The sequence below is a fragment of the Sinohyriopsis cumingii genome, chromosome 1, assembly GCF_028554795.1.
Source record: "Sinohyriopsis cumingii isolate HCF-2022 chromosome 1, ASM2855479v2, whole genome shotgun sequence".
NCBI lineage: Eukaryota > Metazoa > Mollusca > Bivalvia > Unionida > Unionidae > Sinohyriopsis > Sinohyriopsis cumingii.
In genome coordinates this window covers 141,905,066-142,049,244 of record NC_142961.1, presented here as the reverse complement: position 1 = coordinate 142,049,244, position 144,179 = coordinate 141,905,066, and the positions used below count along the sequence as shown (strand labels likewise).

The window sequence follows — 144,179 nt, the reverse complement described above, 5'->3', positions numbered from 1 at the left end:
CGAGCAGCTACTCGAGCAAGTAGAGGCTCAGTGGTACACGCTAAGCCAAGGAGAAGGGAAGCGGGTGCACTCCAAAGAGCAAGTAGAGACTCAATGGTACACGCTAAGCGAAGGAGAAGGGAAGCAGCTGCCCTCCAAAGAGCAAGTAAAGGCTCAATGGTACACGCAAAGCCAAGGAGAAGGGAAGCGGCTGCCCTCCAAAGAGCAAGTAGTGGGTCAATGGTACACGCTAAGCCGAGTGAGAAGGGAAGTGGCTGCCTCCAAAGAGCAAATAGAGGCTCAATGGTACACGCTAAGCCGAGTGAGAAGGGAAGTGGCTGCCCTCCAAAGAGCAAGTAAAGGCTCAATTGTACACGCTAAGCCAAGGAGAAGGGAAGCGGCTGCCCTCCAAAGAGCAAGTAGTGGGTCAATGGTACACGCTAAGCCGAGTGAGAAGGGAAGTGGCTGCCCTCCAAAGGGCAAAGTCGCTTATCAAAGAAGAGATTAGCGAGTAAGTAATGAAGATCAAGGCTACATGGTCAAAGGAAAGAAAAGAAAACGAAAAATAAGAGGAAAACACGAGATATTGAAGCCTGAATGTGTACTGGATCACGGTCCAGGAAACGTTAAGAGTAATGGGTCATACTGACGGGATTCATGAGAAAGAAAAAAGTGAATTTCCTAGACAGGGTAAAACGTTGGTGGAAAGCTTGTAGGTAGGGAAGAAAATAAAAGAATCCAACTGCCCTTTTCGTGGCTGTTCACTTGCCTCAAAAAGATTGTCATTCACAACTGCTAAATGTGTGTGTGTGTGTGTGTGTGTGTGTGTGTGTGCGCGCGCGCAGTGGGATTTAGACATAGCGAGGCCTGAGCTATGGGACGCTGTAGAGGCCCTATTTGGTATAAAATAAGTTTGACAGTCCCCTTCAGGCTGTGAATTCATACTGTAAGGCCCTAAGCTGTAACTTGTTTAGCTTATGCCTAAATCCGGCACTATGTGTGTATGTGTGTGTGTATGTGTGTTTTCAACTTAAACTAAACCCCATTTGTCCACAATAGACCCAACTGCCCCCAATAGGCCCAACTGACCGTGAGTGTCCTAATTGCTTCTAATAGTCCCAATAGTCCCATGTTCAATCATATGGGTTCATTTCACATGGGATTTACCGTTTAGGTCTTAAGAATCATACACGGGTCAACCCGAACACTGTTACGGCCGAGGTCAGCCATTTGTAACACAGTTACCTTTTTTGGTGCAATTATTTCCATGTTTAAAACTATGTACCCATGAATTTCCCGCATAGATCTCGTGTCAAGGGTCCATTTGGTCTCATTTCACCACATATTACTACTTATGAAAGTAGACGTTATTGAGGGTTGAAGGCCTTAACTATTTCAACGATTTGCATCCTAATTAAAAATCGTGTTATGGTTACCTTTGAATTGGCCAAGGGAAATGCAACTTTAAAAAGTCTGAAAGCGAGTCAAATCGTTCGGCACATCATTGATGCTCTTTGCCACACTGCTCAGTCTCTCAAACGCAAAGAGATAAGACTTCGTCAGATTGGCGGATAAAATTAGCGATTATTGTAATAACATATGTCACCAGAACACGAACCTTAAGCGGTCGTTATCAGATCTTCGTGTAGGACAGTGGAGATCCTATTTTAATCTGACTGAACAATTGAGGCTTGTATCCAGAAACAATAGACGGATCGGGTGGATATTTATCAATGGTTCAGGACCAAATACCCGGTAGATATATATTTCTTTCCTGCTTGAATGAACTTAAACGCTTTGATCAAAGATATTCGAAAGCGTTGAGTACTGTGATTGAGATTTTGCATTTGACCTTTGACCCAAGGGAACCAAGATAATGAGTAAATAACCGTATCCCTCTTGCACATGATTTGCATGTGATAACTAACATACCAAGTCTGATGAATTTCTACCCAGCATTAAATGAAGAGATAAACCGCTCCGATGGTCTTAGTGGTTAGAGCGTCCACCTCGGATGCCGGAGGTCGCGGTTTAGAACCCCGGCTGAGTCATAACAAAAACTTATATAAATGTTACAAGCAGCTGCCTCGCTTGGCCCTGAGCATTAAGAGGTTATTGTTAGTACTAGTCGTCCTAGTGTCGTGATAATGTGACTGAGTGGGACGTGATGCTACATGTATGTAGCATGATGCCCCAGTCATCATCATCATCAGTCTCATGACCTAGTGTGGTCGTTGAGGCACTGTGCTGCTGAACATCTGACCAGTTCCCTCCACTTGTCTCGATCATGTGCCAATGCCTGTGTCTCCGCAAAACTTTTCCTGGTCCATTCTGTGATGTTGTCAGTCCACTTTTTTCTTTGTTTACCTCTCCTTCTACCACCCTGGACGCTGCCCTGCTGGACTGTTGTGGATAGACTGTTGGCTCTAATGACATGGCCATACCATTTCAGCTTTCTCTTTTTGACGGTGGTGAGGAGGTCCTCATATAGGCCTACTTCGCGCCTGATGATGTTACGCACTTCTTCATTTGTGATGTGGTCCATGTAAGAGATGCCAAGGATGGTTCTGTAGCATCTCATTTCAAGTGACTGGATTCTTCGTTGTAATCCTGCTGTCAGGGTCCATGCCTCACATGAGTACAAAAAGATTGAGATGACTAGAGCTCGCAATAGTCTGATTTTAGTTTTCAGACATATTCTTGTCTCTCCAGATGGGTCTTAGCTTTGACATAGCTGCCATTGTTTGTGCTGCTCTTGACAAAATTTCTGCTCTTGATCCCTCTTCAGTGATTATGGAACCAAGATATTTGAACTGGCTCACTGTTTCCAGTTCATGTCCTCTGACTTTCATCTTGGCTGAGATTTGTTTGCCACTATTTGTCATCAGTTTTGTCTTCTCAGCGCTTATCTCCATGTCAAATCTGGAAGATGTTTCATCCAGGTTCTTCACTAAGGTGGCTAGCTCGTCTTCGCTGCCTGCCAGCCCATCAATGTCGTCTGCAAAGCGGAGGTTGGTGATGTTATGCCCTCCAATGCTGACTGTGCCACAGTGGTTTTCCAGGGCTTCGCTCATGATGCACTCCAAGTAGATGTTGAAAAGCCCCAGTGCTAGACGACATCGTAGTGATAAGACTGAAAAATTATTGGAGCTACGTTAAAAATCCAAATCACACACACACACACACCACACACACACACACACACACACACGCATAAATAAAGTGACCTACAGATAGATGTGATTTGGTGTGATTTTGTTTTTTAACGTAGCTTTAACAATTTTTCAGTCATATCGCTACGATGTCTGCAATATGGCAGTTTATAGTGATGTCTAGCACTGGGGCATCATGCCGCAGACATGTAGCATGATGTCCCACCCAGTCACATTATCCTGACACCGGGCCGACCAGTCCTAAAACTAACCTCTTAATGCTGAGCGTCAAGCGAGGCAGCTGTTAGTACCATTTTTGTAAGTCTTTGGTATGACTCGGCCGGGGATCGAACCCACGACCTCCCGCATCCGAGGCGGACGCTCTAACCACTAGGCCACCGGAGCGGTGACCTACAGATAGACAAACGGGCAGATATACGCAAGTTTGTATAACAGCATCATAAGGTTTTCCATGTGCTAATCTGCTATTGAATATCAACAACTCAATCTCCTACATCCAAGTTTCATTCGGATTACCCACGAGTCGCTCGCCTCATCTGGAAAAGAAAGAGCCGTACAATCTATTCAAAATCCTTGAGCTCGTACCTAGGTACCAAGTCGCGATGCACCTTATGTACTGTGTCAGTGTCATTCAACGAGCAGAATGCTACATTCAATGGTCTCAACTTGTTCAGGTAAGTTGTAGATAGATAGTCTGTTTTACAGTATCTGAGAACAAATACTACGATTTCTATATGTATTAGCGGGTATAAACGTTTCGTAATCATCCACACATTCATGAACAAAACGTGTTATTAACGTTAAATGGGTATACATATAACTTCCGGTTTGAGTTGTAATGTGGTACAAAGTTAACGGACTGGAAGTGATTGTGTCGAATCGAAGAAGAACCGCGGACAGATTTTTGAGGGAATTATCGTCTGAAATGATGCTTGCTTGTGATTAAACAGCTTAGCATATTGTTGACGAACGAAGCACAATTTTTGAAGGAATTTATATATATAGTTTTCTACTGCCATGAACTTGGTAAGTGTGCGATCCAGCTATTATTTTGATGCTTTCTTTAAAAAAAAAAGTGCGGAAGGAACTACTTAATGTTTGTTTTCTTTTTGGGAAAGACAGAGTTTATGTTAAGATGCATATTTTCAGAGCTTTTGGTTAGCATGAAATACGGAATTCGGTTACTTGAATAGAACACACATTTGAGTATATGTTACATCGTCATCGTTTAAGACTTGTCAATTTGTGATATGATCTGTTTAAATAGTCTCACTGAAGCCATATCAGATACGTATGAATTAAAGATCAAATAACACACACACACATAAAGAAAATAAGGTATTCAAAAGATCAAAAATGGAGCGATGGGGCGCCAAGAACGCCTGCGGCTCAATTTGGTCAAAGGCTTTACCTGGTTCCTGGTAGTGAAAACGAAACTAGGTCATGTGAGTTTTTCTGCAAGTGACTATTGTGGGTCTATATATATATATATATATATATATATATATATATATATATATATATATATATATATATATATCTGTGTGTGTGTGTGTTTTCTTTTACCTCAAGATAATTTATTGTTTTCAGACTAATGAATAATTTTATTTATTTTCTACAGACGAGAGCAAAGATATTGTTTTTAACCTATTTGTTGGTCAGACTGTTTTAAGAAAATCTTAGGTCCCACGCTTCCCCCGAAAATAAAATTATTGATCATCACCGAACATGAGCAGAATGTATAATCTTTTCTGCGCACGCGTGAGAGAGAGAGAGAGAGCGGCCAAAAAGCCGTATTTCTGCATTTTGACATGAGAAATTTTGCTTCAATTGTTAACCGCTGGTACGTTATTTTACAGGAATGGGCTGGTTGTTTTTCCATATTAATCACAATTGTGGCTGTATCATGGTCAGAAAGTGGGAACTATGTGCCTTTCCTATGGTCACACACAGACACTGCCGATCCAGGGTGGCACGGGCGGCAGGGCTGGCGCCAGACCCTGCCAGACTATCTGGCGCCCTAGGCAAGGTTAGATTCTGGCACCCCCCCCCCCCCCGGAAAATATCAATTTCAAAATTTATAAACAATACAAAAAATTAAAAAATGCACCCCCTGAAATCAGCGCCCTAGGCGGCTGCCTAGTTTGCCTACATGTTAGCGCCGGCCCTGACGGGCGGGTATAGAACCCGCAACCCTTGATAACGAATTGGAGGTAGCCTCAGAGTAATAAATCAGCATTACCGCATTCTTACAATGGGACCTTGAATGGAGAGGGGAGAGATGCCCCTTCATGGACTGTAACCCGGCTTACATACAAGCCTCGAATTAGCCTTTGGATTGTTTAATGAGTTAACGTTACTTGGCGAAATCGTAATATTTTTGTAGCCCCCAGTTTGCAGAATGGGGCCTTGATGAGGACCCCTCCACCCATATGTCGGTTTCCACTTGTTATTTTCATCTGTCCCCCCCCCAAACCTTTTGATGAGGTTGATAATGTACATCGACTTGTATGTACAATGAAAATATCGATAGACTGCCTGACGACCGAAATAAATTCGCTTTTAGCTGACTTGGGCTAGTATCGCCCATTTTTTATCATTAACTAGAAGACACCGACTATATGATTTAATTTTCGTTGGGTGGTGGGTTAGAATGTAAGATTATTTTTTTTAAAGAAACAAAACAAACAATTTCCTTCTTTCAGCTGGCTTTGATAAATCTACTTCCAATCTGGCAGAAATAAAAAAAATACTTATATCCATTATATTAGTTGAAAGAAAAGAAATATCCTAGGCATACTGAAAAAATTAAATCCCAGCTCAAAAGCAAATTCTATCCATACACAGACATGCACACGCTAAAAGTAAATGATCGGTCCCTAATTCCATTGTTGGTCTGTATAATAACACATTTTTGTGCTTGATGCGATTTAAAATTAAAAAGAGGGAGTGCTATATTTATCACTTACATTTCTACTCGTAAAGAAGTAAACCTGATTAAAGTGTGTTCTTTCAGATATCAGAATCCATCTTAAGTGAAGCTGGTAAAAGTGTGTTCTTTCAGATATCGGAGTCCGTCTCAAGTTAAGCTGGTTAAATTGTGTTCTTTCAGATATTGGGGTTCATTTCAAGTTAAGCTCATTAAATTGTGTTCTTTCAGATATCGGTGTCCATCAAAAGTTAAGCAGGTTAAATTGTGTTCATTCAGACATAGAAGTCCGTCTCAAGCTAAGCTGGTTAAAATGTTTTCTTTCAGATACTGGAGTCCATCTTAAATTAAGCTGGTTAAAGTGTGTTCTTTCAGATATCGGATTGCATAACAGGTATATTTAGTAGCATTTCAAGATGACGAACGTCTGTCAGTCTCATGTTCACCATTATGATGATATGATGGCATTATTCGAACCAAATTGGCTTCATTGTATGGAGTGAAAACTAACTAGGTGTCCGACTGCTTTTTCCCGAGTTTTGACATTGGTGACCGTGCTTTGACAGTGCTCGTTACATTAAAATGTTTCTTTTTTTTGTGAGGGGACTTGTTCGTGATCATGTAATGTCATTGTTCTGAGCAAAGTGTAGTTGAGCCTTACTGTTTGCGAAAATATGACAAGATTGTGGTTTTTGCTTGTATCCCTGGACACAAGTACAACATAAGCCGCCAAAATAAAATGTAACCTTAAAAAAAAAGAATTAAGTTTATAAAACGTATTTTACCATAAGTACAAGGAAAGAGTTTAAAAAAGAACAGAAAATTTGAAAATTTTCCACTTGTTTGGTTCGACAAAAGCTGTTTTTTTTTTGCGTGAAAAGTGGCAGTATATTTTACATTCATTGGTCAGGCCACTCAAACACTGTATGAGATGAGCACATATTGATTCGCATATTACAAAAAAACGTGATCGGACAGCAGTCAGCTAGGATCAGCAGTAAGCACTTGATAGAAAATTGAGGATTGGTCATTCATTACAAAGAGTCTTATTCAGTGCTTCCTAAAGTGGGTCACATTTGCCTACTTCATTGACTGCTCCGGTGGCCAAAATGGTGCTTAGAGTGCCCGCTGGTGCAATAGGTCGCGGGATCAAACTCCTGCCGAGTCATACCATATATACTTATAAAAATGGTACTAGCAGCTGCCTCGCTTGGCGCTCGGCATTTAGAGGTTAGTGTTAGGACTGGTCGGCCTTGTGTCAGGATAATGTCACTGGGTGGGACATGATGCTACATGTCTGTGGCATAATTCCCAAGTGCTAGACATCACTGTAAATTCCACACTGCAGACATCATAGCGATATGATTTAAAAATTGTTTAAGCCATGTTAAAAATCGAAATTATACAAGACACACACACACACACACACCCTTCTACTTAAGTAATTATTTTGCTTTTGAATTTATCACTTTCATTGGTAATCATATTACATTTAAAGCGACGAAAGTATACAGTTGTATTAATTACAGATACAACTTATCGCATTATCTACTTTTTAACCTAAAGAATTGTAGATGAAAATGTTGCATCGTATTGCGTATGTTTTATGTAATTTGTATCCATAACATATATATGTAGTTTATATATTATAACTCCTGGTACATGATTTTATCAATTTTTTTAATTTTTTATTCATGGCATTAAATTGTACTGATTATCTTTAGATTTTGCCTGCGTGACTAGGGTTTGTTTTAGGGGTATCAAAGAATGCAAAATTGCTATAAATATATGCTTACGTACGTCTTGACAGTTACTAATAATATAATTATTGGTAAACATGTTTATGAGATTTGGAATTTATCCCATTGGATAGATCGGTCAGGTGGTATCATAGAAGAATTAAGTTAATTCTTATTGGATGAATTCGGTGACATTAATAGGTATTTTGAAACATTAGAATGAGTAGTAAGTTCTGTCATGTGGGGGTATGTTGTGAAATATAGTGTTAATAGAAGGTGTATATGAGGAGAGCATATTATTTGTAGTCTGTACACGTTATTTATATTTATATTTTTGCAACTCCTGGTACATGATTTCGTGTAAGTTTTATAATTTTTATTCATGACTGTAAATTGTAATGATTATCTTTAGCTTTTGCCTATGTAACTAGGGTCTGTTTTAGAGGTATTAAATAATGCAGAATTGCATAGGATCTATAAATAGATGCTTATATACATCTTGACAGTTACTAATAATAGAATTATGAGTAAGCATGTTTACAAGATTCAGCCTTTTTCCCAGTGGACATATCGGCCATGTGGTATCTTAGAAGAAATAAATTAATTCTTATTGGATGAGAAAGGTCACATTATTAGGTATTTTGAGTAGTAAGATATGTCACGTGGGGGCATGTTGTGAAATGCAGTTGTAATAAAAGGCGTATATAAGGAGAGAACTGAGCAATCGATATTCATTCCTATTTTTGAGTCATTCTTAATGGTTGTGTTCTTGTTGTAACATTAAATCTGCTGACGTGTTTTATGTTGTATTTATACATTATTTGAGAGGAACAAGAACATTTGTTTGGACTGTTCAGTGGAAATAACTATTCAAAATTATTCGAAGGAGATCAAGACAAAGCCATTTTGATGTAATGATTCCTGGCAGCCCAGTACATTTCAGGTTTTAAAGTTTATATAGAACTTTTCATTCTTTTGGACTTTAACATAATTCTGTCAGGATTATTTCGGATTTACTTCATAATTCTCCAAGTTCCTATCATTTTCATTTAAAACTTTGAAATTAAATTATTTGTTAAGTTTTGCAAAACCTGTTGGTTTTGCTTCTTTCTGTTACTTAGTTTATGACCACAGAGTTGTAACAATGTGTTATGTATCATTTTTGTTAGTTGATAAGTCTTTCCTACTCTTTTATGATCATCTTTTTCTTGGTCAGCATTTGTTTTTCTGCCTCTGTACAATTCTCTCTCTTCTTCTCTCACTTATTCAGTTTCTTTCTGTCTCTGATTTTGTCTATGTATCAGCTACTTTAGCAGACCTGCACAGCGTATTCATTGTCTGATAGTTTTGTTTGTACTGTTTGTCTTTATATCTCAATATAGAGTGCCAGATCTGTAGCCAGCACCTGGTATCTGGTCCCCAAGGTGTGGCAGATGACCAGCTGACTGCCTCATCAGAGTGGGATCCTTTGCATGGACCACGATGGGCAAGGCTAAATACTGTATTTGTGTCTCGTTCACACATTGGTGGCTGGGCAGCAAAGGTCAATGACAGATACCAATATATTCAGGTAAGAATTATTAGGAATTTTTCAGATAATTATCCTATTCCAAAATGACCGACTTTAATATTTTTGACGTCTTTGGATTTCAAGTTTTAACCATTACAAGATGTCAATTTTACATTTTTCTCTTATGCATACGAATCGTTTATGTCTGTCATTGGATGGGTTTTGTGATTATCATACATGGTTCTCTCCACAAACATTTGCCAGAACATTTGTATTTGGTTGCAAGCGTTTCCTTTGTACTCCAGGGAACTTGGATGATCAGTGAAAGGTTTTAGTACACTAATTTAAGTTTATTTTATATTTCATTTATTTTATCACAATTTTGACAACATTTAGTGCATTAGGTATTGTAAAGGTCTCGTAGACTACCTTAGGTTGGGGTGAGGTGCTCCCAGTATTATCTTTAATTATTACAGAAGACCCACCCTGGTTCGTTTTTGTTAGAAATTGAAGTAGTGATAGAGATGCAAAGATCAGAGCCCCCAATCAGCGATGCCAACAGTTAAATTACTGAATACACAAAAGGTGAAATTCAAATAAACAACAAATTTAATGCCATTCAATAACAGATAGTCCTTCCTCAAATGAAATTCAATATTCAAAACCCTATCACTTGTCTTTCACTCGTCCAAGTGACGGCCTATTTCATCATCTGACTTAGTGTGATAGATTTTCCTCTTGTCCTGTGTTTCTACTCATCTGTAGTATTTCTTGACTGGTACCCAGTACCCCTTCAGTCCAACAACCACGTCCTTCACCCTTCCACTTCCTCCACTCCCGTTCTCTCCTTTTCTTGTCTCCCAGAGACTCAGGACCAACTGTACCAGGATATTTCCCTTCTCTGTCTCCTACAGCTCCTCCGGTCCCTAAAAGCTTCCTGTCCGAACACACATAAGGACATTAGTATATTCCTCAAGCTATCTAGTCTCACACTAAACAACAATCTGTCATCGGATAAGCCATTACCTTCTTTGGTCACGCATTCGTGCACATCGAAATACCCATCTTTCTGGTATGGTATACACGTTTATCATGCATATATCAATAGATTTCATCACATCGGTGTATATAGATTCTCAATCTTATTATACAGAACAATATCACATAATCAGACGCATTTCTGTACATTACACTTCTACAGAGTGTACACAGATATCCACATATTCATGCGCTGATATATCCTTACACATTATACTCCTACAAAGTATACACAAATAGTCAAATACCCTATTGACTAATGTTGCACGCGGCAACCATTTTACAAAGTTATCAATTCAACATTTGCAAATCTAGAATGTCACATGAATAAATGCACGAGGATACTACGAATTAACCAAATAGCGAATTACAATATTAATTCTTTACATAAACATTGCTTATATGTCAAAATATGCATGTAGATCAAGCACTACAAATGAATCAAACCCTACAAATGGTAATTCTACGTACTAATGATTCTAGTAATGAAGTATACATACTGCACATAATTAAAGTACAATTACCTTGCCGTTAATAGATTGCTGACAATCGAGCAAATGAGTCACTGACCTGTCCGAAGCTCCTTTGTAATTCCCAGAATAACAATGTTTCCCACCAATTTCAAATGACATCGGAGTAGCTTATAACTTCCTTATGTAATTCCCGCAAGATGGTTTAGTGACTACTGACGTTTAGTTTCACAACACTAGATTTAAACTTACGATTCCAATGGTTGCCACGCCTTGCTCAATTTCGAGTGGATGTCGATTCACCCATGGTCTACATAATTAGCAGACATTGCCCCCTCCTCGGCAGTCTGTCAAGGGTGGATTTACTACCCCCACTTGATGTTCCTTTGAGCCCAACACCAGCAATTCATGCCACTTACCTGTGAATTGCATGCAGCCAAATAAGGCACCAGTAACAAGTTCCTATGGCCATGTTATATACAACTGGCTTCCCACCTGTCCTTTTGATGTCGGCTTACACTATCGTAACATAAGCCAGCCGGCCAGCTGTGTACACATCGCTTTGACACACATTGTTCGCAAGGCTAACACTCGCAACATTTATGAAGTGAATAATTAGCCTCAGGGTCTAGCATATACATGTTGCAATCTGGCTATTGTTCCTTACTTATAACGTGACAGGTATACATTCAGGTCCACCAAACCATCTTTCTGATTCTGACACTAACGTGGACACAGAGAAATTTTTTTTAATGATTTTCTTAGAGATTACAATAGGGTCAGGGCCACATTTAGGGTCGTGGCACACGTTGAAGTGCTTCCCCGCACCACCTAGTCATGAAAGCCCCCCAGATTGTGATGTATAAAATTACATGTGTTTCAATAAACCATGTATAGGTCTTAATTGTCTAATACTTAGTCTAATATAGCTATAATGATAATACACATATGAAGGACAGGTTAAGGATGCTTTCAGTGTAGATTTACAAGGACCGCCCCTCAATTTTAAATGCCCCATGCTTCCAGAAGTCTCGCTACAGTCCTGAATAGGATGTAATTACAGCTTGCTGGATTAGTGCCTTGATATCTAGAATTCATGTCAAAATTACACCTATTTAATAAATACATATCAAAATTACACCTATTTAAAAAAATACATATCAAAATTACACCTATTTAATAAATACATATCAAAATTACACCTGTTTAAAAAAATACATATCAAAATTACACCTATTTAATAAATACATATTAAAATTACACCTATTTAATAAATACATATCAAAATCACACCTATTTAATAAATACATATCAAAATTACACCTATTTAATAAATACATATCAAAATCACACCTATTTAATAAATACATATCAAAATTACACCTATTTAATAAATACATATCAAAATTACACCTATTTAATAAATGCATATCAAAATTACACCTATTTAATACATGCATATCAAAATTACACCTATTTAATAAATGCATATCAAAATTACACCTATTTAATAAATACATATCAAAATTACACCTATTTAATAAATACATATCAAAATTACACCTATTTAATAAATATATATCAAAATTACACATATTTAATAAATACATATCAAAATTACACCTATTTAATAAATACATATCAAAATCACACCTATTTAATAAATACATATCAAAATCACACCTATTTAATAAATACATATCAAAATCACACCTATTTAATAAATATATATCAAAATTACACGTATTTAATAAATACATATTAAAATTACACCTATTTAAAAAAATACATATCCAAATTACACCTATTTAATAAATACATATCAAAATTACACCTATTTAATAAAAAAATATCAAAATTACACCTATTTAATAAATACATATCCAAATTACACCTATTTAATAAATACATATCAAAATTACACCTATTTAATAAATACATATCAAAATTACACCTGTTTAAAAAAATACATATCAAAATCACACCTATTTAATAAATACATATCAAAATTACACCTATTTAATAAATACATATCAAAATTACACCTATTTAATAAATACATATCAAAATTACACCTATTTAATAAATACATATCAAAATCTCACCTATTTAATAAATACATATCAAAATCACACCTATTTAATAAATACATATCAAAATTACACCTATTTAATAAATACATATCAAAATCACACCTATTTAATAAATACATATCAAAATTACACCTATTTAAAAAAATACATATCAAAATTACACCTATTTAATAAATACATATCAAAATTACACCTATTTAATAAATACATATCAAAATTACACCTATTTAATAAATACATATCAAAATTACACCTATTTAATAAATACATATCAAAATTACACCTATTTAATAAATACATATCAAAATTACACCTATTTAATAAATACATATCAAAATCTCACCTATTTAATAAATACATATCAAAATCACACCTATTTAATAAATACATATCAAAATTACACCTATTTAATAAATACATATCAAAATCACACCTATTTAATAAATACATATCAAAATTACACCTATTTAAAAAAATACATATCAAAATTACACCTATTTAATAAATACATATCAAAATTACACCTATTTAATAAATACATATCAAAATTACACCTATTTAATAAATACATATCAAAATTACACCTATTTAATAAATACATATCAAAATTACACCTATTTAATAAATACATATCAAAATTACACCTATTTAATAAATACATATCAAAATCACACCTATTTAATAAATACATATCAAAATTACACCTATTTAAAAAATACATATCAAAATTACACCTATTTAATAAATACATATCAAAATTACACCTGTTTAATAAAAAAATATCAAAATTACACCTATTTAATAAATACATATCAAAATTACACCTATTTAATAAATACATATCAAAATTACACCTATTTAATAAATACATATCAAAATTACACCTATTTAATAAATACATATCAAAATTACACCTATTTAATAAAAAAATATCAAAATTACACCTATTTAATAAAAAAATATCAAAATTACACCTATTTAATAAATACATATCAAAATTACACCTATTTAATAAATACATATCAAAATTACACCTATTTAATAAATACATATCAAAATTACACCTATTTAATAAATACATATCAAAATTACACCTATTTAATAAATACATATCAAAATCACACCTATTTAATAAATACATATCAAAATTACACCTATTTAATAAATACATATCAAAATTACACCTATTTAATAAATACATATCAAAATTACACCTATTTAATAAATACATATCAAAATTACACCTATTTAATAAATACATATCAAAATCACACCTATTTAATAAATACATATCAAAATTACACCTATTTAATAAATACATATCAAAATCACACCTATTTAATAAATACATATCAAAATTACACCTATTTAATAAATACATATCAAAATCACACCTATTTAATAAATACATATCAAAATTACACCTATTTAATAAATACATATCAAAATTACACCTATTTAATAAATACATATCAAAATCACACCTATTTAATAAATACATATCAAAATTACACCTATTTAATAAATACATATCAAAATTACACCTATTTAATAAATACATATCAAAATTACACCTATTTAATAAATACATATCAAAATTACACCTATTTAATAAATACATATCAAAATTACACCTATTTAATAAATACATATCAAAATTACACCTATTTAATAAATACATATCAAAATTACACCTATTTAATAAATACATATCAAAATCACACCTATTTAATAAATACATATCAAAATCACACCTATTTAATAAATACATATCAAAATTACACCTATTTAAAAAATACATATCAAAATTACACCTATTTAATAAATACATATCAAAATTACACCTGTTTAATAAAAAAATATCAAAATTACACCTATTTAATAAATACATATCAAAATTACACCTATTTAATAAATACATATCAAAATTACACCTATTTAATAAATACATATCAAAATTACACCTATTTAATAAATACATATCAAAATTGCACCTATTTAATAAATACATATCAAAATCACACCTATTTAATAAATACATATCAAAATTACACCTATTTAATAAATACATATCAAAATTACACCTATTTAATAAATACATATCAAAATTACACCTATTTAATAAATACATATCAAAATTACACCTATTTAATAAATACATATCAAAATCACACCTATTTAATAAATACATATCAAAATTACACCTATTTAATAAATACATATCAAAATTACACCTATTTAATAAATACATATCAAAATTACACCTATTTAATAAATACATATCAAAATTACACCTATTTAATAAATACATATCAAAATCACACCTATTTAATAAATACATATCAAAATTACACCTATTTAATAAATACATATCAAAATTACACCTATTTAATAAATACATATCAAAATTACACCTATTTAATAAATACATATCAAAATTACACCTATTTAATAAATACATATCAAAATTACACCTATTTAATAAATACATATCAAAATTACACCTATTTAATAAATACATATCAAAATTACACCTATTTAATAAATACATATCAAAATTACACCTATTTAATAAAAAAATATCAAAATTACACCTATTTAATAAAAAAATATCAAAATTACACCTATTTAATAAATACATATCAAAATTACACCTATTTAATAAATACATATCAAAATTACACCTATTTAATAAATACATATCAAAATTACACCTATTTAATAAATACATATCAAAATTGCACCTATTTAATAAATACATATCAAAATCACACCTATTTAATAAATACATATCAAAATTACACCTATTTAATAAATACATATCAAAATTACACCTATTTAATAAATACATATCAAAATTACACCTATTTAATAAATACATATCAAAATTACACCTATTTAATAAATACATATCAAAATCACACCTATTTAATAAATACATATCAAAATTACACCTATTTAATAAATACATATCAAAATTACACCTATTTAATAAATACATATCAAAATTACACCTATTTAATAAATACATATCAAAATTACACCTATTTAATAAATGCATATCAAAATTACACCTATTTAATAAAAAAATATCAAAATTACACCTATTTAATAAATGCATATCAAAATTACACCTATTTAATAAATACATATCAAAATTACACCTATTTAATAAATACATATCAAAATTACACCTATTTAATAAATACATATCAAAATTACACCTATTTAATAAATACATATCAAAATTACACCTATTTAATAAATACATATCAAAATTACACCTATTTAATAAATACATATCAAAATCACACCTATTTAATAAATACATATCAAAATTACACCTATTTAATAAATACATATCAAAATTACACCTATTTAATAAATACATATCAAAATTACACCTATTTAATAAATACATATCAAAATCACACCTATTTAATAAATACATATCAAAATTACACCTATTTAATAAATACATATCAAAATTACACCTATTTAATAAATACATATCAAAATTACACCTATTTAATAAAAAAATATCAAAATTACACCTATTTAATAAAAAAATATCAAAATTACACCTATTTAATAAATACATATCAAAATTACACCTATTTAATAAATACATATCAAAATTACACCTATTTAATAAATACATATCAAAATTACACCTATTTAATAAATACATATCAAAATTACACCTATTTAATAAATACATATCAAAATTACACCTATTTAATAAATACATATCAAAATCACACCTATTTAATAAATACATATCAAAATTACACCTATTTAATAAATACATATCAAAATTACACCTATTTAATAAATACATATCAAAATTACACCTATTTAATAAATACATATCAAAATCACACCTATTTAATAAATACATATCAAAATTACACCTATTTAATAAATACATATCAAAATTACACCTATTTAATAAATACATATCAAAATTACACCTATTTAATAAATACATATCAAAATTACACCTATTTAATAAATACATATCAAAATTACACCTATTTAATAAATACATATCAAAATTACACCTATTTAATAAATACATATCAAAATTACACCTATTTAATAAATACATATCAAAATTACACCTATTTAATAAATACATATCAAAATTACACCTATTTAATAAATACATATCAAAATTACACCTATTTAATAAAAAAATATCAAAATTACACCTATTTAATAAAAAAATATCAAAATTACACCTATTTAATAAATACATATCAAAATTACACCTATTTAATAAATACATATCAAAATTACACCTATTTAATAAATACATATCAAAATCACACCTATTTAATAAATACATATCAAAATTACACCTATTTAATAAATACATATCAAAATTACACCTATTTAATAAATACATATCAAAATTACACCTATTTAATAAATACATATCAAAATTACACCTATTTAATAAATACATATCAAAATTACACCTATTTAAAAAATACATATCAAAATTACACCTATTTAAAAAATACATATCAAAATTACACCTATTTAAAAAATACATATCAAAATTACACCTATTTAATAAATACATATCAAAATTACACCTGTTTAATAAAAAAATATCAAAATTACACCTATTTAATAAATACATATCAAAATTACACCTATTTAATAAATACATATCAAAATTACACCTATTTAATAAATACATATCAAAATTACACCTATTTAATAAATACATATCAAAATTACACCTATTTAATAAAAAAATATCAAAATTACACCTATTTAATAAATACATATCAAAATTACACCTATTTAATAAATACATATCAAAATTACACCTATTTAATAAATACATATCAAAATTACACCTATTTAATAAATACATATCAAAATTACACCTATTTAATAAATACATATCAAAATTACACCTATTTAATAAATACATATCAAAATCACACCTATTTAATAAATACATATCAAAATTACACCTATTTAATAAATACATATCAAAATTACACCTATTTAATAAATACATATCAAAATTACACCTATTTAATAAATACATATCAAAATCACACCTATTTAATAAATACATATCAAAATCACACCTATTTAATAAATACATATCAAAATTACACCTATTTAAAAAAATACATATCAAAATTACACCTATTTAATAAATACATATCAAAATTACACCTATTTAATAAATACATATCAAAATCACACCTATTTAATAAATACATATCAAAATTACACCTATTTAAAAAAATACATATCAAAATTACACCTATTTAATAAATACATATCAAAATCTCACCTATTTAATAAATACATATCAAAATCACACCTATTTAATAAATACATATCAAAATTACACCTATTTAATAAATACATATCAAAATCACACCTATTTAATAAATACATATCAAAATTACACCTATTTAATAAATACATATCAAAATTACACCTATTTAATAAATACATAACAAAATTACACCTATTTAATAAATACATATCAAAATCACACCTATTTAATAAATACATATCAAAATTACACCTATTTAAAAAAATACATATCAAAATTACACCTATTTAATAAATACATATCAAAATTACACCTATTTAATAAATACATATCAAAATCTCACCTATTTAATAAATACATATCAAAATCACACCTATTTAATAAATATATATCAAAATTACACCTATTTAATAAATGCATATCAAAATTACACCTATTTAATAAATGCATATCAAAATTACACCTATTTAATAAATTTAGGTTTTTGGACTCTCTTGTAACACTGAAGCAAAGCTGCAATGCTAGGTTGCAATTTTTCCAGTGTTGTTGCTAGTGGCCTAATTGGAGTGCATTGGTGACAAGTGTAAGGTTAAAGTACAAGGACACATTTGTCATTCATTAAGCCAGTGTGGACAGTCTAGTATTGCCAGGTATTCTGTAACACTTGTATCATGTATTCTGGGTATGCCATTAATTTTTAAGAGAACCTTTTGTGTATGAAGCTGACAGAGAAGTTCAATCAGAAAGTAAAAACAGACCAAAAACACTTACTCGTATCTGATAAATCAAAACATTTGATCAGTAGTGTGCTTTATATTCTAAAATTTGTTCACCAAGAATACTTTTAATGCAGTGTCAAACACATTTAAGAACTTGTGCTATTGGCATAAAATTGGTCTCATTTTGGGATCTATCATTTATGATGCAAATGTTATGTTCCAAAACTGACTAAAAAACAATTTGATACTTGATTATTTATTTTTCATTTTGAGGAAGTCTTCATAGTTTTGATATTGTATTGCTATGCTTTCTCTGTATGGTAACTTAACATCAATGACTGCTCTCAAAATGAGACACTGGTTTTGTTTTGAGTACTTTGCCATATATATATATATATATATATATATATATATATATATATATATATATATATATATATATATATAGTAAACATCTTTGTAAATTTAGCTATTGTTTATGTTTAGAAATTCTATAAATAGTTTGATATACCAGTCCAAACTATGTTCACATTATTTCACTTTCATATTGTACTGACTCATATATCAGTATTTATGATGCCGTTGATTTCCTTACTGATTTTGGGGAAAAGTAAATTTTGCGAGCATATAATTCCATAAAATTATTTATTTATTGAGTCTTCATTTTACTTACATGAATTGAGAGAATTAGATAAAGCTGGCATCTTTCTTATGCACCAATGAGACAACAGTTTCTTATATCTGTTCTTCAGGTGAAGTTCAATAGAGTTAGCATTGTCCATGGGGTTTTGACCCAAGGTAGAAGCATTGTCAATGACAACTGCAAGCAATATGTCAAGTCTTTCAAGGTTTTCTACAGTCTGGATGGCAGAAGCTGGACACCAGTTAAAGAGAGGAATGGAGAAGACAAGGTACCATATATACTTGCATATAAGTTGCACCCAACTGCAAGCAACATATGTCCAGATCTGCTACAAAAAAATGGTTGGATGAATTTGTTTGGAGGTTTCTTAACCCCTACCCCATTTCACCTGAGGATAGACTGACCTATATTATGTGTCAGTAAGGGTAATCAGGACTGACTAGAAAACCTGGGAATGCTAATAAGGGGTAATTAGGGTCAGAGTGACCGGGCTGGGTACCCGTCCATTCCTTGCTTTAATAATCCATATCATGTCTCATTCTATGACATCTATTAGATATTTGTTCTCAGTTTACCCCACCACCCCCACCGCCCAAAAAATATTCCAGAAACGGTACTGGCATCTATATAGGTAATGAAATATAGGCCCCATCCTTATGTAAGACACTGAAAAAGTAACCTTAACTTTAATTTTTGTTTAAAAAATACAGCCTAGTCTCAACAGTCCTTGAACCCCAAGTCTGTACTCTCAGAATATCCCTACATTACGTATATATGGAATAACCCATCCCCATAATAACCTCGTCCATGTAATAGCCCCATCTCCATAATAGCTTCATCTCCGTAATAGCCCAATCCCTGTAATAGCCCAATCTCCGTAATAGCCCCATCCCTCTAATAGCCCAATCTCTGTAATAGCCCCATCCCTGTAATCGCCCAATCCCTGTAATAGCTCCATCCCTGTAATAGCTCCTTCCCTGTAATAGCCCAATCTCCGTAATAGCCCCATCCCTGTAATAGCCTTATCTCCGTAATAGCCCCATCCTTGTAATGGCCCAATCTCCATGATATCCCAATCCCAGTAATATCCCAATCCCTGTAATAGTCCATTCCCTGTAATAGCCCAATCCCTGTAATAGCCCCATCCCTGTAATAGCCCCATCTCTGTAATAGCCCAATCCCTGTAATAGCCCCATCCCTGTAATAGCCCAGTCTCCATAATATCCCAATCCCTGTAATATCCCAATCCCTTTAATAGCCCCATTCCTGTAATATCCCAATCCCTGTAATAGCCCCATCCCTGTAATCGCCCAATCCCTGTAATAGCCCCATCCCTGTAATATCTCAATCCCTGTAATAACCCCATCCCTGTAATAGCCCAATCCCTGTAATTGCCCTATCCCTGTAATAGCCCAATCCCTGTAATAACCCAATCCCTGTAATAGCCCCATCCCTGTAATAGCCCCATCCCTGTAATCGCCCCATCTCTGTAATAGCCCAACCTCCGTAATAGCCCCATCCCTGTAATAGCCCAATCTCTGTAATAGCCCCATCCTAAGCCAGTGTAGATAATGATCTGCTGCTGTATCATGTGATGGCAGATCAGGGTCAGTGCTGTTCACAGTTGGAGTTAACGAGTTACAAACATAATATATAAATAATAATTGTAATTTTGCTATGATAACTATAAATTTAGTTTTATATATATATATATATATATATATATATATATATATACTGGCTTTCACATAATCACTAGCATATTTAAATGAGTTGGTAACTACAAAATAAGTGAAATGAATAACCACCAAGAGGTAATTTAAACATGTAAATGTATTTACAGTTCATCTGAGTCATTATTGTGATTTAATTAACATTGGTACCAACAATGCAATTGTTTATATCCATCATTTCTAATTTTCTCCTTTTTGTTGTTTCGTGTGACTAAATTTTTCCATCATTCATAGGCCCAGAGACATTGCCCGACACAGACAAAAATCTGCCACCCTTATTTTTTGTACGGATTTTTGCTTGTATCTTTCTACGAAGATCCAGAGAGATAAGGAGACAGAGAGGGAGACAGAGACAGAGAGAGATTGGGGGGAGATAGAGACACTGTTGTAAAACATGGTGACAAATTATGTGTGAGAGAGAGAGAGAGGTGAGAGAGAGTTTGATGGTAGGGTTGGGAGACTTACCATAATGGTATTTATTCATTGCCCGTCACTATGTTTCTTTATTTGTCAGTTAGTCTGCTGCCTAACCAACCACACAGTGAAAGAGAATGGTTTAATGAGAGTAGAGTGGGGACATGGTTTATTGAAAGTAGAGTGGGGACATGGTTTAATGAGAGTTGAGTGGGGACATGGTTTAATACGAGTAGAGTGGGGACATGGTTTATTGAAAGTAGAGTGGGGACATGGTTTAATGAGAGTTGAGTGGGGACATGGTTTAATACGAGTAGAGTGGGGACATGGTTTAATGAGAGTTGAGTGGGGACATGGTTTAATGAGAGTAGAGTGGGGACATGGTTTAATACGAGTAGAGTGGGGACATGGTTTATTGAAAGTAGAGTGGGGACATGGTTTAATGAGAGTTGAGTGGGGACATGGTTTAATACGAGTAGAGTGGGGACATGGTTTAATGAGAGTAGAGTGGGGACATGGTTTAATGAGAGTAGAGTGGGGACATGGTTTAATGAGAGTTGAGTGGGGACATGGTTTAATATGAGTAGAGTTGGGACATGGTTTAATGAAAGTAGAGTGGGGACATGGTTTAATGAGAGTAGAGTGGACACTTCAATATTAAACAATATGTTTTTAGACCTATATATTAATAGGTTTTATAATACATTAAGAAAAAAATAAAATAAACAGAGCATTAAAAAGATGACAGTATGTGTATTCCTCCTTTCAAATAAATGTACCATACAAATCTTGACAGGCAATTGCAACTTTGTATCATTGGTAATGTGAACACTGTATTAAAATCCCATTGAACATTTACACCTAACTGTTACAAAGTCCCAGGTTCTTGTAGGGTACTTGGTGCAAGTTCAGTTTTTTTTTTTTTTATCACTCCACATCCTATATTATCTCCCTCGTGCACAAGAGAGACAGAGGCAAGGGGGGTTGGGGTTGGATGAAATTCTTCACCATGTTTAATTCATTTATAGCAACATTTAAAAGCCATGTTATATTTTTAATGTATGTATGTATATATGTATGTATGTATCTATTCATTTTCTTTCCTTTTGATACTTTACACCAAGTGTCTTTAATGAATAATTTTGTCTAAAACATATTTCATTACTAATACAATGGCCTTTTTTGTTTTGTCATTTTTTTTCTCCACAGTTTACAACTAAAGTAATAAAAAATTTCATATAACTATAAGAATACAACTGTAATTACATTATGTGGTAGTCAGTATACATGAATTCACTCTTTTAGCTTATTTTGTCTTTGACATGATTTAAAGTTTCTATTATACCACAGTAATAACTGCATATTTTCCCCATGCAAATTATGCCAGAGTAATAACTGCATTTTTTCCCCATGCAAATTACACCAGAGTAATAACTGCTTGTTTTCCCCATGCAAATTGCACCCAAGTAATAGAAAATTTTCCCCAAATTACTTTTCAGGTGTTTCGTGGCAACAGTGACCAAGAAACAATAGAAACTAACTATTTTCCATGCCCTGTTTTGGCCAACTTCATTCGCATCAACCCACAAACATGGAATGAACATGTTACACTAAGATTTGATGTTCTTGGACATCACAAGTATACAGGTATTATTATATATTGTGTTCATGTCATTTTGTCAAAAATTGAGATATGGTTTTAAATGATGAATATCATTCACTTTTCTCTTTTTATAAATTGATGAATTGTTGTAATTTAAATACTTACACCTACTGTATATAAGTATTTATGAGTGAAGTCAAACTGTAAACAACATAGATTCTGATCTGTCATCAAATAATGTGACTGCAGGTCAGGGTCAATTTTGTTTGTTCTATTGATTCCTGCAGGTCAGGGTCAATGTTGTTTGTTCTCTTGATTCCTGCAGGTTAGGGTTGATGTTGTTTGTTCTTATGATTCCTGCAGGTCAGGGTCGATGTTGTTTGTTCTATTGATTCCTGCAGGTCAGGGTCGATGTTGTTTGTTCTTATGATTCCTGCAGGTCAGGGTCGATGTTGTTTGTTCTACTGATTCCTGCAGGTCAGGGTCGATGTTGTTCTATTGATTCCTGCTAACAAACAGTGCAGACTCAGATCTGCCAGTACATTATGCAGTGTCAGATTTGGGTCTGTGCTGTTAGCAGTTGGACTAGCTTTATAAGCAAGTATAAATTGTACTCAAGGGCATTGATTTTTCATTAAAAACTTATTTGTTTCATTTAAAAATGTGCCACTTTACTCAGGAGACATTTGATTGGTATATAAAATTTCATGCAGATCTACAAAAAAGTAATGAAATTATTAGAAATTGAATTTATCAGTGGTATACAATGTAAACTGCATAGTGAAGGTGATTAGCGTGGAATGCATCCTTGCTTATTTTTATTCAGACGTGCTAACCACAGCAGGTGTCATTAAATAATGGTTGCCCATCAGAAGATTGAGTAGTGGACCATTGAAAATTTTAATAAACATTTTGAGCCTCTTGACACATTCCTACGAATTGTAGATACCACTACGTACATGCAAGCATCACAAAATTCTTGTGTGTGAACTTTATGTTAACTGTATATACAATGATTATTCTTGTGTGCATAGCTAGTCTCATTGGCAGATATTATTAAAAATATGACGTGAACCTATGAATGTGAGTTTATCATCACATTCAAGTTATGCTGCCTTTGTAAATATATAATTGTTGTGTGTGGGACTAGTTCAGTGGCTTTTGATTTATTTCCTGAAAACTTGGCTTTCATTACTGACATCAGATGTACATGTACCCATCATTCTGTCAGCCCCTTCCAATACTTTTTTGGCAGAGTTTTGGCCCTTTAAGTTTTATTTGCTGTGAATTTTTGTGTACATTCGGCTGGATAGGTGGTGGGGCATCCATATCCAATGAACACATTTTTTATGCTTATTTTTTAAACAATTCTCCAGATTTTGTGTTCAAATTATATTATAATGTAACACTATTTAATTTAGGTAATCTTTTCATGTTCAAATGATATTATAGTGTAATACTGTATTTAATTACTTTATTTAATATAGGCTATCTTTTCATGTTCAAATGATATTACAGTGTAATACTGTATTTAATTACTATATTTAATATAGGCTATCTTTTCATGTTCAAATGATATTATAGTGTAATACTGTATTTAATTACTATATTTAATATAGGCTATCTTTTCATGTTCAAATGATATTATAGTGTAATACTGTATTTAATTACTATATTTAATATAGGCTATCTTTTCATGTTCAAATGATATTACAGTGTAATACTGTATTTAATTACTATATTTAATATAGGCTATCTTTTCATGTTCAAATGATATTATAGTGTAATACTGTATTTAATTACTATATTTAATATAGGCTATCTTTTCATGTTCAAATGATATTATAGTGTAATACTGTATTTAATTACTATATTTAATATAGGCTATCTTTTCATGTTCAAATGATATTATAGTGTAATACTGTATTTAATTACTATATTTAATATAGGCTATCTTTTCAGTGTAGAATACAGGTCAGTGGACAGAATTTTGGAGCTCATTTTGAAGTAAAAGATATCAAACAGTGAAATAAATATTCTGTGAAAACAAATGAGATAATATTTTTTGTTTGATCTGAGATTATCATATTACACATTTCTGAGATATGTTATACATATTTGAGATATATCATATTACACATTTCTGAGATATGTTATACATATTTGAGATATATTACACATTTCTGAGATATGTTTTACATATTTGAGATTTATCATGTTATATATTTTTAGATCCTAAAAGGTCACACTTTGAAGAGAATACATGGCGGAAGGGGATTGAATGGAGTTCAGAGGTAAAAAATAATTAAGCTCATTATATCCAGAAGTTACTGAGTTTATAATTCTGTGTATAAAGTGCACTTTCCTACAAACAACATAGACCCAGATATATCATTTCAAAATTTCTCAGTGATAACTGAATCTTTGCTGTTAATTTTACTATTGATTTTTAGTGATCTTATTTATAGTAAAAGTCACTCAGGTTATGAATGTGCAAATAATTCAGCTTAAATTAAATATAAACCATTGTTTTAAAATTTAATACCAATTTGTTTAACCAAAGCATGTTAAATCCTGATTATTGAATGTTCTGCACTTTAATTGCCACCAAAAAACCTCCAGCCTAAGTTTATCGATTGCTGTGGACATTTTTAATGGTGGCCAGGTATTAACTGGTTCAAGAAATATGCATTTCGAGTCTAATCATCACTATAAGGTGCTTCAGATTTGTTTATCAACATGCATAGGTTTCATTGTGACATCACAGCATACAACATTCAGTCCAGATTGTACTGGATCACACCTTTAGGTTGATCTTGTCCAAAACTGTCCATATACTTTAACATTGATTTTGCCTTTTGTACATCTTGGGGCATGTAAATAATGACCTTCCAAATGAGTATAGATGCATGAGGATCAAAATAAAGTGAATAATTGGTATTTAAAGGTATGTAGATTCAAATTCTAAAACGTGGCACTTGTTACTGAAATGGGGGGTGTTAAATGCCCACATGACCTGTACGACATTTACTATAGACAGTACACTTCTCAAGATGCCTTTGTATGTACTAGTTCATATATAGACTATACATATTTCATTTTCACAGATATTGCCTATGTACATAATAGATAATATTAGATATATACATATTGCTATGCCGCTACTTCATGTACCTTCGAATCAGCTGATTTTACCCACAACACGTTCTTGTAGTCGAGTGTAGCCATTTTGAGATGTCCCCTCGTACATAACAATGCTCGTTACCCATTCGCGTATTTTGTACAACAATACAAGATTTTAAAATTAAATTACCTGCACAACATTCGAAGATGAGAATAATATATTCGTGCAGGTTTGTCATGACTGATTATATTGTCTAATACTAGGTTAAATTCGAAGGATTAAAACACAGAGTTGTGTGTATTACTGTCGTGCGGTCATGTTCCGTCAGCATGGTCGATTTGGATTGGCCGATCGATTGCAATACCCACCAACCAATGCTTTGTTTACCAGAATGCTTACACGTGCCAAACTTGTATATAAACAGCGTCCTTGTCCCAAGTCGGTGACAGATAAGGGTAGAAAGATAAGGTAGTAGACGGATAGAAGAAAAGGGTTGATTAAGATCTAGAACTAAGATTAAGTCAAGAAAAATGAGAGAGGTAATTCTTGCAGAAGGAAAATTTATTGTATGTAATTTTGAAGAACAATTTGGAACTTAGACTTTAAACTACAAGTTCCCAAAAGCAGACGAATTTTCTACACACGAATTTGGAAACCCAAATTCAGATACGAAATTCAAAACCTTATTGCCCACATGTTTAACACTCAAGCTTAGTTTTTAGTAAATTAGATTGGTTTTTAGCTAATCGAAATATATCCATTACAGTTGTATCTACTGGTATAATTCTGTAAGTAAAAGTTGAATCTGTAAACTGGTAAAAAGGGTGTAGTTCTGTTTTACAGATGAGAATGTTGGAATAAATCTGTCCTGGATTTTCAATCTTTCTTTATTGTTGTTTTATCTCTATTGCTAAAGTCAGACGAACCCTTGTAGCTTCAGGGTCTGAAAAAGAAAGCTAAAATCCCTGAGTAATTCTCCAGACCCATGAGGTTACAGATTAGGTAGTCAGAAGTGGGATCATAATGATCTAATCAAAGAAAAGAGAATAACACCTTAACACAATTCTTAAATTTTATTAATAAAATTTTATCTTCTCTCTTGAAAATCTGGTAGAGATGATCATTCTGGAAAAAGAAAAGAAACAATGAAATAAAAATCTGACTCCAGCAATAGTAGATAAAATTTATATAAACAATTTATTTTTTTTAAAAGTGATTGATCAGGTTTGGAAATGGAGCAAAATGCACATTTATTACGTTTGGAAGACATGTATATGAAATCTGAAGCAGGAAATGAAACTGAAAGTGTGACAACTGAAATTGATGATAACAGTGATGGAATAAGGTCAAGGGATTCAAGTCCCTATGGTAAACTGGAGAGTAATTTAGAAAAACAAATGACAAGTTTAGCAACAGAAGTTAAAGATACAGTACTCACCCTAGCAGACCACATGAAATCTACATTTGAAGATTTCGAGTCAAAATTGTATCATCTACATCAAAAGTTACATTTGATTGAAAATAGAAATGAAAATTCCAGAACTAGAGAAATAGAAAACCCCAGCCTACAAAGAAACAGTGGAATCAGAAGTAGTAGAGAACACACACCTACTCATGAGATAATGGGAAGCAATAAACAGGCTAGGATTAAACCTCAGCTATATGACGGTCAGACTGACATAGATGAATACTTAACTCAGTTCAATATTATTGCAGAACTTAATGACTGGCATTATCATTCAAAGTCATTGTATTTAGCTAGCAGTCTCACTGGTACTGCTCACTCTATGCTTAATGAAATTGAACCAGAACAAAGGAAAGACTACTACAATCTGGTAAAAGTATTAAAATCCAGATTTGGAACTCTAAATAAAGCTGAAATATACAGGACTCAACTTAAATCTAGAGTTCGAGAAAAGGGAGAGTCAATTTCTGAATTAGCGCAAAACATCAAGAAACTGACCAGACAGGCATATCCTGATGCAACTGGTGAAATCATTGAAATTTTAGCCCTGGACTACTTTATTGATGCCTTGCTGGACTCTGAAACCAGATTAAGACTAAGAGAAGGTAGTCCTAAAACACTAAATGAGGCTGAAACAATAGCTGTTAAAATGGAAGCTCACAAACTAGCTGATAAACAGAGACAGAAAAATGTGAACTCCCTGTCTGAAATAGAAGCTGTACCTAATGAGGGCAAGCTAGATAAAATTGTACAAAGGCTAGAACATTTGTCTGAAACAGTAGAAAAATTGCAGTCAGAAACAGAAAAAAAAGAATACAAAAACTGGAACAAAAAACAAGTAGATAGGAATGACAATGTCAGAAGAAATGTTGGCCAAAGAGATTACAGTGGAAAATGGTTTCAAAACTTTTCACACAGTACTAACAGAAAACAAATTCTTGAACAAAGAGATAGAAATCAAAATCAAAAGTACAAGCCAAACCATATTTTTAGAAACAAATGGGATAATACTGACAGACAGACCAGAGGTCAGGGAAACAGAAATGGGTCAAGCTTGGGGACCGAAGCGCGACTGTAAAGGAAGAAAGGTCCAAATTGATCAAACTAAACAATCTAGGGACTGATACAGGATATTTTGTAAATGTTAAAATAAATGGAAATTGCATTTCTTTGTTGTGTGACACTGGAGCAAATGTTACGATTCTAAGTAGTAAAGTAGTAAAATCTTGGTCAGAAAACTCACAACCAGAGGTGACTCCAGTCAAAAGTATGCTTTTAACTGTAACGGGAGAAAGCCAACCTTTTGATGGTAAAGCAGAGGTAGAAATTATGTTAGGGACTCATACTTTCACACATGAAGTATTGTTAGCAGACATACAACAAGATGGCATACTTGGTATTAACTTTTTAAAGAAACACCAGTGTGACCCTATTATTAGTAAAGGTTATTTAAATGTAAAAGGAGAAAAAGTACCATGCTATATGAAATCAGATGAAAAGAAAACTGTGTGCTGTAGAATTGCTTTAACTGAAAATGATGTGATATTGCCTGAATCTGAAGTAATTGTAAATGGCAGACCAATTGACCTGTGTGATAAGGATGCCATGGGCTTAACTGAACCATTCTCAAAATTTGTGGAGAAAACTGGTCTACTAGTAGCAAAAGTTTTAGTACAGCCTAAAAATGGATACATTCCTCTCAGAATAGCAAATTTTGGAGAAAAACCAGTTGAACTGTACAAAAATACTGTTACTGCAGAATTACAACCAGTTCAAGTTGTACACAGTACACCTGCTGGTGCAGTAAACCAAAAAGGGGGTAGTGTTCAACAATTACCAGACCATTTAGCAGATATGTTTGTAAGGTCTTCTAAAAATCTGGATAAAGAACAAACGGAACAGTTAAAACAATTTTTGATGAAACATCAGAGTATCTTTTCTGCATCCTCAAGTGATATAGGTCATTCAACCTTGATAAAATATCAAATTGATACAAGAGATGAAAAACCTGTTAAAAAATATCCTTACAGAATACCACTTGCTAAAAGACAAGTTGCAGAGAACGAAATTAAAAAGATGGCGGAAGATGGAATTATAGAAAAATGTCCACAAAGCCCTTGGAATGCTCCCATTGTAATGGTGACTAAATCTGATGGTTCTGTAAGGTTCTGTTGTGATTTTCGAGGATTGAATGATGTTACTGTCAAAGATTCTCAACCATTGCCTAGAATAGATGATAGTTTAGATGCTTTAGCAGGATCAAAATGGTGGTCTTGTCTGGATATGAAATCAGACTATTGGCAAGTAGAAATTGATGAAAAAGATAGACATAAAACTGCCTTCTCCATACCAGGAGGGGAACAATGGCAATGGCGTAGATTAGCATTTGGACTCTGCAATGCACCTGCGACTTTCACTCGTCTTGTCCAGATGGCATTTTCAGGTCCCTTGTGGAAAATGGTCATTTTGTACCTTGATGATATAATCTGCTATTCAAAAACCTTCGAAGAACACTTCACCAATTTGGAGATAGTTTTTCAAAGACTGAAAAACGCTAACTTGAAACTGAATCCAAAGAAATGTAACTTGTTTCAAAAAGAGGTCACATTTTTAGGTCATACTATAAGTGAAGCTGGTGTGGGCACAAGTACAGATAAAATCACAGCAGTAAGAGACTGGCCAACCCCTAAAAATGTAAAAGAAGCTAGAAGCTTCATTTCTTTGGCAAGTTACTACAGATCATATGTGTATCAGTTTGCTACTTTGGCCAAACCTATTCATGAATTGTCTGAAAAGGGTAGAAAATTTGTATGGACTGAGAAATGTGAGCAGTCCTTCAAGGATATAAAACATGCACTGATAAATGCACCAATCTTGGCATTCCCTACTGAAAATGATATATTTATTTTAGATTGTGATGCCTCAAATGTGGGTCAAGGAGCAGTACTCTCCCAAATCCAAAATGGAAAAGAAAAAGTAATTAGCTATTTTAGTAAATGTTTCTCAAAAACTGAAAGAAAATATTGTGTCACAAGGCGAGAACTTCTTGCAGTGGTAAATGCGGTCAAACATTTTCATCACTATCTTTATGGAAAGAAGTTCACAGTGAGGACTGATCATGGTAGTCTGAAAAGGCTGATAAATTGTAAAATGGTAGAAGGTCAATTAGCTAGGTGGTTGACTTTTCTGGCTACCTACGATTTTGAGATTATACACAGAGCTGGCAGATTGCACTCCAATGCGGATGCATTATCAAGACATCCATGTGTCAAAATGAACTGTACCTATTGTGAAAGAGTTGAAAATTATGCTGAAAGTGAATCAGAGAAAGAATTGGTAGCTTGTATTTCTAAGCTCCCAAATCAAATAGGTTCCATGTCTATTCCATACCAGGTAAACTCAAAGAACAAAGAGATAAATAAAGAGTCATATAAAAGTGATATTTTCATATCACTAATCACAATATTTTTACTATGCATAGTCCCTGTAGAAACAATATCTATTATTTGCTTCATTCTGTGTGTTCTGTGGTCATTGGATACTCTTATAATGACAATACTCTAGTGAGAAATCTGTCAGAGATTCCACATGGTGAAAAACCACGAGTGTTGAGTGAAAACTGTAATCACTTGAAGTGTATGTGTGATAAACTCTGTTATGTTACAAAAGAGGTTAGGAAGAAACTCCCATCTCCTGGCAGTAGCATAAGTACAGAGAGAAATATTACTTATCAGTCAAAAGATAATATGGACAACTTTGATATGTCCAAATTACCCCATTTACAAAATGATGATACAGTTCTGAAAGTGGTGAAGGGGATGGTGACAAGCGAAAAGAAATATGAATGGTCAGATATTTCACATTACTGTCCTGAAATAAAATACTACTGGAAACAGGTTGATTCCTTTGTAGTAGAAAATGATATCTTGTATAGGAAATGGGAAAGTGATGATGGAATGACAGTCACCATGCAAATTGTTGTTCCTGAATGTTTAAAAGGATGTATACTTACACACTTACATAACAGTATCACAGCTGCACATTTAGGAGTTGCAAAGACTCTACAAAAAGTGCAACAGAGATTCTTTTGGTATGGGCTGAATAAAGATGTTGAAAATTGGTGCAAGAAATGTGATGTGTGTGCCAGTAGAAAATCTTCTCTTAGGAAACCAAAAGCACCCATGAAAACCTACAATGTAGGTGCTCCTATGGAAAGAGTGGCTATTGACTTTATAGGTCCACTTCCTAGGACCAAACAGGGAAATAAATACATAATGGTCATAGGTGACTATTTTACCAAATGGACAGAGGCATACCCAGTAGAAAAGGTTGATGCTAAAACTACAGCAAAAGAACTGATTGATAATTTTATCACAAGATTTGGAATACCTCTTCTTATTCACACAGATCAAGGAACATATTTTGAGTCAGAACTTTTCAAAGAGATCTGTACAATATTAGGAATTGAGAAAACACGAACTTCTATTGCCAGACCCCAAAGTGATGGCATGATAGAGAGAGCTAACAGAACCATTTATAACATGCTTTCAGCATTTGTGTCCTCACATCAAGATAACTGGGATGAAATCTTACCTTTGGTCATGATGGCGTACAGATCAGCAGTTCATGAATCAACTGGAATAACTCCCAGCATGATGACATTTGGTAGAGATATAGTTCTTCCCATTGACATGGTACTCGGAAAACCTGAAATAAATGAGAATGATAATGAACAAAAATAAAAAACAGAGTATGCAAATAATCTTGAATCTAAAATTAAGAAAGTACACGAGTTTGCAAGAAAAAGAATGAATTTGTCTAGCAAATGTATGAAAAGAAACTATGACACAAAGATAAATTTTAATAAGTATAAAGAAGGTGATGCTGTTTGGTATTACAATCCAATCAGAAAAATCGGGTTAAGTCAAAAATTACAAAGACCCTGGAAAGGTCCTTATCAAATCCTGAATAAAATTAATGATGTATTGTATAGAATAAAAGGAGGGCCCAAACAAAAACCGAAAGTGGTCCACCATGACAAATTAAGGCTATATGAAGGTGTGAACTTACCTCACTGGTTTACCAAACTATTATAATAATAATAATAAAAATAAAAATTATATATATATATATATATATATATATATATATATATATATATATATATATATATATAAAATATCTGAATTGTTTAAAAAGAAAAGATTTGGAGAAAATTATTTGAAACTGATTTATGAATTAATGACTGAGGTATAATGTTTCCCATAAAGAGAACATTGCTTTGAAAATGATGACATGAAAACAGATATTGTAATGAAAATGAATCAGATACTTGAGTCGGGAGATTGTTTATGAAACTGATGAATGACAACAGTTGAAAACATGAAAAATGGTTCCTGTCTTGAAGTTCTTCCTGAACTGTGCAGTGTGGACATACATCAAGAATTTCTCCTCTAAAAGTGACATTCAAAACTTATCGGAAGGACATCAATGGATTCATGGATTGTGTAACTTCAAGTGGATACAAGTGATTGAAGAACTATGAACTTCTGGAATCAGTGTAACTTTACATAGAACTGGTATTAATTAAGATATAATATTGGCAGTAATTATTACAGAATGATTATATTTATGTGTTATTGAGATTTTTCATGTAGGTAAGCATGAAATATTGTATCTATAATATATGTAAAGCATATATTGAATGATTTCAGTATAATCATAAACCATGTCCCTAAAAATGTATATAAATACATTTCATACTATTGTTGGTATAGGTATTTCATAAAAAAAATTTTTTTTACATGTGTAGAATATACTATAAGTGACAATATGCAATATATAATTGTGTATTTTTTTTTTATGAACATTAATTTCCCATTTGTTATAATGCACATTGAAGATAAAGGTGCATGTCATCCAAACTAGTGAAACTTGTGCTAAAATTCCAAGTTCTTTTAACTTATAGCATTTGAAACCAATGATTGGATATGTCAGAGAGAGAGAGATTATTGCCATGCACAAGGCACAGAATATTCAACAGTGTTTTCACCTATTGTATTTTGTTTGTTCAATGTTAAGCTGTAAAATATTGTGTAATGTAATATATAAATTAAACATCATTAGACTTAAAACCAGAACTAACTGATATTGAAAGAAATCTTGTAATTGTTTACGAAATGAACTTGGGTAACGTGTATTTCGGCCTTAACTTACCCTATTTCCAAAAACTTGCTTTCTTGTGATCGCTGAATTGGGGACCAATTCTTACAAGGTAGGGGTAGTGCTGTGCCGCTACTTCATGTACCTTCGAATCCGCTGATTTTACCCACAACACGTTCTTGTAGTCGATTGTAGCCATTTTGAGATGTCCCCTCGTACATAACAATGTTCGTTACCCGTTCGCGTATTTTGTACAACAATACAAGATTTTAAAATTAAATTACCTGCACAACATTCGAAGATGAGAATAATATATTCATGCAGGTTTGTCATGACTGATTATATTGTCTAATACTAGGTTAAATTCGAAGGAATAAAACACTGAGTTGTGTGTATTACTGTCGTGCGGTCATGTTCCGTCAGCATGGTCGATTTGGATTGGCCGATCGATTGCAATACCCACCAATCAATGCTTTGTTTACCAGAATGCTTACACGTGCCAAACTTGTATATAAACAGCGTCCTTGTCCCAAGTCGGTGACAGATAAGGGTAGAAAGATAAGGTAGTAGACGGATAGAAGAAAAGGGTTGGTTAAGATCTAGAACTAAGATTAAGTCAAGAAAAATGAGAGAGGTAATTCTTGCAGAAGGAAAATTTATTGTACGTAATTTTGAAGAACAATTTGGAACTTAGACTTTAAACTACAAGTTCCCAAAAGCAGACGAATTTTCTACACAGGAATTTGGAAACCCAAATTCAGATTACGAAATTCAAAACCTTATTGCCCACATGTTTAACACTCGAGCTTAGTTTTTAGTAAATTAGATTGGTTTTTAGCTAATCGAAATATATCCATTACAGTTGTATCTACTGGTATAATTCTGTAAGTAAAAGTTGAATCTGTAAACTGGTAAAAAGGGTGTAGTTCTGTTTTACAGATGAGAATGTTGGAATAAATCTGTCCTGGATTTTTAATCTTTCTTTATTGTTGTTTTATCTCTATTGCTAAAGTCAGATGAACCCTTGTAGCTTCAAGGTCTGAAAAAGAAAGCTAAAATCCCTGAGTAATTTTCCAGACCCATGAGGTTACAATATCTCATTTTTGAGATGTCCATGTACATAGACCACATCAGACTATACATCTCATTTTTTAGATGCCCACATACATAGACCATATCGGACAATACATGTCACATTTTTTAGATTCCCATATACATAGACCATATCGGACAATACATGTCTCATTTTTTAGATTCCCATATACATAGACCATATCGGACAATACATGTCTCATTTTTTAGATTCCCATATACATAGACCATATTTGACTATTCATATCTCATTTTTTAGATGCCCACATACATAGACCATATCGGACAATACATATCTCATTTTTTAGATGCCCACATACATAGACCATATCGGACAATACATATCTCATTTTTTAGATGCCCACATACATAGACCATATCGGACAATACATATCTCATTTTTTAGATGCCCACATACATAGACCATATTGGACAATACATGTCTCATTTTTTAGATTCCCATATACATAGACTATATTTGACTATTCATATCTCATCTTTTGGGAGATGTTCTCCATATATATAGTAGACCATATTAGACTAAACCGTATAGTTAAAGAGAGGCATAGCCAGTAATTTTCATACGTGTTTCAGCCATTAGTGAAGTGCCTGTTCTGCAAATTTTTGTCATTTTTGCAATTTTGAATGACAAAAAGTAGTGATGTAATCAACCACAGTATAATGACGTGACAACCATGAGAATGATGGCAATTTAAAATGGCCATTTGTTGCATCTGGTGTATTTTTTGACGGTGTGACAAAAAAGGCTGAGGATGTTCCATTGACAATAGAACCTAGTCTCTAAGCACATTATACATGAACAGATCATCTGAATACCAGTATATACTGTTAACTGTGCATTAACATGAAGCAAATTCATGATGTTGCTGCTGAATATACTAATGTTTATTATTTAATTGAATGTAATATTGGTGTTTCCAAAAGCAATTCTGAATTATTTGGAATGGAGAGAAACACTGGAAATAATATCAAACTAGTTTTTTATTTGTCATTGAAAGATGTTCATTTGGTGAATGAAAAAACAGAAACCAAATATCATTGTTTAAAGTTCCGGTTGTACCTGATGTACTTTTGTTTATATTCTTTCCTTATTTATTTAATTTATTTATTTATTTATATCAGTTCCTGGATGGTCTAAAGACAAAGCTGGAAAACTATGTCCCAGTCAAGGAGGCACTAGATTGTGATGTGTCATTCCCAGAGGTCAACATCCTCTTTCTTGGTCCAACTGGAGGTGGAAAATCAAGCTTTTTTAATACTGTACACTCAGCTTTCCGTGGAAAAATATTTAACCAGGCATTGAGTGGCAGAGCACCCACCAGTATGACAACCAAGGTACATTACTGTAAGGGAAAAGAGGAATATGACAACCAAAGTATGTTTATGTAGGGGAAAAGAGTATGACAACCAAGGCACATTAATAGAGGGGAATATAGGAATTTGACAACCAAGGTATATTTATGTAGGGGAAAATAGGAACATGACAACCAAGGTATATTTATGTAAGGGAAAAGAGAAACATGACAAGCACAATATATTTATGTATGGGGAAAAGAGGAATATGACAGCCAAGGTAAATTTATGTTGGGGATAAGAGGAACATGACAACCAAGGTACATTAATGTAGGGGTAAAGAGTATGAGAACCAAGGTACATTTATGTAGGGGAAAAGAGGAACATGACAACCAAGGTACATTAATGTAGGGATAAATAAGAATCTGGCAACCATGGTACATTTATGTAGGGTTAAGGAGGAACATGACAGCCAAGGTACATTTATATATGGGAAAAGAGGAATATGACAACCAAGGTACATTTATGTAGAATTAAAGAGTATGACAACCAAGGTACATTTATGTAGGAGAAAAGAGGAACATGACAACCAAGGTACATTTATGTAGGGGATAATAGGAATATGACAACCAAAGTACATTTATGTAGGGGAAAAGAGGAACATGACAACCAAGGTACATTTATATAGGGGAAAAGAGAAATATGACAACCCAGGTACATTAATGTAGGGGATAAGAGAAACGTGACAACCAAGATACATTAATGTAGGGGTAAATACAAATCTGACAACCAAGGTAGATTTACGTAGGGTAAAGAGGAATATGATGGCCAAGGTACATTTGTGTAGGGGAAAAGAGAAACATGACAACCAAGGTACATTAATGTAGGGGAAAAGAGAAATATGACAACCCAGGTACATTAATGTAGGGGATAAGAGGAATATGACAACCAAGGTACATTTATGTAGGGGAAAAGAGGAACATGACAACCAAGGTACATTTGTGTAGGGGAAAAGAGAAATATGACAAGCCAGGTACATTAATGTAGGGGACAAAAGAAGCATGACAACCAAGATACATTAATGTAGGGGTAAATACGAATCTGACAACCAAGGTAGATTTATGTAGGGTAAAGAGGAATATGACAACCAACATTTTTGTAGGGGATAAGAGGAATATGACAACCAGGTTATATTTATGTAGGGGAAAGAGTGTTACAACCAAGGTACATTTATGAAGGGGATAAGAGGAACATGACAACCAAGGTAAATTTATATATGGGAAAAGGGGAATATGACAAACAAGGTACATTTATGTAGGGGTAAAGAGTATGACAACCATGGTACATTTATATGTGGGAAAAAGGGAATATGACACACAAGGTACATTCTATCTAAGGGCAAAGAGAAACATTGCTTTTACTGAACAATGGCTGTGGTAGTTACATTTTAATGGAGGTTGTATTATTTGACAAGTAAAGAAGCTCATGCTGATGTTAATATCAAGTTGAAGTTTTCTACTTATAAAAGAATGCTTTTACAATATTATTTTATTTATAAAACCAATATTGATGAAACCCATGGGTGAAATTCCACTGCGATCTCATTACACTTATTGCCTCCTGCAATAAGACTTTCTCATTTTTGTTACATATACATAAACTTGCTTAACAAATCATTGTGAACCAGAGTAAAATTTTCTTGATATTTCACACAAACTGAGCGACCTAATCGAATTTTCTCCTCCATACATGGTCTCCTTTCAATCAATGGGTCACATCTATTGTAATGTAAGAGTTTATTTCATTGGCTTGTTCATGACATATTTGTTTATACATGTTCATGGGAAGAAGAAAATCTCATCTGAGATAGCCATTGGAGAAAAGAGTGAAGCAAATTGTTGCCTTTGGTGCTTGTGATGATGAAGAACATAATTTGACCAGACAGTATAAATGGCTTGTACTGTGAAACAAAGCAGAATCCAATGATTTTGTTGTCAGCAGGTCAAAGGTCATGGTCAGAACTACTGAAAGATGTAGAATAGTTTCCACAAAACACCTCTGATTCTAAAACATGACCAAACTTAATGTCATATAGGCCAAACTTGTGTGATTTTGCACACTCGTAATAGGTGTATGAAAGTGAACCTTGACATTTGTTTGGATACTTAAAAAGGCAAACCCCTGTCTTATTGCATGATTTGAACAAAGGCCTGCTTTATTGCATGATTTGAACAAAGCCCTGTCTTATTGCATGATTTTAACAAAGCCCTGTCTTATTGCATGATTTGAACAAAGCCCTGCTTTGTTGCATGATTTGAACAAAGGCCTGCCTTATTGCATGATTTGAACAAAGCCCTGCCTTATTGCATGATTTGAACAAAGGCCTGCCTTATTGCATGATTTGAAAAAAGCCCTACCTTTTTGCATGATTTGAACAAAGGCCTGCCTTATTGCATGATTTGAAAAAAGCTCTGCCTTATTGTATGATTTGAACAAAGGCATGCCTTATTGCGTGATTTGAAAAAAGCCCTGCCTTATTGCTTGATTTGAACAAAGGCCTGCCTTATTGCGTGATTTTAACAAAGCCCTTCTTTATTGCATGATTTCAACAAAGCCCAGCCTTATTGCTTGATTTGAACAATGCCCTGTCTTATTGCATGATTTGAACAAAGCTCTGCCTTATTGTGTGATTTTATCAAAGCCCTTCCTTATTGCATGATTTGAACAAAGCCCTGTCTTATTGCATGATTTCAACAAAGCCCTGTCTTATTGCATGATTTCAACAATGCCCTGTGTTAATGCATGATTCCAACAAAGCCCTGCCTTACTGCATGATTTCAAGAAAGCCCTGTCTTATTGCATGATTTGAACAAAGCCCTGTCTTATTGCACAGTTTTAACAAAGAACAAAGTGTGGTCTTTTTACTTGATTTCAACAAAGCCATGTGTTAATGCGTGATTTCAGTAATGCCCTGTCTTATTGCATGATTTCAACAATGACATCTTATTGTATGATTTCAACAAAGCCCTGTGTTAATGCATCATTTCAACAATGCCATGTGTTAATGCATTAATTCAACAAAGCCCTGTCTTAGTGTATGATTTCAACAAAGCCTTGTGTTAATGCATCATTTCAACAAAGCCTTGTGTTAATGGATGATATCAACAAAGCCCTGTGTTAATGCATGAATTCAACAAAGCCCTGTCTTATTGTATGATTTCAATAAAGCCTTGTGTTAATGCATCATTTCAACAATGCCCTGTGTTAATGCATGAATTCAACAAAGCCCTGTCTTATTGTATGAATTCAACAAAGCCCTGTCTTATTGCATGATTTCAACGATGCCCTGTGTTAATGCATGATTCAAACAAAGCCCTGCCTTATTGCATGATTTCAAGAAAACCCTGTCTTATTGCATGATTTCAACAAAAAACTGCCTTATTGCATGATTTCAGCAACAAAATGTCTTAGAGTTAATCAGATAGTACAATGTCTTAGAGTTGACCAGATAGTACCATGTCTTAGAGTTGACCAGATAGTACCATGTCTTAGAATTGACTAGATAGTACCATGTCTTAGAGTTGACCAGATAGTACCATGTCTTAGAGTCAACCAGATAGTACCATGTCTTAGAGTTGACCAGATAGTACCATGTCTTAGAGATGACCAGATAGTACCATGTCTTAGAGATGACAAGATTGTACCATGTCTTAGAGTTGACCAGATAGTACCTTGTCTTAGAGTTGCCCAGATAGTACTATGTCTTAGAGCTGACCAGATAGTACCATGTCTTAGAGTTGACCAGATAGTACCATGTCTTAGAGCTGACCAGATAGGACCATAACTTTAGAGTTGACCAGATAGTACCATGTCTTAGAGTTGACCAGATAGTACCATGTCTTAGAGTTGACCAGATAGTACCATGTCTTAGAGTTGGCCAGATAGTACTATGTCTTAGAGCTGACCAGATAGTACTATGTCTTAGAGCTGACCAGATAGTACCATGTCTTAGAGTTGACCAGATAGTACTATGTCTTAGAGCTGACCAGATAGTACCATGTCTTAGAGTTGACCAGATAGTACTATGTCTTAGAGCTGACCAGATAGTACCATGTCTTAGAGTTGACCAGATAGTACTATGTCTTAGAGCTGACCAGATAGTACCATGTCTTAGAGTTGACCAGATAGTACCATGTCTTAGAGCTGACCAGATAGGACCATAACTTTAGAGTTGACCAGATAGTACCATGTCAAAGAGCTGACCAGATAGTACCATGTCAAAGAGCAAACCAGATAGGACCATAACTTAGAGATGACCAGATGGTACACTTATGAAAAACATGAAAGAAAGAAGATAATCTGTGATAAAACAATATAAACACAAAAAGTTCATTTTTTTTCCTGCTCTTCTTAAGCTGATCTAATAGAACATGAATCCTAATCAAACAAAAGAAAGACCCATACACTGTTAGTTTGAGACACCAGATAAGCAAACTACTGCTAGTACCACTACACCAGTGTGACCACACAGAATAAACTATACACTGAAAGCATGTGACACCAGATAAGCAAACTGCTGCTAGTACCACTACATCAGTGTGACCACACAGAATAAACTATACACTGAAAGCATGTGACACCAGATAAGCAAACTACTGCTAGTACCACTACAACAGTGTGACCACACAGAATAAACTATACACTGAAAGCATGTGACACCAGATAAGCAAATTACTGATAGTACCACTACAACAGTGTGACCACACAGAATAAACTATACACTGAAAGCATGTGACACCAGATAAGCAAATTACTGATAGTACCACTACAACAGTGTGACCACACAGAATAAACTATCCACTGAAAGCATGTGACACCAGATAAGCAAACTACTGATGGTACCACTACAGCAGTGTGACCACACAGAATAAACTATACACTGAAAGCATGTGACACCAGATAAGCAAACTACTGCTAGTACCACTACAACAGTGTGACCACACAGAATAAACTATACACTGAAAGCATGTGACACCAGATAAGCAAACTACTGCTAGTACCACTACAACAGTGTGACCACACAGAATAAACTATACACTGAAAGCATGTGACACCTTGAATGTCCATTGCCCATTTCAGTGGGAAATTGCATAGATAATCATGGGTATGCAGTGCCCATTTCAGGGGGAAATGTAAATGTTAGCTATAAATGTGAAGTGCTTTTCTCAGGGGGAAATGGAAATGTTAGCCTTGAATGTGTAATGCCCATTTCAGGCGGTGGCAGTGGGTAGGGTGGGGTGCATTGCAGTGTTAACCTTGAATGAAATGCCATTTCATTTGGGAAAATCGTAATGTTAACCTTCAATGTGCAATGCCCATTTCAGGGGAAAATTGCTATAGCCATGAATGTGCAATGCCCATTTCAGGGGAAAATTGCATAGTTAGCCATGAATGTGCAATGCCCATTTCAGGGGCAAACTGCATTGTTGGCCATGAATGTGCAATGCCTATTTCAGGGGAAAATTGCATAGTTAGCCTTGAATGTGCAATGCCCATTTCAGGGGAATATTGCATAGTTAGCCATGAATGTGCAATGCCCATTTCAGGGAAAATTGCTATAGCCATGAATGTGCAGTGCCCATTTCTGGGGGAAATTGCATAGTTAGCGTTGAATGTTCAATGCCCATTTCAGGGGAATATTGCATAGTTAGCCATGAATGTGCAATGCCCATTTCAGGGGCAAACTGCTTTGTTAACCATGATTGTGCAATGCATATTTCAGGGGAAAATTGCATAGTTAGCTATGAATGTGCAATGCCCATTTCAGGGGCAAACTACATTATTAGCCTTGAATGTGCAATGCCTATTTCAGGGAAGATTGTATAGTTAGCCTTGAATATGCAATGCCCATTTCAGGGAAAAATTGTATAGTTAGCCTTGAATGTGCAATGCCCATTTAAGGGGAAAATTGCCTAGTTAGCCATGAATATGCAATGCCCATTTCAGGGGGCAGACTACATTGTTAGCCTGAATGTGCAATGCCCATTTCAGGGGGCAAACTAAATTGTTAGCCTGAATGTGCAATGCCTATTTCAAGTGGCAAACTAAATTGTTGGCCTGAATGTGAAATGCCCATTTCAGGGGAAAATTGTATAGTGCAAAGCCCATTTCAGGGGAAAATTGCATAGTTAGCCATGAATGTGCAATGCCCATTTCAGGGGGCAGGCTATATTGTTAGCCTGTATGTGCAGTGCCCATTACAGGGAGCAAACTAAATTGTTGGCCTAAATGTGCAATGCCCATTTCAGGGGAAAATTGTATAGTTAGCCTTGAATGTGTAATGCCCATTTCAGGGGAAAATTGTATAGTTAGCCTTGAATGTGCAATGCCCATTTCAGGGGAAAATTGCATTGTTAGCCCTGAATGTGCAATGCCCATTTATGGGGAAAATTGCTGATGCTCATCTTAACCACTGAATCCAAACACTGTTGAAGAATGTAAACACTGTTGAAGAATGTAAACACTGTTGCAGTAACAAAAAAGAAGACAGCCAGTACCATTTTTCTCCACATTTTATGCAAATAAAATTAGTGCTCTCTTCAAGATGGTCTTTGTAATCATAATATCCTGTACATGGAGTACTGTAGTAACCAAATTTATTCTTAATATCCTGTACATGGAGTACTGTTGTAACCAAATGTATTCTTAATATCCTGTACATGGAGTACTGTAGTAACCAAATGTAATTATATATCCTGTACATGGACTACTGTAGTAACCAAATGTAATCATAATATCCTGTACATGGAGTACTGTACTAACTAAATGTAATTATATCCTGTACATGGAGTACTGTAGTAACCAAATGTATTCTTAATATCCTGTACATGGAGTACTGTAGTAACCAAATGTAATGATAATTATGGAGTGCTGTAGTAATCAAATGACATCGAGTTTCTTGTAATTTCTAATAGCATTTGCTTTCTTTTGTCATTGCATTCCAAAACTAACAGAAACTTTGCTCAAGAATTGTTACAACGAGTAGCTTTGATTGCACAGCAGTAACTGTCATCCAAGAGAGCCATTAATGTTACAATGAGTAGCTTTGATTGCACTGGAGTAACTGTCAACCAAGAGAGCCATTCATGTTACAATGAGTAGCTTTGATTGTACAGCAGTAAATGTCATCCAAGAGAGCCATTAATGTTACAATGAGTAGCTTTGATTGCACAGAAGTAACTGTCAACCAAGAGAGCCATTCATGTTACAATAAGTAGCTTTGATTGCACAGCAGTAACTGTCATCCAAGAGAGCCATTAATGTTGCAATGAGTAGCTTTGATTGCACAGCAGTAACTGTCAACCAAGAGAGCCATTCATGTTACAATGAGTAGCTTTGATTGTACAGCAGTAACTGTCAACCAAGAGAACCGTTCATGTTACAATGAGTAGCTTTGATTGCACAGAAGTAACTGTCAACCAAGAGAGCCATTAATGTTACATTGAGTAGCTTTGATTGCACAGCAGTAACTGTCAACCAAGAGAGCCATTCATGTTACAAGTGATATGTGGTGTATATATGACTTATTTAACAGGGGAAAATTGCATAGTTAGCCATGAATGTGCAATGCCCATTTCAGGGGGGAGACTACATTGTTAGCCTGAATCTGCAATGATCATTTCAGGGGGAAATTGCTGATGTTCATCTTAACCACTGAATCCAACCACTGTTGAAGAATGTAAACACTGTTGAAGAATGTAAACACTGTTGCAGTAACAAAAAAAGAAGACAGTCAATACCATTTTTCTCCACATTTTATGCAAATAAAATTAGTGCTGTCTTCAAGATGGTCTTTGTAATCATAATATGCTTTACATGGAGTGCTGTTGTAACCAAATGTAATCATAATATCCTGTACATGGAGTACTGTTGTAAATAAATGTATTCTTAATATCCTGTACATGGAGTACTGTTGTAAATAAACGTAATCATAATTATGGGGTAGTATAGTAACCAAATGTATTCTTAATATCCTGTACATGGAGTACTGTAGTAACCAAATGTAATCATAATATCCTGTACATGGAGTGCTGTTGTAACTAAACATAATCATTATTATGGAGTGGTGTAGTAACCAAATGTATTCTTAATATCCTGTACATGGAGTACTGTAGTAACCAAATGTAATCATAATATCCTGTACATGGAGTACTGTTGTAACTAAACATAATCATTATTATGGAGTGGTGTAGTAACCAAATGTATTCTTAATATCCTGTACATGGAGTACTGTAGTAACCAAATGTAATTATAATATCCTGTACATGGAGTACTGTAGTAACCAAATGTATTCTTAATATCCTGTACATGGAGTACTGTAGTAACCAAATGTATTCTTAATATCCTGTACATGGAGTACTGTTGTAACCAAATGTATTCTTAATATCCTGTACATGGAGTACTGTAGTAACCAAATGTAATTATAATATCCTGTACATGGAGTACTATAGTAACCAAATTTATTCTTCATATCCTGTACATGGAGTACTGTAGTAACCAAATGTATTCTTAATATCCTGTACATGGAGTACTGTAGTAACCAAATGTATTCCTAATATCCTGTACATGGAGTACTGTAGTAACCAAATGTATTCTTAATATCCTGCACATGGAGTACTGTTGTAAATAAACATAATCATTATTATGGAGTGGTGTAGTAACCAAAATGACACTGAGTTTCTTATAATTTCTAATAGCATTTGCTTTCTTGTGTCATTGCATTCCAAAACTAACAGAAACTTTGCTCAAGAATTGTTACACGAGTAGCTTTGATTGCACAGAAGTAACTGACAACCAAGAGAGCCATTCATGTTACAATGAGTAGCTTTGATTGCACAGAAGTAACTGACAACCAAGAGAGCCATTCATGTTACAATGAGTAGCTTTGGTTGCACAGAAGTAACTGACAACCAAGAGAGCCATTCATGTTACAAGTGATGTGTAGTATATATGACTCATTTAACAATTTACTCCTGTATTAAATGGACTAAACTAATTGGTGAAAAATTGCTAAATATATCATATTGACAGTACTGTCATTCACAATGTAAATGCTTTCCTTAATGCTGTTTAAATTTTATATTGCCATTAGTTTACAAGATACACCGTGCTCTCAAGTACCACTGTGGAACCTATGAGATTTAAGCTGTGTGACACACGAGGACTTGAACCAAGTCATATGATGACCAGTGACAACATGAGGTTGATAATAGAGGGACATCTGCCTGACATTTTTATGGTGAGAATCAGCAATAGCCATACTTACTGTATATACTCATGTATAAGTTGAATAATTTAGGCAAAAATAAAGGCCTTCAAGAAGGGGGACATTCATCTGTGAGCCAAGGTCAAAACTTTAAAGATTTTAAGATTTTTTGGTTGACTACCATAATGGCTGTAAATCTTGGGACATGAAAAAATAATTTTTTCCATGTCGTAAGACATATATGCATGTGAAAAAAATACATTCTTAGTGTCCCAACACTTACTAAACTGTTATAAACTACTATGATTGCTTTTGTTATTATTTAGAAAAAGGTTAATAAAGATGTCATAATTTTTCATGGGCTGGTTTTGAGCTTACCTGGAAGACCAGGTTGTACTGTAATCTGCAGTACTTACACAGTGTAAATCATGCCTAGCATCACTTTAATCCTTGTTTATTCCCAAACATATTAGATGCAGATTTCGCTTTATTCATTTTTTTCTACCACATCCCACTTACTTGTCTGATTGCAAGCGTTGACTCAAACCCAATTGTTGTTCATTGTGTTCATACTGGGATAATATTTTAATGAGTTAGGTCTTTACAATTTCAAGGCCAAATAAAAACGTATTTACTGGTGCTTTAATAAAAGTCTAATGTAATAAACAAACAATAATCGAGTAAAAAAAGAGAAGTAGTATTACAGCAACCCATGAATGCTCAATTCTTGTCATCATCTGATCATGTTATACAAAATACTGAATTAGGCAAAAACAATAAGAAAACAGAAAATTAAATAAATTTCTTGACTTTTCAAAAAATTTATACAATTTCTATGTAATAATCATACATGCAAACCCTAAGGGTAATTTTTGCTAAGTAAGTTTGCCTAAATAAATGCATTTAGAACTTACCGCGTGCATCTTGTGATGCTGTCTTGGACTTTTAGGTCGGCTTATACACAGGTCATCACTTTTTAGTGTTAATACGTAATCAGTTGATGGGGGCAGCTTATATGCAAATGGGTTTATGCACAAGTATATATGGTACTGTACCAATGAACCAATCTATCATCAAGCACTATTCCCTCTGATGAGGTACAGAGATAACAAAATTGGTCAGTTACCAGGGGTGTCTAGACCACTCCAGTGGACTCGGGCAGTGCCATCTTCCATAATTATGGTATAATAATCAGATAAAAGTTTAGTCCAACTTCAAATAAGATAGACCCTGATCTACCATTGCATAATGCACTAGCAGATCAGGGTTTATGTTGCTTGTCCTATGATTACACATAACAAATTGTATAGACTCAGATTGGCCAGCCCATTATGTGATTGACGATCTAGGTCTGTGCACCTTGTTGTTGGATTTGACTTACAGGCAACTATACATGGTAAATTTTGTTTGTTTTGTAACCTCTACTGGCAGCATAAGGGGCATATTGATTAGGTCCTGTCCAGCTATCCATCTGTCTCTCCCTCTGCCCATCCATCCATCTCTTCCTTTATCCATTCATCTGTCCATCCATCCATCTCTTCCTTTGTCCATCCATTTATCTTTCCCTATGTACACCCATGTATATCAATTAGTCCATCCTATGTACACACATAATCTCTTCTGTATATCAATTAGTCCATCCTATGTACACACATAATCTCTTCTGTATATCAATTAGTCCATCCTATGTACATGCATGATCTCTTCTGTATATCAATTAGTCCATCCTATGTACACACATGATCTCTTCTGTATATCAATTAGTCTATCCTATGTACACACATAATCTCTTCTGTATATCAGTTAGTCCATCCTATGTACACACATGATCTCTTCTGTATATCAATTAGTCCATCCTATGTACACACATGATCTCTTCTGTATATCAATTAGTCCATCCTATGTACACACATAATCTCTTCTGTATATCAATTAGTCCATCCTATGTACACACATGATCTCTTCTGTATATCAATTAGTCCATCCTATGTACACACATAATCTCTTCTGTATCTAATTAGCCCATCCATCAGTCTTTCCTACATACATACATCTGTCTGTATATCTATCCATCTGTCCATCAAAGTCTTTCCATCTGTCTACCCATCTGTCTCTCACTATGTTTATCCATATATATGTCCATCCATCTATCAATCCATCTCTCCCTGTGTTCATCCATCTGTCCATCTGTCTCTCCATTTGTCCATCCATCTGTCTCTACAGCCATCTGTCTCATTCCCTCTGTCCATCCATCAGATTCTTCCTATGTCCATCCATCTGCCCATCCTAGGAGGCATGTGAGACTAATCAAGCAGAATTACTTGACATAGTCTCCATTATTATACTGACTGAAGTCATTGCTTCACTCAAGCAAGGTTTTGAAAAGAAAATGTGTAGGTCAGACAAAATCTCAGATATAAAATTTCTCATTTTTGTAACATGCTCATTACATAAGATTACATTTAAATTAATGAACAGCTGCATCCATTTACTTCCTTTGGCTTTGGTACATAATATTTTGAGTTACTTCCCCTTGGAGATAATTTGGAAAAATAGGTATGTTTCCATCTTTGTACCATTCTCTCATGTATACTCACCTCTCTCTCAGGCAGGGGTGGATTCAGGATTGGTTCTGTGAGTGATTTATTTTTCATTTGCTGAATTATGGATGGCTAGTTGTCTGCTTTCATCAGCTGGAATATTTTTATAACTAGAATTTAGATTATATGGCTACGTCCCATGAACAAGCTTTGGATCTGTCTGCTCTGTACCTGTCTTGTAGCAACCTATCTAATATATCTGTCTGTCTGTCAATCAGTCTATCTGTTGATCTATCTACCTTCTTACCTACCTACCTACTGTACAAGTATCTTGATCTATCAATCTGTCTCTTGATCTATCTACCTTCTTACCTACCTACCTGCTGTACCAGCATCTCTTGATCTATCAATCTGTCTCTTGATCTACCTTCTTACCTACCTACTTGCTGTATCAGTATCTCTTTATCTATCAATCTGTCTATTGATCTTTATAGCTGTATATCAGTTGAAATGGTAATTATTGTGTTTCTTCATGATAAGAACAGCGGGGCCAGCCTTACAAATTTTTCAAAATGTTGGGGTGTAGCAAAGACCAGTGGGGCTAGCCTTACAAATGTTTAAGAATGTTGCAGGTGTAACAAAGATTTAGTAAATATTTGCCAGAATTTTGGGAAAATTCATGTTGGAGATTGGTTTATCATCATTTTGTCAAAAACTATCAGATAAAAATATCCTTAATAAATATTTGCAAGAATTAAGTGCCAAATTGGGGATGGGGGATGCTTACAATCAAGCAGTGCTGATTTTTGACTAAACTTAATATTTATATTTGCAGTTTGATCCTGGTGTTACAGTTTCTTCTGATGTCCCTGGTTTTGTGAAGTCCCCATACATTCATGATAGGATCCACAGCGTTGTGTTCTTTTTGGATGCCACATCTGTCGATGCCATGCACTCCATGATTCCAGAAGTAGTACAGAACATCAAGAGCTTGCAGAGTGCCATTTATACTCACAGTAAATAACAATATAAAATTAATGTAACAACAATATAAAAAAATTAATAACAATATAAAATAATGCAATAAAAATATAAAATTAATATAACAACAATATAAAATTAATATAATAATTTAAAATTAATATAACAACAAAATAAAGGTAATATAGTAACAATATAACAACATAAAATTAACATTTTTAATTTTTACGATAGGATATCCAGCTGATTTCATGAAATCTTCAGAATTTTTGTCCAAGGATCAGAAAGCTCATCAGAGTCCATAAATTGAATGATCAAGACTTTTCTCTTGTCGGAGATGCAATTTGTGAACTCTTTTGCTCTTCATTCAGTGGAATGTCAATATTAAATTTTTGGGGCCCCAAGGAATTATAAATGTACACAAGTTGCATGGTTTTTTTCTTCTTCAGATTGTAAACTTTAGTGTAGCAAAATAAGACTGCTTTATTATAGCATAAATCATGGAATCCAAAAAACCTTTTCATGTGTTTTACCCAGGTGATTTACATTATCTTTTGAATCCTTAATCTATAAAAATAAATTTAAACTTATTTGTCATGGCATGAAGTTAGAGTTTCATGTTATTTATTTACCATTTACCTTGAATGTATTACAACTCTGTGGTCTTAAACTAAGTAACATAAGTGAGCAAAACCCAACAAGTTTTGTAAAATTCAACAAATAATGTATTTCCTAGAAAACAAAGTGAACAGTAAAAATGAACTTACAGTATTATGATATAAATCCCAAAGTTATAAAGTTACAATTGAATTCCAGTGGTATTCCAAATATATTCCAATAATGAATATATCGACATGCCTGTAGTCTTGAATATGCTAATGTGTCTGTGGCCTCAATTGTGATGATTTGCTCAGTCGTTTGATGGCTCACAATAATATAATCCCAAAATGTCCTTGTCTGAATTCACTATGATTTCAAATTAATGTTTTAGTCCAGTATTATTGATGAGGACCTTGTATTTTCGTTGAATAATAATAATTTGAATAAATTAATCCACCCAAATCAAATACTGAACACAACAGTTAGAGTGATTCTGCTAAAGATATTACCTCAATAATGAGTAAGTTCTCAAGTAAACAAGATTATATATAAAACTAAAACAAAAATAGAACCAATATGAGGGTCAAAAATTCATTTCTAGAAAATTCCAAGTTGTCACAAAGATAAAAATCTGTTACTAAAATTATAATAATAATTTTAATATATATTGTCTGTGTGTGTCTTGTAGGTATGTATGAGTTAGATTTGTGTGTCTTGTAGGTATGCATGAGTTAGATATGTGTCTTGTAGGTATGAACAAGTTAGGTATGTGAATCTTGTAGGTATGCATGAGTTAGATTTTTGTATCTTGTAGGTATGTATAAGTTAGATTTGTGTTTCTTGTAGGTATGCATAAGTTAGATATGTGTGTCTTGTAGGTATGCACAAGTTAGGTATGTGTGTCTTGTAGGTATGCATGAGTTAGATCTATGTGTCTTGTATGTATGTACAAATTAAATTTATGTGTCTTGTAGGTATGCATTAGTTAGATTTGTGTGTATTATATATATGCATGAGTTAAATCTGTGTGTGTCTTGTACTGGGAAATAGTTACCTTGTGATGTTACTCCTGTACTGAGATATATTTATCGTATGTTGTTACCCCAGTACTTGGAAATAATTATTTTAAGATGTTACCCCAGTACTGGAAAATAATTATTTTAAGATGTTACCACAGTACTGGAAAATAATTATTTTAAGATGTTACCACAGTACTGGAAAATAATTATTTTAAGATGTTACCCCAGTACTGGGATACAGTTATTGTATGATGTTACCCAGGACTGGGCAATAGTTACCTTATGATGTTACCCTAGTACTGGGCAATATTTACCTTATGATGTTACCACAGGACTGGGCAATAGTTACCTTAGGATGTTACCCTAGTACTGGGCAATAGTTACCTGAAGATGTTACCCAGGACTGGACAATAGTTACCTTATGATGTTACCCTAGTACTGGGCAATATTTACCATATGATGTTACCCTAGTACTGGGCAATAGTTACCTTATGATGTTACTCAGGACTGGGCAATATTTACCTTATGATGTTATCCTAGTACTGGGCAATAGTTACCTTATGATGTTACCCTAGTACTGGGCAATAGTTACCTTATGATGTTATCCTAGTACTGGGAAATAGTTAACTTATGATGTTATCCTAGTACTGGGCAATAGTTACCTTATGATGTTATCCTAGTACTGGGCAATAGTTACCTTATGATGTTACCCAGGACAGTAGTTACCTTATGATGTTACCCAGGACTGGGCAATATTTACCTTATGATGTTACCCTAGTACTGGGCAATATTTACCTTATGATGTTACCACAGGGCTGGGCAATAGTTACCTTATGATGTTATGCCCATACTGGTTTATAGTTATCTTATAATTAATGAGAAAATTTAAATTTGTCTTTTCCCACCAATGATCTTTCTGCTTTGGGTAGTTGTTTAAGTGTAAATATGTATATTGCAGATATTCCCATTTTCATCATCCTGACTAAAGTGGATTGTCTCTGTGCTCATGTAAGAGAGGATGTGCAAAATGTTTTTCGCTGCCCTCTGGTGGAACAGTGTGTCAGCAAAGTGGCAGAAGAGTTTGGTCTCCGGAGAAATGCTGTATTTCCTATGAAAAATTTAGAAAATGAGGGTGAGATTGATGATAATGTGTCCATTTTGGCCCTTTCACATCTGAAGACCATTTTGGAAAATGTGGATGCCAGTCTATTCAACAGACTCAGTGAAATCAAAGAAGTGTACGGTCAAAAAAAACTTAATGTGTTTTGACATTATGAAGTGTTTTTTCTCCAAGGGAGACAACTGCATTTTGGGTTCTATTTTTGAATTAGTGAATAGAGTTGCACAACAATTATAGTTCATGATCCACTTTGATTGAATCTAAACTTCATGCTTTAATTGGGTAACATGGACGACGGATTACACCAAAAAAAGGATTCCTGTTGCATTAAATTACACTTGACCATCCTTAGAATGCCATTTACCAAGACCTTGAAACTGTATAGTGCTGTCTTTATCAAAATGGAAGCCATAAAGCATGAATTGTATTATAAACCAGGTCACCATATACTAAGTTATGTGCCAGTAAGGCTGATATCATAATACATTAAAACACTAGATAGGGTACAGTTCTGTCTTTCTTTATAATGGCATTAATGGGAGCATTTAAAGGTGATGACTTTATAAGTTAGGCATCCTCACGCTGAAGTATGCCTCAATAACACCATCTCATCAAAGTGTATAGAAAAACAATCCTGGGCTAAAGTGCTTTCCCTGTACATAGCGTTATATTATTTTAAATGAGAGCCTTAAAAGTTGACCACTTTATAATTGAAAGAGCCTAAAACTTAGTAATGTCCAAATAATACACTGCCATTATAGTGAATACAAATAATAAAAATGGGATATTTCATGATTATTAATTGGTTTTTAATGGCTGCATGCTAATGCCAGTGAAATAAGTTACAGTAAAAAAAATTAAACCAATTTAATGGGATCCATCACCATTGCCAACTTATGTGTGTGTGTGATGCTGTGTGTGATTAGGACTTTTAACATAGCTTTAACCACTTTTCAGTCATATCACTACAATGTCTGCAGTGTTACAGTTTATAGTGATGTCTGCACTGGGGCATCATGCCACAGACATTTAACATGATGTCCCACCCAGTCACATTATCCTGACACCAAGCCAACCAGTCCTAACACTAACCTCTTAATGATGAATGTTGAATGCCTAGCAAGGCAACTGCTGGTACCATTTTTATAAGTCTTTGGTATGACTCGGCCAGGGTTCGAACCTTCAACCTCCTGCATTGTCACCTTATTACAGGGGTGGCAGTATACTATGGGGCATAACAGTGAGGGACCAATGTACTGCATTGTAACTATGGTCATTATGAGCACAGCTTATAATTGTCATATTTACTTCACAGAAGAGACATAAATTTAAAGAAAGTGGATTTTAAACATTATTGTTAATTAAGTTTCATTTATCATTAAACAAGACAGATGTAAACATAAAAATAACGACATATTTGTAATAATACTAGGTGGGAAACACTTGTAAAAGTAGTGAATATAGCAAAACCTGTCTTGAAAGACCACCTCTTCTGTCAACAAAAAAATGGTCTCTGAAGACAAATGGTCTCAAATAAAGATTTGTGCAAATAACCAGTTTCCAAAGTCAAAATTTAACACTGTTTAAGAAGGAAAGTACCCACAATCTCTGTAAATGTATTCTTTATTCTGAGTGCTTGTTAAAATATTGCCTGCATTCAAATAAAAATAATTTATTTGAAGATCACATGTATAAGTATTGGCACATGAATTTAACTAAGGAAATATTTGTTTATCTGGTCCATAAGATAACTTCACTGCTTTCAGTTACATTAATTATTTTGTCCTGTTTTAAAATTGTCTGCCCTTGTCATCAAGGTATTAATGGATTTTTGGCTATCCAAGATGGCTACCGAAGTGGATATACTTGAAATTGAACTACACCTACCATATCTGAACTTCATTTGATACCAACTCAAACACATTATGCAAGTTTCATTCAAAAGTTTATGGATATGTGCTAGTCATAAATAAGGATCTGATATACTTTTGCTATCACTGCTATGAACAAGCTGAAAATATCAGAATCATGGAAACATATTTAAATACCAGCCTTGTAGGTTCCTTACTCAACACACTCAGCTCAACCTTTTCTGCATCATTCTCTGGCTTTAGTATGTCTGATATACCTGAAGATCAGAGCCACACAGATAATCCCATGCAGGAAAGTCATGTTCAGAATAAAAATGAAAACAATGGTGCAGATGATGATTTGGAATTATCCATTATGGCTGACACTCCAGAATTCTTGAGGGTCAAACGTAATAAATACAGTATCACTGTGAATATAGATCCACAAAAGTTTGAGTTTGTAAAACGGATATTGGATTCAGAACCTTGCATGACTTCATGCAGCTCAAGTGTACAAAATGGCATTATCTACAGAACACAAGAGAAAAACACTGTGACAGCTACATTGTATAAAACAACATGTGTCTTACATATACAGGGGCTGAACAGTCTCACATGGTTAGATCATATTATCTGTAAATGTAGACAGGATGAGAATACCCATGCTAAAGGCATTTATATGCTGACATCTACACCAGTAACTAGATGTAGTACCAAACATGAAACAGTTCCTAAAGTCTTTGACCTAAATGACTCAGGCAATAAAATTAACACCCCTCCAGAGTGTCAGGCAATTACACGCTCCATAAATCATGACCACAGCAGTGATAGCTTAAGCCTTAATGATTTCTTCATGTGTGTACATCAAAAAACAATTAGGAAATTGGAGACCCAAATCGAAGAATTAAAACTACAGTTACATGCTATTAAATCAGCACAGGGAAAGGTTAATGAGCAAGTAACCTCATGTGAAACAGCAATTCAGACAGACTCCCAAATATCAACAGTATCAGATGCTCAGACACAGACAATCCCAGTACCAGCCCAAAGAAAATGTAAAATGACCATGCAAATAAAAACTGATGCCCAAAGTAATCCTGCATTGCAGACAACAGTATCCCCTCTCAGCCATGTGACACACCTGCAACAGTAATAAGTGTACATCCATGGCCCGCAGTTCAAACAAGTCTGTTACCTTCACCAACAACTGCATTTCCCAGTGCTCAGACAAATGTGTCAGAATCAACAACAGTAGTTCACACAACTGAAACACCAATTTCAGCACCCCTTCCTCCAAGATATGTGTCTGAAATACAATCCAGAGTCCAACACACGTCGACATCACAAGCCAGAAAAGATAGGACTCTAATAATTGGCTCCTCAATTTTGAAAAGTATAATACCAAGGAGACTTTTTAAAACAGATGTACAGACTTTAAGAGGTGCAAAAATCAACAACATCACTGACAGAATAATGAACAGTGACCTAACCAAATACAAACAAATTATTATTTTAGTAGGTGGAAATGATGCCTGTGAGGGAAGGTCACTAAATCAACTCAAAACAGATTTTGAAAGTTTATTGTATGCTGCTAGATATTGCAGCCCAAATACATGTAAATTAATGATATCGGGACTACCTCCTCGTGTGGACACCAAGGCCAAAGAAATAAATGATCTGATAATTGACTTATGTGAAGATTTCAACCTACAGTACATTCCACAATACAAATCTTTCTTCATTCAGAATCAGGATGTCAACCTTAGTCTCTACCACAGAGACAAAATTCATCTAAGCAGAAAAGGAACCTCTCAGCTACTGAGAAATATTAACATGTATGCCCCTATTTTCAAGCACTTTAATGAAGAGTGTTGTCTTAACTGTGGAGAAACTGGGCACATGACACAGGTATGCCATCATGGCAAACAGATCGAGTGTTTTAGGTGCCATAAATATGGACACAAACAAAGACTTTGTCCATCAATGTATACATATTAGGAAGCTGGCAAAGAGGAGAATGCCAACGCTTCATTTACAAAAAAACTAAATGTACCCAGTGGGACTCTTGACTCTAACTATTCAATGGACACTATTGTAGATGCAAATGTAAATGGATTTTCAGGGTTTGTATGTGACTTTGAAGATGCTAATATATATGAACATTTAAATATAGAAATAGGATGTCAGAATGATAAAAGCAGTATGGAGACAATCTCAGTGAGTACCCCATTGCATGATGACATACATGTAATTGATATGAAACTAAATACAAAAGGTTTTAACATAGGTCACTTAAATGTACAAGGTATAGTGGGAAAGATAGACCAGATTAAGTTAATGTTGTCTTCCATGGAAAATAATATACATGTTTTAGGACTCACTGAAACCAAATTAAATGCTAACCACAATGATGATCTATTTCACTGTCAAGGCTACAATAAACCATTTCGTAGGGACAGAGAGACAGCAGGGGGGGGTCTTGTTGTATACATTAGGGAAGATGTAAATGTAAAAAGGCGACTTGACTTGGAGTCACATGAAATTGAGAGTATCTGGGTGGAAATTTTTCAAAATAATGCAAAATCTTTCCTAGCTGGTTTCATTTATAGACCACCTTCCTCCAAAGCATTTTGGAATGATAACTTTTTGAAACAAATAGAAAATGTTCTAGCACAGGAGAAAGAAACATATATACTCGGAGATATAAATAAGGACCTTCTCAATACTCAAATAAGGAACAACTGGATGGAATTTATTGAATCATTAGGCCTAGACCAGCTGGTAAATGAGCCTACAAGGGTAACAGAAAAATCAAGCACTCTTATTGATCACATTTATACTAACCTACCAGACAATGTGGCTTGTGTTAATGTACCAAATGTTGGTCTTAGTGACCACTATCCTACTTTTTTGACAAGAAAGGTTAAATGCAAGAAAAATAAGAAAAATACACATAAAACGATCACTTACAGATCGTTCAAAACTTTTAATGAAGAACAATTTCTCAATGACCTATATAAAGTTCCATGGAGTATGATCCAAAATTTGGATGACATAGATGAAGCCATGAGGGTGTGGACTGACTTATTTATGGATGTAGTATCTAAGCATGCACCACTGAAAGTACATCGAGTAAAGACTGATATTCAACCTAATTGGCTTACTACTGAAATCCTAGATGCTATGAAAACACGAGACAAATTCAAGGCTATGGAAAACCATGCACAATATAAAGTATGGAGAAATAAAATAACGAGTATGATCAAAAAAGCTAAAAAAAACTTATTATCAATCATTGCTTGAAAACAAAAAGAGCAACACAAACTCCATTTGGAAAGTCTTCAATGAACTCACTGGAGGAACGCACAAAAAACAGACAAATAAAATTCACTCACTTCTGGTAAATGACACCATAGTCACTGATGAAACTGACATTGCAAATGTTTTCAGTGATTTTTTCATCAACATTACCACAAAGTTAAAAGAGCCAGTGATAGAAAACAACTTTAATGAACTGAAAAAGTTCTGCAGCAGTAAAATCTCAAAGGAGGTATGTTTCTCTATCCCACCAGTGTCAAAAAACTTTGTTAAAAAATGTCTCAGTGAACTTGATACCAAGAAAGCTACAGGACTTGATCAGATTGGTCCATGACTCATTAAATCTTCTGCCTTTGCTATTGTAGATAGCATAACATTCATAATTAATTTAAGTATTGCAACCTCATCTGTCCCCAAAATATGGAAAACTGCAAAAGTAACTCCTATTCACAAATCTGGTTCTAAGGATGATGCTGATAACTACCGACCAATTTCAATACATCCAAACTTGTCAAAATTGATTGAAAAACATGTCCATGACTCATTCATGTCATATTTAACCAAACACTTGCTGTTACACCCTAATCAATCAGGCTTTAGACAGAACCATTCCTGTGAGACTGCCTTGATCTCCCTAACTGATAAATGGCTTCAAGCACTTGACCAAGGTAGAATAATAGGAACTGTATTTGTAGATTTCAGGAAAGCTTTTGACATGGTGGATCATGAAATCCTTTTGAAGAAACTGAAAATCTACCAGTGTGATGAAAGAACAATTAGATGGTTTACTTCATACTTAAATGAGAGAACACAACATGTTTACATAAATAATGTTCTGTCTGAACCTGAAACAATTAGATATGGAGTACCACAAGGCTCAATTCTAGGTCCACTACTATTCATTTTATTTATTAATGACCTACCACTTTTACTAAGAGACTCAATATCATCTACAGATCTCTATGCAGATGACACAACATTGTCAGACATCCAAAACACAAAGCATGAGCTCGAAATTTCTTTACAGAATGCACTAAACAAACTGGAAGACTGGTGCACATGTAATGGCATGGTGGTAAATACTGGTAAAACTAAAATATTACTTATCTCAACACGGCAAAGAAGGACAAATCTTGATGGTGATGAACTATGTCTGACATGGAAGGATACAAATCTGCAAATAGTCTATCATGATAGGCTACTTGGTGTTCTGGTAGATAATAACCTATCATGGACTGAACATATCAAACATACCAGTAAAAAAGTCAATTCAAGTTTATGGCTTCTCAGTAGGATAAGACATTTTCTCCCTGAAAGGCACAGGAAACTATTTTATAACAGTTACATACAACCCTATTTGGACTACTGTAGTACAGTATGGGGTAATTCAAATGATAAAAACATAGCAAAGCTGGCACATCTTCATAAAAGAGCATTTGGGCTAATATCAATCCAGAAAGAAAGCAAGGAAAGTTTAGCTGGTAGGTTAAAAATATTACCTATTAAAGACCGAATCTGTTTGAGAAAAGCCAAATTAATGTACAGGATATCTCAGAATAGTGCTCCTGAATATTTGCAATCACTATTCCAGTATAGGCTACCTGGTAATACTCCCCACCTGCGATCCATGTCTACCAAACAGTATAAAATTCCCAAACCAAATAAGGAGTTATTTAAAAAAAGTTTCCAATACTCTGGATCTCGGCTCTGGAATAGTATTCCAGCTGAGATTAGAAATGCCCACTCTATTTCCTTCTTCCAAACCCAATATATCCAGTGGCTTCAGAGATGCAGCTTAAATAAATAAATTCCTTTGTATGAGGGCCTCAAGGTAGATTAGTTTTTAGCTAATTGTGTTACCCTCTTTAAATAAGGTCATTATTATTATTATTATTAATATTGCCATTGATCAGACTGTAGAGTTTTGATCGGGCTTTGCATAAACATGTAGTGTGTTTGTATAGATATATAGATATATATAAATATATATATGTCTATATGCCAATGAATGAAAAAAAAGACATAATTATTCCAGCCAGAAACATAATAAATTTATTTGAGACAACAGCCAAAGGCTTAATTCATTGATGATGAAAATATGGATTCACTCTATAACTAACTCTCTGCACTAAGGTGAAAAAATGGATTAACTCTACTACTAACTCTCTGCACTTAGTTGAAAAACTGGATTAACTCTATAATAACTCTCTGCACTAAGGTGAAAAAATGGATTAACTCTATAACTAACTCTCAGCACTAAGGTGAAAACTGGATTAACTCTATTACTATCTGCACTAAGGTGAAAAAATGGATTAACTCTATTACTATCTGCACTAAGGTGAAAAAAATGGATTAATTCTATAACTAACTCTCTACACCAAGGTGAAAAAATGGATTAACTCTATTACTAACTCTCTGCACTAAGGTGAAAAAAGGGATTCACACTATAACTAACTTTCTGTACTAAGGTGAAAAAATGGATTAAGTCTATAACTCTCTGCACAAAGGTAAAAAAATGACAACTGGGTGAGTTGAAAAAAAATTATCACTTACTATAAACAAAGACCTCATTAACCCAAGGCATTATGGATTGACTTCCAAGACCACTACTGTAACAATGAATCCCTTTAAAAAGATTTCTCAATTTGACATATCAACATTGTGCAGGTTTTCACAAAAGATATCTCATTTTGACATTATCAACTTTTGCAGGTTTTCACAAAAGATAAACAATACAAACCTCTGAACTGACTACAACCATGACTATTCCTTTTAAAGAAAGAATGGTCAAGCTCAATGGATGTTCTCATGACTTTGGCAGTAAGATGGCATTTAGTGACGTGTATGGTCTGGCTTACAATGTGCAGTAAAATAGCGCTACCTGCATGACCTGTACATTTTAGAAAATGGTACCCAGTCAGTTTTCTTTCTTTTTTGTTGTTCTTTTCTTTCTTTGTTTAGACAGTCTTTACTATTTACATTTACAGTGGGGTTTTTACCTGTTAAGCAGTCATGGTTCCAAAGGATTCAATAAGGGTCATTGTTTGTGATATGGTTGTTCATTGTTTAGAACAATCTGCTCTTTGCCTATGGACCTTCTTGATCAGTCAGGTCTATGAAGGATTAAATAGAGAACACTGATGTTTATATCGGCTTTTGCAATGTGATCATTCATAGCAGTGTCAGAATGCATATTTTTGCCTAAAAATCGGTCACTTGTTGCATTTTACTAGTGGTCACTCATGATAGTGCATTTATATAATAAAATCGATCCATACATCATGATTATGGTTGTAAACGACAGGTTGTTACTCATAGCAGAGGTTGCTGAAGACAGGTTTTACTGTACCTGTTAATTGTATTCCTGGTGATTTGGAAACATCCCGTAAAGCTCCAAACATTTAGATAGCTGTTGTGAAATATCCGGGTAAAATTGCGGAGATTTTTTTTTCTCGCATTTCAACACCTAAATAAGCCTTGTTTTGAAGCAAGAGTTGAGTCAGTTTTAGTCTGTTAATGAGCCTTTCATAGAAATGAATTGCTACAATGTAAATCAAAAGCTGTCAGAAACCATGTGAAGCAAATTTTGATGGTAATAAACTGTGCTTATAAATATAAATTCCTGATTAAAGTTTATGATTTGTTCACAGATAAATAATAAATTTTGCAATTAATCTGTCAAGATACCAACCCTAACTTCAGCAACATCCATGAACTTTCATATTCCAAATCCAAAGATCGTATATACTACAAGTCCAACTGCAAACAACATAGACCCAGACCTGCTGTCACATAATGTACTAGCAGATAAGGATCTGTGTTGTTTTGTACTGCTGATTACTCCTGCATAGACCAAGATCTGCAGGCATATAGGCAATGGCAGATCTGGATTTGTGCATTTTGCAGTTTGGCAAGACCTGTACGTTTTTTATATACAGTGTTAATAAACATTTTTCTATATGCTGGGGCTGTTATATCAGATAATATTCCAAAACAAAGCAAAGAAACTTTTTATTCAAGAAATCTCTTAAAAGTCACCTGTTTTAACTACTAGAACAGACTTGACTTAATGTTTACTTCCTTAATGGGTGAAGTTTGGTGATGTCACCAAGTTTGAATATTCTTTGCAATATTTAATCATTTGTGGATCAACAAACCCTTGTTAATTATTGTGAAATTTTTGTTTGTTTTGTAATTTCATGGTGTTTGATTATGTAATCCTGTTTTTTGTATGTTTTTATGTGTTATGTAATATTGTAAAGCACTTAGAGCTTCTAAAGATTAGGTGCTGTACTTGATCCACATTATAACAATTATTATTATTATTATTATTATTGTGTATTAAGTCTGGTCTTGGCATCCGTCTGTCTACGAGAGACGATGGCATAGCTCCAAAGTACGCTTTTGCTTATCCTTCTTTTTAGCTCTCTTTTCAGCTTGCTTTATTCTTCTCTTTTCCTCTGCGTTTTGAACTCCCTGCCTGACAGCTAGACGCCAGCTGGAATGGTTGTTTGCACAGCTCTCCCAGTCATTGACATTGATGTTTACTGTCTTCATATCCTTCTTGCAAACATCTTTGTAGCGCAGATGTGGTCGTCCAGTTGGTCGTGCACCTTCTGCTAACTCCCCATATAACAGGTCCTTGGGAATGCGACCTGGGTCCATTCTCTTGACATGGCCGAGCCAGCGAAGGCGCCTCTCGCTGAGTATGGAGAACATGCTGTTCATGTTGGCGCGTTCTAGAACCTCTGTGTTGGGTACTTTGTCCTGCCACTGGATGTGCAGAATGCGCCGCAGACATCTCAGGTGGAAGCTGTTGAGTTTCCTCTCGTGTCTTGAGTATTAAGTAAATATATATAAAATTGACAAAGTCTAAGTCATCATAGTATAAGGCATAGATCAATAAATATGGCAATGGGATGTTTATTCTGATGGTTATTATGGGTACTGATATCACTACACATGTTTCCAATGAAAGGGTGGGCCATACAGCCTACAAAGTGATAATTTGGGGCAATTTCACACGTACATTACACTCGTCATGCCCATACGTAAAAAGCAGCTTTTTTTATCCCCCCTCCACGACAATGGTAGGGGTATATTTTACCTCTGTCCATCCATCCATGTAGCTATCTCTCCATCCATTGGTCATACCTTAGTTAAGTTTCCATTTAGTTCCTTTCAGGTACATTGGTGGGGCATCTGTTTTCCATTTAGTTCCTTTCAGGTGCATTGGTGGGGCATCTGTTTTCCATTTAGTTCCTTTCAGGTGCATTGGTGGGGCATCTTTTTTCCAGTTAGTTCCTTTCAGGTACATTGGTGGGGCATCTGTTTTCCATTTAGTTCCTTTCAGGTACATTGGTGGGGCATCTGTTTTCTATGAAGATGTTTCTAATTCTCTTATCAAATTTGATGTTTAATATACTTAAATGATTTTATCAATGTCCCATTCATTTTATTTTCTAGACCCTGTGATCAGTTGTTTATAACTTGATATGACTAATATGTTTGTCTAGATAATGCAGTTTGTATTCTAATGGTTGTTTTTTTTTCTTCAGATTAAAACTTTTGGCTGTTTCTTGTACAAAATAGCACCAACATAATCAAGGGTTCCCTCCCCTACCTCTCCTCATGGATACAAATCCCCAACATAAATTCTGAACAATACAATAATAATTGAAATGCCTAATACATGTCATGAACAAAAAAAGTGACAGGAGAGAAAGAGAGATTGTTATTTCTATCCTAATTATATGTTGAATCTCCTTAGAATGTTGTAAACAGATCAACTAGCTGTATGTTACAAGTAATATCACACATACAAATTTGAATTTAAAGATTATGATACAGAAGTCCGCTATGACTGGAAAATAGCAATGGTTCCAGCTGTTTCCAAATTAGCATGTAATTTGTTTCCTATCAGATTTGACCACATATGTAGTTTTCTAAAACATAATAATCTGACAGTGTAGAAATTTTTAAAAATCATTTAATGTTAGTATGAGAGGTCTTTGAAAAGTTCTGAATATTTTGTTATATTAAACTGTTTTGTTTCTTTGAACCTGTCAGTACATTCAATTCCAGTCAAAAGTTAAAATAACATTCTATATAAATTATCTGCAGCTTCACATGCAGCATGCCAGTCACTTGCAGATATGTGCATGTAACTTAAATCCATCTTTCATCGCCTGTAACAATTTCACTCAAATGTCTTGGGTCGCTTTTCTTAAATGTAAATTTTTTTGTATGCCTTAACACTGATGTTAGAGTCTTGCTGGGAACACTTCTGTTTACTGAGCGAAGAGCAAACTGTAAAATCCTGCATTCTTAGGGAACTTTTATTGAGGTTGATTTAGATAAAATAAAGTTTATGGATGTATCCTACAATTTTGAGATAGTTTCAGCATGTTAAAGATGGTTTGGAATCCACGGAAGATGTCCTACATTTTTGAGAAGTCTTTTGTCTGCAATTGGTGAGCTGGAAATGGTGGCAGTTCTGATGAAGATTGGCTAGATACGCAATGAAGAGGCATTAATTCATCAGTTCTTTTGATATATCAAAAATAGATTACTTATGTATGATGTTCAAAAAAATCATTTGAAGCTCAGAAAGGTTTGTGAAAGATGTATGCCTGCATTTGGTGATGGCTGACCAGAAACAGGCTCGGATGATATCGGCAAACTTTACATTAAAAAAAAAGCGACCCAAGACATTTGAGTGAAATTGTTACAGGCGATGAAAGATGGATTTACGTTGTGAACTTAGTCAAGAGAAAATACTAGATCTCATTCTACATATTTGGGCTGTCAAGAGAGTTTTTTGTATGCCTAAATTTTTTATGCCAAAAGCCTGGTACTGGTACCTGTGCCGGACTCTGCAGGTGTCACTAGACAATTTTATGCCTTCAAAGTGTTGCCGAAGTTGTTGAATATTAGCAACCACCTGTCCTTGCGTCAGTACCTAAGGCATCCATTTACTCCATGACAGTGCACTGGTGCATAAATTTGCCATTGTGACAGACTTCCTGAAGAAGCACAGCATCCAAACTTTGCCATATCCCCGCTATAGTATTGATTAGCTCCAAGCAATTTTTGGATGAATCTCCTTATGAAAGATTTACTGAAGGGCAGGCAGTTTGTAACCCAACATGAAATGGTGGAGAGGCTTATGATGAGTGCTTTCAATGTACTGATGAATTTACTTTTCTCTAATAAAGCAAATTGACTGTACTGTTCACAAAAATTCAGTACTTGTTAAATACCCCTTGTATATCTCTTTTCATTTTGTAAGAAGTATAAAATGGCATGTTTTTAAATAGCTACTCCACATTTATATCTTCAGATAAAACTATTTTAGCACTGGGAGAAACAACTATTGTTATCACATCTCAAATCTAGCGGGAAACATTATTCCATAACATATTTACTACATTACTTTCTCAAAACAATTGGTCATGTTTTAGGTGAACTATTACAAAAAGTACATTTTATCAGTATTATAGGTATGTATTTTATGCATAGATGAATTCATTGATAAATTTTCTATGTATAATATGATCTTGAAATGACTAATTTTGAATTTTTTTTACTTTAAAAACTTTGTAATATATAGTTGGCCAATAGACTTAAGTACAGTTGAAATTTCTAATTGGAAATGGATACAAGATCTGACAGGACTTGAAGTCCACATGACACCATGAAGGGCAAGAAAATTTGTATTGATGCCATTCTTTGTTGTACAGATTCCAAATTCAACAAATCTTAACTGGTATGGAAACATTAACATGTATATATATTTTTTTCAATCCATTGCTTGTACATTGTTTACTCTTTTTGTCCACATGTTGCAGTTCTTTCTGTTAAAGTTTCCCATCCAATAAAATATGCCAAAACATGTCTTGTTTCTAATGATAATTTAGCTATACAGTATATTCATCCCCTGTATGTCGGTGTTTATTTAGCTATACAGTATATTCATCCCCTGTATGTCATTGTTTATTTAGCTATACAGTATATTCATCCCCTGTATGTCAGTGTTTATTTAGCTATACAGTATATTCATCCCCTGTATGTCAATGTTTATTTAGCTATACAGTATATTCATCCCCTATATGTCGGTGTTTATTTAGCTATACAGTATATTCATCCCCTGTATGTCAGTGTTTATTTAGCTATACAGTATATTCATCCCCTGTATGTCAGTGTTTATTTAGCTATACAGTATATTCATCCCCTGTATGTCAGTGTTTACATAGCTATAGAGCATATTCATCCCCTGCATGTCAGTGTTTCTTAGCTATACAGTATATTCATCCCCTGTTTGTCAGTGTTTATTTAGCTATACGGTATATTCATCCCCTGTATGTCAGTGTTTACATAGCTATAGAGCATATTCATCCCCTGCATGTCAGTGTTTACTTAGCTATACAGTATATTCATCCCCTGTTTGTCAGTGTTTATTTAGCTATACGGTATATTCATCCCTTGTATGTCAGTGTTTATTTAGCTATACGGTATATTCAAACCCCGTATGTCAGTGTTTATTTAGCTATACAGTATATTCAAGCCCCTGTATGTCAGTGTTTATTTAGCTATACAGTATTTTCATCCTCTGTATGTCATTGTTTAATTAGCTATACAGTATATTCATCCCCTGTATGTCAGTGTTTATTTAGCTATACAGTATATTCATCCCCTAGTATGTCAGTGTTTATTTAGCTATACAGTATATTCATCCCCTAGTATGTCAGTGTTTATTTAGCTATACAGTATATTCATCCCCTAGTATGTCAGTGTTTATTTAGCTATACGGTATATTCATCCCTTGTATGTCAGTGTTTATTTAGCTATACGGTATATTCAAACCCCGTATGTCAGTGTTTATTTAGCTATACAGTATATTCAAGCCCCTGTATGTCAGTGTTTATTTAGCTATACAGTATTTTCATCCTCTGTATGTCATTGTTTAATTAGCTATACAGTATATTCATCCCCTGTATGTCAGTGTTTATTTAGCTATACAGTATATTCATCCCCTAGTATGTCAGTGTTTATTTAGCTATACGGTATATTCATCCCTTGTATGTCAGTGTTTATTTAGCTATACGGTATATTCAAACCCCGTATGTCAGTGTTTATTTAGCTATACAGTATATTCAAGCCCCTGTATGTCAGTGTTTATTTAGCTATACAGTATATTCATCCCCTGTATGTCATTGTTTAATTAGCTATATGGTATATTCATCCCCTGTATGTCAATGTTTATTTAGCTATACAGTATATTCATCCCCTGTATGTCATTGTTTAATTAGCTATACAGTATATTCATCCCCTGTATGTCAGTGTTTACTTAGCTATACAGTATATTCATCCCCTAGTATGTCAGTGTTTATTTAGCTATACAGTATATTCATCCCCTGTATGTCAGTGTTTATTTAGCTATACAGTATATTCATCCCCTAGTATGTCAGTGTTTATAATCTTGAATACAGCATATTCACATAACACTCTCATTTTCCTCTTAATTAATTTTTTCATAAAAATCTCTAACTTCTCTAAGAATATCAGATGCTTGGTTATAATTTCATTTTTGTCCTTAATTACTTATGTAATATGTAAGAAGCATTATTTTCTTTTTTCACTTGGATAACTCTAACATATTACTTTTAAACAGAAGTACTATTTTCTTTTCTGACTGATAACTCTAACATATTATCTTAAACAGAAGTACAATTTTCTTTTTAGACTGATAACTCTTACATATTATTTTAAAAGAGAAGTACTATTTTCATTTTTGAATTGGATAACTCTAACATATTATATAAAACAGAAGTACTATTTTCTTTTTTGACTCGGATAACTATTACATATTATTTTAAAGAGAAGTACTATTTTCTTTTTTGAATTGGGTAACTAACATTATATTAAACAGAAGTTACTGTACTATTTTCTTTTTTGACTTGGATAACTCTTACAAATAATATTTTAAAGAGAAGTACTGATTTCTTTTTTGACTGATAGCTCTTACATATTATTTTAAAGAGAAGTACTATTTTCTTTTTTGAACTGGATAACTCAAACATATTATATTAAACAGAAATACTATTTTCTTTTTTTACTCAGATAACTCTTACATATTATTTTAAAGAGAAGCATTTTCTTTTCTGACATAACTTTTACTTATTATTTTAGACAGAAGTACTATTTTCTGCTCTGTCTGCGTGGGTTCGAGTCTCGTATTCAGCCAATGTGGGTATGTGAGAAAGCTTGCCAGTAGCTTCTTGTGGGTTGGTGGTTCTTTCCGGGGTTTTCCCCGGGTTCTTCCTCCACCATTAATACTGGCCACGATGTATAACCTATCGTGTGCTTGAATAATGGCGTTAAACCCCACAACAACAACAAATATTTCTGTTTTGACTGATAACTTACATATTATTTTAAACAGAAGTACTATTTTCTTGTTTAACTGATAACTCTTACATAATATAAACAGAAGTACTATTTTCTTTTTTGAACTGGATAACTCAAACATATTATATTAAACAGAAATACTATTTTTTGTTTTACTTGGATAACTCTTGCATATTATTTTAAACAGAAGCATTTTCTTTTCTGACTGATAACTCTTACATATTATTTTAAACAGAAGTACTATTTTCTGCTCTGTCTGCATGGGTTCGAGTCTCGGATTCGGCCAGTGTGGGTATGTGAGAAAGCTTGCCAGTAGCTTCTCGTCGGTCGGTGGTTCTTTCCGGGGTTTTCCCAGGTTCTTCCTCCAACATTAATACTGGCTGCCATGTATAGCATATCGTGTGCTGAGAAATGGTGTTAAACCCCACAACAACAAAAATTTGTTTTGACTGATAACTTACATATTAATTTAAACAGAAGTACTAATTTCTTTTCTGACTGAATACTCTAACATATTATTTTAAAGAGAAGTACTATTTTCTTTTTTGACTGATAACTCTCACATATTCTTTTAAACAGAAGTACTATTTTCTTTTTTGAATTGGATAACTCTAACATATTACATGTATATTAAACAGAAGTACTATTTTCTTTTTTGAACTGGATAACTCAAACATATTATATTAAACAGAAATACTATTTTTTTTGACTCGGCAACTCTTACATATTACTTTAAACTGAAGCATTTTCTTTTTTGACTTATAACTCTTACATATTATTTTAAAGAGAAATACTTTTTTTCTTTTCTGACTGATAGCTCTTACATATTATTTTAGCCAGAAGTACTATTTTCTGTTCTGTCTGTGTGGGTTTGAGTCTCAGATTCGGCCAATGTGGGTATGTGAGAAAGCTTGCCAGTAGCTTCTCGTGGGTCAGTGGTTCTTTCCGGTGTTTTCCCGGGTTCTTCCTCCACCATTAATACTGGCCACCATGTATAGCCTATCATGTGCTGAAAAATGGCATTAAACCCCACAACAACAACAACAGCTATTTTCTGTTTTGACATAACTTACATATTATTTTAAACAGAAGTACTATTTTCTTTTTTGACTGATAACTCTTACATAATATAAACAGAAGTACTATTTTCTTTTTTGACTGATAACTCTAACATATTTTTTCAACAGAAGTACTATTTTCTTTTCTGACTGATAACTCTAACATATTATTTTAAACAGAAGTACTATTTTCTTTTCTGACTGATAACTCTAACATATTATTTTAAACAGAAGTGGTATTTTCTTTTTTGACATAACTCTTACATAATATAAACAGAAGTACTGTTTTCCTTTTTGACTGATAACTTTAACATATTTTTTAAAACAGAAGTACTACTTTCTTTTCTGACTGATAACAATAACATATTATTTTAAATAGAAGTGCTATTTTCTTTTTTGACATAACTCTTGCATATTATTTTAAACAGAAGTACTATTTTCTGCTCTGTCTGCGTGGGTTTGAGTCTCGGATTCGGCCAATGTGGGTATGTGAGAAAGCTTGTCAGTAGCTTCTCGTCGGTTGGTGGTTCTTTCCAGGGTTTTCCCAGGTTCTTCCTCCAACATTAATACTGGCTGCCATGTATAGCCTATCGTGTGCTGAAAAATGGCGTTAAACCTTTTTCTGTAAGAGTTATAACTATTTTCTGTTTTGACTGATAACTTACATATAATTTTAAACAGAAGTACTATTTTCTATTCTGACTGATAACTCTAACATATTATTTTAAATAGAAGTACTATCTTCTTTTCTGACTGATAACTCGGGACCCTAAAGCACTCTCCATTAGGGATCACTGCCATCTCACCTCTGCCTGCATCGGTTTGAGTCTCGGATTCAGCTAATGTGGGTATGTGAGAAAGCTTGCCAGTAGTTTCTCGTGGGTCGGTGGTTCTTTCCAGAGTTTTCCCGGGTTCTTCCCCCACCATTAATACTGGCTGCCATGTATAGCCTATCGTGTGCTAAAAAATGGCGTTAAACCCTACAACAACAACGACGACTGATAACTCGAACATTTTATTTTAAACAGAAGTACTATTTTCTTTTCTGACTGATAACTCTAACATATTGTTTTAAACAGAAGTGCTTATATTTTCTTTTTTGACTGATAACTCTTACATATTATTTTAAACAGAAAATTACTATTTTCTAAAGATTATATTTCTTGAGTAAGTTCTTTTCCTCCTTCATGCTAATTTTCTTGAGCAAGTTCTTCTTGTATGCCAATTTTCTTCTGTATGAAGCACAAGTTATGGTTTTACCACAAAAGACAATATAAAAGTAATATAGTGTGATAAAGATAATTTTTACAGATGAAAGAACCATTGGAACAGTTTAAAAATGCTGTGGCTATTATATGTAATAACATCCCAAAACAAATAAATGATTATTCCAGTAAGTCAGCATTTCTCAATAGACTTACCATGAATGAAAGCCCTAATTTTAGTACAAATCACACAGGTTATGTCTAAGCATTCAGTACCGACTATTTCAGCAATAGTTGTAATTTTTTAGAATTTGATTACAGATAACTTTAAATGGTAATTATTCACTTTATTTAGATCCTCGTACATCCATATTCCTTGGAAGGCCATTATATACATATGTTTAGAAATACTGCAAAATCAATGTAAAAGTAGTTGGACAATTTTGGATAAGGTCAAGCTAAATTTATGATCCAAAGACAAACCGAATTGAGTGTCATGTTCTGTGATGCCACAATGAAAGTTGAGAAAAGATCGTATTCAACTTTTATTTATTATGATCTGATGTCCTCATTTCTTAACAGTATCTAGCCACCATTGTAAAAGTTATAGGGATCAATAATTATCGTCTGTAAGTTGTTTAAGGTGTGTAGCATTCGACAATAGGGATTGATCTGACTTTGGTTAAACCATAATATTAATAAATTTGAGAACAACAATTAGTAAAATGCACATACATGCCTATGTTGACATACACTTTTAATAGTATACATAAAAAAAATTTCTCAGTACTGAAATATGTATTCTGATGTTGTTTTCGATAGTTATTGGTATGTACAGTCTTTTGGGGTAAGTGAGTCGGGTTTGGCCTACAAAGTGTTTCGGACAATTGCACTCATTTATTGCTCAAAATTACACTTGCTGTGCACATATGTAAAGCACAGCCCTTTTATTCCCCCCTTGTGAGTAACACCATCAAGTAGTGTTACCAATTTCTGTATATAGACATACATCTCTTCATTGGTTTGTGACTCATTTAATTGTTGTGTATAGGTTATTTCTGGTACTACATTTTGGCATTTGTGTTCCATGAACCTATTAGTAGTATTTTTTCATCCATTATGAAGTTTATTTTAAAATAAAAAATGTTCATAACTTTGACTTGTATGTATGATGCATAACTTTCACTTGCATGTATGACAGATAGCTTTGACTTGTATGTATGATGCATAACTGTGACTTGTATGTATGATGCATAGCTTTGACTTGTATGTATGATGCATAACTGTGACTTGTATGTATGATGCATAGCTTTGACTTGTATGTATGATGCATAGCTTTAACTTGTATGCATGATGCATAACTTTGACTTGTATGTATGATGCATAACTTTGACTTGTATGTATCATGCATAGCTTTGACTTGTATGTATGATGCATAACTTTGACTTGTAATTTTTGTATGATGAATAACTTTGACGTGTGTATGATGCATAACTTTGACTTGTATGTATGATGCACAGCTTTGACTTGTATGTATAATGCATAGCTTTGACTTGTAATTTTTGTATGATGAATAGCTTTGACTTGTGTATGATGCATAACTTTGACTTGTATGTATGATGCATAGCTTTGACTTGTATGTATGATGCATAGCTTTGACTTGTATGTATGATGCATGCTTTTGACTTGTATGTATGGCATGTACATTATCTCCTGATTATCCCCTTTATTCAAACTCACAAGTTTGGCCCAAAAATTCAGACAAGCTGGAAATATCCCCAATCAGGAATTTCGTTATATATTGTCCCTGTTTTGGAAGAATTTCAAATCTCCGTGAAAGTTGTTCATAATGCCACAAATATGGTAGGTATACGGACAGCAGTTCAGTCATTAAGTGGGTATGCAATAGCATTTTGGAAGTTTAAAAAGTTGTAGAAATAGCCATAGTCTTTATGCTTTCTTTCCAGATTTATATTAATCTTCTGTCATTGAAAAGAGGAAACGTAAATGTTTGTTTGGCAAAGCTTGCAGTCAGGCTCAGTTGCATATGCTGTATCTAATTTCCGATTATCACCTAATTTCAGTTGGAAATCAATACCACATTTATCCATCATTTTCAAACACGATTATGATGCGAGTTAAAATTGATACTTAAAAATGTTACTGTATTTAATCACGAGTTCTTTTTCTTTACAATCTGTACCATTTCTTACACATTATTAGAGGGATACATTACTAGTGGGGTGAAGCAGAGCGACAGGTCATGTAACTTGGCTGTAACTAATTATAACAAAGTTAATACTCAAAGTCTACATTTTGCACTGAGCTCTTGGTGGCACCTCATTGTATGCATAGATGCCAACAATTGACTCACTGTGACATCTATTCATTCTGACGCAGACGTGAAGAATGGAAGGGATGGAACGAAGCAGTAGAAGAAGAAAAGAATGAAAATAGGCAGTAATATGGAAATACAGGTACTGATAACCTATATAAGAGCAAATGTATTTCCTAAATTGGGAAAGAAAGTGGTTCCAACAGTGATACCACTACTGTGGTGATGAAAGTGGTATCACTATTTAAAAAAACTATGGTGTGCTTATACCCAGTGGAGATACTCTCAGCCCTTCAGTACTATTCTTATGACAAATGAAAATAAATTTTAGATTATATCGTTTAGCTGGTTTTGTACATACTTTCCTGTTATGTAAGTCTGATGTCCTACATTTTCTATTTCCAAGTGCAACCTCTTCATTGGAAGTGGTCTTAGAAATGAGTATAACTGACTAATTTAAACCAATTTTGTGCTGAAAAGCAGGACCAACTTCATCCAGAAATCAGACCGTAAACAAGTAGGATATGTTGACCGTGCTTTGTAGCCTGATCTCAATTGTTCATAAACATAGTAACCATTTGTCAACGGCAAATATCTACCAACCCATCAACGTCTTAGGTCTGATTAACAATTTTTAAGACACTGTTTAGTCCTTTCAGCCAGTAATTGTTAGTTTACTGCAAGTCTATGAAAGACCATCTTTGTTAGATATGGGTTGTTGGTCCACTACGTTCCACAGCGAAACTTGGATATATAATAGACTAAGGAGTATCTACCCCGCCGCTTTGGATTGGAAGCAATTGAGAAACAAAATGATTGAATCCAATCATTACATTTACCCAAGAAAACAAAAATGAGTGGCCTCTATAAACAATAACATGTGTCTCACGTAAATTTATTGAATTTAAACCTATCACACATGAGTTTTTCTTTTGCGTAAAGGCATGTTAAAGTCTTATTGTCTATTTCGAAAGTTTGAGTATCACTTGCTTTTGCTGGGAAGAATAATAATATTACATAGTGACAAAAACCAAATGAATGAAAACAAAAGCAGGCACTTGTGTGTTAATGTATGAATTCAATTATGCTTTTATCCATGTTCAAGCTTTTATTAACAAAATCAATGCGTACACTGTAAGAAAATTATATCCACATTTCTGAACTTGATGGCATTTCTAATCTCTTCAGCTCGCTCAGAACAGTCTTTCTCAGTGACAGTCAATGGCCGAGCTTTAAAATATTGAGGAAAGAAGCATTATATTCCCTTTCTCCTTGGGCAAAAAACATTAATAATAATTTTAATGACTTTATTTAAAGAAGAAGCTCATTTGTCAACTGACCAATCTTCAGTGGAAGCTTTCTACAATGGCATACGTATAAATAAATACATATATAATGCACAATTTTTAAAAGATGAGGACACGTGTCTTATGACAACAAAAGCTGTTAAAACCAGACAATTGACACATTGCTACAATAAAATATACACAAGGCTTCAAGGATGAGTACATATAGGATTCATACAAACAGTAGTAGTGAACATTTGTAAACATTATAGTTGAGTACATGATAACAGTATTGAAAAAATTAGTACTGAATTAACAAAATCATACAAATGGTTGTTTCTGTAGATGCTAAGAAGCTTTTTGAAAGCTTGGCTTGAGTCAGCTGGCTTTATTCAAGGTGATATGGAATTCCATAGTTTGGCTCCAGAAAAAGCAAAACTCTTCTTATGAAACACTGAATTTGTTTTAGGTAAATATAGCTTCTTGTTTGAGATGGATCTTAGTTTACATGTATTTACATTTTCAACAAATTTAAAATTACATTTAAGATGATCAGGAGCCAAAACATAAAAGATTTATATACCAGTAAACCCTTTTGAAACTGCATTCTGTACTGAAGCCACTTTAGGGTTTTAAAAAGATTTGTTGCTGGTGTATCTAAATCAGCATCAAGAATAACTCGAGCTGCTCTTATTTGAAATTTCAGTAATTTTTCCTGATTTTCTATACCACTATTAGCCCTGACAGAACAACAATATTCTAAGTGTGGCATGATATATGCATTGGAGAATATCTTTCTGTTATTGCGGAAGATAAGATTTTATTCTTTTCAAGAGATAAAGCAGTGAGTTTACTTTCTTAATGACCTTGTCTTTTCCAGCACAAAATATTGTCTATCATGATGCCAAGTAGTTGTTCACTTTCAGACTGTTGTTTATCCATTCCTTTTATCATTACTTTGAAGTCATTTTTCTCAGATTTTACTCATGCATGACTACCTATCATTATGACTTTTGATTTGGCTGCATTTATCTTCATACCACTGTGTTCACACTAGTTATTTTTTTTTTTTTACCAAATCTTTATTTAGTGCTAATCTCATAGCCTGTTGATCCAATGTTATGTAATGTATCATCTGCAGACATGGTGGATAGCTCAATGTGATATTGTAAATTATTGATGTGCAGCAGAAAGAGTAATGGACCAGGAACTGATCCTTGTGGAATACCTAACTTTATCAGTTTCTTGTCTGAAAGTTTATTTAAAATAGAAACTTGTTGTTGTCTGCCTTCAAGATAGGTTTGAAACCAAGTTATATATGATGAGCTTTTTCAGCAGGGTTTTGTGATTTACAAGGTCAAAAGCCTTTGAAAGGTCAAGAAACACTGTGCCTACAAGGTTACCTTCATCTATTACTGTTAACCAATCATCCATCATTCTAGTTAGTGTAGTCTGGCATGAATGTCCTTCTGGAAGCCTGAATGTCATGAATGCAGAAAATTCAATGATTCCAGATAGTTTCTCAATTCATTACAAACATGTCTTTCTAACATCTTTGAAAGTGATGATAACATTGATATAGCTCTAAATTTATTCATATCAGAAAGATCTCCCGTCTTATGTATTGGAGTAACTTTTGCCAGTTTTAGCCTGTTTGGAAAAAATACCTGTGGAAATACTTAAATACTTAGACTGAAGATATACATGAGTGAAGGTACAATCAATTAAAATGAGAGGTTTTGGAGTTTAGCACTTATATTATCTAGCCTTGTAGCTGTTCTGACATCAAGTAGGTCTAATTCATTTAAAATGAATTCAGAACTTATTTTAGGTATTCTAAAGTACTCTTCTTTGCTAAGTTTTTAAGAAATATGCTCATTTAATTTATCAGTGGAGAATCTTTGTGAGATCCGCATGTTTTTCATTTATATTCACAAAGTAATCATTGAGTGCATTTGCAATTTCAAGAGGTTCTTGCTGAATATCACCATTTGCATTACATGTAAGTGTCAGGTTACTGACATATTTGCCTCTCAGTCACTGAAGGTTTTCCAGAGTTTTCTAGGATTCTTTTTTGTAATACTATCTGATATTACAGTGGAATAATAAGTTTTCTTTACCTTTTGAATCATTGACTTGACTGTATTTCTCCATAATCTGTAATTGTCAGTATCTTTTAATTTATGAACTCTACCGGTATCCCTTGTCTTAATAGCATTCATTCATTATATCACCTGTAATCCAATTTGGTTGATTTTGTTGCTCAACTCTCTTGAAATTAAAAGGAGCACGAGTGTTCAGGGTGTCAGTAAACATGTCTATCCAGATGTCAACAGCATCTGATGGGTTATCAAAACATTTAATTACTGACCAAGGGATATATTTCAGTTCTTTAAGGAATATTTGTGAATTGAATCTTTTCATTATTCCATAACTCTCAGATAAATTTTACTTTGTTTATTTAATTTTCGTGTACAGCATATAGGATAATGATCACTTATGGAATATTGGGGAACTGCAGTTTCTATGATATTCTCAACATTGTTAGTACTGTATAGATGTTATCAATTTAAATGTTTATGATACCTCTGTTATCCTAGTGGGTACATGATCTAGCTGTTGATAATTCAGGGAATTCTTGGTTTTAATCCATCTTTGATTGATATCATGAAGCAAATTGTAATTTAAGTCACCCACTAAACAGACCTCTTTGTTTTCTATAATAAGAGTTTCAAGCTTATTTTGAGATACGGTATACCAAGCATTGTCAATGTTCGGTGGTCTATATTTCTTATGCTTTTCATTAAAATTATCAAATAATGCCAGTGTCAATGGAACTTGAAGCTACAGGTTACACAGTATTATAAACACTTGCATAAACACATGGTTATTTTCGAGTGTTAATTTTTCCAGGCCATTCCTTCTCCCATTCAAGGCAAGATGGATGGTCACAAGAGGTAAGTACTCTAAATTGGTTCACAGAGTTAATACAGATGCCAACAATCAGTTTCCCTTCTTTTTCGAAGTTGTTCATATAAAGAATGAAGCAGTATGGACCAAAGTTATCTTATCATTCCTAGTAAAAAAGCACAAATTTTAGCATGTGTCACATAAATATTATATATTGATAGTGTGTGGAATCTTTGACTTTAAGCTATTATATCGTCTGTTCTAAATATGATGTTTGATTTTGTAAATTTTCGGCACCACCAAAAATTTGAATGAATGTCATACAAGATACACTAGTTAATGAATTATATCCTGAGATTTTTCAAGTTTTATACCAACAAATAGATTTTACAAAAATACTGAGTGAATTATTAACCAAAAGCAAAATGAGAAAGTCAGTCAAAATCTTTGTTTGTGGAAATCTTCTAAATTGAGTATGTGTGCCGAGATGTTTATTAACTTTTCTGAAGAAAAAAAAAAGTTTTGTTTAACCTTTGTAATGTTTCTCAGGTTCTAAGAATTAATAACCTTTCAGAGAAGAGAATAAAGCCTGCACTACCCTCATTCACCCTTTTGGTATTTCTCCTCTATCTCATCTATCTTGTTGAAAAGGAAAGCATCCACATTCTCCAGGATGGTCCGTAGGTTAAGCATTGTGAGCATGGATAATTTCGTATTCAGTTCCACCTCATTTTCAAGATTTTTCATTGGAAGAACGGCATAGCGGGGCAAACCAAGATTCTCTGCCACTTTGCTGACGCAATGTTCAACAGTCGGGCTCCTGAAGACGTTTGATATGTCTTCTTGCACATGCTTGCATATTCTGTCAATCTTTGTTAGTAGAACCAATTGTGGGATTTCTGAAAGGGAACAAAGTAACTTTATTGTCACTATTTATAATTTTTCGTAATATAAATACGAATCATTACATATTGGATAACATTAAAACAAAATATCAGTAAATAGTACATGCTGCAGAAAATAAATATGTGAGTATTGAAAACAAATTGATAAACCAGAAAGCATATTTTTGTTCATCCTTGCATGTTAATTATGGGTACAGATAATTCTTTATGATACTAAGCTGATTGTGTATGCAATTTGAAGTCATTCGAAAGACTTTTTCCTTTTCAGTTCTCTGTTGCAATCTTCATTTTAATTGGATGCAAATGATGCAAAAGTATCCTGTACAGAAAAATCTCACCAATTCACTTGAGCTGTTCATATGCTGCACATGAGAACCTTGTTAGAAATGTATGCAAATTGGGTAGATTTTGCAGGCTCATGTGTGCAGTTTGTTAGATCTTGTGAGCCAAGGAAATACTAACCTGATTTTCACGTGCAGATTTTGCCATGTGAGAATCTAAATTTTCACATGAGAAAGTAGAACTTAGAAAACATTCTTTTCCATTACATACAACCATGTTTGAAAATAAGGCAGAGTTCTAATTTCTCACGTGAGAAACTTGGACTTTGATTCTAATTAAACACTTATTTCAAATTTATTCAAAGTTGGATTGTCTCATGTGAGTTAACACATGAGCAATTTGGACTTGAATATTTTGTGTAAATGTTGAATGTCGAGCATCCCGATTATTGTCAAATAGACCTCATTTCTATTTTGCACTTGCTGTTGCTTTGTTATTTTTTTTTTAAAACATCTGTCAACTTAATTTCTCACAGTGTGTTTTAGTCTTATTTTGACCCAACAGTCTCCTTGTATTTGAACATATTAAGGTTCACTTCACTGTTCATAAAATGAAACAATTTAGCATTAAGGTCTCGTATAACCAGACTACCCATTAAACTTTAACAGATGTCAAAGAGTTAATAACTTGCATAACTGATTGTGGTTGATGTTTAATTCAGTAATCCGTAAAAAGGTGAAATGTTTTCTCCCAAAAATAAGCAGTTTACAGATATAAAAAGGAAATACAACTTCTGCCCCAAAATGAATGCTATGTACAATAAACATATGATTCCACCCCTTTATTCAGAATTTATCAAACTCCAATATAAAATTGCAAAATGAATACATAGCTCATACATGTATATGGAAAAAATAAACACTGATGCACAGTCCTTTTGGCCTAATAAATTCTCAAGTCCTTTTCCAGAAAATTTGGAGAACTACATAAACTACGTTGTTTTCTTCCATGCCTAATGTTCACACAAAAGTCAATAAAATCTTATACTTACTGAATAGTGTAATTCGGCTTAGGGGTCATCCATTCAGTATGCACACAAAAATCTGGCAAAGCTTGTCCCCTCCCTCCTCCCTGTACGAATGCATGCTTTTATTTACTGCCCCCCCCACGTATGTATGCTTGACGCCCCCACCCCAATTCTATGTAACGGCTTATATTTAATCCACGCAGAAACCATAAAGGATTAATAATGTTAAAGTTTTTAATAAAACATTGTCCACCGATGCTGAATGTCTGGCATCAAAGAAATAAGCTGCGTAACTTTAAACAGTCTAGTGTCTGCTAAAATTCAAATGCCAACTGAACCCAGTCGAACAGGTTAAGTATTAGACAAATTATTATCGAGGTTTCACCCCCACCCCGTTTCCTATGCATATGTACATTATCAGTATACAAAAAACATATGCAACCATATGCATTTGGGTTACCCCCTCCCCCCTCCAAGCATACATACTAAATGGACGGCCCCAAATGAATGGCAAGGATGTGCTCCATTAGTCTTTTTTTCAGTGACATTATTGTATGGAAATGCGAATCCAGCTTCTCTATTAGCTGTCAGTGGATTCACTAATGCTAACACTAAATTATCATTGCCATTGATCGATATGTACTGTACATAAAATTTAATAAATCCATAAGAAACTGCCTAATCCAGTCGTGTTTGGCTGTGTAGCTGTTTCGCACTCTTTTGCACTTGTATATTCTTGTCAATGGAAAATCTTGCTTTTTTGCAGCCTTTCAAATGTTCTGATCATGTCATTTCAAAGTTTATAAGAGAAGTTTCCTATTGAAATAATCACAAAACAAATCACTGATGTTTTCGTTAACTTTTCTGTGACACAGATTATCAGAGTACACTGTGGAAGAATCAGCTTGTTAGAACCATTAGAGTGTCCTATGGGGCATGGCTCAGCACAAGTTACTGTAAAAACATCAAAATTAACTATGTCTATATTAATTAACTTATTAATGATATGAATTTACTTGTAGCTCAGTTTTTATGAAACATCAGATAATAAAATATTATTTATTTGATATATAAAATATAACATTAAGAAACACCCGAGTAATTATGTACAAATGAGTGTAAAACCACAAGGGCTCATATCATTGCTTACATTTTAAATGTCAGTCATACATTAGTATAAAATAATAAAAGTATTATTTTATGCTACATGTATGACTGACATTTATATTGTAATCAATAATACAAGCCCCTATGTGTACAGCGAAATGTTTACTAATAATTCACCCTTTTTGGTGCCTCAAATGAACTCAACAGATGCTGCATGCTGACCTACAGTGTACATGTAGAAAAGCATTTTTAAACAAAACAGACAGAAATTTGCACATGGGCCATGTTCACTTAACAAGGACCACACTGTTTAGGAAGAAAGTTATTTAACATTCTTCTGCAACATGTTTGCTCTTACAAATTTCTGTGTTAACAAATTTCTGTGTTTAAGTTTAATAAAATCCATCTTCTCTAACATTTTTCAGTCACATAAAATCTATTCGTCGCATTGATACATCCCGGTTTTGTTGTTGTTGGGGTGTGTGTTTTTTCTTAGTTTTTTTTATGATATCTGGCGCCATTTATTTCAATTTAAGCTGGACTGCTATGTGTGTAGTATCATAATAGAATGAATCTAGGGCAAATGGTTTCACATTCAAGAACCCATCTGTTGTCTTGGAAGTGATGCAAAATTCATGCAGAAGTTACCACATTTACATGCGTGAATTTTTATTCGATTTTTTTAAAAACTGTTATTAAGTAGCAAACTTTTCGTATCCTTTATATTTAAATATTTCAGTAAAATATTTCAGTCTGTATAGTTGTACATTTTGTTCATTTTTTTTCCTTACATGGTATAAGAAGTGCATGTTATGGTAGCCAAGTTAAACCAGACATTCATATTGTGCTTTCTTTTATTTAACCCAGTTAATGCCATCAGGATCTGAAAATAAGAGTGTTTTAAGTCACGAGAAAATTGGCACACGAACCATGGACAGGCATGAAGTTAGGATAGTCAAGCTTGAAATATCAGCGTTGATTCTTAAATAGGTCACTCAAGAAAGGACTGTATTATTATTATACAGAACACTTATGACAAGTAAATTGTAAGCAACCATACGAGCCCCTGTGATGAGTAAATGTGTACACGAGACAAGCCTCAAATTGTAATCATTAGTCTGTCTCGATCTGAGCTTGGAACACTTTGTTCGTTTTATTACCCAGGTTATTATCAATGGGAGAATACCCGGGTACCCATTGGCATCTTTATCCAGAAGTAGTCAGATTTGGAATATGTGATGTGACTTGCAGGTATCTCATCAATAGTGCAGTTTATATGTTTGCTACTGAACTATGGTAATTCTATTGGTAGAGCAATTTGACTCTTAGTCCAAAGGATGAATTTTCAGACTGGGTTGGCTGCGTAAGTGTGTCCTTGGGAAAACAGTTGGTTCCTATTTTCACAGTGTGAGATGGACACTGTGTTAAAGTGCTATCTAATCCAAACTACAATTATGTATTTTGCCTTTACCTTGTCAAATGAATCTTCAAAAATCCACCCTACAGAATGTCTCAAATGCTGTGATCAGTAAAAAAACTTCCAGCTTTTTCATTTCCATTTCAGGTTTCATTTTTCAACAGTTCAAAACTGAGCCTGCAAACTTAAATTCAGTGGTCAACAGGAAGTGCATTCATTCAAAGAGAACAATCTCCAAGTGAAAATATTGTTGCAGACTGGCAAATGATGAAATTCAGAAGCAGGAATGTCAATTACACATTTTGTTTGCTTTGAATTTTCTGGAAAAGTGAAGAATGTTCTTCATGCGTAGCAAATTTCCAGCAGTATCTTTCATTATGACGTTAAAGTTTGCAGAATAAATGTGATGTATTAAATATAACAGAGAAATACATACATACATACATACATACATACATACATACATAATAATAATGAGGACTTTGTATAGCGCCTAATCTTTAGAAGCTCTAAGCACTTTACAACATTAGATAACACCTATAACATAAAAAAACATTGAATGATATGATTACAAACACAAGCACCATGAAATTAGAAAACACAGAAAAGACATGCTGAGAATATTTAAGGTAGGAAACATTATTATTATTAGGTCTTTAAGTTTGTTCTTGCAGTCAAAATAAGTGAGTTTTAAGAGCACTCTTGAATGTGATCACTGTCTTTGTGTCTAAGTTCAGTGGGCAATTCATTCCACGTTGCTGGGCCCTGGTATGCAAAAGAACACTGTCCATATGACTTTGTTTTCATAGTGGGAATAATGAGTATACGACTGTCAGAAGATGAGCACAAGTATATTGCTGGTGTGTACACATGGGTGAGGTCAAATAGGTATGTTGGACTAGAGTCCGTCAGTGAAACGTAGCACAGAGAACAAATTTTGAGTTTGATTCTGGATTGAATGGATAGCCAGTGTAGGGTACAGAGCAGCGGGGAGGTGTGCTCTGATCGTGGTACTCTAAGTATTATCTGAGCAGCTGTGTTTTGAACTTTTTGAAGTTTTTGGAGTAGATATTGAGATGAACCAGACAGAATTGAGTTACAATAGTCCAGTCTTGAAAGTACTAATGAACACACAAATGTTTTAGTGGCATCAACTGAAAGATATTTGTGAATGGAGCTGATGTGTCTCAGCTCAAGATATGCAGCCTTGCATATGTTCATGAGATGTTGGTGTAATGTGAGAGTACTGTCCAGAGTAACACCTAGGTTGCGTACTGATTGTGTGAATTTAATGTTGGTATTGCTGATGTTTATTGTTTGAGGTAAAGGATGTGAGTGAGAAAGTCTTTGTGTTGTGATCAGAATGCCCTCAGTTTTATCATCGTTCATCTGCAGCTTGTTACATGTCATCCATGATTTCACATCAGAAATGCACCTCTCTATACCCTGGATGGTTGCATCAGCTTCAGTTGGGTGGTTAGATTTGTATATTTGGGTGTCATCAGCGTACAATTCTTGAGACAATGGGTGATGATCTATGACACTTGAGAGCGGCTGAGTGTATAGATACATACATACACTAGTTGTCTTTCTTCTCACATGAGAAACCTTATTAAAAGATCACTAACTGAACTATAATAATATGCTTATGACTACTAGATTTGAATATTGATCTTGCTCTGTTTAATTCTTGTAAAAGATGTATTTATTCAATAAAAACTAAATACTATAGTTGTTTTTTTGTTGTTCTTGCACATGTGAGCAAGATGTCGCTCACGTAAGCAATATCTTGCTCACATGAGCAGACTTGAACATGTGACTAACCTGAATTAGATCTCACGTGAGAATCTTAAGTGCAGATGGGTAGTTGGTTTTGGAAAAATAATTATTACTGTTACATTTTTCTAAAGGACTCACAATTCTATAACAAAGTATATTATGGCAGAAATTAATGTTCCTTCTCTCTTTCATTAACTAGATGGTTCAGAGAGATTGACAGAGAGACAGACAATGTAACTTGCTGCTGAGTTACAGGCTTAGACTTTAAGACCTGTTTGTCCGTATTCTATGGTACAGATTTATTTTGCATATGTGTAAGGGCACAGTTGATACTGCGGTAACTGACCTTAATTTGACTTAAAGATTTTCCGGAAAGTGTTTCGACTTAGACAACTGTTATTAACGTAGACCCAGATAATAATGCATCAACAGATCAGGGTCTATGTTGTCTGTTCTACTAAATAATCCTAAAGAGAATAACTTGGAAACTTTCAGGTACACTTTAACAATCAAATCAGGTGCATTTAGAAACTTTGAGATACACTTTAACAATCAAATCAGGTGCATTTAGAAACTCTCAGGTACACTTTAACAATCAAATCAGGTGCATTTAGAAACTTTGAGATACACTTTAACAATCAAGTCAGGTGCATTTAGAAACTTTGAGATACACTTTAACAATCAAGTCAGGTGCATTTAGAAACTTTGAGATACACTTTAACAATCAAATCAGGTGCATTTAGAAACTCTCAGGTACACTTTAACAATCAAATCAGGTGCATTTAGAAACTTTGAGATACACTTTAACAATCAAATCAGGTGCATTTAGAAACTTTGAGATACACTTTAACAATCAAATCAGGTGCATTTAGAAACTTTCAGGTACACTTTAACAATCAAATCAGGTGCATTTAGAAACTTTGAGATACACTTTAACAATCAAATCAGGTGCATTTAGAAACTTTGAGATACACTTTAACAATCAAATCAGGTGCATTTAGAAACTTTCAGGTACACTTTAACAATCAAATCAGGTGCATTTAGAAACTTTGAGATACACTTTAACAATCAAATCAGGTGCATTTAGAAACTTTTAGATACACTTTAACAATCAAATCAGGTGCATTTAGAAACTTTCAGGTACACTTTAACAATCAAATCAGGTGCATTTAGAAACTTTGAGGTACACTTTAACAATCAAATCAGGTGCATTTAGAAACTTTTAGATACACTTTAACAGTCAAATCAGGTGCATTTAGAAACTTTCAGTTACACTTTAACAATCAAATCAGGTGCATTTAGAAACTCTCAGGTACACTTTAACAATCAAATCAGGTGCATTTAGAAACTTTGAGATACACTTTAACAATCAAATCAGGTGCATTTAGAAACTTTGAGATACACTTTAACAATCAAATCAGGTGCATTTAGAAACTTTCAGGTACACTTTAACAATCAAATCAGGTGCATTTAGAAACTTTCAGTTACACTTTAACAATCAAATCAGGTGCATTTAGAAACTTTGAGATACACTTTAACAATCAAATCAGGTGCATTTAGAAACTTTCAGTTACACTTTAACAATCAAATCAGGTGCATTTAGAAACTTTTAGATACACTTTAACAATCAAATCAGGTGCATTTAGAAACTTTCAGTTACACTTTAACAATCAAATCAGGTGCATTTAGAAACTTTTAGATACACTTTAACAATCAAATCAGGTGCATTTAGAAACTTTCAGTTACACTTTAACAATCAAATCAGGTGCATTTAGAAACTTTGAGATACACTTTAACAATCAAATCAGGTGCATTTAGAAACTTTTAGATACACTTTAACAGTCAAATCAGGTGCATTTAGAAACTTTCAGTTACACTTTAACAATCAAATCAGGTGCATTTAGAAACTTTCAGTTACACTTTAACAATCAAATCAGGTGCATTTAGAAACTTTCAGGTACACTTTAACAATCAAATCAGGTGCATTTAGAAACTTTCAGTTACACTTTAACAATCAAATCAGGTGCATTTAGAAACTTTGAGATACACTTTAACAATCAAGTCAGGTGCATTTAGAAACTTTGAGATACACTTTAACAATCAAGTCAGGTGCATTTAGAAAGTTTCAGGTACACTTTAACAATCAAGTCAAGTGCATTTAGAAACTTTCAGGTACACTTTAACAATCAAGTCAAGATCAGATGCATTAGCCAGTGCCAAACTGCTCTGGTGTCCTAAGTAGTTACAGCATCTGCTTTGGATGCAGGCAGTCATGGGTTTGAACCCCAGCCAAATCATACCAAAGACTTATAAAAATGATACTATCATCTGCCTCACTTGACACTCAGCATTAAGAGGTTAGTGTTAGGACTGGTCGGACTGGTGGTAGGATAATGTGACTGGATGGGGCATGATGTTACATGTCTGTGGCATGATGCCCCAGTGCATGACATCACTATAAACTGCCACAATACAGACATCGTAGCGATATGGCTAAAATTGTTAAAGTTAAATTAAAAATCTAAATCACACACACACTTATTTTAATACAAAAAATACCCATTGTGTTCATCACTGTCTGTAGATCCTTCAAGTTTTGCAAAACATCTGGAATGAGATCAGAAATGGCTTCCACCTGAGTAGCATCAATGAAGAACACCACACAATGGATATGATCATGTAGGTTTGGGTACTTGATAAATCCAGGGGTATCTGATGATACAGAGCCACTGGGCTCCATCTGATAAAAGAGACATCAAATAATGTAGAAAACTGAACCAGAAGGTTTTTTTAATAGAAGATAGCAAATGATATATGACAGTCGGAATATGTGCACCATTTGGGCACCCTATGGCAAATAATACTTTGCTGTAGCTGCCTCTATGACCTCCTATGTGAATGGCAATATTAAAAATATCCATATCGTTAGTATAATTGGGAGCCATACTGTCACTTAATGTAAAGTATGGATCTAAGCATGTTTTTTTTTTTAATTCTTGGGTTTTATATACCCTTACTTTAATTAAAATTACGATGTAGGTGTACATTAAGCCGCCACTAATGGGAACGGTAATGTTAATAAAAAAGTCTACAGGTTTAGTCATGAGATAGGCTATAACTTCGCTACATGTAAACTGTTATGTATATTTAATTTAATTGTTTGTTAGTTTTAAATATTTTTAAAATTTCATTACATGTTATTGTAATGTAACATTGTTTGCTTGACTTGACCTTGTTCAAAATTGAGTTCATTTCTGCTTGACCTAATTGACTTTTTTTTAAGTTCATTTATGTAAAAAACTAAAAATAGCTTCATTATACTCTATGTGTATGAGATTATTAACCAGATTGTTATTCAGGTAAACAAGAAGTAGTAAATATGTTGGTCAGGATCAGGGTTTTGGAGATTCCCATGTGAATTTGATCAGTTATTGTGTTGTAAGTAAACTATTCTCATTATACCATTCTCTAAGGTCATTTTCCATGAGATAATGTTTGTTTTTAGAAAATGCTAGTGTGACCTGAGGTCAAGCAGAGAACTAAATATATTATTTTGTGACTGTGAGGATTTTACGAGTCATGCTTTAACATCTAGCACTTTAAATTGTATTATGTTGTGACCAGTTTGAGCTGAATTTTATTTTCTTCAAATTATTGAATTCAAGTGATTATTTTCTCTGGAAATACAAAAGTGCTCTGACAAAATTCTTGGATAAAGACATTCACTGGAATTTATACAGAATTAAGACCAAGAATAATATTTATGCGATTTTCAAAAAGAGACTGCTGACACATCAGCATTTCACTGTTCATAACAGACACGTCATTATCTTAAATTTTTGATCTCTTAGGGACTTGAACAGAGTTTTATTCAGGACTTTTTATTACTAGGACTTGTGTCTTTAATTCTTAGATTATTTTTGGATTTAATTCGTTTTACCATAAGTTCTTTTTTTCTCATTTTTTCATTCTGTATTCAATGGGAAATAAATTATTTGCTAAATTTTACAAAGCTTAATTGTTGTCTTTACTCTTTTCTGTTCCTATTTTAACAGCATAGACTCGTAAAAAAAATGTATGAATCTACAAATTTATGACCCACTATGGGAAATCTAATGTTAACATGCTGACTACTTTATGTCGTTTAAATGTTGGAAATGTTGTGACCCCTATGGGAAAACTATGCTCACACAAACATACTATTATATACAAGTATGGGTAGGAATGTTTAGAGACTCCATACCCGTACAAGCGCATTAGAAAGAGGTTAGGGGTTTTACGCTTTAGTTGGGTTACTGAACATAGATATAGACATACACAAAGATATAAATACACGTACATCTACAATGATTTTGACTAGTATCTCTTTCTTCTGAAGATCTGATTGGTCCTGAAAAGAGGTTTGTTGTGAATCGCTGATTTTTATCAATATTCAGGATAACTACTACACTGAGGTACGGGAATTCCTCCCTGACCTCTCTCTCTTTCCTCTGGCACTTCTTTTCCCACTTCTCAATCCAGGCTACCTTGATCTTTGCCACTTCTTTCATCACTTTGTTGATGAACCACTTTGCAAGGCTGGCATTGCTTTATATGGTATAAGCACAAATGCGAAGGAAAACACACCTCCAAAGACTGATGAGGGCGTGAAGGAAAACATCCATAGGTGTAGTACAGGATACAAAATCAAAGAGAAATTGAAACTTTTATTTCTCATACCGATTTCATATTAGACACGGGCCACTCTTTGTAGCACCACACAATACAATTATGATTTGTGTTCGATCAAATGTTTGACAAATTTGATCTTGTCTGAATGACTGGGTCCAGCAACCAATATGTTAAAGGGATAGCGAAAATAAATTGACTTCCAGCTTTAATGCTCTAACATTTTGTCAATTCTCTTTTGAGCCATAACAATTAAATTTACAATTATGATTTCGTACAACAAATGTTTTCTTCATACTCGCCATAAAACTTGTGTTCATCATTATTCGCAAAACTTTAGCCATGTCTTTGCCACATGTACTATTCATAAATTGTTAACAACAAATCTGTTGGTAAACGAATTCCAAGAAAAGTGCTCTCTCTCTCTCTCTCTCTCTGTCTCTCTCTCACACACACACACACACACACACACACACGTTTTTTAAACATTATTTGATAATTCACTAAGTCTTTAACACTTTCATTAACTTCCTTCCACAGAATTTTCTGCAATGCTTATAATAAATGTTGTGGTATGTTAAGATTTGAATTAATCATTTACATGAATGTCTTCCTTTTTTTTAGGAAAATCTCATACTGTTTACAAATGGTATCAAGTGGTAAAGACTGCAAAAGAAATGTTTCAGCCACGAACACACACAAACACACACACTTCCTGAAGAAGCCTTGTGTTGAGCTGACACTTCTTTTAAAATATTTTTGTAATCATGTATATCTTCATCATCTGACAATGCATTCTTTGTAGTATTCAAACCTTGTAAGGTGAGGTTGTGGCATCGAAACTCCTTTGTACTATTCAAACCTTGTAGGGTAAGGTTGTGGCATCGAAACTCCTTTGTAGTATTCAAACCTTGTAGGGTGAGGTCGTGGCATTGAAACTCCTTTGCAGTATTCAAACCTTGTAGGGTGAGGTCGTGGCATCAAAACTCCTTTTAATTGTGGGTAGTTGATCAATGTCTGACCATTTCAACACTTTCAAAGTGGGGCCCCGAGTGGTCTAAAGCGCTCTCCGTTACGGATCACTGCCATCTCACCTCTGTCTGGGTTTGAGTCTCGGATTCAGTCAATGTGGGTAGGTGAGAAAACTTGCCAGTAGCTTCTCGTGGGTCGGTGGTTCTTTCAAGGGTTTTCCCAGGTTCTTCCTCCACCATTAATACTGGCCGCCATGTATAGCCTATCTTGTGCTGAAAAATGGCGTTAAACCCTACAACAACAACAACTTTCAAAGTAATAAACTCTTTAGCAATCAGGTACCAGTGGTTAAAACGTTTACGTCATAAAATATGTAATTGTTCATAGACTCGGTACAAGCTGTCTGTAAATGTCTTGTCGCAGCTAAACTACGAATTCTCTTGTCTATAGTATTCATGGGGATAACAATCATGTCACACAAAATGAAGGCAGAGATAACACAGAAACCACCTAGTATGTCCCACAAAATGAAGGTAGAAATAGCAAGAAAACCATCTAGCATGTCCAACAAAATGAAGGTATATATAGCACGGAAACCATTTAGCATGTCCCACAAAAAGAAGGTAGAAATAGCATGGAAACCATCTAGCATGTCTCAAGAAATGAAGGTAGAGACAGCATGGAAACCATCTAGCATGTCCCATGAAATGAAGGCAGAGATAGCATGGAAACCATCTAGCATGTCTCATGAAATGAAGGTATAGATAGCACGGAAACCATCTAGCGTGTCCCAGGAAATGAAGGTAGATACAGCATGAAACCATCTAGCATGTCTCACGAAATAAAGGTAGAGATAGCACAGGAACCATCTCACATATCCCACGAAATGAAGGTTGAGATAGCACGGAAACCATCTAGCATGTCCCACAAAATGAAGGTAGAGATAGCACGAAAACCATCTAGCATGTCCCACAAAATGAAGGTAGAGATAGCACAAAAACCATCTAGCATGTCCCACAAAATGAAGGTAGAGATAGCACAGAAACCATCTAGCATGTCCCACAAAATGAAGGTAGAGATAGCACAGAAACCATCTAGCGTGTCCCACAAAATGAAGGTAGAGATAGCACAGAAACCATCTTGCGTGTCCCACAAAATGAAGGTAGAGATAGCACAGAAACCATCTAGCATGTCCCACAAAATGAAGGTAGAGATGGCATGGAAACCATCTAGCGTGTCCCACAAAATGAAGGTAGAGATAGCACGAAAACCATCTAGCATGTCCCACAAAATGAAGGTAGAGATAGCACATAAACCATCTAGCATGTCTCACAAAATGAAGGTAGAGATAGTACAGAAACCATCTAGCATGTCCCACAAAATGAAGGTAGAGATAGCACAGAAACCATCTAGCATGTCCCACAAAATGAAGGTAGAGATTGCACAGAAACCATCTAGCATGTCCCACAAAATGAAGGTAGAGATAGCACAGAAACCACCTAGCATGTCTCACGAAATGAAGGTAGAGATTGCACAGAAACCATCTAGCATGTCCCACAAAATGAAAGTAGAGATTGCACAGAAACCATCTAGCATGTCCCACAAAATGAAGGTAGAGATAGCATGGAAACCATCTAGCATGTCTCATGAAATGAAGGTTGAGATAACACGAAAACCATTTAGCATGTTCCAGGAAATGAAGCTAGTCAGGGCCGGTGCCAGACCCGGCCAGACTAACTGGCGCCCTAGGCAAGGTTAGATTCTGGTGCCCCCTCCCCCCGGAAAATATCAATTTCCAAATTTATAAACAATAAAAAAAATTTTTAAATGCGCCCCCTGAAATCAGCACCCTAGGTGGCTGCCTAGTTTGCCTATATGGTAGCGCCAGCCCTGAAGCTAGTGATAGCTCAGAAACCATCTAGCATGTCCCAGGAAAGCAGAATCTTTATACTCCCTTTCAATGACCTTCACATTTAATACACTGAACTTTGTCTATGGTTTCCAAGTTCATTAGGCAAGTTTTGGATGTGTTCAATGAACATTTAAAGTCATAATAGAAAGGCAAAGCCGCAAGAAACAAGTATTGTTCTTTTAGTTGCAAATCTTGATGAGCTAATGGTATCCAGAGTAGTTTGCACGTTCACAGATGATATCCATAGATGCTGGAGCTTGATTCGAAGACTTGGCACTACGCAGCAACCACCAGTTCAAGCTCACCCTGTTGTCCAATCAAATGCTATATCTAGCCACTTATGTCGTGTGTATAAACATTCATACCCTTGCTAGCATGTGATAGTATGTATTTAAGTATAACGTGTGTACACTCCTACCCTTTTAGCTGGAAAGTCGGCTATGATATGTGTGTGGGATAGTAATAAAAAATGTGTGCTGGATAGTATGGTGTGTGTTGGATAGTGTATTAAAACGTATGTGCTGGATAGTATATACAAAGTAAGTGCTAGACAGTATATTAAAACGTGTGCGGGATAGTATCTAAAACTGTTAACATTACATTTTCCATAGGAGGGACGTACAATTTTCAAACAAACACGCAAACTGTAGCGGTCAACAAGTAAACATCAAATTTCCAATAGGAGGCCATAAACTCTTAAACCCATAGCTTTACATGTATGGACATTATGGCCCCCATCATACTAAAACCTAAAGACATTTTTAACACTACCATTCCCGTTAGGGGCCATAGTGGCGACTTAATGTAAACCTACAACATAATGTTAATTTCCATAAGGGTCCATAAAGCCTCAGCATTTTAAACATATGCGAAGGTCCACACGTTACGTTAAGCGACACTAAGGCCGCCATTATACTAAACCTATCGACATTTTTAACATTACCTTTCCGATATGAAGGCAATAGTGGCGTCTGCAGCATAACATCAATGGGCCCAAGTGGCGCATATTACTACTTACGCCAAAATGACTTTTAATGTGTATATTGTTATAATGTGCCTCTCCCCGAATTAGAATCTAATATTCAAATCCAACATATGACATGATAGCAAGGTCAAATATGCCAAAGAAATTCATCAACAATATCATTTTTAAACAAAGATTTCTCTCATTATCAATTTTTAATTACAATGTTTAAAATCCCTTGTAACCTAAAGTTTTAATTTAAACGGAATACGATGACTTTGTCTTAAATACCTGAAATCTATTTGGCAGATGTCCTTCCAGCAAAAGCTTCAAGTTCTCCCTGCTCATCGGGAGTTTAGTCTCCAGTCCACGTGTGTCACATAACCTGAAGTTCAGCGGCTGTTTGGTAATGCTGGACAGTACCGGATACCTTATAAACTAAAATATAATTTTAAAAAAACGAAAGAACTCAGCACAAGCCACACCCTCGTTTGCTTTTTATCAATCTTAGAAATGACAATCCAAACATGTTCCGGATGATAACAAACAATAACATTTTTATTCTGGTGCCAACATAACTCTATCAATCACGATATATTTTAACATGAGTAAAAATATATTTACAATAAAGACAAGCCCTATCTATGATTACAACTGAATTGCTCAGGAGTGCACTAACTTCATTTTCATCCTCATAGAAAACATTTGAAACATTTTATCATTATGAATAGTAATAACAACACTGCACGCGGTCATCGATGTTAAATAAGAATTAAACAGAATATCAAGTTCTGGAGCCAGGAGACTCTCATGAGGATTCTAATTATAGTTCTGGAGCCAGGAGACTCGTAGGGATTCTAATTATCGTTCTGGAGCCAGGAGACTCGTGGGGATTCTAATTATCGTTCTGGAGCCAGGAGACTCTTGGGGATTCTAATTATTTCAATCACTACTATATTTATAAACGTACCTTGGTGGTTATACTGTTTACTCCGCTTCCACTTCGAGCTTGGTTAAAAACCTTCCCACGAAACACCGAGTTGACCGTGTTGAAAAAGCTGGTTTTTCCGGACCCTACTGGTCCGATCAAGAGAATATTAACCTGGGGAAACTTTACTTCTGATCCCACCACATCCCTCACGGGCACATAATCTTCTATCTCCCATTTAATATTTTCCATTTCCTACATTTAAAAGAAATAATGTTTAAAGCAAGTATATAACGATATCAGTAAGAATATCCTCTTTATACATTCCCTACGACTCGATCGATACTGACAAATTTATTTGGCACATAATACTATTTTCAATACACATACTGGTATATATTTACATCCTCTACAGTCATATTTCATGGAATATGCATTGTATTATTAAATAAAGCATGTTTGTTATCGTACTGCAATGTTAGAATTTGTAAAGTGAATACTCTCTCTCTCTACATATATATATATATATATATATATATATATATATATATATATATATATATATATATATATATATATATATATATATATATATATATATATATATATATAGTTAAAATTCATATGACCGTTTCCATCTCTGGAAAGACTTTTTCGTTATATGAAGAGGTAATTTCTCGGCTGAGCGCTGCTGCGCAGCTTCAGTCCGTTCACAGAGAAAACCGCTAATTCTTCTCTAACACTGTAAAAGGGTGACAAGTTGTAATAGAAAAATAATTCTTTTTTGAGCTGAATGATATCTTAATCAGATTCTCTTCTGACAAAATAAATTGTGACTTGATGTAATAAAAATGATAATTACATCTTCAGACCACTGTGGTGCTGCTCTCCACGCTTTATCATAAAGCTGAGCGTCTGCAAATGAAAGAAAAAAAAAACAGTATATTCTTTCATGATTTGTTCTTGATATTATTCAAACGTGGAGCAACAATATGGTTAGACCATGCATGTGCTTCAGGACAAAGAAATCATCACCCCTTAATGGATTCAGTGGATGTTCAGAAACTTCGTTTTAGCAAATACAACCTTTTATTTTATTAGTACTTGCTCTCAGAATTGTATTTGGTCATATTGTTGAGAAGATAAATTCTATTCAATTACGTGTCTTCGCTTGTTTATCGGCGATAACCTTTTTCGGAATCTAAGAGAAAACAAATGTCTGAGACCAAATATAAAAGGCTCATATTTTAATAGAATGTAAAGAAACGCGACGTTCTTAATCGGATAACAGAGACTGATCGTTTTAATTTTTTCATAAAAATCGTAAAACCATACCCAATACTTTCAATAAAATTGAAGAGTTAATTGCAAGTAACATATTCTTCGCCTTCACACTCGTTCGCATCTTTATGATATACATGATTTATCATCCCTCCGGGATTAAAGAAAACAATTTACTACTTTTGGTTTTTTTTAGCTTAAAAGTTCGTTTAATCAGCAACATGAGTCTGCATTTATTATTTTCTTATTATAAATAGTAACATTACATTTCATTAGGTGCACAAATCGAGTTTCTTAGAAAAATCTATCGTGCTTTGTTTGATTCTGTCTCTTTTAAAACACCTCTTGCAGGGTTTCACTAAAACGTTATCGCAGAAGAACACAAAAAATCACGTTATACTATATTATATTGGCTAAAAAAACAAGTAGAAAAAAGTATTTAAATTGGGTTTAGCGCATTATCGACCTTTTTATTTGTTAATGCATTCTAATTTTAAGAGTAAGAAATAAAATTGTAATCTCTACACTCTTCTGTTTTTAAATTGAATCTGTATCAACTTGAGCTGCTTTATATAAACAAAAGACTGGATATACAAAGAGACAGGCTTACTGTGGAAACATTATATCCATAACACAATGCTAAAAGAAGTGTTAATGTTTTTAAATCAAGCAAACAAGATTACAGAAAACTAGATTAGTGCTAAGGAACCAACCTACGTGTGCTGAAATATTAAATGGTGAGAACTTACCAGGTTCGATTTTGATGGTGGTCACCTACATTGGATTTTTCTCAAAAACAAACATCACAGCATATTTTTATTGCTTTAAAAGTTTACTCTTGGATAGAGGATAGATCATGCATAAACTGTAGGATTATTTTGTCGGTCGTGTTATGAAATCAAAACATATAATTTTGCAAATTGCTCAATTTAGAGCATGTGACAACTGAATTAGTTGGCGGTGACCAAACAGTAAAAAGAAAGCGAAACAAAGCGAATAGCGGCATGAGCAAATCAATTAGTAACAAGCGTTATGTTCAATGCCAAGTTCCAGGGTCCACTTAAACTAAACAAGCAACTGTATGCATTGAAGTTGTTTTCCAAAGCAAAATAATTTTGAATGGTCGTGTTCTTCGTAACTCTTAACTATTTTACAGTGATTCCAAATCATCTTTTGTTAGCTTGTTTAACTTTGGGGGCAACCCGCTAATGCGGACTAAATATGCCTTTGATTATTTTCAGTGAAGTAGAGATTTAAGATATGAGCCTACTTTTCGTCAGATTGTAAACATGCCTGTGTTCGAAATGTTTATTCAGGCTTTTGATTGGGTCTGTTATACGCTGAAGGGTAGAACATATTTTAGGTCGGGTACGAATCCTTTGATATGAACACTCGGACACGTGCTTCACTTTTTTTCAGCACCCACCGAAATACTTATGTGTGGGCTGTGTCCAGTTGCATGTGCAACACTGATTTATTCATCAGTGTCATTAAAGTGCGCCTGAAGAGCATCACATTGGAAATCACTTAGATACATGCTATCTTGTCTTCCGACGGATCACGCCTCTTTCTGTGCCCCCTTTATTCTTGAAGTTGCTCTACACATTTGCATTTCTGGTATTTTACTTTATTGAAAAACCCACACATTCATGTCACGCCATTATATCATTTTTTTTCATTCTTTAACGAGGGATTTAAACTCATTCACGTAGAGCGTCCGTTTGCGAACTTGTTCCAAAGCTTTGAATATCATTCGCAATAGCAGGCATCACACAATAGCTAAATTTGAAGTCTTGGCCGTCTACTATAGAATGGTACAGTCTTCAAATTTAGCGATAGCCATTTCACTTTTTATTAATGTGACAATAACATACATTATTACCATTAATTCGCAGATCATCAATTTGTAAAAGATATTTTTAAAAGTACGTATGAATAATCAAAGAAATGTATATAATATTGTAGTAAAATGCAATGAACTGATAAGATATTTCTGCACTTAAATATTATATTTTCCTGAAAATTTGAAGCTTTTATCAAATGCGTGTTACTGGATTATTTTTATTCTTATTATTATCTATTTATTTATGTTTTTATTATTATTAATTTTTATTATTATTATTATTAGTAGTAGTAGTAGTAGTAGTGAATCCATCTGAATCCATGACAGCGAATATTATTCATCCCCTTTACTTTGCTCCTAATGTCAGTCTAAGATAATGACTGTAATTTAAACTAATTAAAATTTTTCGCAAATGTGAGCTTGCAATAAGTAAAATAGCTTATGCTAAATACAGCACTTCGTTACCAAATCTTCGGTTTCGGAGGTGCGAGGTGTTTTGCACTCTTTCAAGCGCCATTTAAAAATAAGAACACTGCGTGAGAATTTCACGGGCAGATTTTGGACCTATCACATGATAACGTGTTGACATAATGACAATAATAAACCTCAGACAATGTATTTAAAGTGTACCAACTATGTGATATACACAATCTCAAATGAGAAATTATTTAATGTTAACTGTATTAAACGAGCTGAATAATTTCTTTTGCGAACCATCCCAAGAAACATTAATTTCATCTGAACATATCCGAAGCAAAAGTACGAAAACTGAAACTAAATATACACAAATCTGAATAGATAACCTACAAAATTCCATTTGTCTTCACCCTGGAATCTGCTACTAATCACCCAGGAATCTTTTATTAAGCATGCTCAAAAGTAAGTGCTCCTTCAGAGCTAAATTTCATTTAAAATGGGGCAAGGAGGTAATCCGCTTTTGATGATGAAAAACATCGACAAAATATTTGTGTAGTGGAGATTTTCAGCGATAGTCACAGTAATAATGGAGATGTAGGGTGATAGCCGTGGAAATAATGGAGATTTAAACCGATATTCACCGTAATAATGGAGATTTAGGGTGATAGCCGTGGAAATAGTGGAGCTTTCCAGTTCGAGTCATGGTAGTAATGGAGCTTTTCGGTGAGAGTCATATTAATTCAGTGATTGTCACGATAATAATGAAACTTTTCAGTGAATCACTATAATAATATCGTGACTTGCCGTAGATTACAATATATTTAACAATAACATACATTATTACCGTAAATACTCTCTCATAAGGATAATCCAACTGCAGCAGCAGAGTGGGTGAACAGACCACTTTTAGAAGTCCATTTGTGAAATTAACCCTTCCTACGAAAATGTCACACAAGCGTCAATAACGCTAAACCGATGCCTCTAAGCGGGTTAGCTTATTTTTGTTATTGTTTCTTTTGACGCTTGTGTCTCAAATTTGTATGCGTCTCGTTTACCGACCAGGACATTCACTGTTGGTCGTCACCCTCTCTGCTGCTGTGTGTCTGTAAAAAAAGTAGCCATAATGTGGCATAATTAAATCATTATTACTATTATATCAATAACAATGAGCGATTCTACGCTAACCGTGGAATCTCCCACATCTAATCTAGCTCGAGAGCGACTAGATGCAATTAAGAAATATCTCCCCGTCCGTGATTTTGTTAAGAAACAATTTCAATCGCGTCAGAAGTCTCATGTGGAATTTACAGAAGGTACAGAACAATTATTGAAACCAATTGTCAAACCAAAAAAGAAAATTGTTACAGCAACTGAGGCAGAATAAAAAGCTCTTGAAATATCGTCTGTTGAAATTTTTGGCCGTCTTCAAGCAACTCGACCACTACCCGGCCAACCCTGTCAACCACAACCTGAAGATGAGCCACAACCCGAAGATGAGCCACAACCCGAAGATGAACCATCGATGCTGCCAAAAATTTGATCTAACATTATAGATAAATTTACGACGGAAGGTACTGCTGTTATCAAGAAACAAGATCGAGATAAGTATGTTGGTGATGTAGTTAGTAAAGCATTCTCAGAAATCAAGGATAAACTAACACAATTTATACGCAGACCGCCACCAGTTTTAAAATTATCCAGCACGTCAGTAAAACAAAAATCAAACTGAAAATGAACGATTGAAAGAATTAGCCGGTGAAAAGGCTCAGGATATAACTGCAAGTCTGATAGCAGGAAGTGGTCTTCGTGTTAGACGATAGCATATATAATAAGATGTTCAAGCGGTTATCCGATCCTGCATTTGACATGGATGTACCAGTCCTTAAGGATGAATCGGTACGTGATTATCAGTATTATTCTTATCATGCGCGTGTACCCAACTCACGTGGAAGAATCGAATTACAAGTTCAGGATACAAGTATATATTTCTTGCCCGCTGAGGCATTTATTGAGATCGAAGGTAGACTTTCGAAAACAGATAATACAACATACGGAATTGGTGATTGGGTTGGTTTTGTTAATAATGGCGTCATGGCGTTATTTAACAGTACCACATACATTTTTTGTTGTTGAGTTTAATTATAGTGGCGTGCGGACAATTGTACATGTGCCACTCCCACATACATGATTGACGTATGGCTGACGGAAAGAATACTGAATCATGTATCGAAAATGTTGGCGTTGCTACAGAAATGTAAATGTAGGTGATATAAGAGATGTTGCAGGAGCTGCAACTAAATAAACTATCACTCACAGAACGTCAACTCAAGCACTTCAATGACGCAAAACGATCAAAGACCTGTGTTAGACTTAATCTTTCTGCGGGTGCCATTAAAGGCACAGCCAAGACGGGTCGCATATTTCCACTTCTTGCAGATATACCAGTGCTGATGGCCGCTGAGGCCGCAGCTGTTGAAAAAGAAGCTGCACTTGGTGATGTTGGAACTGTTGCTGCGATGGCACTAAAGAAAGCTACAGGCCACGGACTAATGACATCCAAAAAAGGACAGGGTCTGGGACTGCCTGGAACCCCTCATTCGTGGTACGGTCGAGGTCTGAAACTACTCGAGATACTTCGCTAAATAAATAGCGTTTCGAACTTCCCATGTCCAGTTTTGATTTACTTGATGCTGCTAAAAAATTAAATATAAAAAACTTCGGTGTCTTTTTGTGTGTGATCAATTACCCAAAACAACCAAACCGTGTTGAAACCGGTATCATTAATCTCGACAGAAGTTCTGGTCCAGGAGCTCATTGGGTTGTATATGCGGTTGTTCCACGTGGAGTTGTTTATATTGATTCGTATGGGTTGGCGCCACCAAAAGAATTTTTTAAATATGTCAGCGTACTGCATAGCACTCCGATCTGGCATTCAACATTACCAGCACAGACAATAACTGATCCGCCAATATGCGGCCGTAAAGTACTCGCTGTGCTCCATGCTGTGTCAAGGTCCCTGATATTTTCAGGGGCACCGCCTCATAAAGTCGTGCACGAGTATACCACTAGACGACATCGTCATCCAACGTTTTAAACAGGTCTTAGTGTAATATACAATTGTATGTATTTAAGAAAGATCTGCTAAAAGCCAGCCCCAAGGTGACTTATCCAAATATGCAACCATTGACGATGTTGCATATGTTGCAGAATAAAAATGAAAATAAATATTATAATCTGAATCAGAATAAAAATAAATATAAATATTATAATCTAAATCAAAATAAAAATATACTCAGAATAAAAAATAAAAATAAAAATAAATATTATAATCGGAATCAGAATCAGAATTAAAATATATTATAATCTTAATCAGAATAAAAATAAAAATAAATATAAATATTATAATCTCAATCAGAATCAGAAAAAAATAAAAATAAATATTATAATCTGAATCAGAATCAGAATTAAAAAATAAATATTATAATCAGAATCAGAATAAAAATAAAAATAAATATTAGAATTAGAATTAAATTGGAACCTTGATATAATCGGGGGAGGGGGCAATAGTCAAAACGCGCGCTATTATTTGGTATCACAAATTTCACTTTCACAATCCGATTATATACACTCTGGCTGTTTAAAATCATGCATAATTTGTTCAACTTTCTTAAACGCGCACTCACAATCTTTTTGTTTCATACACATGAGACAACTCTGATCTAATTTTCTCAAAAGCCTGTGCGAGTGGAGCGAATTGCCAGACCTTATCGTCTGTTTGTATATAATTACATAAACAAGCTAGCGATTATGTCATTGCCTGTTGGAGTACTTTAATAAATCTATATTCGGCTGCTGGTGTGTATCTATATTTTCGTTCTTGTAATATTTCAAAATCATTTGTGATTTTTTCCAGGATCAAGTTGATCAAAAAGTTGTAAACCATCGTCATGTACTTTTTGAATGCAGAAATAATCGCATTAATATTTTCAGAATTCATTATATGATAAATATCTGTTTAAAATAACAAAAAATAAACAGTAAGAGCGGTGTATGGCTATTTCTCACTTACAGAGCTACCATTCATATATATTTATATTTACAGATGCTACTGCTTCATGGTCATTGTTCGTAGTGTTTTAAAACCAAGGACTCTCACTTAGAGTGCTACCGTTATCATATATTTACTGATGCTACTGCTTCGTGAATTTAGGTATATTGTACCCTTATTTTCTTGTTTTGTTGTCATTGTGCTACTTCATGAATAGTGTAGCCTCTGGTGTTTTGTCCCTGACTTTTTCTGGGAACTATCACTTACAGTATTATCGTTCTCATATATTTACCGGTGCTATTGCTTCATGGTCATCATCCCTGTGATACATCAGAACTCTCACTTACGGTGTTATTATTCTCATATATTTGTATTTACCGGTGCTACTGCTTCATGAGTTAACAGCCACTGTCTGGTTTACTCTTACTATTTTTACCAAGAAGTGGGGGCTCCTGTTGTCCACCTCATGGACATACCAAGTAATTTTTACGTCAACAGAACCTTACTTTTGTGCAAACCTTCCCCCAAAACAATCCCGGGGAGTGCTAAATCATCACCTGCCACGTTGTTTAACATGGAGGGGAAGTGTACACAAAATTTTAGTTATCATTATATTTTTTCTTTTGGGCTTGGAGTCCCCACTTATTAAATGCGATTTTTTGCAACCGTCGACAAATTTGTCAGTCACGGGAGTGGAAAACTAATTTCCACACGTTGAGAATGAAGATCCTCAGTGCCAACCGCTCGGCCACAGAATCTTGCTACTATTATATGTTTCAAAAATTATCATGAGTTACTGATACCTGGAAATCACACAGGAGGCGTGGCCTAAGGGGCAAACTGCTAAAATTATCCATAGCGCTACAGTACTACAGATACATATAGAAAACCCCTCAATACTTCGTCCCTGATTATATCGGGGGACAGATACAAGCGAGGCTACTGGATTGGCACTGTTTAATCAATACTACAGATAAATATAGAAATCCCCAACAGATTGTGACCTACCCATTACAAAATAGTATACGTTAATGAATTACTTCGTGAGATATCGCATTATAGTCAATACTTCCTCCCTGATTATATCAGGAACTCTGTCAAGTACATAGTCAAGGGGGACAAATACGAGCGAGGCTACTGGACTGGTACTGTTTAATATTTAGGAAGCTTTGCTTTCCAGTGAGAAATTGAAATATTATTTTTTGTTTCTACTTTTTAAAATAGTGAGTTGGTTATTGTATCTGCGACACGTTGTACCGAACAACAGCAAATATCAAAATAAACTGCAGCCTCATTCATTGACGGAAATGTTATTTCTTCGCCTGTCTCTGTATTTATAGATTAACTGGTCTTGGGTGCGTATTTTTTTCCCCCAGTATTCCCCCGTGCAGAATTCTGACTGTGTAATAGCCTGGAGATTTCCCAGTTTTTGGCTGTTGATGTGATCAGACAAAAGACCGTTTCAATTAAGCCATTAAAACATTCATCAGCAAATTTGTGGATGTAATACCTTTCTCTCCAGCATCAAATCTAAGATAACCAGCATTAGAGACAGAACCGACTGGTCTTTTGAGTCAGCAGTTTCTAATCACACCAGCACGCGACGCCTCATGATTCTTGATGACGGGATGTGCTCGGAACTTGTCGACATTATTTTCTTTCTTCATTTATAAAGTATATATCCATTTTCTAAACTTTTTTTTATTACATTAAAAAACAATATGTGGATGATATCCCTTGACAAAGTCAAAGACTCCGCTAGCACCCCAAAAATCTAGCGAGATAATCTACGGCGTTTTTCACAGAAGTTTCAACGCCGTCATTTTTTTATACCATAATATCCTTTCAAAGCTCTGTATTTTCTACCTCCACACGTTACGCATAATTGCGTTTCGCCCCTGACCCCAATGTTACACTTCAAACACGGCTTTGTTCCTGCCTCACTCGTCGCACACTCTGCAAGGACAGACGCCGATAACGTAACCGGGATTATCCGTGACAAACGTGACCCTGTTCGGGAATCACACCGCGCTGGGGAGCCTGTCACGTTAAGTAAAAATTCCAAACCAGGAATACTGACGGGCATCGACAAACCATATTAAGAGCGAGCAGTCCCTATGACGGCAGTTGTTTGTGTGATATATCCGCCGAATGATAAACCTAGCGTTGATGATCTTCGACCGATGAGAGTTTCGACCCCGAATTGTGTTGCTGAAAGAGTCACAGAATATTTTTTAAAATGCGTTAAGGAGGAATGGTCTAACAGATCTGAGACGCAAAAAAAATAAATGAGTGGGCTGAGCTAGTTAGAGAAAATGGAGCTATGATTAGAGACGTTGCTGAGTTGAAAAGGAAATCAACATTTCCAAAAAGGGTAAATACACTAACCGGCGAGATTTTGTACGAATCAAAATATAAATCAAAGGGAGCCTTGACAGAGATCGTTGAACATAACGCGCACGCGTGGATGCCAGACGTAACATTATTTCCACGAAATACAGCTGTTAAATTTTATGACGGTGGTATGTTCGATTTTATTAGAAATATCAGTACGAGCGATCGTGTAGCCTTGTGGCTGTTACAAAGTTCCGAATATAGCTATTTTGATAATTTTGTACGGCCTAATGGCGATCTTTATCGCACTGAATCTCTTCATCCAGCGATGTCAGAGATTGCGTTAGGGTACATGAGCGATGCTTATATTGTTGAACGATTACTCAGTAAATGGTTCACAGTTCCATCAGTTGCTGCTCACTTTGTCAGGAGGAAAATTCATGGAGGCTAACACGGTTGGAATTTCTTGTAATGTATGTTGTGTCGAATACGGACACGGCGGAATGTGGAATACTAAATACGATTATAAGGATGTTATCTCAGTTGATATGGTTGCATGTTATCCTGGAAGTTTTCTTTGAATGGGAGAGTGTTATGGATATTTTAAAATATTTGGACATCCAACACACGAGGTGACTTGAGTTACGATAAACGGACCCTTGCCAGACTTTTACTTAACTGGAATCGCATGTAACGAGCCATTAGAGTTTGCACCGAAAAACCTTCATTCGGTTGTCGCTGTTTGGTTCGGTCGTCATTTTAGTAAACGTGGTTGGGCTCCAATAGTTTTATTACGATATATGCTTGATGCAAAGATATTAATATCGTTAACCGTGAGTGAAGCAAGAATATCGTATCGTCCACAAAATCAAGTCTGGCTACCAAAAAACCCTGATAACATCAAGGCTGACAAAGATGTAAATTACGATGAAATTAAACTTGCAAAAGATCTTCGCAGAAAAATAATTGGGAAATTTACACAGGAGCATCATATGATCATAAACGACATTGTACAAGATTAATCATCGATGATGCTGAGCTCGATTTCATAACTGCTGATACAACAGAGAGAAATATATTTGTAAATCGAAGTAATGTTAACTTATCGGATGGAACAAAATTAGGAACAATTGTGAGCTACACTGATGACGATTCACCACAATTCACTCATTTAAGATCTACGACGTTAGCGTATGTTTCGATAAACTTATTATCGATGGTAAACAGATTTCCAGATACCGCGAATAGGGTTGCCACAGATTCATTTTACATCAATAAAAAATACTCAGAACTGTTAAACGAATTACGGGTAGGCGTTGATGCATCATGGGGCGAATGGAGAATAAAAAGAGAAATAACACTCACTTATTCTGAATCCGCTGTTATGGATCTCAGGAGATATAAAAACAGTCGAATGTCACAACTATCATCAGCACCATCGGTATATGATCTCGTATCCAGAAATAAAACCGTGTATCTCAATGGACCTGGAGGTTTTGATAAAACAACGGGTGCGATTGAAATATTTCGGAATCTTTACATGATTGTACTAACTCCGACTCACCGACTCGCCAGAGAGATGAAAGAAAGGGGGTTAAGGCTCATATGTATCAGTTTCTTTCGATGGACGGGAGATGTGTGAATGGGTGAGAAATATATTCCTAATATTAATAACTGGGATGAGATATGCACGGTATCCGCAGACGTCTTAAAATGTGTTTTGATTAGTTATTGAGTCGATGTGCGGCGGTTATGGTCAACCACCCCCTTTTGTTGGATCATCTCTGCATGAATGGCTGAAAAAATCTGTAGATTATTATGAGGAGAAATTTGAAGATCACCGGGCACTTGATTCGACGCTGAGGGAGTTCAAGAAGTTAATCAGACTGCAGCCAGATAATATTCGATATGAGATAATGCGTAAGGTAATTCCAGAAACAACAAACGACGATGTTTGGAATTTGTGAAGGCCTGCTGAATTGATAGTTGCAAGTCGGAAGATAGTTCGTGATTTACTTCAGCAACAATTATTTCTGTTACATAAAAAAATGTCAGATCTACCTGTGCCACTGTGTTATCGCCCAGAGATACACGTAAACAAAATACTGATGTTGAGACTCATGGGGCCAGTCAGAAACAAAAACATGTAATAAATGATATTGTTTTGGTTCCGATTGATGTTGTTGAGAAAGCCTTAACGCAGCCATCGTGCTGGACGTTAGCTGTTGTTGAGTTTAATTATAGTGGCGTGCGCACAATTGTGCATGTGCCACTGGACGTTAGGATATGTAATAACAATTCATTCATCGCAGTGATTAACTATTTCGGATACTAATATTTGGATTGTTGATGATCGTATTGAATGGTCAAATTTTGTTTATCTTGCAGTGTTGAGAGTCAGGAAAATATCCCAGCTACGAAGAATTAAGCTGGATAACTGCACCATTGTGGATAATAACCAAACTCAGGGCAATGTCGATAAAAAATTAGCTGGTTATCATAGATGTGACAAAAAAATAAACGCGACTTTGATCTTGATGTTAAGTTTATTACGACACTGAAACAACGACGAAATAATCACTATGATTGCTGTAACACAGTAATGTTGTGGCAGTATTCTCCTAATAACCCACGACAATTTACCGTGGATAGAGTTAGTAGTGGTCTCGGTCATACGCGAAAATGTGATGCTGACCTGCTTGAATGTAATCGACATCGAGGAGCTAGTGTCCTGCTAGCAAATCATACGTCGCAAGAGTGAAGGCGGTGGTATTGTGTATCTTCAGGAATTACTTGTAATTGTTCACATACAAATCCACGTTGAGGAGCAGTTGAATCTAGTTTGTAGATTGCAGGTCTACCCGTGGATCTTACCACGCTGAAAAGTTTATGTGTGGTTACACTCCAGACTGGATGAGTCGCTCTTCTTTTACCCCCTCCCTGAAGCTCCCCCGGCTCATACAAACAACTTACAGTTACATTACTTAGTACTGGTTGTTTTGAGAAAAAGGATTGTTGCATAAATGGTATATGTTTCTTCGAGGATGCCTTGATAGGTTTCATAGAAACTCCACGAGTAATTTCATTATTTAACGCAGCTATCACACTTGGTAGTATTGCAACACATTCACGAGATCTCTTGTCCGCCTCAACTTTGTTTAGGGATATTTCCTGCGCATATTGATATCCAAACAATCGCTCAGCAAGTGTTCGATTAAATCGCTCAACGACTGCCTGATCGCGTTGAATAGCGGTGTGCCCTTGTCTGATTTTGACGTTATGTTGCTGCATCAACAATGTTACTGCACCAAGAAATTCTTACCAGCATCAACCTGTAGCAACTGTGGCCATCGCAGGCCGCCACGTTGATAAATTAGTTCAAACGCAGATGCAACTTCACTTGCTGTTTTTGTTGATAGTGGTTCAGCTTCTTTATCTCTAATTGCAACGTCAACGACATTCAAGGCGTATTTGTATGTGCGTGACTGACGTCTACTAGTTTTAATAGTATAATGTGGTAAAAACAAAATATCTGCCTGATGAACTTCTTTGGGAGTGCCGACATCAAAATGTGCGTATCGAATTTTTTTTAGGTGGTGGTAGTTACATTTGCCATATTGCCTGTCGTGCTAACCAATCTGCAGCAACATAATGTGTGACACCTGCTGCATCAGCAAGTTTATTAATTGCTGCTCTACCCCTCCAATATCCTCTTGGGCTATAATAAATTAAGTCCATATAATAGTTATCTATGATTAATTACCGGCCCCTAGCACTAGTTTACCTTTCATCGCAGATATTATCAAAACATTAGCAAGTGATTCTCTGAGAGATTTATATTTTACAGACTTTAGAGCGTGAATCAAATTCACGTCTGCAATATGTCGTTGTTGTAAATCCTTATTTTATACGCTACATCATGAACGTGGCATGCTTGATCAATCGCACTTACTGGATACTCTCCAGATCTTGGTTGATCTCGCTCGTCAAGTCGAATATCAAGTCGGGTTCCAGGACCACAATAATTATATCCAGCAAGATGCCTCTCGCCAGGATACTTAGCCCGTGGAGCCCCTGGTGATTTTCCCAGTGAAACAGCGATATCTCCGCCTGTTGCATGAGAGATAAGTTCGTATTACACTTCACACACTTGCCTGTAAATGCACTCTTTTATTTCTCGTCGTTATTGTCTTTAATCCAATGGTGGGGGTGGGGGCTCTGCATTGAACACAATATAAATCCATATACTGATTATATTTCTACAACATGGATGTCACTGATTCAGAGTCAGTCAAGCATCATCCAGCGCTACCAAATTCTATCAGAGCAATTATCATAGGTTCATCTGGGTCTGGTAAGACACAATTGTTACTTAACCTGATAATGAGGTGGCTCAAGTGGGATAAGTTGTATTTAGTGGCACCACCTGTGGATGACCAGAGATGCTACGACGTGCTTAAAGATTTTAATGAAAATGCAAAGTTGCTTGATGAGGACGGCAATGATATTATTGATTTTATCACCGACATCAACGATGTGTCGTTGGTAGATGATCTTAATGGTAGTATCAATAATCTCGTAGCATACAATAATGTGATACTAGACAAACAATCAAATCCAGCTTGAATATTTTCTCGAGGCAGATACAAAAACATAGATATTGTATATGTTACTCAGCGATATGTACAAATACGCAAAGTGATCAGAAATAACTACAATCTTCTGGTTGTCTTTAATGGTATTGATATCCACGCACCAAGAAACATCCACCAGACTTGGTGTTCAGAGAACATGGATATGATCAAATTTAAAAACTTCTTCTCAAAAGCGCAAAAGATACCTCATGAATTTATTACAATGAATATACACGAGTAGTGAATGGGGTCACCGTAGCGTCAAGGGGAATTAGCATTACAGAACCCCTTGGGTCACTCTAGCGTCAAGGGAAATTTAACATGGGGAAAAATCGTGGGTCATTCTAGCGTCAAGGGGAATTGAACATGGGAAAAAGTCCTGGGTCACTCTAGCGTCAAGGGAAATTGTACATGGGGAAAAAGTCTTGGGTCACTCTAGCGTCAAGGGAAATTGAACATGGGATTTTTTTTTTTTAAATTTTTTTTAAATTTTTTTTTTTAAAAAAGGGGTAGGCAATCGAAAGTCATTCTCTTTTCGAGACCTATGAGTGGCCCTGAAAAGGGCCTTTGGCTTTCTTCTGCTTCTTCTTCTATTTCCTCCATTTCCTCATCCATCCCCTAATCTTTCCCCAAATTCCTTTGTTCTTCCTTTTTTCTTTTTCAGGTAACCAGTCTGGGTGACCCATAGCCCTGAACTTCTCTTGTATCTTTTTCCACTTGTTGTTGAGTTTGTCAAAGGCCTCTTTTTTCTTTAAGTTTTCTTTCTCCTTTCGTTCTTTATTCCACCTGTCTTTGATCTTTTTCACTTCTTCCTCCATTACTTTTCTCATAAGTTGTTCCGATTTCTTAAGCTGGTCTAGGCCTTTTTTGACAAAGGACCACTCTGTCCATTCCATTAAGTCTTCCAAAAAGCACCTGACTTCTATCACATTATCCATGGCTTCCTTTAAGTGACCAATCTTTACATACTCTGGATCTGTAAAGCCTCTTAGTCTTTTTACTTCTTCTTCTATCATCTCTTTCACCAGATCCATACCTAATTTTGGGTTGGTCACTTGTCTTCTGACAAAATCTCGGGTAAGTTCATGCTTCCATTCTCGTTCAATCCTTTCCACTGCATAAGCTTCATCCACCATCCAATACCAAATGTCTTTCAACTGGTTAAACAATTCTGTTACAGCTACCATCTTCCTTGTCTTTATTCCGTAGAATGGTTCCAACGACGAACGTGGTGGGTTCTTATAGTGAAAGCGCGGACGTGATTGAAAACATCCCCCTAAAGACATAAAATTGATCTTACCTAGATCATAACCAAACAACGCGCGGACCTAAAAGAAACACTCACTCACTTTTTATGCTACCCATTACTATTCTAAAAAATTTTTGTTATTAACCACTTCAATAGACTATCCACATACGCAAAAGTAATCCAATCTATCCCTAAATCTCCACCTCAAACACCAAAAAAAGACATCATTTTAATCTACTATCCACACCAACTTACGTGAGCACTTACAAACACACAAACACATACCCTCACATTTTTTAAAGGATTAGTGTTTATATTCACACTACTCTACTTACACACATTGGCAAATGGATGGTTATTTCTTTTCTAGAGTATTGGGCAGCCCTGAAAAGGGCTGTTTTTTTTTTTTGCTTGGAACTTCATGGACACCTGGTTAATGGTGGCACCTTCCAGGCCTGGCGCCGCATACACCTCTTGTCCCCCAGTTACTTTTTACCTTTTGGGGGGAGAGAGCAGAGGCAGGATATGTGGCTTCAGAATCCCAATTTTCGCTCTCTGGGATTCTGAAATTTCTTCTTCTTCTGTCCTTTTCCTCCTCCTCTTCTTTGTTTCTTCTCTCCTCCTCCTCTTCTTTGTATTTTCTCTCCTCCTCTTCTTTATTTCTTCTTTCCTCCTCCTCTCTCATCCTTCCTTCTTCCACAATGGCTTCCGCGGCCAGTTCGTTCAACAGGCGCCTGGCATATTCCAGATGAAGTTCCAACAGTTTCGCCAGTCTCGTGTTCATTTTTGGTGTTGATCAATCAACAAGGGTAGCTGGACTGCCGAACGAGTTTCAATTTATACTGAAAGTGCGGACGTGATTGAAAACATCCCCCTAAAAACATAAAATTGATCTTACCTAGATCATGACCAAACAACGCGCGGACCTAAAAGAAACACTCGCTCACTTTTTTATGCTACCCATTACTATTCTAAAAAATTTTTGTTATTAACCACTACGTGAAAACATCCCCCTAAAGACATAAAATTGATCTTACCTAGACCATAACCAAACAACGCGCGGACCTAAAAGAAACACTCACTCACTTTTTTATGCTACCCATTACTATTCTAAAAAATTTTTGTTATTAACCACTTCAATAGACTATCCACATACGCAAAAGTAATCCAATCTATCTCTAAATCTACACCTCAAACACCAAAAAAAGACATCATTTTAATCTACAATCCACACCAACTTACGTGAGCACTTACAAACACACAAACACATACCCTCACATTTTTTAAAGAGTTAGTGTTTATATTCAACTACTCTACTTACACACATTGGCAAATGGATGGTTATTTCTTTTCTAGAGTATTGGGTAGCCCTGAAAAGGGCTGGTTTTTTTTGTTGTTTTTTTTGTTTGCTATGGCAATCTATTTTAGTTTCTAAGAATGCGATGTCCTCTGAGGATAGACTTTCTGGCGATAGGTCTGCTTCTTCGGAAAGAGAAGAAGAACTCTTTGGTGTCGATACGACAATCGACAAAGCCTCTGTCAGCTTCAGGTTGCTGCTGCTGCTGTTGTTGTTGCTGCTGTTGCTGCTGTCTCTGAAGTCTGTACTTCTCTGTCCATTCTTCTTTCTCGCTGTTCACTTTTTCTCTGAAGAGCTCTTTTATCAGGTCTTCAGTGACTTTTAACATTCTCACGTTCTCTATTTCTTCTGGCTTCGGTATCAGACTGTGTCTGACCCTATGCAAATTCACGTAGGCTTCGTTGAGCTTAGCTAGTTTGGAGCACATCTTCATAGGAGAATTGAGTCGACAATGGATGGTTAGACTGGAAACAACCCGGTTCTTAAAGTCAAAGCGCGGACGTGAAGGAAAACATCCCCCACACGGTTTTCGAGTCCCAACGTTCAGTGAGTGTCATGAGAGGGATAGTAAGAAATGAAAGAGCATCAATCCAACATTCTTATAGCTAAACAAACCACAAAGGCATTTTTTTCAAAACACAACATTTTTTATTCAATAATCACTTAACACTAAACAACAACTCTAACATTTTTTAAACAATGATCCAACATTATAACATCAAACATTTTTTCTCAATTGACAGTCTACTTTAAACAGGGCTGACAACGTTGTGAATGAAATTGTGATTTCCACTGTTGGAAATCATTAGGCCATTGATGGACACTACGTTTCCTAGCTTGAGACAAAAGATAAGCATAATGGTCACAAAATCATCGATCTACTTTCACATCGTTTTTTGAAGAAGAACGAGGATCAAAATGAGTCACTAAATGTTCTAAGGAATAGCCCAGGCTGCGATGATGCAGAAAATACACACAGTACTGTCCACACACCAAGGAATCTGTGCCTTGTAATTTCACATTATTGAATCGGGTGGTCTGAGCATTTCTTCTCATAAAATCAATGATATCGTCTTCCAAAGGGAGCAATCCGTACGAATCGAAATATTCCACACATCCTTCTTGAGGAAAGTAGACGGCTACCCAGTGGGTTCCTGGGAGATGACTGTCGTCCGTGTTGATCACGTAAGCTTGATGGTCTTGAGGTTTGCGATGAGGGAGTTCATCTTTAGCACAGACGACAGGATTCCAAGAAGCCGTATACGAACTGTGGTTCAAAAGGCAATAAAGTTCCCAGGTATCCATTGATTTGTGTGTTTTTTTCTTCTTCACAGGTAATAATAAGTCGTTAATTCGATCCTGACTTTTTGCTTGAAAATGTCTGACAAATAACCGTTTCTTCGTTTCGTCTCCTCACTCTGATTCAGGAGAGCTTCGATACGATGGATCTCTTGAGTGGTTAATGGTGGACAAGAATGTTCACGCAAGTCTTTATACCACTGATACAACACGTCTTTGTCCGAGATGAGACTCCAAGCTTCGTCCAGATATTCGTCCAATTTTTCTTCTTGACTTAACATCAGGCATTTATCGTGTTGAATTTGACTGGGATGAGCGTTTTGACATCCATAGCAATTTTTCTTGATAAATTCCGTCATTTTTTCGACCAAGTGTTTGGCAAAACAGGAGACTAAATGGGCTTCTTGTTCTGGCCATCTTGACGTCATCATGACAACTTCTTCGTCTTTGTCTTGGGATTCTTCTTTTCCACAGTCTCCTCATATTTCATGTCCAAAGTTTCTCCACTACGTAAAGAGGGATAATAGTCTTCCATAGCTTCTAATAGTCTAGAATGACTTCTCTCAAACTGTTGATTTCTATCGTATTGTCAAATTCTGCATACAGGATGACGTTCACTGTGTGCCCTGCTTCCAGTGCACTCGCAAACTGAATTTCCACACGAATTTGGCCGGATTTTATAGGGTGGAAATGTCCCTCGTCGCTGCCTTGGTCAGGAGTGAAATCGAAAGCCCACAAAGCGTAGCCTCCGTCATAATCCTCGTACGTAATACCGTGACTGGTGTTGGTTCCTAACTGTCCGGTGGCTTCGTACATGGACAAGTACGATCTCAAGTAATTCTTCTGGGCAAAGTTAGGCTCGAAAGGTCGGGTACACAAGGTCTTGCCATCGCGACTGACCTCGATCTTGGACACATTGTAATGCTTAAAGGATTTTCGTTGCAGGCTCCGTTGAAGGCTGAATTCTTGACGATACCAACAATCAAACGCTTGGGTAACTGTCCTTGGAACAGATGATCTTCGATCATGGATCGCAGGAATGGTGAAGGTTTTCACTTCCACGCGACGTATCGGATACTTGGCGGTCGTTCCGATCAACGTCTGACTGACGTCGTTTCCCACTTTAGGTAACACTTCCACACGACGCACCTAGAGTTTGGCTTCTTGGATGATGGTTTTGTAAGTGGAACCATCAGCAGCCATCAAATGGAAAGTGGCAGTGCTACGATTCAGTCTCAAGCGGATATCCACCCCGTTCAGCAAATACTTTTCTTGTAACCACATGTCCAAATGCAAGCGATCCATCAGTTCTAAACTACGACTAAGATGAATTTTCTTTCGTCGTTCTAAAAATCCCGTTGTATTTTGAGCATCCCCAGCAACTGTAATGCCGTTGAACCTATTCGCTTGGTCAGGTTTCCATACCACGCAAGCATCTAGATGAGTGTTCTTGGCTTCTTTTCCGTACGTCAAGAGATTTTCCAGGTAGGCACGGTAAGGGTAAGTATCCATGCTGCTGCTGACTAGTTTGTTATTCAAGTACAAGTCCACTTCGCTGAACAAGGAATGCATGAAATTATTGACGGGAGCTACTTCTTCATCATTGTCTATGTTAGTGTTGGATGGTTCGATCACTTTCACTTTCAAGTACAAGTAACTGCTATTCAGATCGATGTAATCTTCGGGCTGTCCTTTGATTTCAAACTCGATGGGAGCAGAATCCGTCAAAGAGGAGACGGGGTGAAATTCCACCCATTGGGATTCTTGCATCGTCATCATGGTGGGCGGCATGGCAAACAGATCCAGTTCCGTCTTCGAACAAGCGCAAGACTCTCGGTGTATCATTTTTTGTCACTTTCTCAATAATCGAAAACGTTTAAGTCTCGAACGGTTCTTCTTTTCTTGGCCTTTCTAGCTTGAAGTCTGGTGAAAGGGTGTTTTCTTCGTCGTCTCTTTCTACCTTGTCCTTGCTGAATGCTTGACTCGGTAGCGTGCAGGGCATTTATAGGTGTGTCTCGTCGGCCTAAAATGTCTTTGCCCGTTTGCAGCAAGACATTTTTGCCAGCCCTCATGAAGGCTTCTTTAGGGTTTTGTTTGTCGATGATGACATTTTTGAGAAATTCTTTGCCTTGCGTCAGTACCGCATCTTTCAAGGCGTGCAATCCGCGTGTCACCATCGGTTTCAACACCGGGGCCACCGAACGAAAGGCCGATTTTAACATGTCTCCTAAACTGTGTCCTCGCTGTCGAGCAACCCCTCGGTACACTGGATACATGACTTACTTACGAGTCGTGAGAGAACCGTTTTCGAAAATGGAGTTTCACCGTGACTTTTCCTTTGGTGAATGGAATATTTTGTCCCAGATCTCCTTTTATAGCAATGTTGACCGTGTCCAAATACGACTTACTGACAGGCAAATAGTGAGGATGGACAAATTCGCGGTGGACGTGGTAAGTGTTTCCACCTTCCTCGTCAGCGTTCGTGGCAGAATCTACTTTGAAAGGAATGACACGCAGTAACGGTACGGAGGTGTGTCCCACCACGTTGTACTCCACCACATCGGAGTACACGAACATCAAATTCAGTCCTTGATTCAGTTCTACGGGGGGAAGAAATAACTTGCTAAAAGACTCGTTGTCGTAAACGATGGGTAATTCGCTTTTCTTCATCATGCTCATTCTCAGGTTCATGTCTCCGCCCAACATGTCAAACAATTCAGGACAAAATAAAATGGACATGATTTTACTCCGTTCAAATTTCATCAAGAAGCGACGAGCTGCTTTGTGGTACTCCATGGTGACATTTTTGTTGACATGCTCCAAAGCTCTCTGAAACACGACATTAAACCTAGAGGCTATGGTGCTGACCAAATGTTGACCACTAAAATAATAGCCTGGGGGACTGAACAAGTGATAGGTGGTGTACTTTTGATTTTGTGTACGGGTTTTCTTGTCATGTTTGACATTGCTATCCATCCACTGTTGCAATTGCTCGTCATGAACTTCCACATCAAAAAAATTTTGATTGGGAAGGACATTGAGGACTTGGGTCGGGTGAATGATTTCCACTAAAGCCACTTCCCAATGGGCTTCGTGATCTAAGGGGATGGCCTGAGGTAATTTGGCGGTGTAACAGCACAACGTGTTGTGGGGAAACACCTCCATGGAACTGTCACTGGGTAGGGTTAAGTAAAATTGGTTTTGGTGACTCATAATTCTAGAGTTCTGTGGCTGTCCGAGGGGTTACTGGACGTCAAAGGCGTGTCTCTACCCAAAATGGGGTTCTGGTTGTTGTTGTTATTGGAGTGGTGACTGGCACTGGCACTGGACACAAGGTTCCCGTGGTTCCCGTTCGAGGAGAATTTCAGGGAGGGATTGGGAAGCAGGTAACCGATGCAACTGCTCAATAAAATGGTCCACAATTGTTTGTCTCCTTGTTGAAAACTCAAATTGGCGATGGCTGCCCCGATGACACAATACACCACGAAGATTTGGCAGAAAAAGACGATTTGCGTTTTAGGCACACGTTCTCCACACCACACCCACAAGGGTTGTTTTTGTAAATCTTGCACAGAAGAACTGGGTGAAGGAGGAGTGGTCGACGTAGCTGCCTCTGTGTGAAAAGGCATGATGGTCACTTCCTTTTATAGTCGATGACTTGCGAAGCGTCGATCCAAGAATCAAAACTGGGTGGATATCCTTTCCAACGTACTTTGACTTCTTTGACACGTCGTTTGCCCACTTTACGGGTTCTGCGTTCGAGAATGCTTTCGATGTCGTACACGTCTTCTTTTTTGGTGACACGTTGTAACTCGGGCAAATAAAACGTTCCTTTGAGCACTTCTCCGTTCATGTCTTCCAATTTATAGACGGCAGGATGACGGCCATGCACTCGTCCAGTGACGCGAAACAATTCGGTCGTCCAGTTAGGTAAGTAACCTTTGTCGAAAGTGTGTTTGGTTTTACCAATGCGCACCCAATCTCCTACGGCCAACAATCCACTTTTCTTGGGGACAGCCCTCGTCGGGGACGTACCAAACAGGCGCTCAAACACCAACACTTCGTTGTCGGGAGTCACGTCTTGCGGGGCACGTCCGATGCTTCGATGGTAAGATTGGTTGTACGCTTGCACCAGGTGCGATAAGATGTCGATGTACTTCAGAGTGTGGTGATGCGTAAAATATTTCCACATGCGTTCTTTCAAAGTGCGTTGAAAACGTTCCACGATGCTGGCTTTGGTTTCGGGATTCTCGGTGGTAAAAAAATGAATGTCACGTTTCTTTAATTCTTTTTGGAAAGCTTGGTTCAGAAATTCGGTGCCTATGTCCGTTTGCCATCGAAGAGGGTGACGACAGCTTTGTTTTGAACACCCGTTGCAGGGCTCGCACTAACTCGCTGCTCGATTTGGAAGTCAAGGGCACGACCCAGGCAAATTTGGAAAAGACGTCGATGACACAAAACAAATATTTGTAGCCGCGATTGTAGCTGGCCAAATGAGAGACATCGGCTAAATCGGCTTCCCATTGATGATCGATGCCTTCCACTCGGGTGCGACTTCTGGCAAACTTGCGTCGAATGGGTTTGTGTAAAGTGTAGGTAGCTTGTTCTTGTAACCATCGTTGCACTTGAGGTAAACGGAGACTTTTCAGTCGCGTTTTGGCAGCACGATACAATTTTTGAACTCCTGCGTAACCTGCAGGATGGGAGGGATCGTAGTAAATGCTGGCTAAGACTTTTTCCATTTTTTGTGTTGGTTGGTGTGTTAATAAGACACCCACTCTTGGAGGATGCTACTCTTTTTCTCTTGGGGTATTTTCTTGGATTACAATGCTTTGCGTGTGCGACCGGCAATAGGTGTTGAAGAGGAGGAGGATGTCTGAGCGGGGGATATCGGTTCTTGTTTCACTTCTGTCTTCACTTCTGTCTTCACTTTCTTTTTCTCTTGTGATGAAGAAGGGGTGGCCATCATCTTTTTAATCCATCCAATTCTGGAGGTAGGTGGTGTTGTTAACTTGCGTACTTTTTCTGGTGGAGTTTGAAACCCTTCTTCTTCTTCTCCTATTTCTGTCTTGGTCACTGGTAGTGGTGGTACTGGTACTGGTACTGGTGATGGTGCTGAACTTTTCATCAAGGTCTTAAAATCTTTCAAAGTGGGTAGAGCTGTTTCGTCTAAAGCTTTCTGGTGAAAGAGTTGCAGTCGTTGCAAGAGTTGACCGTACTTTTGCGATTTTTCTGTTTCGGACAAATCTTGGCGATCCATCAAGGACTGCAATTCGTGTTGTAACTGGGACATCTCGCTCAAATTGGGATTGGGAGGTAAATGCGGGGTGCGTTGTTCTTGCCACCGATGGTATTCCATCCATCGTTTGTAAGGCACTAAAGCTAGTTTTCGTCCTTCCATGGGGTTGTCAGGGGTCGATTCTGAAATCTTGGGACTTCCGAGGGCCTTTTTATCTTGCTCCCACCAGTCCTCCCAACATGGTTCCCAAGACTCCTTTCAGTATGGGGCCCAACAAGAGAGGCAAAATGCCTCCACGTTGGACCAACATCTTCTTCTTTTGACGAATGGGAATTTTCTTTTGAACCATTTGGCGAAGAACGTGACGATGTTTGCTTAAGCATTGTTTCTGGTGTTTGGACAAAGAGATCGTGCCTTTCAAAACGTTCAAACAACATTCGCACACGGTATCGATGACCTCTTTGGAGGCCGATTGAATGAGTTTTTTTCGTAGAGGTGGAGAAGCTTTGGACAGGACAGATAACATGTCCCCATGTTTAACTAAACGTGGTGGTAGTCCTTTTCTTTTCTTTCCTTGGGGTTTTCTGGAGGGTGACATCTTTGAGTCTTCAGAAGCACCAAAAAAACACTGATACCCTACTTGGTCACACACCTTTTTTTATACTGGAACGCGTCGCCACTGATTGTCTTTACGTCGTATTAGTTTGAGGACAGGCATGACACGTCGTGCAGGGGGACGCAACGGACTAAATCGAGCCAGTTCTTGCTTGGACAAATCCAGTAAACTTTTTAACATGCCCGATCTTTCATGGACTTTGATTTTGGGAGAAGGTACTTTGTGAGCAGCAGCCACTGCCACTAAATTGGAGGGTCCTGCCACTGGGGAAGATCTTTTTGGGGTCATCAACGGAGAAGTTCTTGGTGTGATCAACGTCTCCAAGTACTCTTCAGTTCCTGGTGTTATCAACGGAGAAGTGGACGAACGTGAGGATGCCGGAGACGCAGTCACTGCCGTGGCAGATCGTGGTTTGCGAGTGTAAGGTTGCGTCCTGGCCGAAGTGCCTCTCTTGCGACTAGTTTTCTTCTGTGGACTTTTCTTTTTCTGGGGACTTTTTCTCTGTTTCTTTTTCTGGGGGCTTCTTTTCTTTTTCCGGGGTGGTGTCTGGTCAGAGGAGGGTCCCGCCACGGGAGACGTTTTTCTTCTTGGGGACCTGGTCTTTTTCTTTTTCTTCTTGGGGCTTCGTTGGATTTTATTCTTGAGTATAACTTTAGGGGCATTAGGATCCCATCTTAAGAGAGAGCGAATGATGACCCCTCCTAGAGTACCGCTCCCTCCAGGTTTCAAAATGATTTGTTTTTTGGTTTGAGTGTCGATGCGGGGATCGGCCAGTTGGACCAAAGCGACTTTGTTTCGATCGAAAAAGCGTTTGGTTTGATGAGAAATCTGAATGATTCCTTGAAGTATTTGACGTGCCGTCACCGTGAACCATCGTAAGACTTCTTTGAGACTAGCTTCTAAGACACGAGCTCGTGTTTGTGGATTTTTTTCTCGACTGATGCCATACAAGGCACGAATCAATTTGACGGGAAGATGCGACTGAAGGGACGTCATGTTCACACTGTGTGTGTGAGACAGACGAAAAGGGTCTGAGGTTTTTATAGATTTTTTTATGGGGAGTGAAATGAAGTCGAGGACGGAGACGTGTACATGACAGGCCCTCCGTCTTGACACCAGTGGTGAAACAAGTGAGTACGAAATCGCAAATCCTCGGGGGTGGTAGGTTTCAAATCGACGAGTAAATAGGCGTGTGGCGTTTGAGTGGCATCGTCGTACGCCTGAGTCAGCCAAGGTGTTCCTAACTGTTTGGCTAAGACTTGCACTTGCGATTTATCTCGAGGGCTTTTAAACAAGACCACGTAATGCGCATTGAGACTGATGGTGCGATGGGCTTTACTTTGTTGAAACAAATTTTGGGTGGTGTAAACGACACTGGCATTACGGTGATGCCCTTTGCGCGTGAACCACAGTTTAATTTCTTCTTCGTCTTCTCCTAACATGTCGTCGAAAATGACCAAATGGGTTTGACGGGAGTCAGAGACGATGATGTCGTCTTTTCTAGGAATGCCTTCCACAAACACGATGGAATCGCCTTGACTTTCTCGCAAGAGGCTGTACGCCGATTGCCACTCTTTGTAACACCACACAATCCGTTGAGATGGCCGATCGATCAAATGATGTTTATGTTCGATCAAACGTTTGACGAATTCGGTTTTGCCTGAACCGCTAGGTCCAGCAATGAGCATGTTAAAGGGATGGCGAAGATACAAAGCCTCCCAACTGGCACGATCTAAGTGTTCGTCGATGACTTTGACAGTAGAGGAAGAGGGAAAAGAGACAGCAGAGGTAGCCATAGTGTCAGAAATGTCACTTGTGGCACGACAACAAACAAGACAAGAGTTTATATATTTTTTTCAGAACACGTTTATTGAATGTTTTTTTCAAACATGAATACGAAAGACAAAAATACATAAAAGCCAAAGGCTTAAGTACAAGGATAAAAGGCACATGATAGCCATTAACGTGGAATAAAAACAAGTGTCTGTACAACAACATGTTTTGGGTAATGTTCTAACCAGTTCTATAGTAGGGGGTAAGGTCACACAAGTGTCCTCCCGAAAGGGTCTTTCAGACCTGTCCACGACAGTCCTGTCCTGGGTGACGGGTTCTTCTGGCACCGTCACTAACACGGTTTGAAAAGTAACTTTTTTCCTTGAACAACTGTCGTGCAAACTGGGCCACTTCTTGGGTCCAAGCCTCAAAATCCCATTCTTTCCAGGCACGGACATCTGTCCAATGGGGATGTAAGTCACAAGCTACACACACATCGTCATACACGTCTTGGGTAGCTAAAAGTTGACGAATCTTTTTTTCCCGTACAGGTCGAGAAGTATCCAGATGAAACCGCAAGGCTTTGAGCAAAAGGAGTCTTTCGTGACCATTTAAGGCCATTGAGGTGGTAAGTACTGATCGTAATGAGTCCACAAAGAATTGGCTGGTAAACGAAATCCCAGAAAACAAGTCACTAAGACACACACCACTTGTCGACCCAAATTGAATGGATACAGTTCTTGTAATAATCGATGGTAATGATCCAAGGTTTGAATATGGTCATTGAGTTCCTTCCACGGAATCTGTTCAATCACTTGTGACATAAGGCGTGGCATGGATTCCTGTTTTTGTACTCTCTTTTTTTCGGAAGCAATACACGTACATTCTACCCAGACATCTTCGTTCTCCAGATGGAAATCTAGAATACTGTAACCTACAGTTCAAACTTCGATTAGAAGTTTTCTCTTCAACTAAGTAGATTCCACGCAACATATGTTGGTAATCCTTTAACTCGTCTTCCTCAATGCGTTGCTCTAGGTGAATCTCGAAGTAACCAAAATGATGAACATTTCGTTCATTCACTAACTCACTAACAAGGTCTGACCACTGAAACAATTTCTGACGAATCAGTCCTCTTATACCATTCAGGTACCAGTGGTTAAAGATCTGGTGACGTAACGGATGCAATTGTTCTTTACGTTTCACTTGTATTTTGACCAGTTCTCGGTAAATCCTTTCTCTCAACTCCTCAGGCAAGCCCAAAATGTTCTCTTGTAAAGTATCCATAAGTATATACACTGTTTTTGGAATCCTTGGGTGGTGGCCAATAGCCTCGTTTAACTTTGTGCCTGATGTAATATCCACTCATAATCAGTCTTCTTGTACTTTGGAACAGAGCATAATTTAAAAACGGTTGAATCACTTTGCGTTTGCGTTTCACTTGTATTTTGATCAGTTCTTGGTAAATGCGTTCTCTCAACTCCACAGGCAAGGCACGAATGTTCTCTTGTAAAGTATCCATGAATAGGTCATACTAAATCCTCTTTGGTATGACACAAGAAATGTACTGTTTGCACAAACATGGTTTTAATTCATTGTCGAATCTAAATCGTTTGATCACTAATCTAAACATTACAATTCGTTCAGAAGTTTCCTCTTTCACCAAGTTGACATTGCGTGAAAGATGTTAGTAATTCGTTAACTCTTCCTCTGGAATTCGATGCAGTACGTTTACAATGTAGTAGATAGAATCGTCAATACCAAACCATTCCTTTTTAAAACCAGGGGGCCGTTGATCAATGTCTGTCCAATGGAACACTTTCAACTCAATCAGTCCTTGTATAGCATTCAGGTACCAGTGGTTCAAACACCGGTGACGTAACGGATGCAATTGTTCTTTACGTTTCACTTGTATTTTGACCAGCTCTCGGTAAATGCGTTCTGTCAACTCCACAGGCAAAGCACGAATGTTCTCGTGTAAAGTATCCATGAACAGATTATGGTAAGTTACTTCAGTTTCTCGGTCCCACTAAGGGTAAATAATGACAATTCGGTGACCATCGAGCATGTTCTACGTAGGCCGAATCTTGCGGTTCCCAGTGGTGAAGTGACACACCGCAACTGAAGCACTTGACTTTATCTCCTTCGCCCAAGTAGAAAAATCCGGCTCTGGCTAATTCTTCGGGGGTCGGTCCTCCCAGATACTTAGACCATTTTCCTTTGAACGATTGAAGACGATTTTCAAAGTCGCAGTATTCCGACAAACGCACAGGGAACGAATATTCGTCTTTCACAGGTTCGTTTCGATGAGGGTTGAGTGACATGGGCAGGAGTTTGCTCAGGGCTGGATGACATCCGTAGGGGGGTAGACGTGAAGGTGAACATTCCCCTTTAAAACGAAACCCAGTAAAATGTCCAAGAGGACGAGCGGCATCACTTTCGCATCCCTCAGGTTTGACACGCACAGCATCACTTTCCATGATGGGAGTCGTAAGAACAAAGTTCCCATGATGCTTTACGGCATCGCTCAGGTCACAATGTACAGCATCGTACCCATCGCAAGGCTCACAATCGCATTCCACTTCAGAAGCCTCACACTTGAATTGTGCCTTTCTAAACAACTTGTTTCGTGCTTCTCTGAAAGTATTCATCTTGTTCGCTCGGTCTTGGTAGTCACAATGAACTATCGATCTTGCCTACGGTTCCTTTTTTATATACAGACCAATACATACGTGTCCATACGGTAAGGTGAAATGATTGGGAAGTCGCACTCGCTTCTGGTACACGATTTGATAGACTTTTTCCAAGGGCCGACTGACCATGTGGTGAGTGGGTAAACGTACAATCTTGTTCGGCTGATAGGTAGTCACTTTAAAGTTTCCATCCTCTCCCGATTGCAAGGCTTCTTTCAATATCCCCAAGTTGACCACTCGACTGGTACGATAATTCAGAGTCAGTCCTTTCACTTTGCACGTCGTGTGCACTTCTCCTTGTTTGTCACGGTATTCGTAACCGTAATTTTTGGGACCGCCACTGACGAAACTTAGAATCTTGTCGTCGGGATGCTCGTCTGTCCAGGCTCCTAAACGGTCTCCTTCGATGTCAGGGTGCTGTTGACTCGGGTGATGGATGTAAATGCAACTGTCCGTGTCAAAGTACAGGACGCGTTCCCCTAACAGTTCTAAAGCTTCATACAATTTTAAGCGAGCATGAGCTGTCACGTAAGCCGCAATGATGACATTTCCAAAAGGGTCGTCTTGTACAAAGTCCAGATCTTCTTCGTAATTGACCAAGATCAAATCCTCTCGTACGACGTCCACGTGTTTCATGTATTTGGTTTTGTCGTGAATCATCTGGAAGTAGCGGGAAGGTTCTGTCAAATATTCCGTCTTGGGTAAACACGGTCGTTGTGCCATTTTACCCCACAAGCAATTTAACATCACTTTGGCAAACGATCGCCTGCCTTCGTTTTTCTCGATGTGGTCTAAAGTGATGCCTTCTTGTTCATAGTATTTCTCTTTGAATTGTATATGGTCTTCGGAGTGTGACACCAGGAAGGATAGCCGCTGGCTTCTTGTTTCAGTTTCAAAAAGGCATCCACGTAGTCTGCGAAAATGCCTTTCTGACTGGGATCACCCTTGTGGTATTGTTGTGTCTTGGGAAAGTGGCAAATTTCGTACACTTCTAACAGTTGGTATCCCATGTCCAGAGCTTTGAACAATTCTACGCTGACCCAGGTTCCCGTCAAGGCCCGTTCTTGCTGGGTGTGCTTACAAGGCTGATCTTGGTTGCACGTTTCGGCACAAGTACGGCACAAGGGAAACATCAGTTTGCCTTGACAATGGTGAGGTAAGACGGGATGGTACAAGTCCGTGGGAGGTAAAACTTTACACTTGATCAAGCCTTCGTATTGACGAATGTTTTTCAGGTCGATGTGTTCCGTGAACAATAGCGGGTGCCCTACAGGAAAACGACAATATTTGCACACGTAGGGATACAGCGAACACACGTCCAAGTATTTGATTTCTTCTCCTTTCTCTTCGTCGGCTTGGTACAGCAAACAGGTGGCATTGGTCCTTCCTCCGTACAAACTATTCCTCGGGTTCAGCGGGTCCATGAACTGGTAACTTTCCACGAGGCGTTTAAACTCGGGATCGGTTTTCATACGGTGATCGTACTCGTGTTCCCATATTTCCACCTCTTGGTATCCTTGCTGTTGTAACTTTAGGCGTCGCTGACAAGTGTCCTGGTACAAGTCTTCCATGGTTCGTTGTAAAAACTGATTTTTAGTGCCACGGTCAGGGTAACAGACGGGACATCCGTGAAATAAGCAACCGTTAAACTCGTACACGACCTTGGGGTTTTCTAAGTCCCAGCCATCGACCGAATACGTTCTGATGGTCTTTTCACCCCCTCCGTTGCGGGCATGCTGAATCCACTTGTCTTCCTTGTCGCACAAGTAATGTAACCAACGTAGGGCTTTGACCGAGTATTGACGTTTGACAAAGTGGGTCGTTTGAGGACTGATGACAGCCACGGTGTTTTCAGGCATGAATCTTTGTCTGTACACTAAGGAACACGCTTTGGCAATGGTGCAAGCTTCTTTCAAAGGATCGACCCCTCCGTGTTCCATGAACAGTTCTCGAAATTTTCCACAGCAACGCCGTAAAATGTCCACGTCGGAACGACAATACTTTAGCATTTCTTCCTGAAAGTCGAAAGGGTCCGAGGCGTGAGCCTGGTACCAAGCGTAGAAAGCTTCTCGTTGTTCGGTACGCATGTTGTCGGGGTCGTAATAGTGAGCCTCGGGCAAATGGGGTAGAACTGCGTGTTGATTGGCTTCCGTATTGAAAAAGTGTGGAAAGTACCCTTTAGCCATTTCTGTCATTCCAAACGTTTTAGGCATTCGACTCAAAGGCATGGCCAAATAGCTCATCGAATCTTTAAACTGTACTTGTCCCACTTGCATGAAAATGATTTTGGCTCCGTTCAAAGTCACTTTAGGACGCTCGGTGCCTTGTTCCGTATAGTATCTGAGAAGAAACTGTCCATCGTATCCGGAGAAATTGTGAGCCATCACCGTGGCATGACGATGACAATCTCCGTAACGTTCGATGTCCTCTTGGCTCGACGTCTTGTCGATGGGGTCTAAGACCCATTGGGCAAAATCGGCTAACGTGTTCGGTCCCCGAAAGATTTTTTCACGTCCTCCAGGAATCTTGCTGCAGTGAGGGCAATGACTGAAGATAGGTTCTTGAATGCACTTCTCGCACGCTCGATGAGCCACGCAGAAATTAGGGATGTGAATGCCAGTCTCTTGCATGCATTCGAAATCGAAAAAGATGAAATTGCCTTTGTTCTTGTGACCTTCCTCTTTCTCTGGTGGGGGTTGGTATTTTTGCACGTAGCATTGGTGTTCCAAGTCCACGATGTGGTGACAAATGTGACATTTTTTCTTTCCTGAACATACGTGTGCCTTGGTACTATTGGCACGTATGCCTTGTCCACAGGTAGGGCACAATCTCAGGAGTTGACAAGCACATTTCTTCTGTGAACCTTGCGTCTTCAGATGTTGTTGGTAACAGGTAGGGCTGACAAACGTGCGCAGACAAGTTGAGCAAGGCACTGGATCTTCGCTCAGACAGGGTGGAGAGGCCAAACATCCTGGGCATTTCCATCCACAATGCTTGTGTTGCTCTCGATTGTTATAACCATAATCACATTTCTCACAATAATAAACACATCCCAGGAATCCGGTGATAGTGGTAATGGTATCGAAATGGTCATCTTGATAATAAACATGAATGTATTTTCCGTCCTTAAAATCTTAACCTCGAAACAACAGAGGTCCGCGCATTTCTTGAGGGTACACTTTCAAGGTGTAGCGTGGAGCTAGGACATCTTGCAATTTTTGCATCTCAGGAATGCCACAGGGTGTGTCTTTGGACAGGCCAGCTTGTTGCAACAGGAGTTCTGCTTCATTTCGTTGTTTGGCTCGATCGGATTGTTGAATAGTTTTGCAGGCTCTTTTCGATTCTGCCGTGTCGTTCTTGTTGGCATAGGTTCGTCCCACCACGATGGCACGGGCTAAACACATCTGGTCTTGAGGGTTGTTAATTCGAACGAGACTTGTTTTGGTGTTGCGAAGGTCGTCCACCAATAAGACCTTTTTGCGTCCAGTCCCTTGAGGAGGAGAGACGTGGGCCATTTTCAGTGTGGCTTTACCATCGGTGATGTCAAACTGATCATTAGATTGTTGTACGTGTTGAATCTTGTCCATGACTTTGGAAGGGGTTAGTTCTGCGGGTCTGCTAAACTCGATCCCAACAGGGGATTTCAAGCTGTCGTGATCTATGGATAGTGTCAAGAAATCGTCTTCTTTGGGTTGACATTGTCGCTTGAGTGCGGTGAGCAAAGAATCCCACATCTCGGTGATAAACCCTTCTGCTTTCTCCAATGGTACGTCAGCCTTGAAATCTTTAAACTTCACTGTGTAGGTGTAAGCCGTGGTTCTAAATTTTCTAGAGGAGCGCTTTTCCGTCTCTCGAATGGAATAGTACTTTTCAGGGTTGACTAAGGGTGGTAAACTTGGTTTAGAGGGTTCGGATTCTGGTTCACTCATGTTCTCTTCAAAATCACTGGCATGAATTTGTGCCAAGATTTCAGCCCTGGTACGAGGCGATAGATCACGTTTCTGCCTCTTACTTTCTTCTTCTTTCTTCTCGAATGAATAGGATCGTTTCATCTTGAGTGCAAAACGTCAAATGACTCAAGTTTAAACACCATAAACTAATTTATAGTCATGGCAAACCAGCGTATATAAAAAGGGTGTGTGTCTTGTCCTTTCACTATTCATTTCACTCTCAAGCCGAGCACAACGATGGAAGAGACTAACCAAATCGAACGTTTCGTCAGAGCTTTGCGAGGGGTCATTAGAAAATTCTCTTCAGACCAGCCCACGGACTACTCTCCTTCCTTTCGAGATAAAAGTCAAGATACTTGCTATATCTGTCAGAAGAAAGGGCATTGGTCTTCAGAGTGTCCAGACCGTCAAAAAAGAACAAAAACAGGGGCTAAAAAAGACAAAAGTCAAGATACCTGTTATTATTGTAAAGAAAAAGGACATTGGTCTCCAGATTGCCCAAAAAAGAAACAAGAGGAGTCAGAAGAAAAGAGGAATTCTTCAGAAGAAGAGAGGGATTCTTCGAAAGAAGAGAGGGATTTTTCAGAGGAAGAAAGCAGACAGGTGAAGAAAAAGAAACAGGAGAAGAAAAGAAGAAGGGAAGAAAGTGAGGAGGAAGAAGAGCAAAAGAGTGTGACGGTGAAGAAATTCAAAAAACAGAGAGACTAAATAAGGAGAAAGAAGAAGTCAATGAACTTTCAATTAAAGTGTTCTGTTGTGAATTGTGAATTGGATTGTAACAATGGAGAAAAGAATAAATTAATGATATAAGGTAAGTGTCTTTGAGTTATGATTTTAAAATAAGAACGGACACTCACGCACTCATACACAGACACGTACTATAGGGGGGTAAAATGGGCTGTTTATTATTTTTTTTTTGAGTTATTGGCAAATTGAAATTGTATTTCTTTTCGAGAAATGTGGGTGGCCCTGAAAAGGGCCTTTTTATTTTTGTTGTAGGGGTGAGTTTAAGCAATCAACTTTAACTGCCTTAAGCCTTTGCCACGGCCAAGGCCTACTTCTGGACTGCGTAATGTTGATGATAATGATGATGATTGGGTTGAAATCACTAAGGGTGGTACGGTAGGCTTAGTCACAGGGTTGACGTGTTTAGCTCGGGAAGGTCGTATTCTCTTCGGTCGTAATAAAGAAGTCTGATACATTTGTTTCAGACTCCTTAACTCCGCTAAAATGTCCAACAGTACCGTGACCGTTTGATTTTCACCCTCTTGTTTCTTTGCTGCTACTTCTTCTTGCTGTTGTTGCTGTTGGTTTTTTTTACCTCTTCTTCTTGCTGCTGTTGCTGTAGGAGAAAAGCTTGTTCCGCTTCCTTTTGTCGTTGTATAAATTTCTCCAATTCTTCTTTCTGTCTCTGTCTAAAATTCTCCACTTGCGGTAATGAAGAAGGTAACGAAGGTTCCGGAACAAATTCTTGCGAGGAGAGAAAATCCACAAAATCCCAATTCACCTCTTCTGAAAGTAAGTCCGGGTTCCCTTGGGCAGTCTCCCCTGCTGGTGCACCCCAATGGATCGTTTTCTGAGTTTCCGTCATGTTGAATCACTGTCGCATAGATTGACTGCACACAAGTGCTAACGAATCTATATAGACCACGTGACGTCACAGACTGTTCTCTTCGGATTGGATGCGAGCTGACTGAATTTTGTAACGCGTGTTCGGATTGGTGAATGAACTCAATCCGTTTCAATCCTACCTCTACCTATAAATAAGCGCAGTTCACTGCATTGATTCACCTGTTCTCGTCGCTTCAAGATGTGGACCACAGTTGAGTCATCCACCCTTGTGTCTTCCATGATGTTCAGGACGGACATGCTCATGTATGTCCGATCCAAGTGGACCGTTGTCCACAGGACAAACACCAGCCTGTGGATACGTAGGATCTACGTTGAAAGACCAGGATGCCTGAAAAGAGTGCTGATTTACGGGCCAACAGTGAGACGCAGCCTAAGGACAAGAAGAAGACCAAATGCGGTGTCCTTTATGTTAATGAATACATTAACATAAACCCAAAGGCCCTTTTCAGGGCCACTCATAGGTCTCGAAAAGAGAATGACTTTCGATTGCCTACCCCTTTTTTATAAAAAAAATTTTTAAAAAAAATTTCTTTTAAAAAAATCCCAGTTCAATTTCCCTTGACGCTAGAGTGACCCAAGACTTTTTCCCCATGTACAATTTCCCTTGACGCTAGAGTGACCCAGGACTTTTTCCCATGTTCAATTCCCCTTGACGCTAGAATGACCCACGATTTTTCCCCATGTTAAATTTCCCTTGACGCTAGAGTGACCCAAGGGGTTCTGTAATGCTAATTCCCCTTGACGCTAGGGTGACCCCATTCACTACTTACACGATTCTCGGTCGCGATATCGAACTGGTCTCGATACAATTTTTGGTTGAGAGACCTGTCAGATGAGGGCTACTTTTTTACATACACATCAGCATAATGGATGACGACCAACAGTAAATGTTCGGGTCGGTAAACGAGACGCATAACAATCTGGCACACAAGCGTCAAAAGAATAAAGAACAATAACAACAAAAATAAGCTAACCCGGTTAGTGACCATTGTTTTTAGCGCAACCCGGTTAGAGGCCTCGCGTTATTGACCCTTGTGTGACATTTTCGTAGGAAGGGTTAATTTCACAAATGGACTTCTCCTAAAAGTGGTCTGTTCACCCCCTCTGCTGCTAGTGCCAACAACATAGACCCTGATCTGCCATCGCGTAATGCGCTAGCATATCAAGGTCTCTGTTATTTATTCTGCTGATTACTGCTAACAAAAACTGCATATATTCAGATCTGCTGGAGCATTATGCGACGGAAGATCTGAATTTACGCATTTTGCAGGTGGACACTACGTATAGTCTTGTGAAGACGGTATTCCACTGAATAAACTATTTACAATGTCTGCAATCAGTCAAATTCTCGATAAGAGTAGGTAAACTAATATGTGAACTTCAATTTGTCCGTGCGAGAAGATTGTAGAAATCGCATGAATTTATATATACATACAGGCTGAACCATTAATTTCACCGCGCTTTGATCAAGACTTAATGTATCTATGATAGTAAATAAGCAAAAACAATTTCGCACATATATATTAAACCTTTTTTATTCCAAATTTTAATTACTAATTATTTTTAACGGACAGACGGATGTTCAGAAGAGCAGCAGGGAAGTTCTACAGACCAGGTGGCTCAGATAAAATTAAGCCTCCCACATAAACTTTCTCCGTAGAAGCCTCAGATTGCAGAAATAAACCTTCCTGCGCAAATTAATCAGCGAAATTTCGACCCAAAATGCAATTTCAGGCATAAAAAAAAACAACAAAATTGGGGGGGGTATTGTAAAATTTGTTTGTGATTGCAAGATTGGGCTGCAATTTTATGAGTAAATTTGATCAAGACCGACTCGATATCTACTACGTGGATCATGAAGATTAATCGTGACAAATCCGTGCGGTGTTGCCTGAGCGTGACTGAAGAAATTTTTGAATTTATTTATATCCATGTCGCCATTGCACCAAGTTTGATGGATATTCCTCAGCGTGTGAGTATCAACGCCATTAAAAACTGATAAAATATTACAATTATCTCTAATTACCTTCGGAATTTGCGTATATCGCTGCGTCACGTAAATCACATCGGTGTTCCTATGTCGGCCACGCGAGAATATCCTAGCTGGGTTAGTTTGTTTATCCAGCATTACATCATCGAAAACAACAAGATTATTAGCATCACCGTTTAAACTTTCCACTGATGGAGTTTCATTGATGTCCGTTATAAATTCTATCGTGCCATCCTCAGTATTATCGCTAAATTCTTTTAATACCTGATAACATCGCTGATCATCAACAGACGGCGCAACCAAATACAATTTGTCCCATTTTAACCATCGCATAATCAAATTTAGCAACAATTGCGTTTTTCCAGAACCAGATGGTCCAATGATTATCATTCTAATCGAATTTGGTAATGCCTCGATATGTTTTACTTGCTCGCGTTTTTTCGTGGCTGAAAAATCAATTACATTCATGTTATTAGAATATTATGGATTCATATTGTGTTAAGTGTCGCACTCGAACTGCTACGCTAAATCCAATCGAAGTCGTTACGCGCAACAACAGGAATGCAATTAAGGGAGAATGTGAAGTTTGCAAGACAATTAAGTTTAGATTTGTAAAAAAAAAAGTAGAACCGGAGGAGACATCGCAACCTCCTTAACAAATCTGCCTGGAGCTCCCTGGGCGAAATATCCCGGAGAGAAACATTTACCAGGATATAATTACTGCGGACCCGGCACGAGGCTAGATATAAGACTTAACGATAATAATCAACCAAATCCTGGCGAGGATCCAGTAAACGCTATCGATAACGCATGCTACTATCACGATCTTGCATATCGCAGCGGAGATTTACAACAAAGACATCTCGCTGATATTAAATTAATTCACGCAATAGATGCTATTCCTGATAAAAATTTCAAAGAGAAATTGGCAACTTGGTTGATAAAAGGAGCAATGAAAGGTAAATTAGTACTAGGTGCTGGTAATTTATAATGGAGCAAATATATTATTCTCCGCGAGGATTTTGGCGAGGAAAATCAGCAATAGCCAAACTTGCTAAGGCAGCAAAAGTAAAGCAATCTATCGCTGAATCGTGGCTATCGAGGCAAGCAGTCTGGCAAATTTATCTTCCTCCGCCTAAGAAAATATCATATGCGAGTTTCTCTGTCAGTGTTCCTAATGAAGTCCATCAGGCTGATCTTATGTTTCTTCCTTACGATACCGTTGACGGAGTTACATACAAATATGTTCTGACGGTTGTTGATATTGCTAGCAGATACAAGGAAGCGGAACCGTTATCGAATAAAACAGCAACAGATATTGCTAAGGCGTTTAGCGAAATTTATTCACGATCTCCGTTAACATGGCCGAAGCTTCTCCAGGTTGATCCAGGACGAGAATTCCTCGGTGCGGTTAATTCATTGATGAAAAAGAATAATGTTAAAATCCGACGTGGTATAGTTGGTGTTCATCACAATCAAGCTATCGTTGAGAGATTCAATAAAACTCTTGCAGAAAGATTATTCGGATATCAGTACGCGAGAGAATTTATCCAAGATAAACGATCTCACGATTGGGTAACAAGATTACCTCACGTGATTAACGCACTAAATAACGAAGTAACACGAACAATATCAATGAAACCCGCAACTGCAATTACAAAACCAAATATACCACTAAAGCGAGATTCTACTATTCCACCTGTGTTAGGTAGCGTCACGGTCAGATATTTATATAAAGAGGGAGAAGCCGAGGGTGGCAGAAAAAGAGCAACTGATCCAAACTGGAGTGTTACGACACATAAAATATCAGCTGTAACAAGATCATCAGGAAGGCCAGCTATTTATTTTCTAGATTCATTAGCACCACAACGAGGATTTACCAAAGAGGAACTACAAGTAATTCCAAAGGATACTCAATTACCACCATCGTCGTTAATGTGAAATTTAATTCTACCTAACTGAGATAATTTTCTTACTCGAGACACGGCTAGATAAACTAAATTTGACCAGGAAATTCTATCATCGACGATCCAGACCTGGCCATCTACTGTTAATCCCTGTGATGAATGTATCGTTGCTGCGTATCCGAGTTTCCATGGCGATCTTTCTGCGTTTATTGCATCATTGACAAGATTAATATCAACGAAAATAATATCATTCAAAACTAATATTTTTTCTTCTCCACATGGCAAAATAACATTGATATTTTGTTTCCTAGTATCAGTTGGCCTATAACACAACGGCACCTGCAATGTTGGAAATTTATCACAATGAAGTTTGAATAATATTTCCTGAATAACATCGCGAACAATTTTTCTGCTAGCAACGATCAAATGATCTGGACGCCACAAAGTTAGAAAATTATCCATCGAAGTTTCGTCGATTATTTTTCTCATCACATCACATTGAAATTTATTAGGTTGCAATCGAATCATTTTTTTAAACTCGGTCAGTAAAATATCATTAGATCTATAATCAGCGTCAATTTCTTCATAATAATCTACAAAATTTCTAAGCCACCTGTGAGGAGATTCACCATCAATAGGATCAGGTTGGCCGTGATCTCCGCACATTATTACTGCAGTATTTTTTTCTTCTAGCCAACCCAGGAATAATTTTAACACAACTAAATTTACCGTGCAAATTTCATCAAATATTATAATCTTGTTGATATATTTGTTTCCCATTCGAGCCGGATCCCACAATCCACCGCTGTACTTGAAATAACTATGATAAGTACAAGAATTAACGCCACGTTGTTTTATTTCTCGCGCTAATCTATGAGTTGGAGTCAACACGATCATATCAGATTTTGAAAATAAGTTTATTGCTCTTGTTGTTTTACCACTACCGCCAGGACCATTTAGGTAAACGAATTTGTTTCGTGAAATTGGATCGAACACTGATACTGCTGTTGATACTTCATCGCATTTATCTTTATGAAATTTATCGCAATCTTCCACATCCGCGTCCTCACAATAATCTAGAATATCTTCGTTCTTTATTCTCCAGGTTCCCCAGGAACCATTGGTGATTAAATTTTCTAGCCTGCACTGATATTTCTTATCGATATAAAATGAATCCGTTGCAACTCTTACCGCGATATCAGAAAATTTATTTATCATCGACAGCAAATTAATACTCACATAAGCGAGCATTGATGATCTTAAATGAGTATACTGTGCTGATTCTCCATCAAGATAAGTGATCACGGTACCCAACTTTTCTCCATCAATAATAATATTTTCTCTGTTGCAAAATATTCCACGCGATACTGTATCGGCAATAATAAAATCCATCTCAGTATCATTGATAAATAACCTAGCGTGGCGATGTTTATGATCAACTGATCCTCCTTGAGTAAATTTACCAATTATTTTTCTTCCAATATCTTTCGCGTTCTCACAATCCGTGGGTAACCACACCTCGGTCTGCTTTCTATACGATATAATTGCTTCACTTACCGTCAATGATATTAACATCGACGAATCCAACATATATCTCAACAATACCGTAGGGACCCATCTTCGCTGAGATAAATGCCGACCAAACCAAATATAACAAATTTTATGCAAATTTTCAGCAAGTTCGAATGAAGTAACATGAGCGAATCCGGTCATGACAAAATCGGGTAACGGTCCGTTAATTGCAACTCTAGTCATCTCGTTGGTGGGATGACCGAATTTAGCAAAGTAATCTGCACAATCGCCATACCCAAGGAAACTTCCAGGATAGCATGCGCTCATATCAACGGAAATCATATCCTCGAAATAGTATTTGGTATTCCATAATCCTCCATGGCCGTATTCGATACAGCTAAGTTGAATATCATTGAGAAATTCATTTCTTGTAGGTTTCCACGAATTTCTTTCTCTAGCAGCGTGAGCAGCAACAGACGAAATGGTAAAGCAATTTGTCAGTAACTGATCTGGATTTGACGAATACTTCTCCGCGATATTTTTCATCGATTCATGTAATATTTCATCTCGGTAAATATCTCCGCGTGGTAAGATAAATTGATCGTATCTTTCTTCGCTAGAAAATAACCAAATCGATATTGGATCGGACTTGGCTAATAGTTTGATAAACCTAAACATTGCATCGGAACTATCTTTCCCAGATTCCACGGGATAAAACTTAACAACACGATCTCGCGGGAATATCATTACCGACTGACTCCACGCATGTGAATTATGATCAACAATTTCGATTGGTGTTCCTCGAGAATTATACGGCGACGAATATAATATTTCACCCGATAGCGTTTTTACTGTGATAGGAAATTTAAGTTTCTTACTTAACGCAGCAACATCATCGATTGATGCGCCATCAGTAACTGTCTTTGCCCATGAATTAATTTTATCCAATCTCAATTGAGTCAGACCAGATCCGCGACGGGCATTCCTCATATGTTCGATAACTCGCTCAGCTACACAATTTATTTTCGGAGATTCCCTCATCGCAGGTAGATTTTTCACATCAGGATTATTATTCAGCCGATAAATTCCATAGACAACAGCACTAGAAGGATACGCCCTAGCATAATAAGGACCATCAATCCCTAATAACAATCCTGGTTTCGAATTTTTATCAAGAACAACATTTTTCTTACCGCCACGTACTGGATCTCGTTTATCACGAATAATCCAAATGTCATCGGGCATTTGTGCAATAAATTTTATTCCGAAAATAAATCTCTCTTCTTTGTGTGAGTTTTTTATATGTTCGATTATCTTCTTCGCTCGCTCCAGATTCATCGTAGCATCAACGAAATTAGTTTTCCAAGTTGACCAGGTATGAATCGCTCCATCATCAAAAAATTCCTTCTTCGCACTATCAACTTCAGGAATGATATATTCTGCCTCATCGAGATCAAATAAATCCATTATTATATTTTAGACAAATATCTAAATATAATGAAGCAATGCGCGTGGATAACAGTTGGATCAACAAAATCATGTAACAAATCCTGCAGAGGTGAATATTGTGGCGCTCATATATACGAAATTCGACGAGGTAACAAAGGACCACAGCGATGTTTAGTTTGCCAAGTTGGTATTCGAGGAAAGACAAGATTATGTTTCTCCTGTGGAGGGAAAAAATATCGTGAGTTACGGAGATATTATGAAAAAAGATCCTCGTCAGTGATATCTTGTGAAGAAGATTATATTAATCGTTTCAAAGCAAATTACGATTTAAACAAAGAGAATATCATATATGGAAATGAAATCAGCGATTCCCACAATGAAAATCACATGCGAGTATAAATCGCATCCCATCATCGAAGGTTACGAAGCATCTGAGGATGGTAATGTCAGAAACATCAAAACAAAGAAACGTGTTGGTAGTATTTGTAATTCGGGATATCTCAAATTTACAGTCCATAAAAGAAATGAAAGAACAGAATGTTATTCGAATCATAGATTTGTGTTCGAATGCTACAAAGGACCAATAGAGATCGGACTTGTTATCGACCACATTGACGGTAATAAACTTAACAATAAACTTTCCAATCTGCGCGCGGTAACCCAGAGTGAAAATTCAAGATTTGGTAATAACCGTGGATTTCCTAATTATTCGAAGACTGTTAAATCAGTGAATCAGGCAACAGGTGAGGAAATCGCGTTTACATCGATGAGTGCAGCAGCAAAACATTTCTTTATTGAACCACGATCAGTACAATTTGTGGCAGAAGGAAAATACAACGCAACATTTTCTTATGATGCTGATTCGTGGATCAAATTCTCCTATGTACCAATAATATTTGATTCGGAGAGTGACGAAGAATAATTGAATATCTCCGCAAAACAAAAAAAAAAGATTAATTTTGAAAATTTCCCTGGATTTTATTTATTTTTTTCGCCCATTTTTCCCACGGAGATAGATTTGGAAAATCTCACTTGCGATTTAAAAATCTATGATTTCACCAAAAGATTGATACTTACAGTTTCTCCTCGTATATCAAGTAAATTTCCTTTCTGATCCGTTAGTTTGAAATTTATTCTTGTCAACAATCGATTATGACATCGCAGGTAAAACGGATTCATTGGCTCCTTGATTATCAAATAACCAGGAGATGCGCTAGGTGAAAATGAATACAATATAAAACCCTGATGGGCTTGATTTGACTCTGACGAATCAACATTATAACTACCCTCGACAACGTCCGCGTGAAGATAAATCGCGATAACTTCCGTTATATTAACGATACCCGGCGATATATGTCGTCCACCTTTGTCAGGATCGTTATTGTGTTTAAGAATCAATTCTGAATGTATTTTTTTGGTCCATGCGGCATGTAATTTCGGAAATAAATCATCAATGGTATCAGTGACGGATTTTCTCATCGCATCAAAATCAGAATTGGGAAATTTGAAATTTGGCAGTGTTTCCTCGGTTAATTCAAATACTCTCATGAATTTTTGTTTCTCACCCGAGTTCTTGATCAACTCGAATTTGCTAATAGGAAGAACATATTCGGCAATTGATATATCGTCGACTATCGCCCGAATAAACATATCATGATAATATTCAATATCATTCGCAAGTTGATTTAAAATTTTCACGTGCTTTATAATTTCGCTACATGAACCAGATTTATTTAGGATGCATTCATGAAATGATCCTCGCAATAAATTTAATTGTAATTCGTGTTCTTGAATAAACTCGTCTAGTGTTCTTCTTACCAAGATACCGTCTATGGGGGCTATTATCCTGTTAATGTGGGTAGCGTCGAAGATTTTCACATCTGGGGGGATTTTAGGAAGAGGCAGCCATGAGAGAATTCTTTCGTTAATAAAAGTGAAAGCGAATATTACTAGGTTAATTTTGTGGTTATTCATGAGATTGATGGCGCTGTGGATCAGAGGCTTGTGTTTGATATCTCCATACCATCCTTCGTTGGTGGTAAAATCTTCCTTTTTTGGTTCCGGTATTTCTGGAATTGCCTCCTCATACCAACCTGGAATAATAACATCCGATTTCTTTGGTTTTATCAGAGGTGCAACCTCGGGCCAACCTAATATATTCCTGATCGATGATTGGTAAATATCTACCACGTACGGTGATTTCACTTCTATCATTGACGATAGTGTTGGATCATGTGCAGATATTTTTATTCCCGGAGTAGCATCGCCGGTTAAATTTGATATTCTGGTAGTAAACTCATTATTCAGCTGATCAATTTCGTAACTACCGGTTGGTATACCAACGACGATCCAATCCGGCGTTCCATCGGGTTTATTTTTATTTGCAAAAACAAGTGAATTATTTGGCATCAAATTACCGAATGATTTCGATCTAACATTAGGCCAGCTATTGTAGACGCGCAATTGTGTTAACGCAATTTCATTAACGCTAATTGGTGTTGAGAAATTAATACTAAACTCGGGTTTCGTTGAACTTAGTGATATTAACGTTGTTGTCGGCGGTGTCGTGTTTGTCACGATCTGGGCTAACTCGGACATTATTAATATTCATTTGTTCAATCTCCGAGTAAATACTAATCATTGAAGAAAATTCTAGATCGGATATAATACCATCGTTGAGACTCTCAGAAAGTAACAATGATAACTTCGAGTACGCATCATTTACCTTAGTTAGTTTATTTTTGTACAAAGATAACTTTTCACTTGTGCACGAGGATATTTTTTTTGCGATGATATTAAGAACACCCGCGATTGCTGTTGTTGACGAGATTATTATTGTTGCAACGATTGGCGCTATCATTGTTACCGCGGATAGAATTATTCCTGCACCAGCGACCACAGCTGATACTGCGTACACTGCAACATCAATGATAACTAATTTGCGCTGGTATTTATTTATTTTTGTTTGATAATCGTCAAGTTGTTTTCGCAACGAATCCTGCCATGATCTCGCCTGATTGTAACGGTAATCAGATGCGGTCATTATTAGTTATTTATTTGATTAATTCCTTGTAATTTCCTACTTTGATAGTTACCGTCTCATCAATTTCATCTGGAACACCAACTATTTCCAATCCCGACAAAAATTCGAAAACTATACTATAACCAAACGGTCCCATATTGGTTCTATCTGGTGGTTCTAACACAAATATATTATCATAACCTGTGTACATAATATAATTAAAATTTTCACCAAAAATTTTACCACCTGCGGCTTTTATTTTAAAACCTATCGGAGATTGAATAAATATTCGATAATATCCACTAATTGGCGGTTTAAATTTAAATGTGTTATTCACGGGTGTCCACCATGCCTCTTTTCGTACCTCTACCACAAGTGGCACACTGCAGGTAAGATTTTTTGTTTCTACTTCCTCTGGTATCGAAATTCGCGATAATCTTCCAAGGTTCATTGACGATATTTTTGTGTTGATATTGTTAATTTTTGTGGTTGTTTCGATAATTTCCCTACCTAATTGCTTTACGTCAGTGGCGTGACCAGTTTTATCGACGGATTGGTCAATCTTTGCTGTTGCAGCAAGAAGTTTCGTGTTTAAATCTCGAATTTTTTCGTCGTACGTTGATGTATCGACTTTTTGACGCGCTAATTCACGTACCACGTTAATTTCATCGTTGATGGATTTTATTTGTCCTTGCATCAAGTTAATCCCCTTGGTAAATTCAGGAACAACAACATTACCGAGTTTAATAATTTCCTCGTTGATTTTTTTGTTGAGATCGTCGATGGATGGTTTCTGACCCATCGAGATATTTACTTCGTTAATTTCGGCAAGAATACTAGTAATTTCCTCGTTGATTTTTTTTATTTTTTTGTTGAGATCGTCGATTGATGTTTTATCGATTTTCTGACTCATCGAGATATTTACTTCGTTAATTTCGGCAAGAATATTAGTAATTTCCTCGTTGATTTTTTTTATTTTCTCGCTAAGATCGTCATGCGATGCTTGATCGGCTTTTTTATCTGATGCGAAGGAAGTATCACTGGATGTTTTTATATTCTCGTCAAATTTTTTGCTAAATTTATCTAAAACATCGTCAAGTTTTTTAAGGTCGTTATTTAGCCTATTAAGTCTTTTTGTCATTCTATCCTGAAGATCGTCGTGTAATGCTTTATCGGCCTTCAGGGGTAACTTTGCTATAATATCGGCGATATCAGCAACAGATTTTAATACCATCTCCGATTGGCGAGTAAATTGACTAATGTGATCGCGGTATTCGTCTCGCTTGATTATATCAGTTATTTTAACGTTGCTAGTTTGTAATCGCCCTTCGGTATTTTGAAAAACAGCAACTTCGCCAGGATCCACCTCTGACAGCGATAAAAGATTGTTAATATCGCTCTTGGTTGCGAATTTTGATGTATCGATGTCGACTGCGTCTTTTTTTTCTTTCCTAAAGAGAGATCTACCGTAAATGTCAACCATGATATTTATCTACGGTATATTCAAATAAAATTTTGCGAAAAGGACGAGATGATTTTGAAATTGCATCAAGGACGTTAATTGACTCCGGGCCGCATATTGGTGGATCTGCTAATGTTTGTGTTGGAAGTGTTGAATACCAAACCGGAAGTTTTAGTTTTGACACATATTTGATAAATTCATTTGGCGGTGCTAATCCGTATGAGTCGAAGTAAATGATTTCGCGAGGATTAATCGCGTAAGCAACCCAGTGAGTGCCAGGACCAGAATTTTTATCGAGGTTTATTATTCCTGTCTCGGTAGGATTTGGTTTATCCGGTAGTTGATCTCGCATAAATACGCCTCTGAAAAATTTTATTTTCTTTTTTTTTGCTTCACTTATTAAATCTAAATTTGAGGCTGGTAGGCTCGACTTAGACCGGATCCGTACGGGGGTCGTCTTAGGTAAAGTCCTGATCCTTGTTGCGGCTGCAACAATCTTGTGAGAAGGGGGAGAAGAGGGAATATCCCTCCCTTTTTTTTGCGATATCTTCCTCCGACGACCTTTCTTCCTAATGCGGAACCTATCCCTCCAAGTGCACCTAATCCTACTGCCTTTGCAATCATGGGGGCCGCTGCAGCTATTAATCCTGGAATAGCGGCGAATAAAGGAAAAATACCACCTACTTTGATCATATCTCTGATTGCACCTATCGAGAGATTCAAGCGAATACCAGTATTTGCTGATCTGGCTCTGGTGAAATGTCCGTGTTGATTTTTAGTTAACGATAGTTTGTTAGGTCCACCGTGAAGTTGATTACTTTTTAAGGTTAAACTTAAACCTCGTCGTGCTGTTGTTGCTGCATGAAGTTTTTTCACCTGACCGGGGGTCAGAGTTACGCTGACGTGATCGTATGGCATATTAATAATCACTTAATCTAAATTTAGAATTTATTACATGTTCTCTACGGGTGCGTCGATAACTCTCATTCTACCACTGATACCCTCCAGGATCATTGTTCTATCACTAAGAATAACCGCGATTGCTCTTGCTGGTCCTCCTGTGTTAATTCTGGCTTTGAAATGAATATCGACAACCGACTGCTTTACTAAATCGAGATGTTCCAGGGAAAAGTAATAGATAGGATATAATGTATTAAAATCTAGTTGTGATATTTGCAATCCGGTATCAATATTTTGATCGCGTCCCATAAAACTTAGTAATCGATGATACGCGCGTGCCGTGGAATAATTTTCAAAATCAATGGATATTTCCTCTGATGGCTCCTGTTGGCCATTTATTCTCAACGATACGTTTGTTGCCTCGAATTTATCAAATATCATATTACTGTGATTTTGATCGTCTCTGATCATGCTTTGCAGAGCAACAAAGATATGTCTGGGTGCGGAAGAGCCCTGCTGTGACGCAATTCGCCAGGTAAAAATTCCGTCCATATTAACATTTTCGTTGGAGTCAGTCATTGTTGTCAACCAAGACATGATGGATTTTCCTCCTTGATTCATAAATGATAATAATTTTTCTTCTATGATCATCGACGGTGTTATTGCTGGCATCCACAAGGTAATTTTTTCAAGGACAACTTTACCAGGATCACCAGGATCTCTCCAAATGGCTCTGTCATCATTGGCATCTCGAACGAAAGATATCGTATGCTTCGCTCCGTAAATAACTTTTCTGAAATGTCTGCAAAATCCAAAAATATGAGATAATGGAATTGCACAGGAGAATTTTCGTTCATCTCCCTTCAACATATTTTTTCTTATGGCAAATCCAAGATTGTAATTGCCATTGGGGGCAATCATCGCTGAACGAACATCAGCGGGTTGGCCAGCGGGGTCTACCGGTCTACCAATATCAAATGGTAAATGTTCAGGGTAGTTGGAATTATCCTTGGCAAACATCATACTAGGACCGGCTGATCTGGTAAAATCATCCGAGTATCTTGCTAGACCTATGATAGTCGTTGCTATATCAACGTTGTTCGTAATTGATTCAATCTCTCTTCCATCAATCATGTAAGTGGCATTCTTGAATAATGCCATGATACCATTATTGACAAACCCAACACCAAAATCCGCATCGTAGTTGGTACCATCAGCTGCCTTTACAATTTTACCAACAAATTCGATATAAGCCTCAGATGGAAGAAAATATCTTGTTGTATCGTGGACTTGAATTTCCTTCCGATTTCTTGAATCTGGCTCAACTACATCGTACGAGAAATACTGGAAATCTCGCACTGATGTGTCCCTACCTACTGGCTCGTCCATATCAAATACTTCATTTGACACTTGTGCGAACATTTATTATTAATAATATCGTCTAAAACGAAGACCACTACCTGAAACAAAACTTGTATTTGCTAAATTTGTATTAGCAACATTCTGCGCTAGATTTGTATTAGCAACTTCCTGCGCTAGATTTGTTATAGCAGCTTCCTGTGCTAGATCATTTATTTTTTTATTTGCCGCATCATTTATGGCCTTACTGACTTCAGGTGGCATTTCGCTGGTAATGGGTAATTTGACGGGTTGCTTTTTACGTACTAAACTTAATATTTTATCTTTGATAGCGTTGAAGCCTTTACTGGCCAAATTACCGATACCAGAAACAGCAGTCTCACCTATCTTTCCTATCGCTTTCAACCCAAATTGCTTAATCACGGGTCCAATTTTAGGTATTACTCGCGTGACAAGACTTCCAATGATATCGCCGAATCCATTACCGTGAATATATTTGTATACTGGCAATCGAGAGTTTACTATGCGAACCTGATTAGGTCTGCGTTGATGTTTATGAATAATCATATTATTTCAATTGTGTTGATTTAATCGATGAGTTCATCGACAAACTCCTTGTAAATGTGAGAATCGATGATACCACCACGGAATAATCGCTGACAAATATCTGATGCTTCGTTGACTATCTCACGGGAGTTATTTCCGGCTCGCTTTCCTCCGATTAATACTTCGAGGCGAGATACATCGTTGACAACACTATCGGGACAAACTGAATATCCACTTCCTTTCTTTTCTGGATCCTTAAATACTTCTCCTGACGAACTAGACGACGACGTCAGTGGTAAATATATTTCTGGTGGAGGTGAAGGTGAACCGCCCCTAAGTGTTGCACCCTCCCCGGGGTCGATTCCCCATCTTGTTGGTTTTTCAGTGGGACCCCTGTAGTTTGACGCTGTTGGTTCCACAGGTGGGGGTCGCCAAGAGGGGAATGCAGAAGGTTCCCTTGGATATAATGTAGGAGAGAGAAGAGGGTGATGAGGATCAAAGGAAAATGATTCAGGACTATCACTTTTAGGTGGTGAACCTTTATCTTTAGGTGACGAACTTTTACTTTTAGGTGATGAACTTTTACTTTTGGGTGGCGAACCCTCAAATTTGGGTAGCGAACCCTCAAATTTGGGTGTTGAAATTTCTACATCTCCCCTTACCTGATATCTAATAACATCCAACAAAAATTGTGAAAAATCATCATCTTTGTATCTTATTGGTTTTCCTAAACTACCAAAATAAACTATCGCATGCCAAACAAGATCGTTGACTTTATCAACATTAATATCTTTTTTCAAATAAATTTTTTTAGTTTTCAAATCAGTTTTTGAAGCAATTACAACTCTCGCAACATCATCTTCACGAATTTCATGTATTTTATCTTCATCCAAATAATTATCAGCAGGTAAACTAGGATCAGGAATAAACGAACCAGATTCATCGTATATGTATTTAGGTACAATTATTGGTTCATCACTCTGATCTTTTTTCTTTCTTGATTTTCTTTCTTTTTTCTGTGGTGGAATATCTTCCTTTGGTCTAGCTCCTAATTCCTCTGGTTGAAATATTGGCTCCTGTAGTTGAATATCTTCCTGTAGTGCTGCTTTTCTTCCTCGTTTTTTAGTTTTTTCCTTCTTCTCCTGTTGTTTTCTTTCTTTCTCTAGATTTTTTTCTTCCTTCTCCTGTTGTTTTCTTTCTTCCGCCACTTGCTTATTAAATCTTTGTGTATCTCTTGCCGCTTCTAAAAATCTTCTGTAACGTGGATCCGTTACTACACTCACATGTGTTTTTCCCGTATAAACTTTATATACCATGCTGTACCAATTATCACGAGTCCCATATCTTTTTTTTCCTATTGGAGTCAAATATTCATTTCGATCGCTAAAATAATTTTCCGCAAAATCACCAATTTGTTCTATAGTATACAATGCCGAGAGAGGTCGCGATATCATCTCCCATCCCTCCTCGGTAAAATTTTCTTTTAAATTCTCAATATTAAACTTTCCTTTTATCATTAAAGGTTTTCCTTTTCCAGGTTTTTTTCCTCCAGGTTGTTCTCCATCAGCAATTGCAAGTTGTTGCGCCGCTGCTGCTATTGCTAATCGCTCGGGTAATGTTCGTGATTGCTCCTCAATACCTTTCAACATAGGAAAGATTCCGCGTTTCTTGATATCTGGATCTTTTTCGTCGCCATATACAACCTGTTCAATTGTTCCGGTTACTGGCTTCAACCATTTTGCCGAAGTTTCTGAAATTCCATGTTGCATATCTTCGTAACCACGAACATTTTTCTTAAATAATTGTTTTGTCGGAATAAACTTCTTTAATGCCGCTAATTGCTCTCGCGCTAATCTAGCAGATTGAGGTTCTCCAACTGTGCTAACTTTTCGACTCATCTTATTTTCAACTATATTGTTTTATTGTGAAATAAAATTAGTATCCGCAGTCGGAATTTGCAATCACAAACAAATTTTACAATACCCCCCCCCCTAAATTTTGTTGTTTTTTTTTATGCCTAAAAATGCACTTTGGGTTGAAATTTTGCGGATTAATTTGCGCAGGAAGGTTTATTTTTGAAATCTGAGGCTTCTACGGAGAAATGTTTGATAGGAGGGTTAAATTTATCTGAGCCACCTGGTCTGTACGACTTCCCTGCTGCTTCAGAAGCAATGGTTAGGGCATACAATATACTATTTCATAAAAAATCAATTTCCTGCAGTGACCCCAATTATGTTCAGTTCGTTATTTACACAGGCATTATTGCAAACAAATAACCGGGAACAAATTTCCATAACTGACTGACTAATCGGAAGTGGGTTGAACTAAAGAGATTCATATATCTGTGTCTGGGATATTTATGCATATTTAGTCATTTAGGCTGTATACTGTACAACTATTGCTGGTAGCTTGTACACTAGACTATTACTGGTAGCTTGTATACTAGACGACTAATGCTGGTAGCTTGTACACTAGACGACTATTACTGGTAGCTTGTACACTAGACGACTATTACTGGTAGCTTGTATACTAGGCGACTAATGCTGGTAGCTTGTACACTAGACGACTATTACTGGTAGCTTGTACACTAGACGACTATTACTGGTAACTTGTACACTAGACGACTATTACTGGTAACTTGTACACTAGACAACTATTGCTGGTTATTTATGTTATAGGCCACTTTAATACGCAATGAAATACACGTGGAAATGTAGACGCGTACCCCAAATTACTTGTGATTCGTCTCGGTGATTGACAATGATAAACGTTTAATCTAAAGAAACGTTTATTTTTTACAATCAAACTTACCTTTACAACTTGACATATCTGACGAACTTCAGTACCGCCTCCCTTATACACAGAATGATTTCAAACAAATGTTCTAAAAGTAAACGTCATGGGTATCCCAAATCACGCAACGTTGGAATTGAAACTGAAAGTGCAATTGGGTCACACAGTTTTTCATCAAGTCATTTAGATGCTCATAAAATGTATTAACGTTTACAGAGCTCTTTCGAGAGAGAGAGAGAGAGAGAGAGAGAGAGTTTCGATGGTTGAGTAATATATGTAATAAATTACCTTGCTTTATTTGATCTTATTTTGGACAATACTCTCGTTAGTGAAAAAATTATAATGACACTTTTATCTTTCTTAAAACTTGTACCCACGGCCGGATTAACCATAAGCTAATTAGGCCCTCATAATTTGTAAGATCTCCTTCAGACACCCTCCATTCCATAATGAAGTTACCCTAACCCTTATGCCCCACATAACCTTAATCCGGTCCTGCTTG

The 144,179-nt window shown here is 36.1% G+C and overlaps 2 protein-coding genes across 2 annotated transcripts; one reads left to right on the top strand and one right to left on the bottom strand.

Annotated features, from left to right (window-relative positions):
* The first annotated feature begins 3,686 nt into the window (after nucleotides 1-3,686).
* LOC149808040 (interferon-induced protein 44-like) lies at nucleotides 3,687-52,543 on the top strand. Its single transcript, XM_089972923.1, has 9 exons — nucleotides 3,687-3,826; nucleotides 9,203-9,390; nucleotides 19,717-19,875; nucleotides 23,254-23,401; nucleotides 25,590-25,651; nucleotides 36,344-36,556; nucleotides 45,666-45,812; nucleotides 49,155-49,335; nucleotides 51,878-52,543. Exons 1-9 carry the CDS (start codon nucleotides 3,796-3,798, stop codon nucleotides 52,186-52,188), a joined length of 1,440 nt encoding a protein of 479 aa, XP_089829049.1. The 5' UTR covers nucleotides 3,687-3,795; the 3' UTR covers nucleotides 52,189-52,543.
* A 20,730-nt stretch (nucleotides 52,544-73,273) lies between these two features.
* On the bottom strand, nucleotides 73,274-143,841 carry LOC149808039 (interferon-induced protein 44-like). Its single transcript, XM_089972950.1, has 6 exons — nucleotides 143,696-143,841; nucleotides 93,235-93,287; nucleotides 92,415-92,627; nucleotides 91,736-91,882; nucleotides 85,488-85,668; nucleotides 73,274-77,310 (listed from the first exon to the last, which is right to left on the bottom strand). Exons 1-6 carry the CDS (start codon nucleotides 143,709-143,711, stop codon nucleotides 77,012-77,014), a joined length of 909 nt encoding a protein of 302 aa, XP_089829076.1. The 5' UTR covers nucleotides 143,712-143,841; the 3' UTR covers nucleotides 73,274-77,011.
* Nucleotides 143,842-144,179: the final 338 nt, after the last annotated feature.

Excerpts from the sequence above, each read along its gene's own strand:
- LOC149808040 (XM_089972923.1), top strand. The coding sequence starts at position 3,796 with ATGCTACATTCAATGGTCTCAACTTGTTCAG. Across the intron at positions 9,391-19,716 it reads ACAGATACCAATATATTCAG|GTGAAGTTCAATAGAGTTAG; the intron begins GTAAGAATTATT and ends TCTGTTCTTCAG. Across the intron at positions 49,336-51,877 it reads GAGTGCCATTTATACTCACA|ATATTCCCATTTTCATCATC; the intron begins GTAAATAACAAT and ends TGTATATTGCAG.
- LOC149808039 (XM_089972950.1), bottom strand. Across the intron at positions 92,628-93,234 it reads CACCACAGTGGTCTGAAGAT|GAAATGGAAAATATTAAATG; the intron begins GTAATTATCATT and ends TTTTAAATGTAG. Across the intron at positions 85,669-91,735 it reads ATCTGCCAAATAGATTTCAG|ATGGAGCCCAGTGGCTCTGT; the intron begins GTATTTAAGACA and ends CTCTTTTATCAG.